The 126235-nt window shown below is 41.1% G+C and overlaps 2 protein-coding genes across 4 annotated transcripts; both read right to left on the bottom strand.

Moving 5' to 3' along the window:
- Positions 1-20074: 20074 nt before the first annotated feature.
- UVSSA (UV stimulated scaffold protein A) lies at positions 20075-86783 on the bottom strand. Of its 2 annotated transcripts, none has more exons than XM_089510965.1 (14): positions 86683-86783; positions 84687-84784; positions 83782-84112; positions 82839-82959; positions 81589-81999; positions 80910-81019; positions 77420-77548; positions 59333-59447; positions 39749-39926; positions 38750-38887; positions 36130-36313; positions 32461-32572; positions 29175-29364; positions 20075-20497 (listed from the first exon to the last, which is right to left on the bottom strand). In XM_089510965.1, the coding sequence occupies exons 2-14, from the start codon at positions 84782-84784 to the stop codon at positions 20404-20406; spliced, it is 2211 nt and encodes a 736-aa protein (XP_089367091.1). In that variant the 5' UTR covers positions 86683-86783; the 3' UTR covers positions 20075-20403. The 2 variants fall into 2 exon arrangements, with proteins under 2 accessions (XP_089367091.1, XP_089367090.1); XM_089510964.1 differs by having other exon boundaries at positions 86494-86758.
- Positions 86784-91671: 4888 nt separating this feature from the next.
- Positions 91672-114484, bottom strand: MAEA (macrophage erythroblast attacher, E3 ubiquitin ligase). 2 transcript variants are annotated; one of them, XM_089510967.1, is made up of 9 exons: positions 114355-114484; positions 107609-107791; positions 105862-106065; positions 102032-102154; positions 99042-99118; positions 97949-98057; positions 95365-95498; positions 94699-94894; positions 91672-93041 (listed from the first exon to the last, which is right to left on the bottom strand). In XM_089510967.1, the coding sequence occupies exons 1-9, from the start codon at positions 114397-114399 to the stop codon at positions 92946-92948; spliced, it is 1167 nt and encodes a 388-aa protein (XP_089367093.1). In that variant the 5' UTR covers positions 114400-114484; the 3' UTR covers positions 91672-92945. The 2 variants fall into 2 exon arrangements, with proteins under 2 accessions (XP_089367093.1, XP_089367092.1); XM_089510966.1 differs by having other exon boundaries at positions 114331-114484.
- Positions 114485-126235: the final 11751 nt, after the last annotated feature.

Raw genomic sequence — 126235 nt, forward strand, 5'->3', positions numbered from 1 at the left:
ACACACATCAATACATTTGCACAGCCCTAAAGGAATTCATTTGGGGTGCCTTTTCTTACAGCCCTGAATACATGGTCAGTGATCTCAGTTACAACAAAGCAGTGGCCTCCTTTTTTTTAAATTGATTACATTTTTATTAAACCCATACAATAATGGTCTGACTATGTTGAGAAGAGGGTTTGAGAATGTGAGAAGAAGACAGGGGGAAGTGAGAGGGAAAGAGGAGGATAAAGACAGGTAGGGAAGGAGGGCTAGAGTTGGGAAGGGAGAGAGAAGAGAAAGGGAGAAAGGGAGAGAAAGAGGGACACGAAGAAAGGTGAGAAAAGGTTGGAGGGATATTTCATAGAATCATAGAGTTGGAAGAGATCCCCAAGAGACCATCCAGTCCAACCTCATTCTGCCATGCAGGAAATCTCAACCAAAGCATCCCTGACAGATGGCCATCCAGCCTCTGTTTAAAGACTTCTAAAGAAAGAGACTCCACTACACTCTGAAATAGGAAGGAGTTTGTTCCACTGTTGAACAGCTCTTACTGTCAGGAAGTTCCTCCTAATATTGAGGAGGAATCTCTTTTCCTGCAGCTTGCATCCATTGCTCTTTGTCATATTCTCTGGAGCAGCAGAAAACAAGCTCCATCCTCAATATGACATCCCTTCAAATATTTAAACAGGGCTATCATATCACCTCCTAACCTTCTTTTCTCCAGGCTAAATATCCCCAGCTCTCTAAGTCTTTCCTCATAGGGCATGGTTTCCAGACCCTTCACCAATTTAGTCGCCTTCCTTTGGAGAAACACTCCAGTTTCTCAATGTCCTTTTTGAATTGTGGTGCCCAGAACTGGACACAATATTCCAGGTGGGGCCTGACCAAAGCAGAATATAGTGGCACTATTACTTCTCTTGATCTAGACACTATACTTCTATTGATGCAGCCTAAAATTGCATTGGCCTTTTTAGCTGCCGCATCGCACTGTTGACTCATGTTCAACCTGTGGTCTACTTGGACTCCCAGATCCCTTTCACATGTAGTTTCATTCAGCCAGGTGTCACCCATCCTATATTTGTACATTTTGTTTTTCCGCCCTAAGTCAGTACCTTACATTTCTCCATACTGAATGTCATTTTGTTAGCTTTGGCCCAGGAAGGGAATGACAAAGAAGGATGTATGGGAAGTATGGAATGGGAAGAAGAGAGAGTGTGCATTAAGAAGAAGATTGATAAAAGATATATAATTGAGTTTGGCTGGTAATTGGAGATAGTACTGATTCATGTGTAATTTGTATGATTAGATATGTTTATGTGTGTGTGTTATTGTTGTTCTGTTTTGTATTGTCTGCCTTGTATGTGTTTAAAGCAGTGGCATCATTCAGGGGGTGCAGGGGGTACAGACAAACCATGTGCCACCCCAAAAGGGGCTCTCACCTGGTGGGTTGGTACAATGGCCTCACTAGAGTTGGTATCACTGGGTGCGGTAAATCATGGTGTCACATACACACAGACATACACACACCCATTGGCCTCCTCCCATCCCACATCATACAGGATCCTTAGTAATGGGGTATTTTTTGTATTCATGTTACTCATTAAGCGTAGTTCCTGTATATCACTGAATGTCATGGTAACAGTTGTGGCATAGACAACGAGCAAAATTGAATGTATACCTTTAAATTACAATATCATACGCACAGCCTAAATGCATTTACATACACACTTGGCTGAAGTGAACATTTGGTAAATTGCAATGTTTTTAAAGATATATATATATATATATATATATATATATATATATTATTTTAAAAAATAAAATTATATATATATATATATATAATTTTAAAAAATTATATATATATATATAATTTTAAAAAATTATATATATATATATATATATATATAATTTTAAAAAATTATTTATATATATATATATATATATATATATATATATATATAATTTTAAAAAATAAAATTTAAAAACTGGAGCCTCTCCTTTCTCCTCCTACTGAGCCTTACCCTATTATTATTATTATTATTATTATTATTATTATGCTTAATTTATATAGCACTGTAGATTTACACAGCGCTGTACATACAATCAGTAAAATAGATAAAAAAATAAACCTGCCCATGGTGTACATTCTATGAAATAACAGCATAATGTATATAAAATAATACATAATAATATTCATCCCGTCTCTTCATGGTTTTAAAGAGACACAGGTGAATACCACAGCTTGCTTCTGCCCAAAGGCGTATGTTTGAGGAGCAGTGGTGTTACCCCACCTTCGGAAGTCACCTGGTGCAGTCCACAGCCTTGAATCCCCTTAGTGAAGCCACTGAGGTGGTACACTCTGGCACTGGCACTGGGACTGGCACAGCTACTGGGCAAGCGAGAAAGGGCACTTTCCAGCAGCCACACTGGACCCTAAATCAGCCATCTGCAGGCTACACTGCTGCCCCCCTCAGTACAAAACACACAGCTTAATTTATATACTGCTTCATACTGAACTAACAGTGTCTAAGCGGTTTACAACTGTAAGCTAATCTGGGTACTCATTTTAGCAACCTCAGAAGGATGCAAGTCTGAGCTGAGCTTGAGCCCTTTTGCTGGTATTGAACGCGCAACTTCAGGTTTTTTGAGTGAGTGGCTGCAATACAGGCATTTAACCGCTGTGCCACCAGGACTCCTCTAAGCAGAGGCTGCTGTGGGGGCAGTGCCTTCCGAAGTCCTGTGTGGCAGCTACAATGTGGGACTCTGAAGCCTGGGGGGAGGGGGGGGGTTCTGGCCAGATGGAGTAGGGAGGGCAAGGCAGTTCCTTCCCCCTGCACCAGGTGACACCAACCCTACTGATGACATTGCAACAAAGCACCAAAAATGTGTCTTTAGAACAATTCTAAATCTAAATAGTACAAAAGACTACAAAGTTAGGAGAAAATAAAAATACTTCAGAGGACAGTTGGAAGCAGAAGCAAAAACAAGACCAGGAACAGACTTGTGGCACAGACAATGAACAGCTAATATCAAAAATTAGAGTAAAGCTGGTGAAGAACACTAAACCAAACACTGTGCCAAAATACAACCTTAAGAATCATAGAATCATAGAGTTGGAAGACACCACAAGGGCCATCCAGTCCAACCCCCTGCCATGCAGGAACTCTCAATCAAAGCATACTCATTGACAGATGGCCACCCAGCCTCTGTTTAAAGACCTCCAAGGAGGAGGGCTCCACCACTCTCCGAGGGAGTTTGTTCCACTGTTGAACAGCCCTTACTGGCAGGAAGTTCCTCCTAATGTTGAGGTGGAATCTCTTTTCCTGTAGCTTGCATCCATTGTTCCGTGTCCTCTTCTCTGGAGCAGCAGAAAACAAGCTTGCTCTCTCCTCAATATGAAATCCCTTCACATATTTAAACAGGCCTATCATCTTAACCTTCTCTTCTCCAGGCTAAACATCCCCAGCTCCCTAAGTCATTGCTCAGAACATCCCTATAGGATTTAACATTAATGTACCAAGTAGATTTGCATTACTAAGCCTAATTGACCTGGAGCCAGAAGAACCCTGAACCTAAGCCAAGGACATGGTCTGGGAGGAATGCAAAAAGAAAGAGCAAGCCTCAAAAGAAAGAGGAACCTTGATTGATGATGGATCAAACTCCTCCAGCAGTTAAGGACAATTGTAAAAGGTAAGAGAACCCTGAAGGCAACTGTTTAAGTTCTTGGGGGGGTGGGGGGGGGCAGAGGAAGCTACTATAATAATTAAGACAGAGAAATAGAAGGTGACAACAAAAAGGAAGAACAAAAGACCTCTTACACAAGATCTGATAAATCAAAGGGGAAATTTAAATCAAGAGTGGGGTTGAAGGGAACAAATTATATATCTATTCATTTATTTTATTTGCATGCTGCCTTTCTCCCCACTTGGGCTCAAGGCAACTCATAAAAGCTTAACAACAAGAAGAACATAGTACAATCACATAACCAATTATAAATAGAATCATAGAATCATAGAGTTGGAAGGGACCGCAAGGGCCATCCAGACCAACCCCCTACCATGCAGGAAATTTCAATCAAAACATCCCCGACAGATGGCCATCCAGCCTCTGCTTAAAGACTTCCAAGGAAGGAGACTCCACTACACTCTGAGGGAGTGTGTTTCACTGTCGGACAGCCCTTACTGTCAGGAAGTTCTTCCTAATATTGAGGAGGAATCTCTTTTCCTGCAGCTTGCATCCATTGCTCTTTGTCATATTCTCTGGAGCAGCAGAAAACAAGCTTCCTCCCTCCTCAATATGACATCCCTTCAAATATTTAAACAGGGCTCTTATATAACCTCTTAATCTTCTCTTCTCCAGGCTAAACATACCCAGCTCCCTGAGTCGTTCCTCATAGGGCAAGGTTTCCAGACCTTTCACCATTTTAGTCGCCCTCCTTTGGACACTCTCCAGTTTCTCAATGTCCGTTTGAATTGTGGTGCCCAGAACTGGACACAATATTCCAGGTGGGGCCTGACCAAGGCAGAATAGAGTAGCACTATTACTTCCCTTGATCTAGACACTATACTTCTATCGATGCAGCCTAAAATCGTATTGGCCTTGTTAGCTGCTGCTTCATATTGTTGACTCATGTTCAACTTGTGGAGTACTTGGAGTACACTGAAGAACTATATAAAAGCAAAGAAAGATTGCCAGATTCATTAAAGGAAGAACTATTTGAAGATGGCCTTTTAATTTTAGAAAGTAAAGTAAAAGCTGCACTCAGAGCAGTTGGGAGAAATAAATCATCAGGAACGGATTGCATGGTAATACAGCAGCTTCAAAATCCAGAGACAGAATCTACTCTAGTTATAACTAAAATCTAGCAAGAAATATACAAAACAATTGCCTTCAGATTGGAAACATTAAACATCCCAATCCCCAAGAAAGGAGACATTAGGGATTACAGAAATCACAAGACCATTGGATTAATTTCCCTTGCAAGCAAAGTGCTGCTCAAAATACTACAGCAAAGACCTTTACCATATATGCCACAAAAAATGCCAGATGTCTAAACTGGGTCCAGGAAGGGAAAAGTCACTAGGGATCATATTGCAGAGATATATTGGATAATGGAGTGCACCAAAGAATTGGGGGGGGGGGGGGTTGAGAAGGGCCAAGCAGTCCCCTCCTGCCTTAGCTGTGGAGGTCTCCTCATGAGGAGGCCGATGCCCCAGTAGCATGGGTGAGGGCTGAGCACACCCTTTGGGCTGCCCCCCATGGGCATGAGCACACTCTGCACTGGGTGACACCAGGGGTGGGGACACACTGTTTGGAACAATTACTGAAGAAAGTGCAAAGACAGGTTTACAGATGAACATTAAGAAAACAAAAACAATGACCACAATGACTGACATATCTTCAAAGCAGGCAATGAAAAAATTGTTGAAATAGTTCAAGATTTTCCATACCTTAGCTCAGTGGAATGGAGACTATAGTCAAAAATCAGAAGAAATCCAGGACTTGGAAAGGTAGCTATAACGGAACTAGTCAAGAATGTCATTGAATACTGAAGTTAGAATTGTCCATGCCATTGTGTTACCCATTCCTGTGCATGACTGTGAAAGCTGGACAGTGAAGAAAGTGGATAGGGAGAGAATCAACTCATTTGAAATGTGGTGCTGGAGCAGTTTTACAGATACCACAGACTGCTAAAAAGAGAATTGAATCCTAGAGCAAACTAAACTGAGACTGTTATAATTTAGTTATATCACAAGAAGATCTGACTCACTAGAAAAGACAGTAATAGCTAGTAAGGTAGAAGGCAGTAGGAAAAGAGGAAGATGACATTCCAGATGGACAGACTCAATAAAGGAAGCCTTGGCTCTGAGTTATCAAGTCCTGAGCAGAGTGGCTGATGATATGACATGAAGGTCTTTCATTCATGGGGTTGCTGTAATTTGATTTGACAGCACTTAACAACAACAACAACAATGGCTGAAGACAACCGAACTAGGTTCACTAAGGATAGGGGAAATTCCTGCAGAAGAAAAGAGTGAAGGGGAAGCTGGATGCATGCCAGGGAAGCATACTTCGGAGAAGGATGGGATAATCATGTAGAGGGAAAGTTTACAGACTATTACTTGCATAGAATGTTATTCTGCCACTGATGGTACCTTACTTGGAAGCATTTGTGCCTAGTTCTGAGCATCATAATCTAGGAATGATCTGTGCTGGTAAACACAGGCACCTCTGCAAAGTGGCAGATGGTATTGCAAAGCACCCTGGATGGCACTGCTGTGAAAGAAGTCATTTGTCTTTTACTTGTTGACTGAATAGGTGTCTGAACTCCTTGCCAGCACAAACCCGCCTGTGGCAATAGATCTCATCATAGGGCACAGTGACAGGCCCCTGAAAAGATATACCTGTGTTACGTGCACACAAATACCTAGTCATGCACACACATGCCTGTATGTATATACTATGTGCCACCAAGTCATCTGTCAACTTATTACAACCTCATTACATTTCATAAAATTTTCTGAGGACTATTCAGAGGTGGTTTCGTCAGTTCCTCCATCTGAAGTAAAGCCTACAGCATCTGCTATTCCTTGGCTGTTTCCCATCCAAATACTAATCAAACCTGACCCTGCTTAGCTTCCAAGTGTTACCTTCAAGGTATTTAGACTTGTATATTTATGTAGGTACACACACACACACACACACACATCTTTCTCTAAGAGAGAGATTTAGGAGGGCTGTATAAAATACAATTAGCCCTCTGTATCCAAGGATTCTGCATCCACTGATTTAAGTATGCATGGCTTCAGCCTTAAACATTCAAAAGCAAAGCTTGATTTTGCCATTTTATACAAGGGATGCCACTTTACCACACCACTGTGTATAATAGGGCTGGAGCAGCCATGGATTTTGGTATCCATGGGGTGTGCGTCCTGGAACCAACCCCAGCCAAGGGTTCACTATATAAGATAAGTAGTTATACATGTGCAGGCAGAGTTGCCTTCAAGTTACCTTTCAACTTACGGAAACTCCATGAGTTTTCCATAAGGTTTTCTTAAGTAAGGAATACTCAGAGGTGGAAGGAAGAATGAGACTATGTGTGAAATGGATTTAGGAGTCCAAGTCTGTTCTCCTCAGGTATCCCAGGTAGGAGGATGTCAAGGAGAGCCAATTGCCACCTGACAAAGTGTCTGTTTTGAGACCAACTTCTCCAAATGTCTTTGGAGTATACAACACATCTCAGCCATAGATCCAAGACAAAACTAGACTTCATTCATAAATGCCAATAATTTACATCAGAGAGATCCACCATCCTGAGGGTGAAGACAGCCACTTTTGCATATAGACAAAAGGCACACGGTTTGGACATTTGGCAATGAAAGACAGAGAACAACTTTATGGGTGAGTAGAGGAAGGGGGGGGGCAAATCCATACAGTAGTAACTTTGGCTAACTCCTGTATAACAAGCCACAATGTGGGCAAGTAGTTCTGGTTGGCTAAGGCGAGATAAGCAAGCAAATAGGCTTCTTCATCTCTTGTTGGCCACAGAGCCAAGGGCCCAATGTGCTACTGTGCCACAGCATTGTTCAGTTCTCAGCCTGGAAACAGGCCCTCCAGAGTTACCCACCCAGACCAATGGGCCTTTGGTGGACAAAGCAAGAAAACTCTCTCTGTGTGTCAGAGAGAGAGAGAGAGAGAGATCGGAGTCGGATGTACCTGTGTCTCATCCAGGCTGAATGGCTGAAAGGCCAGTCTAGCAAAAAACCCTCTCAACTGATGCTTTGGGGTGGTCACCAAAGTCCCTGATTTAATCCTCCTCCTTCAACCTGTGCCAGCATTGCCAGCTGTGGCCTAATTAAACTGTGAGCAAAAAAATCTTGAGAATAGATTTCACCAGCTAAAAGCCCTAATCCAGTGTTCAAGTAGGAAAAAACAAACCCGAGTCTCTTAAAGTCAAAGGAGGTCAAAGGGGATCATATTCCTAGTCAGCTTCTAGTCGGCCTGCAACAGGGAAGAGCACAAGGTGGGTGGGAAGCCTACCCTCAAAGGCTGACATAGGAAGTGTGCTAGGCTCCCCCACATACACCCGCCCCATCGCCTAATCCCAAAGAGGCACCAGTGGTCACATAATCTCTTTTTTAATGTTGCTATGTGCAAAATTGCTGCTGTCCATGATATTTCCTTTGATTTTTTTGTTTAAATTACCCCCTTTGGTAGTGTGTTTTTGGAAAGAATCAAAGTACATTTGAAAGGACTTTGATAATGTGCAGGGTGTCTTTGTGAAAAGTGCAATTCAGAGGACAACTTTGCTTTTTCGAGCCACTGTGGGATATCATCAGAAGGAAAGATCTTTTGTAATACATTGATGGAGATACCTATTTGTGTTTTAAGTAACAGATTAAACACATTCTCCCCAACTTCACCCCAGTGTGGCATTTTCTTGCTTCAGCTACTGAAGGCCTGAACACACAGGCCAAAATAAAGCTGCTTTGGGTCACTTTGGAGGTATACTGTTTAAATGATACACACATCTTAAGAGGCCAGAAGCTGCACCAAAGGTGCGCTCTAGTCCTTAGGACTGAAGCGTGGCTTTGGCATGGCTTCCAGCCTCTTAGGATGCATGGATCATTTAAACAGCGTACCTCCAAAGTGACCTGAAGCAGCTTTATTTTGGCCTGTCTGTTCGGACCCTTACTTATGAACACAGCATTACAGATGTATTGTACATGTGTTTTTTGGAAATAATCCTACAGTGTCTCAGGGAACTTTCTCTCAAATATTTACCTGAAAAGATATCCTGTTATCAGAAACAAAAAATAAAAATGGTGATAGAAGGGTAAGTAATAAAGTCTAGTGGGGCAGGGGGAGGTATGGTGGTGGGAGGAGGGACTTGCGTTCCAGGGGAAGGCGAGATAGATGCCTCATATCCATCTCTCCTTCCGGTCCCCCTCCCAACCTAAGGGACCTGAGGGTCGCTCCAACCGTGCCACAAACCCTGTCGCTGCTCCTGTGCAACGCCAGATCAATCAACAACAAGACCCACATCCTCCACGACTTGTTGGAGGACCGTAGTTGTGATCTGGCTTGCATTACCGAGACCTGGCTGGGGCCTGAAGGGGATGCAGTGTGGGCTCAGGCCCTGCCTGCCGGGTTCTCGGTGAAGGACCAGCCCAGGTTAGGTGGGCGGGGGGGGTGTGTGGCCTTGATACATAGGAACACCGTGTCCCTCACTAGGAACCACATTAGACAGACGTCCTATATCGAGTGTATTTACCTGACCCTTAAAGCTAGGGACAGTCTAGGGATTCTGTTGGTGTATCGGCCACCCCGTGCGCTAACGGACTCCCTTAACGAGCTGACACAGCTGGTCGCTGAGCTGATGTTGGAGACGCCCAGGCTACTTGTCCTGGGCGACTTCAACATCTCACTCACGGCCAGCTATGTTCCACCCGGTGCGGCTCGCGAATTCATGGACACCATGGCTGCCATGGGCCTGTCCCAGCTAATTCAGGGTCCTACGCATTGTGCGGGTAATACCCTCGATTTGGTCTTCTGTTCTGATGTGGAAAATCCGTGGGCGGAAATATCTGATATTTCCCCCTTGCCATGGACGGATCACTTCCTGGTTGAGGTGAAAATCAAGGTCTCCACCCAGATCCCTCCCGGGGGTGGTGGACCTATTAGGATGGTCCACCCTCGAAGGCTAATGGAACCTGGCCGGTTCCAGGAAGCCCTAGAGGGATACATGGTTGGAAGCGACGGCGATTCTGTTGATGCCCTGACTGGTATCTGGAATACCGGTCTCTCGAGGGCTATACACAGTATCGCTCCCAAGCGCCCTCTCAGACCCGCTTCCAAACGTAAGCCCTGGTATTCGGAAGATCTCCGGGCAAGGAAGCGGGAGCTGCGACGGCTAGAGTGCCGTTGGCGGAAACACCTTCGCTCACACGACAAGACTCTCCTAGCCCAACGGTTAGAGGACTACGGAGAGGCGATACGAGCAGCAAAGAATTCGTTCTATGGTGCTCGTATCGCGTCCGCGGAGTCGCGTCCGGCAGAGTTGTTCAGGGTAGTCAGGGAGCTAACTCAGCTCCCTCCTGCCCCGAACCAGATCCTGGAACCTTCTAAGGCCTGCTGTGACTTATTTAATGACTTCTTCGTGGATAAAACTTCTCGTATAAGCGAAGGTCTTAACGCCGACATTCAGGCAGAACCTAATGTAGAGGCGTCCAGGGCCTCCGTGGACTTAGTTAAGCTGGATCAGTTCGAGTCGGTTAGTACCGAGGATGTGGACAGGATCCTCGGAAGCGTTCGGAAGACAACCTGCTCTCTCGATCCCTGTCCTTCGTGGTTAGCAGCCCAGGGGGGACCGGTTGTAACCTCATTGTTGCACCGGATAATTAATACATCTTTGAGGGAAGGGCAATTTCCATCTGTTCTCAAATTGGCCGTGGTTAAACCTTTGTTAAAAAAGCCCTCCCTCGACCCCCTGGTGCATAATAATTACCGGCCTGTTTCACTGCTGCCATTTTTAGGGAAGGTGATCGAGAGGGCGGTTGCAATCCAGCTTCAGGGGGTCTTGGATGAAACGGACTATCTAGACCCATTTCAAACTGGCTTTCGGGCAGGTTATGGGGTTGAGACGGCCATGGTCGCCTTGGTCGATGATCTCCGTCTGGGCATCGACAGGGGAAGCGTGTCCCTGTTGGTGCTCTTGGACATCTCAGCGGCTTTCGATACCATAGACCATGGTATCCTTCTGGGACGCCTGGCAGAGGTGGGGATCGGGGGCACTGCGCTCCAGTGGTTCCGGTCCTACCTTTCCGGGAGGTCCCAGATGGTGCAGCTGGGAGACGTGTGCTCCGATGAGAGACCCCTTAAAACTGGGGTCCCTCAAGGGGCCATTCTGTCTCCCATGCTATTTAACATTTACATGAAACCGCTGGGAGAGATCATCCGGAGACATGGGGCGCGGGGTTATCAGTACGCTGATGACACCCAGATCATTTTCTCTATGTCTCCGACTGATGCAGTGACCGAGGATGGCGTCTCTCCTCTCGTGGCCTGTTTGGAGTCAGTAATGGGCTGGATGAGGGAAAACCGACTAAAGCTAAATCCAGAGAAAACGGAGGTACTCGTGATAGGTTCCCCTGGTCCAGGAATGGCGGTGGTTCCACCTGTCCTGAACGGGGTCACGCTCCCTGTGAAGGACTCCGTGCGCAGCCTGGGGGTGCTTCTTGACTCGTCCCTTCACCTGACTGCTCAGGTGAATGCGACGGTCAAGAGCACCTGTTATCAGCTTCGGCTTCTTCGCCAGCTGCGCCCATACCTGACCCAGAGGGACCTTGAAACTGTGGTACATGCCCTGGTAACCTCGAGATTGGATTTCTGCAATGGGCTCTACATGGGACAGCCCTTGTACCTAACCCGGAAGCTTCAACTGGTGCAGAACATGGCTGCAAGGCTGGTCACTGGCACGTCCAGGGCCAGCCATATAACACCGGTTCTAAAAAAACCTCCATTGGCTGCCCATTCGCTTCCGGGCGCAATACAAGGTGCTGGTAATGACCTATAAAGTCCTAAATGGCTTGGGCCCAGGTTACCTGAAGGACCGCCTCTCCCCATACATTCCGCCTCGCACCCTCAGAACATCTGGGCAGCAACTCCTTAGGGTTCCCGGGGCGAGGTTATCCTCCACTTCCAGGAGGTCTTTCTCCATCGCCGCCCCGGCCCTTTGGAACACGCTGCCCATAGAGCTCCGCTCAGTCACCTCCCTGGCCCAATTCAAGCGGGAGTTGAAGACTCACCTGTTTGGCATCGCATTCCCCGATTAGTCCTTATAAGCCCCCCCGCCATATGACCGCACAGACAATGGGTATCTAACCTGGGGGCACTTGCTGTTGTTTTTCTTTTTGTAGTTTGTATTTTTAATATTGTATATTGAAATTTTTTATGTACTTTTTATCTGTTGTGAACCGCCCTGATCTCTGGAAGGGCGGTATATAAATAAACCATTTATTATTATTATTTTATTATTTATTTTTATTCCAGGTGTGATCACAAGACAGTAAGATTCCTGTCCTTTTCTTAGCAGTGCAAACAGAGAAATTTTAGTAGATGCAGAGTGTTTTATTCCTTCACTAAAGACTTACAACTGCTGAATCTAAAGAACTATTAATGTTACAGGTTATTCCTTTAGTTTTAGATAGGCAAACAATTGATCCTGCTTATGAACACTCTCTCACTCTCACTCTCTAGCTCTCTCTTTGAGCTCCTGCTGTCTATTCGATCATATCTCTTAAAGATGATCTCTTTTCCCTTACCCAGTTCAAATGACAAAACACAGTACTCTCCACTATTGTTCTCTAGGCTGTAGTCCAAACTGTTAAGTGAACAGGAGCATTCAGTACATACAGGTAGCCTGGACTGACACAGGTAGTTGGTCCACACCTGGCACTTTCAGCTCAACTTTATCAGTGTAATAGTTCAACCTATAGCGAGAGATGAGCTTTCATAATTGTGCAATTGGGAGGCTAGCATCCAACCAGCTCTGCCACTAGGCACAGCAAAACGACTGCCTCAGGTGGCTGTTTTATTTGGTGTTTACTGGACTGTTGTTGCTGTTTTATTTTGTATTTTTCATTTTTCAATTTATTTTATTTTATTTATGTTGCTTGGGCAGGAGAGAGGCCTGTGCGGGATTTTGTGCCCCAAAAGGCAAAATGTCTAGAGGTATTTTTTCCAGTCTCCCTCATGTGGCAAATGATTTTGAGTGAACAATGATGAAACAGAAACTAACCCCATGAGGGAGACCACAGTTACTAAAACCCTTGAGCTGTGTCATTTACAAAGGGTGCTCAATAATGGCTCCTTTTCATCCTGGAGAGAAGTGACCAGTGGGGTTCCACAGGGCTATGTCCTGGGCCTAGTGCTATTCAACATCTTTATCAATGACTTGGATGACAGAATTGGGGGCATTCTTATCAAATTTGCAGATGACACCAAATTAGGAGCAGTAGCTAATATCCCAGAGAACAGGATCAAAATTCAAAATGACCTGAATAGACTAGAAAGCTGGGCCAAAGCTAAGAAAATTAAATTCAGCACGGAGAAATGTAAGGTTCTGCACTTAGGGTGGAAATATGAAATGCACAGATATAGGATGGGAAACACCTGGCTGAATGAAACTACATGTGAAAGGGATTTAGGAGTCCAAGTAGACCACAAGTTGAACATGAGTCAACAGTGCGATGCAGAAGCTAAAAAGGCCAATGCTATTTTAGGCTGCCTCAATAGACGTATAGTGTCTACATCAAGGGAAGTAATAGTGCCACTGTATTCTGCATTGGTCAAGCCCCATCTGGAATATTGTGTCCAGTTCTGGGCACCACAATTCAGAAAGGATGTTGAGAAACTGGAGCGTGTCCAAAGAAGGGCAACTAAAATGGTGAAGGGCCATGCTTTATGAGGAACGACTTAGGGAGCTGATGATGTTTAGCCTGGAGAGGAGAAGGTTAAGAGGTGATATGATAGCCCTGTTTAAATATTTGAAGGGATGTCATATTGAGGAGGGAGCAAGCTTGTTTTCTGCTGCTCCAGAGAACAGGACCCAGAACAATGGATGCAAGCTACAGGAAAAGAGATTCCACCTCAACATTAGGAGGAATGTCCTGACAGTAAAGGCTATTCAACAGTGGAACACACTTCCTCAGAGGTTAGTGGAATCTCCTTCCTTAGCGATCTTAAAATAGAGGCTGGATGGCCATCTGTCAGGGATGCTTTGATTGAGATTTCTTGCATGGCAGGGGATTGGACTGGATGGCCCTTGTGGTCTTATCTATGATTTAGCTCCTAGCATCTTTAGTTTCAGATGCTGGGGAACAAAACCCCTTCCCTAGCTGAAAGTGTGGAGTTGCTGCCTTTCAGGATAGTATGGCAAGGTGAGAAGAGGACAGAGCTGCTACACATCCAGTAATTGTGCAGAAGAGGGTATAGAAGTGCTATTGTATACCTCTTCTGCAATCCTGGCTTACACCTAGTCATCTTGGCTGATCTGACACAGCACAAGAACAGCTTTCTCTCTCCAGAGGTTCTTTGTGAAAGGTGATATAGCAACTTAAAAAAAAAAAAGGGGGGGGGGACTCCAGCTGAAATATGTTCTTAATTTTTATTCAAATTTTCTGCAGAAAATTATTTCATAACTACATTAAAACCATTTCTAAATGGTGCTTTTGCTTTGTAGGAGTGTTGTGGCACTAAGTGTAATACTAGCTAATACTCAGAAGTGGTTTTGTCAGTTCACATTTTATTTTATTTTTTAAATTAAATATTTGAAATATTTTTTTTAAAAAATATTCTTTTACATTTTTGTTTAAAACATCAAATCTTACCAAATTTTCACTTTCACTACATGAAACTATGTACATGTAAACACATTTAGGCCGCACATATGATATTGTAATTTAAAGGTATACATTTAATTTTGTGAGTTGTTTTATGTCACAACGATTACCATTACATTCCGTGATACATGGGAATTGCGATTTATGAGTAACATGAGTACAAAAAACATTACTAAGGATTCTGTATAGTGTGGTATGGGAGGCTGTCAATGGGAAGTGGGATGACCCCTTGAGTTACCCACAAGGTGATGCCAACCCATAAGGCCACTGGTCCCTCTCCCACTTATCCTTACAGCTGGAGCTATAATTGTTCCCCACACACCACCACACACACATACATGGGTTTTTGGACTGGCCCTCTTCCCAACAACTGTAGCCACAGCCCAGATATTCACATATCACAGCATGCAATGTCACAAGAGGCCTGTGTGGACCACATAACACAACTGGCAGTTTGGTGGTCTGGGGCAATGTTTATTACATGAAGCATATACTGCATATCTGCACTAAAGGGCTGACAACCAGCAACATCTGCATGTCTTCTGCTGACTGAGTATTTCTGAAACATTTCATGAACAGGGACCTGTTTCTTTACTTGCTGTGGTGTACGTAGATACACCCTTAAATGAGCTTTTGCCACAATAGCAGCCGAAGATCTGATGATGAATGACGAGCTGATGAACTCAAGGAGATTAGTAATGAGATCTAGAGATTTCCAGCTTTGTTTTTCCCTGCTGTGAAAACTACTTGGTCCAGCATGAACTTGAGGTCATTATCAATTGATAGCTATTTAGTAAGATCTCAGACACATTGGTAATACACTAATCCTCTTCTTATTCAAGAGACAGTCAAAAGACAAGAGCAGACCAAAAATATTTAAATATAGGAAATATTTCAATTCACCTGGTTACCATCAGTTGGGGCCATGTGTCTGTTGTCCCTGTTTACACATAATGACATGTTGTCTGCACAAGGGCAAGAAAGCCTCAAAGCCATGATTTGTCTGGGGCTTGAATTCAGCTGCTCTAAACATTGTGCTAAGCATCACTCTGAATGGGAAAAAGGTTCAGAAAGTTATTCTTGTTCTTTCATGTGGAAATGTCTCTCTCTCCTTGGATTTCAAGAGCAAATGACCCCACTGACAATTGGCCTTAAGTGCTCCCTGAAATTTCCCACCATTGCATGTCAGGATGCATTTAAAGGTACAGGCAAACACTTATGCTTCTATCTTCTTTGTGAGGATGCATGTTGAAAGGTGGAGCAAACATAAGGACAGGTTGCTCACCTGTAACAGTATTTCTTCGAGTGGTCATCTGCGAATACATACAAATAGGTGCTGGAGTTTTTGATGGCACTGTTGGATGAAGGGTTGTGCCTCACATCCATCAAGTGCTACCTCTCTGCCATTTGTTCCAGGTACCAGTTTGAGGGTAGGGCTTCATTCTTTAGGGACCCCTTGGTGAAGGGGTTCCTGAAGGGATGTGCTAACCTGCACCCTCCTGTGTCGGTACCGGCCCCGGCTTGGAGCTTGGAGGCGGTGCTGGCCGCACTCCAATCCAAGCCCTTTGAACCGATGGCCACAGCGGACTTGAGACTACTGACTTGGAAAACCGCTTTTCTTGTGGCCATCACCTCTGCCCGCCGTGCGGGCGAACTCTGTGCCTTGCGGAGGGACCAGCCCTTCCTGAGGTTTCACAAGGACAAGGTGGTCCTTCGGACAGACATTACTTTCTTGCCTAAGGTTGTGTCTGCTTTCCACATGTGCCAGGACATTGTGTTGCCTACCCTCACTTCCAATCCGACTTCGGATGCGGAGCAAAGCCTGCATCTTGATGTCTAGGAGGGTGCAGGTTGGCACATCCCTTCAGGAACCCCTTCACCAAGGGGTCCCTAAAGAAGGAAGCCCTACCCTCAAACTGGTACCTGGAACAAATGCCAGAGAGGTAGCACTTGATGGATGTAAGGCACAACCCTTCATCCAACAGTGCCATCAAAAACTCCAGCACCTATTTGTATGATTCGCAGAGACCACGAAGAAGAAATGCAGATATTCCTTGTCCTGACAAGAACCTGAGGCTACGATATTCACGCTGTGGGTCCATGTATGGGGCAGTACAGCTTAAAATAACGTTAAGAAAACTACTCAATAATTATATTAAAACTTAGTAGAAATGTTTGCAGAGACCAGAGTTTTGAACTGGTCTGTTCCAAATTATACATTTCTCCTCCCCATTTTAGTGATACTAGGTACTTCATATACCGTAATATCACTTGTTGTTGTTTTTGCCTTCAAGTACTTTCCAACATATGGTACCATATATACTCGACTATAAGTCATCCTCATGTATAAGTCGAGGGCAGGTTTGGGGGCCAAAATTATGGATTTTGATACGACCTGTGGATAAGTTGAGGGTAAAAGGGGCAAAAGATCTGAAGGATGAAACAAAGTAAAATAATGCCAAAGAACTTACAAAATTCCAGCAGGCATAGCTGTGCTCACACTAAACACTGGATGGATGAGAGGGTAGAGGCAAGTTAGTGCTTCCAGGACAGGTTACATTCTTACATTTCACCAGGAGATGGCTCCTTTTTAAATAAAAGTTAAAGTGACCCCGTGGACAAATCGATTCATGTTTTTTGGATCAGTTTTTTGACTGAAGTTCTAGACTTGTACATGAGTATATACAGTAACTCTAAGGGAACCCTCTCATATGATTTCTTGGCAAGTTTCATCAGAGGGCATTTGCTATTGTCATCCTCTGAGGTACTACTATTTTCATCTAAGTAAACCCACATGGCAATCAAGTCCATACTGCTATGGAACTTCTTTCCCTGTCATTGAAGTTGGGGGATAGTCCTACTTGGTCTACTCAGGCAGGGAGAGAAGCCATTGGCAAAAGTATCTACCCCTAGCTACAGGGAGCCTAAACTACAACCACCTTTTCAACCTAGTTGGTCCTCTTCCATCTTACAGCACCTAATGTATTCCTGCTTTCTCAAAAGGGTGTTGTGAATTGCTTACTCTCTTTAGTATATCCTTAGGTTGGATCTGAAAGAGAAAAACATTGCCTCAGAAATGTATTAACATTGTTTAAATTTGTTGGTAATATGCTTGGAGACAGCAAGCAATGTTAGGCACCCAGTTACTCTCAAGGAGGCTGCTAAACAACTGCTTCTGCCACTGTTGCAATTTGTGTAGTGCTATAGCAGCTTCCATTGATTTGCTTTATTTTTAATGCTGCTGTGGAGCTCACTTATCCTTGCAGCTGTGGAAGTTGTATAGAAAATACAATGATTCACCATTCTTTTTCTTCTAAAAGATGTATTCATTTGTTGGAAGCATTGTGGTCACAAAAAAACCTGCAGAAGAGTAAGGGGTCATTCCCATTTGGAATCGATCCAATGAGGATCAGAAGCCATTTCAAGTGGGAACAAAGGTCGTTTGCCCTGAATCCTGCTTCGGAGCAAACTTCAGTGGGAATGACACCTAAATCACAAAATATGGCAGTAGATGGTTATGTGCAAATGATATTACCTGTTCTTGTCCTTTAGAGGGGCACTCTCTGCTTCCCAGATTAGGGAACAGGTGGGTAACCTTGGGCCAGGCTTGACTTCTCAGTCCTCAGGGCAAAGTCACTCTTCACCTCCTCCTTCCTTGGTTGTGCACGTCTGATGTCCCAAGATATACCACAGATTGAAAGACACCTGAACAGTAATCTGACCCCATTGCTGTTTTCTTTCCTGTCCACAATTGATATCTCTAGTCGCTGCAGAGCAATTTCTTTTTTTGGTTTTGGAGCACTGCAACTTCCAGGAGACAAAGGGGAGGATCACTTGTTTGGTGCTTAGCACTTAAAATCATATACCAAGGTAATGGACATTTTCATTCTTTTCACAGCGTTATCTTCCTTTTTATTTTAGAAGATATGAAATGTCAAACAGTGCATCCATTATCCAATTCTGTGCCTTTTCTTCATTGACACAGTGTAAACACATTTGACTGTGGCCCCAACACTTGGCTTTATTTTCTGCAATGAGCTGCTCTGAAGCCTGGCTATTATACCCCAAATGTTGGCAACAGAGCATCACCTGCTGACTAAATGTCTAAGTTCCCTTTGACAAGGTTCCCCATGAAATTCTTGCAAACAAGCTTGTAAAATGTGGGCTAGACACAGCAACTGTTACATGGATTTGTAATTGGTTGACAGGCCGAACCCAAAGGGTGCTCAACAATGGCTCCTTTTCATTCTGGAGAGAAGTGATCAGTGGGGTCCAAAGGGTTCTGTCCTGGGCCAAGTGCTAGTCAACATCTTTATCAATGACTTGGATGACAGAATTGGGGATATACTTATCAAATTTGCAGATGACACCAAATTAGGAAGAGTAGCAAATACCCCAGAAGACAGAATCAACATTCAAAATGACCTTAATAGATTAGAAAGCTGGGCCAAAGCTAACAAAATGAATTTCAACACAGAGAAATGTAAGGCTGCTATTGTAAGGCTCCTATCTGTGTTCAAATGCACTGTGCTATGACCTGAACTTTTGGGATTATATTCAAAAAACAAGCTTTCCTTGCCTATTCCATCAGTGCCTCCTCTGAGCAGGAAGCCTTTTTTGCTGGAAACCATTTTGGTATTCAGGATAAAACAAAAGGGAGAGTGTTTAGAAAGTTGTCAATAATAATATGGATTTACTGAAACAAAGTTGATCAAAACAAAGTTGACAATGATCGTGAATACTATTATATGAACTTTTGGATAAATAACAAATATGCTCTTGCTCTTTTCCGGAGATACTCATCTAATACCTCTTTCACCTTACACCTTATTTGTTAAATGACACTCTTGGAACTAAGGTTGGTCTCATCTACAAAGATAAGTGAAACAGATGATGCTCTATCTGACAGACCTTCATGTACGAAGTTTAGAGAATGCTAGAGAGAAACTATGCTAGCAAAGCCCAACATTTGCAGTGACATAGGCAAAGGAATGATTTTGGGAAAACATTACATGATGCTCAAGTGTTAAATACAGATGAAGATTTCATCCAGCCCTGGGATCATCTTCTCACACCAGGATAACCAGCTGACAATTGCTCTGAACAGAACTGATAAACTGAATCAGGATGAATTTATATCCACACTGACAGAAAAACTGTGAAAATAGAAGTTATACTTAGTTGTCTTGAGCTATTTTCCCCGTAGCAAAAGTATTAATACACATTGGAAAAAGCATGCCCAGTGCTGCACACATCACAGAACAAATATCAGTCATTATGGGTTCATGCTTTGGGAAGCCAACTTCAGTATTTTCTTATGAACATGTGCTACTCATTCACAGCCTATATGGTACATTTTCCCCCAACATGATTTTTCATTCCCACATTTGAAAATAAGTGTCCCTTAGAGCTCAGCATTATATTTCAGTTACCAGAGAAATATGAGCTCCTGTGGTGCATCATCTGCCCTGCCCCTGATGAGCATTTCCCAACACTCATCAGGTAAATCCTGTCCATTACAGAGAGAGCTTCCTTGTACCTGCTGCAAACCATTGGGGTCTCCTAGGCCAGGGCAGTGCATGATGGCTAGAATGTAATCTCTTTAATGTTACAGGAACCAGAGTTCTAGCTTTCTTTAGTAACCAGTTCTTTACTTATGCACCACTCATCACGTGACAGAGAAAAGCTGCACTATGAGAAAGCTTTAATATGTACAGAATTGTGTTAAAGGCAGAAAATCCTACCAAAAACTATACAAAAAATTCAAAATTCCAGAGTGCTTTTGGAATATATAAGAGCCATATTTAATACAAAGCCTAGGCAGTTTATCAGTGTGTGCATACACATACACAGAATACACAGAATTACATGTATAATTCATTTATAAAAATCCATGTAGCAAATATTATATTAAATAAATCTATAGTAATTAATATTTCAATAAAACATTTTGTCTATAGAGCTTTAAGATTTGCAGCACCGCTTTGTGGTCCCCCAGTTTTTCCATTTAAGATAGTCAATTCAATGCATAGTTAAACTGGTTTGCAAACTTTTCATGCTTTCTTTGATCCATTTGATTCATTGCTTTCACCACCCGCTTCCTTGCTGCTCTGTAAGAAAAAGGAAGACAAGAAGAATATAAGAATAGCACTGAAGTGGTATTTTATGCAAATGTTGAAAACACTTTTGAATATGCTAGCAAAAATAATGAAATGGCTATGATTAATGGCTAATCAAGCCCCAAACACTGCACTGATGATGAAGCAGAACAAATTTATTATGTTAACTAAATTAGCTACAGTAATGCAAACAATTTTAATTTAGCAATAGCCCCATTAATACAAATAAACAAATGGAAGTCTTTCAGCATGATGATCATGCACTCCCCATTTTTTTATAGCCACATCTATTTTAAACAATTACATAGGTGAAATTTTAAACATTGCTCTAGGAATATAAAGAACATAAACTTCTAGGGGACAATGTTTATGGTCTTCTGTTCATCAGTAAGTGTTTTGAACTTGGTGAAGGGTGAACATTTACACATTAAGACAGACTGGACTACAACAGTATAAACAAACTACAGTTGAAACTATCAAAATGTAGTTTAACATAGTTAATGGGAATTCTAAATCAGAAAAAAGGCCCATATAATGCTGCTGTGTCTATTTAAACATGCCCATTGTAGCATTCATTGTATAATACACATCTGTAAGTATCTATTAAAAATCTATGAATGCTCTTCTATATTATCAATTCCAAAAATTTTTTTAAGGAAAAAAAACAATGATTAAAGATTAAATTGCCAAGAACGGCTGAATCAGAAAGTACGCTCCTTTCCTACATCACAACAAAGGAAGAATATAAATCCAGTTCAATGTTTGTTTTATGGTTAGAATGCCAGGTAAGTGGTAACAGAAATGGGAAGAAAGCCAGGAAAATTCAAGAAAAACATTCTTCCGCCAAGACCAGAAATGGAACAGTCAGAAAAATCTCTATGAAATGTTTTCTTCTTAGAATAATTCAAACATTTTTGAAAGCAATAAGAGTCATATGGCAACATAAAGACTAAAACATACATTTAAACAATGACTTTTCCTGCAATGTAACCTACTTAATCAGATGCAAGATGTGCTTTTCTGAAGTTTAGGTTTATATACAATACACATTGTTGGGAGTAGAACTGAGACAGCAGAGTCAAATAGAAATAAAAAACAAAGTATGGACAGCTACATTATTACCAAGTTTGTTGTGCTGTGTGCCTTCAAGTCATTTCCGACTTATGGTGATCCTAAAGCCAATCTATCATGGGGTTTTCTTGGTCTGAGAGAGTGTGGCTTGCCCTAGGTCACCCAGTGGGTTTCCATAATCGAGTAGGGAATCAAATCCTGATCTAGGGTTCGATTCTCTGCTCAGACATGAAACCCACTGGGTGACATTGGGCAAGTCACATGCTCTCAGCCGCAGGGAAAGGCAATTGCAAACCACCTCTGAACAAATCTTCTCAAGAAAACCCCATTATAGATTTGCCTTAGAGTCGCCAATCATAAGTTGGAAACAACTTGAAGGTACACAGCAACAGAAACCCAGTCCATTGCTCAAACCACTACAATATGCTGGCTCTCCTATTACTAAGTAGTTAGCCCAAAATAAAGGGCACCTGGCAAGAGAAATGAATTCATTTGCTTCAAAACCAAACAAGGAACTATCTTTCTTGTGCCTCAAAAAATGGCTGGGTAAAGTGTGGCCCATGGGCTACATGCAGCCCCCCAGGATCATTTGTCTCCTACAAAACAAGCAAAAAATCTGGCCATCCAAGGAAGGGAGTTTCTTCCCATAACAGCAGCACCACTTGAAAAAGAAAGCTGCACTGGAGATGTGTAGCCATCAGACAGAGAAATTCAACCACTTCTTCAAAGAAAAGTAATCCCCCAAAGAGAAGGCAATGGTTCAGTAACATGAGAATCAAAGGAAGAATAGCAAAGAAATGGGGAGGGGCAACTGTTTACAGCAAGTAGAGCATTCTTGAAAGCTATTGCTTATATAGTAATTACAAGAAAATACAGTGGAAAGGTTTTTAGTTTACCCTTAAGATATGAATACTGCTTCTTTCTAAGAGTTTTGAAGTTACTTTTTTCAGCTACAGGTTTCATCATTGTGCAGTGGCCCCAAAGGAAATGACACAATCAATTCTCATAACTAGAAATCTAGAAACATTAGTGAAGAGGGCGCTGCTACTGTATCTGCCAGGACTATTATTCCTCCATATTAGAAAGCTTTCAAATATAGATTGAGTCTCCCTTATCTGGAATTCTGAAATCCAAAAACTCCAAAAACCAAAACTTTTTTCATGGCTGGCTGAGATAGTGACACCCTTGCTTTCTGATGGTTCAGTGTACACAAACTTTGTTTCATGGAGAAAATTATTAAAAATATTGTATATAATTACCTACAGGCTATGTGTATAAGGGGTATGTGGAACAGAAATGATTTTTTTTGTTTAGACTTGGGTTCCATCTCCAATATATCTCATTATGTACATCTATACAAATATATATGGAGAGACATAGATGAATAAATATATAAACACACACACACACACACACAAATATATATACATTTGATAATCCTGATGAGGAATCTGTACTTAGGACAAGAGGCTACTGATAGAAAACAAAGTGAAGAAACAGAATGGTTCCCAATTGGAAAAGGGGTCAGGCAAGGATGCATTCTTTCACCCTGTTTGTTCAACCTGTATGCAGAAAATATCATACAAAGAGCAGGTTTGGACTCAAAAGAAGGAAGATTGAAGGTAGGAGGAAGGAGCATCAACATTCTTAGTAATGTGAATGACACCTCATAGATTTGGAACAATTACTAAGGAAAGCTAACAAAGAAAGTGCAAAGGCAAGCTTACTGCTAAACATAAAGAAAACAAAAATAATGACCACAGAGGATCTAAATTCAACCTTGATAATGAGGAAATTGAAATAGTTTTTAAAAATTCCTGTATCTTTTATCAAATATTGACCAGAACAGAGAATGCAGTCAAGAAATCAGAAGACAACTAATAATGGGAATAGCAAAGCAAAGTCAGTATCGTCCAGTCCATTGCATTCCCCATCACTGTGTATGGATGCGAGAGATGGACAATGAAGAAAGCCGATAGAAAGAAAATAAATTATTTGAGATGTAGTGCTGGCGAAGAGTGCTGAGGATACCATGGTCAACCAAAAAGACAAACAAATTGGTCCCAGAAAAGATTTGGTCTGAACTCTCACTGAAAGCCAAGATGGTGAAATTGAAGCTGTTGTTCTTTGCTCACATCATGAGAAGCCACAACTCATTAGAAAAGACAACAAAGGTGAAAGGTAGTAGAAAGAAAGGCAGACCACAAGCCAGATGGCTAGACTCAATTAGGGAAGTCACAGGTCTGAGTCTGCAGGACCTGAGCAGAGCAGCAGAAGATGGGGTCTTGGAGATGCCTCATGCACAGGGTCACCGGGAGTCGGTGTCGACTTGAAGTCAGTTAACAACAACAAACACAAATACAGGTAATCCAAAATCCAAAACCCAAAACATCTGTGTTCCCAAGCATTGGGGCTAAGGGAGACTCAACCTGTATCGAAGATGGCAAAATACTGCCACATAACTAGAAGTCTGTCAAGGAAATTGTTTGTGGAACATAGTGGCAAGGGCTTTTATGTGGTATAGCATCTGATTTCTCCTAGCCTCAAACTCTTTTCATATTCTGCATGAATTAAAAAATGGATGAACATGTGAACAGGAATATGTGAAAACAAGGATGTACTGGGAAGCCTTACTGCTTTTCATGTTTGTACATGTTTATATAATAGAGTAATGATAGTAAGGTGTATAATTCTGTATTTTAGAGTGAACCAAGTAAGGTGTGAGTGCAGGAGCAGGAATGTTGGAAATGTACTCAGTGCTAATTGGCTGCAGAGGGAGAATTGTACAGTTGAAAGGGGAAAGTAGAAAAGACTGTGGGCTGGAAAGGTTAGGATCTAAATTGTGTAATCATGGACTGATACAAACACACTTTTACTCAACTTTTTTTGTTTTTCACGTTGATTAACAAAGTTTCTTGTTCAAATGCAGCTGGTTATTTGGCTTAGCTATCAAGGACTTTGTCAAAACAGCAAAGGAGAAAATATGTTAGGATAAGATAGCAGCAAATTACCAGTAAGAGGCTGAAAAGTACATTGTGTTATTTTAAAAATTATCTTACTCTTTAAGAGTTGACTTGGATTGAGAGGGTACACGTATTTGTGAAACATGGGGAAAAGCTTGTTACAAACCTCTTGTGTTTTAATGTCTATGAAGTTCACGTGATAGGACAAAAGCAAGCAACTTGATGATAAACGATAAAAAATGATAAAAAAAGCCTATGCAATAATTCTGAGTTGCACTATTATTTTCAAAGATTTTTTATCAACTGGGATAGACTGGTTGTTGCTATAATGTAAGGATATTTAGGTCAGTTTACCTGAGTTAGTATGAAACCCCATAGGATAGAAATTACAGTGAAGATGTTAAAAATCTTGGTAGCGCATTGTATCACACAGGAGAACTCTATAATATTCAATTATCTGAGAAATCATTTTCTCTAAGAGTACAAGTTTGCTGCTGAACTGATATGAGGCTGCTGAACTGAATACAGTTCTCTTATGCTGAAAAAATAAAGTATTTTTGTTTACTGCAATGCTCGAAAGCATTTTTTAAAATTGTTCATCCATCTTTCCAGCTTATAAAAATATATACACAGGAATCTCAGAGTACAGCAGTTTGTCCCTCTGTCTCTAATATTGGAAATAGCTGTAATTATCATTTTAACAAAATCAAGGTAGGCTCACCCTTTAATGACCCACACTCTGCTAATAAGGCCACCATCTCCTGAGCTTGTCACCACATTCCCTGAGCACTATGATGATGAGGACGACAGCCTTGGTTACGTTTTATTTTTGAAACTCCAACTGCTCCATTCTTTAGGTCATTTAAACATATTTGAAGATAGAGGATACTTCTTAAAAGACACTTTTAAAATGATGTGTTTACAACAGGTAAGATTTGTACACTAAAGAAGTGCCTCTTCAAGCAAAACTCTGCATGAAGAGTTTACAGAAGCCATGCTATAAGAGGACTGCAACAATGCTGTCATGGTTCTGAAGGTGGAATGTTATTTAATTGGCAAGAGAAAAGTGAGTCTTTAGCACGACACAATGGCCTTGGCACTTTCATGTCATGTAGGTTTTACATTAGCACCATTGGCTTGTGAGATACTGTAAATGAAATGAGATCCCACTCTGATGATCTGTGTGCAATTTCACTTAACTTTATTGGCAGACTAGGGCCAGGCTTTATCACCTGTACATTTCAAGTAATTTGGGGCTGTTATATAAAGCCAAGGTTATCATCTTGTTTAGTGCTGCAAACTATGAAACCTATTAAAATATGACAGATTGGATTCCCACGCCTGGCACTAACACACATTCAAAATCATTAGCACGAAGCACAGTAAACTAAAAACAACTTTTTAAATTTATTTTCTAAAGCTGATGTGAAATTCTGCTTATTATAACGTTATGGCTTATTGACTCCTAAAAATAAGGCTAGATAATACAAGATTGTCATGGACAATGTGTTGTTCTGCAAAGAGAAGAAAACAATGTGAGTTTTCATTACTCGTAACAACCATTACATCAAGACAAGGAGAGGAACACATTTTTTTAAAAATGACAAACATCCCTTGAACTGAATCATTTTGGCTTCTGAGGTTATATAATACTGCAAGTGCTAATATTTTTTCTTTGGAACAGAAGGTATTTTGCTCTTTGATTTAATAGCATTGGCTTTGTTCCACTTGTTTCTTGGCTGGCCTAAGTAGGGGCTGAAATCATACAAACAACCATCCTTTAGGGGTGACACCTTCATGCAATTGTCATGCTTTTGGTGCAGTGGCTGACAGAACTGTGGAAGTCATCAAACTAGGATCCCCATACATGTAACATAATGTCTTCTTGCACATGGGCAGCATTTCAACCTGTGCACATGGTGTATATTATCAGGAAGAAGGAGATGTTCAGATCATAAGATGCCAGAAGGCTAATGACACATGGATATGTTTATTGATAATGTGAATAAACAATGTATCTATCTAAGAAAAGATATAACCTGGATTAGGGTTGAAAGTACAAGAAAAACTAGGTATATGGGTATTATGTTGTAATGTTACACTACAAAACATTATGTTACTTAAATGTGTAGCTATTAAGGTGGTTGAGAATGTTAAAGTGTATACAATTTAGGAGTGCAGATGTTAAGGTGTTAAAGTTGCCATGATTTTTGGTCCATGAGTAAGCATTATGATGGTTATATTCAACTGATGTTTGATTTTCCCCCGATTTCATCCCAGAAATGAAACTCAAATCTATCAAAAGCATTCAACATCTTTGACTTGATTGACAGAATTGGGGGCATACTTATCAAATTTGCAGATGACACCAAATTAGGAGGAGTAGCTAATATCCCAGAGGACAGGATCAAAATTCAAAATGACCTGACTAGACTAGAAAGCTGGGCCAAAGCTAACAAAATAAAATTTCATCACAGAGAAATGTAAGGTACTACACTTAGGTAGGAAAAATGAAATGCACAGATATAGGATGGGTGACACCTGGCTGAATGAGACTATGTGTGAAAGGGATCTGGGAGTCCAAGTAGACAACAAGTTGAACATGAGTCAACAGTGTGATGCCCCCAATTCTGTCATCCAAGTCATGGATAAAGATGTTGAATGCTTTTGATAGATTTGAGTTTCATTTCTGGGATGAAATCCGGGGAAAAATCAATCAGTTGAATATAACCATCATAATGCTTACTCATGGACCAAAAATCATGGCAACTTTAACACCTTAACATCTGCACTCCTGAATTGTATACACCTTAACATGCGATTTTAGGCTGCATCAATAGAAGTATAGTGTCTATATCAAGGGAAGTAATAGTGCCACTCTATTCTGCTTTGGTCAGGCCCCACTTGGAATACTGTGTCCAGTTCTGGGCACCACAATTAAAAAAGGACATTGAGAAACTGGAGTGTGTCCAAAGGAGGACAACTAAAATGGTGAAAGGTCTGGAAAACATGCCCTATGAGGAATGACTTAGGGAGCTGGGGATGTTTAGCCTGGAGAAAAGAAGGTTAAGGAGTGATATGACAGCCCTGTTTAAATATTTGAAGGGATGTCATATTGAGGAGGGAGCAAATTTGTTTTCTGCTGCTCCAGAAACTAGGACCCGGAGCAATGGATGCAAGCTCCAGGAAAAGAGATTCCACCTCAACATTAGGAGAAACCTCCTGACAGTAAGGGCTGTTCGACAGTGGAACACACTTCCTCAGAGTGTAGTGAAATCTCCCTCCTTGGAGGTCTTCAAACAGAGGCTGGATGGCCATCTGTCAGGGATGCTTTGATTGAGATTTCCTGCATTGCAGGGGGTTGGACTGGATGGCTCTAGTGGTCTCTTCCAACTCTATGATTCTATGATTCTATATTTAAAGCTCTTACACATAATTAGGAATTATAGACAATATATTCTAGTATTATAGCTCTTACAGCATACACACTCATGCACACACACACAAACACAATTAGGAACTGTATAGACAATGTATTCTAGTAAAGAAAAAGGTCATACAATTTTTAGCGTAAATTGAATTATTAGTGTCAACTAGAGTAGACTCAATGGAAATGTTGATATGCCAAGTCCCAATCGATTCCATGGCCTTAATCCATTTCCAGTAGAGTAGACATGCTGAAAAAATGGGAACCTGGTAAGTCAAAACATGTATGTGTGAGTGTGTGTATGTGTACACCCTGCCCTCCCTATCCACAGATTCAACCAACCATGTCTCCAAAATATTTTTTTAAAAAATATATAAATTTCAAAAAGAAAACCCTGATTTTGCTATTTTAAGTGGCACATTTTACTATGGGACAAAACAGATGGCCCTGAAGGAATGGCGTCACACTGCCCCTTTCATTGCTGGATCAGAGCACGGCAACCACATGATGCAGCCCCAATCCAGTGTTTTCCCAGCTGAAAAAGAAATGGCAGAAAGCCGCTCCTTTTTGAGCTGGGGAAAAAGCCAGCTTTGTTGCGTTGGCATCGGCTTTTCAACATTTCTTCGGTGTGGTGGTGTAAACGGCACACCATGTAAACACTGTGAAGTTGCCACATGTGCAGTCAGTTATATGGCTTCCTGGTGGCCTGAAAGCATGCATTGTCTGAATGCCACGCCCCATGCTACTGGGAAGCCAGCTCTTACTGCTGGACTGTTTTACCCCATGTCACTGTATTCAATGGGACTTGAGCATCCAGAGATTTTGATGTTCACAGTGGGTTCTAGAACCAAACCCCAGCAGATACTAAGGGCCCACCATTATGTTGTTGCTGTTGTTTTGTATGCCTTCAATTCATTTCCGACTTATGGCAACACTAAGGCGAATCTATCTCAGGGTTTTCTTGGCAGATATCTTCAGAGGGGGTTTGTCATTGCCATCTTCTGAGGCAATGTATCTGATATTTAGGAAAATGTGTCCTAGTTGAGACTAACAATTGGTTTTAGGCCTTATAGCCTGTTCCTGCTTCAGATGACACTATTTTCCATTACACATGAGCAAGCACACTCTGAAGAGGTAACATAATCAATCAAAACTACAAGAATAAAGAAGAATGCAAACATTACAAACAAGCAAACAAGTTTCTTACTTATTGAAAACTTTCTTCTCCAGGCGGGAACGACAAGTATTTGCCTGTTGCTTTAGGTCTACCAAGTTTGGGTATTTCTTTTTCTTCCCTTTGTTTTTTCCTCTTTTCCCTTTTCCACTATACCGAGTAGACCCCAGATCAACTCCAGCAGCTGCTTCAATTTCTCTCATAAATTCTGGATCTTGCCATTCTGACAAAAAGAAAATGCCGACATCTGTTTCACAGCTGATTATATTGACAACTATACATTTTTCAGAATGCCAGAACCAAATAAAAATGGAGACAAAATCATTACAAGGACTGTTTGAGATTGTTTAAACAATTTTGGGTTTTGGATTTGCAATGTTCCACATAAGAAAAAGGGATAACCAAATATAGATTAAAAAACAAAACAAAACAGAAATCTATTTAAAAATCTACTGTTTCCTGCTGCCTTATGAAAAAGGCATTGGTGTTTGTTCCAGGCTCTGCACTTGATTTTGTGGACTGTGTGCTTCAATTCACACACTGAAATTTAAGAGCTGGAGTATTTTCTGATGCTGTTAACTTTAAACCTTAAAAAATAGAGAGAAAATGTTGCGTCTAAGAAGTTGTGTACTCCGATTAAGATTTTAGGTGAAGTATCAGAATGAATGCAAATAGGAATACCTAACAAGGAAGAGGGAAAAATAAAATTGTTGAAATTTGCATGAAAGCATATTTTCAGAATGTCTACTTTTTAAAAAACCAATAATAAGTTAATTGCATCATAGGTCCATACTTGAAGCAGTCAAAGTTGAGTTTTACCAAAATCCTGCAAAAAAGGACTATGCTATACAAACTATTAATATCTCCTCCCGTCCTGCTCAAATAAAAACTGTAATATCAAACTATGGGTGCTGCTAGCACTAATGAATTAAAACAGACATGTCTTTACTAGTCATGAACTATAAAAGCAACGAATGGTCTCAGTCTTTTAGTGCAGGCAGAGAGAACCTGTGCTACACTGAAAAGACACTGCGTAGGGTATTGATGAACCTCTAAAAGGCAAACACAACCAGCCTATTAGCTTCATTTACAGCAATAAGGGCAAGATTGAAGTCCTACACATAAAAGTAGCAGGAAAATGGAACTCTAGGGAAGAAGCCTAGGAGGGCAAAACAAAAATACACTCACAGACTAGATGGATCACAGACGGATTTTTTTTAAGTAAAAGAATACAGAGCAGAACAATTCAGATAAAGGAACAATTAATCCAAGATTAACAAAAAACTGTCTAAACAGTTTATCTTCCAGTAAATAAGAAGGCGTCACAGTTTAGGAACCCAGTGAATGGAGCAATTGTTTAAACACAACGAAAAAGTGCTGGTGTTCAGTAGAGATGAAATGAGCATTTGAGTAAAATGAAGGAGCAATTTAAAAGCCTTTGAGAAAAATCGATAGCATGCCAGGAAGAGCAGTCTTTTTGAGCACTGATGGGCCCCTAAAGCTCTTCATACATTGTTACTGGTTTAGCAGCAGGGAAAAGAAAATTACACAGTTTGCAAGGGTAGGGTGGAATCAATACTGTAGTTAGTAAAGAGATACTATTTCACATCTGACTGGCCAGCGGCTGCCTTCACTACCTTGTCCTGATACCTGTTTGTTAACAAGTCACTAAGGGTTGGAAAACCAGATATTCTTCAGGGCTGACACAAAAAATAGGCACATAATTTGCTCCTCTGTGTGAACTATTGTAAAAGGATGAACACTGCAGATTAGCAGGTCAGCCTAATCCCTCATGATTCGTCGTTTCAGAAGAGCCTGCAGCTCTGTTCTGTGGATACCTGGATAGGATGTAATATTTTTGAGTTGAAAAACAAGAAACAAACATTATAGGGTAGCATCACAAGTGTTCAAATACTTTTCCATTCAACTAAATGGACATAAAAACAAGGAATATGTGGACATCTGCAAAACATGACAGAGAGGCTTGGCCTAGCTTGGGCCAAAGCAACTTTTCTGCAGACTGGGTTCAGCCTGAGCTATAAAAATACATATGCATGTCACAGGCTTTATGACTTGTCTCTTCACTATAACTTGAGTTTGGCAAAGTCCTCGCCTGCTTTGACTAACTTCCTGACCAATCTACAATCTCAGAAAGCAACAACCTTCAGGGGATCCAAATTCCAAGAAAAGTCAGAAACTTTAAAGGGGATCAAAATTCAAAGCAACAGTAACAATCCTAGGATAAGCTTTCAGAATTCAAAGGGAAGTTAAATGTACTTTTTATCTTACCACTGAATCTATGTAATTGAACTAAGTTGTTGAACCAATAACAGTATGCAATAAGACCTAAATACCCTAAAAGCATCAGCTTCTGTCTAATCTAGGAAGCTAAGCAGTGCCAACTATGGTTAGTACTTGCATGGGAACCACCAACGAACCCCAGGTTCTGTAGGCTGTATTTCAGAAGAAAGAATTGATAAAGCCACCTCTGAGTACTGTATTCCATGCCTGAGAAAATCCTATGAAATTCATGGGGTCGTCATAAGTTGACAGGTGACTTGAAGGCGAATGCACACACAAATAGCTGACTAGACAGCCAGCATGTGCAAGTCACTCTCTCTCTCTCTCTCAGCCTCAGAGGAAGGCAAAGTCAGCCAAGAAAACCTTGTGATAAATTCCTGAGGGTCACCATAAGTTGGAAATGATGTGAAGGTGGACAAGAACAACAATATAGCTGGCTGAGAATGCATAGTGTAGGAACTGAAAATCTGTGAAAAACTGAAACTACCAATGCCCTATCATTTGATTAACTCAATTATATGTGATATCAACTAAAAGCAACAGTATACCTTGTTTGATATTTAAGAAATATACACAAAATATAGCTCCTTTCAATGTTGCAACTTCAACACAGCTAAATAAGGTATCGGTGGGGATTAGATTTCTTATCTTATATTTAAATCAGATAAATCAAATTTTAATTTATAAAACAGTTATAAAAACAAAAGTGCTATCAATTGCAATCTTTTCTAATGGCTTAGCCATATTCAAAGGTTTTGTTGTTATTGTGTGCCTTAAAGTCATTTCTGACGTATGAACCTATGATTGGGTTTTCTTGGGAAGATTTGTTCAGAGGAGGTTTGTCACTGCCTTCTTGTGAGGCTGAGATAGTGTGACCTGCCCAAGGTTTCCATGGCTGAGCTGGGATTTGAACCCTGGTCTCCAGAGTTGTAGTCCAATGCTCAAACAGTTCCACCACACTGGCTCCATTCAAAGGTTACCTGACATTTATTTCAAAGATTTAATGAAATATATGTACCTGGCTGTTTTTCTTTTTCTTCAAATTGTTTCTTTGCTTCCTTGTCTCTGTCCTCTTGATTAATAGGAATTCCAGATTCATCACGAGGGATTATTTTCCCATGAAAAGGGCACTTCAGGATGAAACAATGAAATATGATTTTTTAATGTCCACATTATAGTTTTGTAAAACAAATTAGCAACAAGTTAGGCCTGGGACATATAGATAAACACTCCTCAAAAAGCTTCTTTGGACTTGGACAATTTTACAATTATTGGGTGACATGGGAGGAGAAGCGTAGGCCAGCTCCAGATACTCTTGAATGAAACATTTTCTATCTGGTTCCAGATCTTACTTGGGAACTGAAATAGTGTGGGGGTTGTCTACCCTGACAAAATAAAGCAGCTTCAAACCAACTTGAAGCCTGTTAGACGATGTACAACACGAAACTGGGTGGAAACTGACATGTAACTGTCTTGCGGGCTAAAAACCAGAGCAAAAAGAACCTCTGACACTTCACTTTAACATGGAAAATGAGCATCATCTCATTTTATGAGCATATAAACAGCACAGCATGAGTGCAGGAATGCATGGAAGCAATCTGGTGCATGCATCCTGGGACTGGTGAGATGCAGCCACTAACGCCATTTTTTCATTTGAGCATACAGGCGTTTGAGTGGCCAGTTGCACCATCAACCCATCAACTTGTCACGCACTCCATGATGTGAAAGTATGACAAACATGGCAGCTTGCCAATAATGCAATGTACAGTAATTAAAACATGCACCAACCAGACAGTCCAACAAGGGAGAAAGCAGGGGAAAGGGGCATGTATAGGGGGCCCCTCCATGATTGCACTTCACCAGTGTGTCACTGGGCACACTGATGCACTGTATGGATGGTGTATTGCTCTTGCAACTATGTGGCTGGTCATATGGGGCCTCCAATGAAAGGCAGCTGGGAAGGAAGAGGGAGATAATTCTGGTCTTGGGTGGTATGTTCATGTGCATGCATGGGGGGGAGGCAACTCAACCCAAGAGCTGTGGCTTAATGCCACATGGTGCAGACTGCCCATGGGTGTTCAGACCACCTTTGAAATAGGCCATGGGGACAGTTGGGTTTCCAACTGGTTTCGGAAAAACTGGGAACAGCCCAGCTTTTCCTGCCCATCTGCTTATCCCTGTAGATAGCTTGATGGATTATCTTCAGTTGGCAGAGAGATAGGAATATGTAGTCCCTGTTGATTCTTGATCTTTCTATGGCTTTTAAAACCATTCATAGTGTTGAGCTGCTGGACCAGGTCTTTTGTTGGATATAGATATGACATTGTATTTCTTCATATTATACAACTCAGGTGAGGCTGCGCAGGTGCTGGACCAGTGTTTGGTTTTGGTAGGTAGACTGAATGAAAGCCAATATCCTGAGGCTGGATGGAAACTTTATTGCCTATGAATAGGTAGCTGCAGAGGCTGGAAAAACTCATTGAAATTAATGCTATTACACATAACAGGTTAAAACTGTTGCTAACAAGGGGCAAATATCACTAGGATTATTATTATTATTATTATTATTATTATTAACATTTATTTGTAGAGCACTGTAGAATTTACACAGCACTTTACATAGTAGAAATCAAAATGAAATAAGAATAAAAAACCCTGCCAAATAGCATACAGTCTAAAACATCAATATTACAAAATTAAAACATCTCTAAAGTAATACAGCAAGCACACAATCAAAACATAAGCACCATGACAAATTAACAGTCAGTGATATGGAATGTCTCCCTAAACAAACGATAAAGAAGAATCGAACAAAAAGCCCAGACTATGGGCTTCATTCACAGGTCTAGTAACAGTGTCGTCCACAGTAACTGAAAAAGAATATTGCAAAGATGCCTTAGGTGAAAAGACAAGTAGCTCTGTTTTTGCCATGTTAAGTTTCAGATGCTGGTGGCTCATCTGATGTTGGGGAGAATGAGTATTCTTTACTTCTTATTCTAAAAATAACTGTACGGGACTATTTCTATTTAAAAAAAACCCCAAAAAACCAGGGGGACCCGTGGTCCCACACACCAAACTTTTTACCCATGGAACCCCGTCTGGCTACTCTGTACTTGACTAACCTTTGCCACCAGCCAAAATTAATTTTATATTTCTTTATTAAGCAGAAGCTTCCACTGCTACTCTGCCTCAAATTCTAAAGAAGCCTAAAACTGTTTAGGGACGCTTCTTGGAAACACTAAATGGAGAACACTAAATTGTTTACAATCCTAATCCTGGAGCATTTTAGGCCTTTTCAGACCCCTCAGGCTCATAGTCTGATAGCCTCCAGGCTGGGTAATGGAAATGCTTTGTAAGCAGGAAGCCCTTGAAGACAGTTTAGAAACGGTAACTGGTGTAGAACACAGCAGCCAGAAGCACTGACTCTCTATTCACTTCAGATCCCAATGTTACCCCAAGGTCTTGCCCTTTGCACCCCTCCTCTTTTTCACTATCAAGTTTATATCAAAAGTGATGTTTGAGGCATGTAGCCGAGGGGGCACCTCCAGTGTAGGAAACTAGCCACAGCATATAAGAAGATCCATGACCATATTTGGAGAGACAGGAGTATCAGCATGGGGAAAGCTCAAGAGCACATAGCCAAGGACAAATCAATCAAGATTGGAATCTGCATTATCCCTTCATTGATAGAAGTGATGGTTGGTGACAGACCTTGTGTTTACAAGTGAACAAAAGTCCAAAAATATTTCTTTTTGGAAGAGATACTCCACTGTCCAGAGACATTTACATCGATTGTCCAGCTATTCACAAGGTAACAGTTTTTTGTGGGGGTTTTAGGCTATGTGGCTGTGTTCTGCAAGAATTTATTCCTGATATTTCACCAGCATCTGTGGCTGGCATCTTCAGAAAATGCTGGCATGGGAGTGAGTGGGGTATATATATTAAGGGTGATTTCCCTTAATTTGCAAGTAAATTTACTTTGAACAGAACTTTGGAGTTCTGTTTCTTGGAACTGAAATACACAGGCTTGATCCCAGCATTGAGTTACCCAAGTCCTCTTGGCTGCTATAATTGAACTAATAAAATTATCCTATTAAATATTGATTGTGGGTAACATCTTGGGACCCTTGCAATTTGGTTAACACCAAATATCTAAAGAGACGCCCTCCTGAAACCATCTTGTCTAAACTTTCGTCAAGCAAGGCTCTTCTCCAAGTATTATTGGTAAGGCCTTCCTTGTTGTGGCATCTGTACTGTAGAATATCTTATCACTGGACATGCAAATGTATCATATTATTTTTTGCCACTAATTCATCCTCTCCTTGTGAACTTACTAAGAATTCCTATTTGTTCCCTGTAGGAAACAGATATTTTAACAAGATTATACAGCTACTTTGGTCTAATCTAGCAAATTAGTTGTTATTCTTACTTTAAAATCTGCTGAAAGGCTCAAACATTGTTCCACATATTATATTACTGCCTTTATTTCTGCAATATACAGTATATCCAAATAAATGCTGCATAGCATGACCACTCAATGAGGATCACAACTGAGGCTCTGACCATAGGTCCTTTTGATCCATATCCAACTCTAGGCAAGTACATCACATGTCTAAGACTTCGAAAACAAGGATTAAATGACACACTGGATACAAAAAGAACATTCTGGATCTTACTATGGACCCACCTTAAATCTATCCTGCCTTTCACAGAGTCCTCCATTAGGCATTGGTGCCCTGCATTTGTGTTTCACTGGTTCAAACTTGCCAGCAAATGTTATGTATCTGCTTTTCAGCATCTCTGCAACTTCTTCATTTTCTACTTCTTCTTCCACTTCATTGGGTGCCCAAAAGCGATGCTCTGAAGAAAATCTATCAAACAGAACACAATTACAAAAGTGTATATTTTGAAGGCATAAACACACACTCATTCATTCTATAGAATAATTCTAAGAGATTTCCCCCAAGATACATTCCATGTTATTCTTTGAAATAATTTTATGACTGAGGTAGCTGTGTATATAACCTTGTAATTAACCTCTTATGCCCTCTAGTGGACTGAGAGTACTTTCCCTCCCAAAAGTTATCCAATGTTTGTCTCTTCAGTCTGCACCTATGTTTCTCAGTTAGCCCTCTGCGGATCAGCTTCCTAAAATTATTTATTACCAATATAATCTCTGCAACGATCTGTGCATCAGAGAAATAGTTGTGTCAGTCTCTTTCACAATAAAAATAAGAAAAAAGTTTTATAGCACTTTTAAGACGGTCTAATTTATCTCAGCATAAGCATTTACTAAGCATTTATTTCAGCATAAACAAGATTCTTCTAAGGAGCGTTCACAAAAACATATTCTAAATTAGTCAGTCTTAAAGGTGCCACAAGACTTCTCTTTCCTGATAGACAGCCATGTAAAAACTTAACCATGTTACCATTCTGATCTAAAGTTTCTGAAATCTTCATTAATGAAGGGCATGCAGAAAACAAATCCTAACAATGTCCTAACATAATATCAGGGATTGCTCCATACCTTATTCACAATATTATATATTTTCTACCTTTGGTGGATCATAATACTTCCCAGTTTAGATTCCTTGCAAATGATACAGGAAGCAAAAGTTAGAACATTAAATTCTTTACCCCACTAACTTAACACATACTTATATTACTTGTAGATGCTAGCCTTTCAGTACTTATTCAGCTATGCAACACAGAATCTGGAACACAGCACAAAATATCAAATTCTGCAAATTGTAGTTGCAGTGTAATCTGTGTGGTATTGTAGATCAAGACAGAAATAGAGAACTTGGAGTGGCACCACATTGATCTTTTTGCAGGATGGCTGTGTGTGCATTTGAATTAATGTCATAGTCTATGTGCTTGCATGAAGTTGAACAGGGGAAGGCTCTGTGTGTGGCTTGGTGTAAATGTGGGTGAAATGTGGAACGCTGTGTGTATACATGTACATAGTGAGGAGGTGGATACTGAAAGAGACAAGGAAGGCTGGAGCACAAGGCTGCTCTTTGTACACCTGAAAATCATACCTTTTCAGGGAAGGAGGTCGAAAAATATTGGAACTCAGTCTCAAGTAAGTGTATATAGGGTTGCAGCCAAAGGAGACAGTCTTGCAGCAAAAACAACTTGAAATGTTTTACTGGATTAAACTTCTGCTGCACTTTTCAGCCTCTCATTGCATCCCTTCAGAGCTACCAGACTGATTTGGTTCATTTCCACAATACTAATATTCCTAGCAATATGTGTTTTACTCTAGTTACACTAGTTGCAAAGAATGTGAGGAAGTAGATGGTCTGTTTCCCTTTGTGCTGACTTTGCAGAAGGTAGTTCCTAAAACAGGAATATTTAGTGGCCTCTCTATTGTCTTTCTCTATGGATGGCCATTTTCACATATTACATGGTGGCAAATGAATATTTGTCATCATCTGTGTGCAATGGGATAGCTGTACATTTAAATACACATTGTTCTTTTGTATGAACTATGTTTTGAGAATATAAAGAAAATATTTTACACATAAATGTAAAAACATATGTGTGAAGCAGTAATATGTTATAGCCCTACTTTGTAACTATGCTTCTACACAAAATATTCACAAAAGGATCTGTAGCAGGGTGTAAGGTCTTACTATCCACCTCTTCTGGAAAAGAAAACCAGACTGGTTGTATGGATGGATTTGCTATAAATATTTTGGCTATAATATTGAGATTATGAAGAAAGAGTAAACAAACTTGTGGATATAAGACAACTGGATGATTCAGGAGGTGCTAAGATTCAGTTGCACACATTCATCTTTGGTCATTCTGGGACACAATTTTACTATGCCATTGTGTTTAAAGGGACTTGAGCCTCCATGAATTAATAACCATGGGGGGGGGTCCTCAACCAAGCCCCAGCATATACCAAGGGCCCACTGTGGTATGAGAACATAGCTGCTATGGCCTATTACCATTTTGTATGATAATTGTTTAATACAATGGGACCTTGTTATCTGCTGGGGTTTGGTTCCAGGATCCCCCATGGATAACAAAATCCGTGGATGCTCAAATCCCATTAAATGTAATGGCAAAGCAAAATGGTGTCCCTTATGTAAGATGGAAAATCAAGGTTTGCTATTTGAGATTTATACTTTTTTGGAATATTTTTAATCCATGGATGCTTGAATCCGTAGATAAGACAGGAAATTGTCATATTTCTGTGTGAACAAACAGCACTTGCTAGAATATTCCTTAAAACATGATCACACAGAAAGGAAATAGTGTTAAATATTTCAGAAGAAAAAGTGGAATATGTTTACTTTAGAATCTTGCCAGACGATTCTGGTTGTTCTTGGCCCCAGTAGAAAAGGTCTATCCCAAAAGGCACAAGAGGAGCCTTGGCTTTCTCTTCTTCATGTTTTTTGTTGGGCTCCTTTAAGGTTGCAGGTTCAGAATACCTAGATGTTAATGAAAAAAGATTAAAAAAATGAAGGCACAGATATATGTCAGCTGCACTATCAGGAACAATAACTTCAATAACACCCTATACTTAAATTTTTAAATAATCTACCATGTTAATTTGGCCATTCAAGATAAACAATACAATAAGAGATATACTATATAGTCTTGACTATAAGTCAACCTCATGTATAAATCGAGGGCAAATTTTGGGGTCCAAAATTGTGGATTTTGGTATGTCTGTCCCTGTCTCAACAGCTGGTTCAAAGGTCACTGGCTAAGAAGGAAGGGTGAGGCGTCCAGCGGCAACCCCCTATCAATCAGCACACACAAACCACGCAAACAAATATACGCACACATGTGGGGGAAGGCAGATGGGGAGGCAAGCACTCACTTTCTATCTCAGCAGCTGTTTTGAAGATCAATGGCTAAGAAGGAAGGGTGGATATTTCTTTTAGGAGCTTTCAAAGCATGGAGGCTCAAGTCCCTTTAAACACAATGGCATAGTAAAATTGTGTCCCTTATATAAAATTGCAAAATCAGGAATGCTTTTTGATTTAAGGCATTCTCCTACTACTCCCTTCACAGTTCCTCTTAGGGAAATGATCCATTGCTACCTGCCCTGTTTCCCTAAGAGGAACTGTGAAGGGAGACTGTGAAGGCGACCTAAACCAGAGCTGGTGTATTTCTTGCCACTGATCCCTGGTCATTAAGCTATGTCTCTGCAGCCTGCTATTATTCCATTGCTGTTTCTATGAACTGCTTTGTCTCTAAAGTGTGTAAGAATAAGATTCTGAATATGGATTTTTGAAGACTTCAAATGTACACACATACAACACACAAACATAATTTCTATTAACCTGTCATCTGTAGATTGTAATTTAGGTAGTTTTTCCTGGATAATTTTCCATGTTGCAGCTGCACAGGTTGGATCCAATTCTTCATCATTTCTTTTAGATCGAGATTGATGTGTCATGACTGATGTTTTTCTTACTGTCCCAACTCCAGAGTTATTTGGTGAAATCACAGGCTCCAGACCTGCAAAAACAAAGGGAACGATTATGGTAAATATATACTTGTTGCCAAATAATGTGTGAAGCAACCCTAAAAGTCCAAAAGACAGCAGCGGGATAGCTTTTTATATAGAATATCACAGAAATGGAATATTCATCTGAAGCAAAATTCTGCTTTAGTTGTAACTACACCAAATCCAGGTTTAGCAGCTCAAAATTTCAAGTATGGTCATCTCTAAGATCTCCACATTATTAATTTATCTCCAGACATTTTATCCTTTCAGACAGCATGAGAAACAATATTGCATCCCTTCAGAAACAGGGCAACGAATTTAGAAGACCTGAGGAGAACTCTAATTCTGGAATTTTGCTGTTATCCGTGTGGCCTGAAACAAGAAAAGCCCTGCCAGATTCTGTTTCAGTTTTCCTTTTTTTCCAGGGAAGGTGATTTGCAGGAGAGCAAAAGCATGAAGCAAGTACTTAAACCTTTCTCCATCTGATTCTATTCCTCTGCAACATCTTTCAGTTTGGACTAAAGGTCTTCAATGTTTTTGGCAACACTTAATGGATAAGTGTTTTATTCTCACCTGTCTAGATAAAAAGTGTAATTATCAACTTCATTGGATTAATGTCCACCAGGAAGCAGAAGGAAAATTGGTAAACCACATGCTTACCACATTGATACAACAGACTGTGGCCCTTACAGCCTCCTCTTTAAACTCAGCGGTGGATTAAAAAAATTGAGTGGAGGCACTACTACCAAAAGCTTAGAAGTAAGCTCACTTGTCCTGCATCACAAGGCAGGAGGGCGCATATTAGTGTCCAGTAGTGTCCATCACTGCTGGACACTGGGTGATGCAGCAGGATTAAGCACCCCTGCCAAGTGACTACTTATTCACTGAAGATCTTTCTGTCACATACACAAATACCAGCTTTGTAGCAGGTACTATAACTCTAGTGCCTGCATGAATGCAGTCAAAATATACTCACTGAATCCTTAGTTTTTATCCTTCCAACTTGATCTGACTCCCTCTGCTACTACTAGTAGGTTAAACATTCACAACTTTCTATACACACTTTGTTGTAAAACACATAAGATGGAAACCACTCTTATTTTATTTGGGTAGGAAAGAAAATTCTATTGGCAAAAATGCATTTTTTGTCATCTCTTACTCCCCTTTTCAACTATGCACATTTTATTAAATTTGAAAATATTGCTTACATTGAATCAAGGTGAGAGAAGTTGATACTACACAACTAAAATGGTGAATGGTCTGGAAATCATAAATATTTGAAGGAATGTCATATTGAGGAGGGAGAAAATTTGTTTTCTGCGGCTCCAAGGAATAGGACCCGGAACAATGGATGCCAGCTACAGGAAAAGAGATTCCACTTCAACATTAGGGGGAACTTCCTGACAGTAAGAGCTGTTTGACAGTGGAACACACTCCCTTGGAGAGTGATGGAATCTCATCTGTCGGGAATGCTTTGATTGTGAGTTCCTGTATGGCAGGGGGTTGGACTGGATGACCTCTGTGGTCTCTTCCAACTCAATGATTCTACACCTTATTAATAAGTATTTTTATTGCCATATTACCATATAACAAGAACAAAAGAACCAAAAATGGAAAATAACAATCAAATATATATAAGAATAAGAATAAAATATATAAAAATGAAATGTTACAAAATAATATAATAAATACAAGACTATATCTATAAAAGAACAGTAGGATAAAAAAGTAAAGAAATTAAAGAATTAAGACATAGACATAGAATTAAGACATAGTTGGAAGAGACTACATGTCCTATTCTCTGGAGCAGCAGAAAACAAGCTTGCTCCATCCTCAGTATGACATCCCTTCAAATACTTAAATAGGGCTATTGTATAACCTCTTAACCATCTCTTCTCCAGGATAAACATATCCATCTTCCTAAGTCGCTCCTCATAGGGCACGGTTTCCAGACCTTTCATCATTTTGGTCATCCTCCTCTGCATGTGAAGGGTTGGACCAGATAATTATACTATGAAACCAAATATATATGAGAAATGAACTTAAGACATGGAACACTAAAAGTGCAGTGAGACCTTGGTATCTGCTGGGATTTGGTTCCAGGACCTCCTGTGTATACCAAAATTGGTGAATGCTCAAGTCTAATTAAATACAATGGCACTGTGAAATGGTGTCCCTTATATAAAATGGCAAAATCGGTTTTTCTTATTGGAATTTATCTGTTTTAAAAAACATTTTAAAGCCATGGGTATGGACTGTATGAAAAGTTGGGCTATTTTTTAAAAAGAAGGCAAAGGTTGATTATTAAATGAAAGGAAGAAAAATACTAACTGAAGATGAGGGAATAAGAGAAGCTTTGGTTAAATTCTATTAAATACTTTATGGAGAGAAGGGAGTATAGGATCAGAAAATAAATATAAAAACTAAATTAGGTGAAATACAGAGAAATTGTATAAATTGTATAAATAGTGACTTGAGTGAATATATGGCTAAAATTTAAAATGAAATATTAGCTAATAAAATAATCCCCAAAATGTGGAAATTAAACCTAATAAAGAGTCAGTCAACCCTAAATCTTATCATGCTATTAAATTAAGTAACCAAGACTATAATTTTTAATAAAAAATTAGCTAATAGATTAGGAAAAATATTTACCAAATGTAATTAAAGAAGAACAATCTGGTTTTATGAATTCAGGAACCAGAAAGGAACATATTTAATATATCATGCTAAATAAAATAAAAATAAGTTAGTTTTAATGAAATCAGATGCTATAAAGTGTTTAATTCAATAAATTGTGAATATCTTTATAAAATTTGTAGAAATTTTGGATTGGAGAAAAGTTTAATGACACTACCATAGAAGTATATAATGATACAGAGATATAAATTATGGTAAATGGAGAGAAATTTTTAAAAGTTAGATTTAAAAGTGGAGTGGAGTAGGGATGTCTATTTTCCTCCCTACTATTTATATTACCAATTGAATTGTTTGCCAATATGATTAGGGAAGCAGGAGAGATAAAATGATACAAAACAGATAAAGAAGAGTTGAAAATGAATTTATTTGTAGATGATGCTCTGATAATGATCCAGAAACCATGTCAAGCTGTGATTAAATTATTAGAAATATTTCAAAAAGTTTCTGGGCTTAAATTTAATTAAAAATAATGTTTATGAACACTGATTGGTGGGGACAAAAAAGAATTCAAACTATATAAGGACTGAAATTGTGGATTAAAATATGAAATATTTAGGTGTAAATATATTGATTGAGCCAGAAAATATTGTACAAGGAAATAACAATCAACTGTGGAGGGGGGAAAATCAAATCTCTAAGGGCCTATAAAGATGGACAGGATAGCATGGGCCAACCCCATGGTATGCTGTCCATAGTTCTGACCTGGTTCTGTCCCTGGGTCAGCACAGTGATGGGCTGGTGTTCACATGCATGCACACACGCTGCCACCACGTGCCTCTTACCTGCCATCATATCTGCTCTGAAGATTCCCACTGTAGCCCATAATGGGGAAAACCAGGCGCCTATGTGGCCAGGCGTCTTCTTACAATAAATATCATAGGTTGCAGGCCTTCAAGGTCCATCAGAGTGGACAAGGCAGCAGCGGCAGGAAAGGAGCATGTGGGGCTGTGCGGTTTGCCAGCTGTTGCATTGAAGTTTTCAGAAAACTCCAGTGCAAACAGCTTGTCTTTTTAGGCCACATTAAGGGCCCTTCCTCTTTAGCATCAGTTCTTTGATAAATATTTTCTTTTTGCTGTTCTTCTATACTTCAAAATGTTAATGCTTTTTCTCTCTGCCATAGTTCAATCAAAACCATTGAATCCAGGTCTGCATATCTGGTTGAAATCTGAGTTGTTTTATTTATACAGTATCTTGCATTAACCTTCTCTGAATTCTGCTTTTAACTCCTTTTAAAATTCCTTTGCAAATCTGAATTAACCATTTCATCTGATCCCTCATCAAGTGAATTTCCTCTATCGATCATAAATTCTTTTGGGGTATCTTCATTGGTAGATCTACTGAAGTTCTTCTCTGTTTTCCCACCACTGGAATTTGCCCATCTTTTGACAGCTGTCAAACGTTTAGAAGAGCCAAAAATTTCCTGTTGCAATGTGTCCTTTTAATCTTTAGGTGTCTCTGTAGAGTGCTTCACCAGTTTTCCACTTCTGCCCTCTACAAGTTTTTCTCTGTGGTTTTGTTCTTTTCTCGAGGAATAATTCTCACTTCCGCTCTGTGTTCTTAAACTTCAGTCATGATGTTTGGTCTACTGAGCAGGTAACTAACATTCTCTCCCTCTCTCTCTGATAAGTCTTTCTTTCCCATCAACTCACAACTGGTAAATATGTTTTGTTTTGTTGTTAATGTCCCTCAACTTGACCCTGACTCATGGTGACCCTCTGGAGGAGGCCTTTCCATGCCCCCCATCCTCTACCACTCTGCTTAGTGTGTTTGTCTTTTTGGATACTTATACTATCCTCAGTACTCTTCTTCAGCACCACATCTCAAATGAGTTGGTTGTCTTCTTGATGGCTTTCTTCACTGTACAGCTCTCACATCTACACATGGTGATGGGGAATACAATGGCTTGGATGATTCTGACTTTGGTGCTTGGTTGTGTATCTTTACTTTTTAAGGTCCTGTCTAGTTCTTAGTAATGTATAAATCAGTAATTAATTCCTCACAACATCTCTATTTACAATCAGTCAATTAATCAATCAATGTTATTTTTCTCAGTAGTATTTAGAAAAAAACAAAAACAAACAACAGCTTCATTTATATACCGCTTCATACTGAACTAGCAGTGTCTAAGCGGTTTATAACTATAAGCTAATTGCCCCCAAGAAGCTGGGTACTCATTTTAGTGACCTTGGAAGGATGCAAGCCTGAGTCAAGCTTGAGACCCGTTAGCTGGGATTGAACTCACAACCTTATGGTTTTGAGTGAGTTGCTGCAGTACAGGCATTTAACCACTGTGCCACCAGGCTCCTGGTGTACACAGAGAGATCTTGTAGCACCTTTGAGACTAACTGAAAGAAAGAAACTGGCAGCATGAGCTTTCATAGACCTCAGCCTACTTCCTCAGATGCATTTAGAAAAAAAGCTATTTTTGAGCACTGTTAAAACTTTGTGAAGCAGATAAAAGTCCATAACAACAGTCAGGGCTTTTTCTCTCACCATGTTCTTTTCTGTAGAAGTAAACTTTGTAGAATGAAGTGTAGTTTGTGCCAATATACTGGCAAGTTTCCTTAACAGATCACCATGTTGGTGGTTAATTTAAGGAAGCTGAAAGTGCACTCTTTATTCCCCTATGGTGGCTATGTTACAGCAATGAGCAATGGTCTCTCCAGTCCCTCTGCTTCACCCATTGACAATGACTTGATGTCACCATGACAGCCAAATCCAGATGCTTGTGGGTTCTTGTCTCAGCTTTTCATACCTGAAAAGCACTTTCTGCCATGTCTAGCAGCAGTCCCCCTCAGAGGAGATCTAAGAGTTCTGACCACATACTGACATATCAACTCAGAAAAACTGATATCAAACTTTTTAAAAGGACAAGTAGGCTTAAATCTATGGAAGATCATTCTACCAACTCTTTCTTTCAGTTATAAGCTTATCCTATGGCATAACAAATCAATTTACCTCTATCTGTTTTAAGTCTTAATTTGGGCGGCATCCAGATGTTATCAGAAGGTTTTTGCCACCAAATTATCACCCAAATACAGCCTGGGTCCATCCCCGCTTCCAGGAGCGCTCATCGTGTCCATTTTCTTAACTCAGAAAACTCCTGGATCTGAAAAGAGCCATGCGGAGCGCTCCGGGAAGTGGGGATGGGCCTGGGCTGTATTCGGGTGGCAAATTGGCGGCAAAAACCTTCTGATAACATCAGGATGACGCCCAAATTAATCTTTAAACCAGAGAGAGGTAAATCAATTTATTATCCCATGGGATAAATGCCATAGTCTCAAAGTTGCTACAAGTTCCTTTGCATACTACAACCTTGTTGTCTAGGAGGCTGCATCTACAATCCAACATATAGTATCTATACATCAGTACGCCAATTCACAGAATCTTCAAGAACCCAAAGTCTAAGGCACTTTCAACTTCTCTTGACCAGAAACTGATACCAGATTAGAAGGTACCGGACTTGTAGCAGTAAGAAGAATTTCCTAATGTTAATGTACATCCAAATAATTAATGTTCCCAATAATCAATACTCATCAAAATGAGAATGTATATACTATTCTACGTTACACTAAACTATATAGCTGTTGAAAATCACCAGTTAAAATTTTGGAAGAGAAATGTTTGCCAGGGTGGGGAACATGTAGATCTCCATGCTACTACAACTCCCTTGATCCTTAAAATTGAGTACATTAGCTTGGACTGACAAGAGTCACAGTTAAACAACATCTTGAGGGCCATACCACCCCAATCTATGCTATAAGGCAACAGAGTTAATTTATTTAATTGTGTCATTAATATGTATAGAATATTCATTTGGGCAGGCATAGCTTTGTGCTAATTTGTCATATACTTCTTCCTAATGTATGCAAGTATTTATCAGTGAAGTAACTGTATATCCAGATTTTTCCCTCTAAACACTATAGACTATCTTTTTGCAATTCTTTGAACAAAACCAACTGGAGAAAGATACAGAAGGTAAAAAGAATGGAACAAAGCAACTGCAAGTAGATCTGCAAGTAGAACCTATCACCGTAAGCAATTAAAAAGGGAAATATGACATCAAATGGTAATCATATTGTTTAATTGCTAAACAGGTTGGAAATAAACTAAACTGAAATGATTGGTTATAAAACATATTTTACATACACAAGATTAAAAATACTTCCCCACTACAAATGACAATGACTGGTCAGAAAGCACTTCTACCTCAGAAACAGAATGGGGCTTTAAAATTGAATCATTCATAATACCTTTGCAAAATACTTGGTTCATATTTGTTCCAATATTTTTGTTTAGGAAGAAAAAAATTAAAGTCTAAATCCTTTGGTTTCCTCCTCTTTTGTTTAAATTGACCAAATGGCACCTATTTGCCTGAAGCAATAAAGTAGACAGTGTTAAAGAGATAAATCAATAGTAGGAAATAGAGAGGCTGGGGTTTCAGCTGAAAGTTAGGCTGCTGAATGCTGACATTATTGATTTTAGCTAGTTCAGCTGGCCTTGTAATTAAAATGTAAATTTGAGAAAGAGATTATGTCCTGACAGAAATGGTGGGATTAGGGGAAGATAAAAGCTCCTCAATGAAAATTCAGAGGAAATAAAAGAACATGTTCCATCAGCCTTTTTTGAATTTAGGAAAATCAAAAGTAAGTAACATGAATATATATTTAACTGAAAATGGGGGGAGACTTAGAATGTAAATAACATGAATAAAAACATTTGAGAAATGTTTCACTCCCACCCATCTTTTTCTTTTTGCATTAGCCCAGCTAGCTCAGAATACATGAAGGTTTGTTAATAAAGGCTGGAATTCAAAGGAAAACTTTAGGCATTGCTACCTCTGAAGAACAGCGATACAAGCATGTGCACACATGCACAACATACTGCTTAACACAAACTGATTTTCACTCTTCTGAGATAACTGTTTATGTGATTCTTCAGGTTTTGCCTACCACATCCTTCGCACTATTAGAGTCTCATAGAAATATATATTCCCTCTAAAACGTAATGAACTCAGATGTGTTGAGATTTACAAGAGCAGAAAAACCTTAAGAGACACTTCCTTCTACTAAACAAAACAAAAAACTGAGCTCAGTGAAGACTGGGCATTTTTAATTTCTGTTAGGCAAAACAGAAAACTGGGTAGCAGAACAGACTACACTGGAAAAAGACATGGCTGGCTAATATTCCACATGGCAACATTTTTCTTTCAAGTCCTATCTGTAATACACTATAGAACAGTATAGATATGGTCAACTTGGGAATTATCTGATGATTTTGTGTATAAATGATTCCATATTCACTGAAATCACTATTAAGAGTTCATCATAACCACAATCTCTTATTTATAAAGCAGCTTAGGTCTGATAGCAACTGTAAAGACACTGTTCTTGTTGTTGTGTGCCTTCACGTCGTTTCTGATTTAAGGTGACCCTAAGACAAACCTATCATGGGGCTTTCTTGGAATGATTTGTTCAGGGGTGGTTTGCCATTGCCTTCCTCTGAGGCTGAGTGCATGTGAATTGTCCAAGGCCACGCAGAGGGTTTCATGGCCGAGCAGGGAATCGAACCCTGGACTCCAGAGTCATAGTCTAACATTCAAATCACTATGCCACACTGGCTCAGAAAAGTTTTTATGGCCTGTTACAGACTGCCAAAATAAAGCTGCTTCGGGTCTCTTTGGAGGTATGCTATTTAAATGATGCATGGGTCCTAAGAGTCCGGAGGTCGCCCCAAAGCCACACTCCAGTCCTAAGCACTGGAGTGCAGCTTTGGTGCAGCTTCCGGATTCTTAGGATGCATGCATCATTTAAACAGCATACCTCCAAAGAGATCCGAAGCAGCTTTATTTTGGCAGTCTGTAACAGGCCTATGTCTGTGATCCTCTTTTAAAAATGAAACAGAAGGATTCTGGAGGAAAAAGGGAAATTATACATAAACTGGGAGAGTGAAAGAAGCAAAGAGTTAAATAATAATTAGTGTAGGAAACAAACAAACAAGCAAAACCCTTGAAGAAGACTGACATGCAAGATGGAAGTGCTGAGAATAATTTATCCAAGTTTGATTTATACCACTCATGAAACTTATTATCTCATCAACAGAGGAAGAATAAATGACTATTAAGAATAATTTCAACAATTTACTAACCACTAAAAAAATTCCCAAAATGCCCTCAACATTTTCTGTTCTTCACAAGATAGGTGCTATATCTGCAGTGCTCCCATTTCTTGCCTGGTCTTCTTGAAGCTAATTTCAAAGACTATTTTCATCTAGCCCATTTATAGTCTAATATCAATGAGTGAGGCTTACCTGTGAGTACATTTAAACACCATGATTTGTATGCAGAAGATCCCAGGTTCAATCCCCAGTATTTTCATTTAGGGCTAGGAAATAGTCCAGACTGAAACCTTGGAGAGACACTGTCAGTTACCTATACTAAATGGACCAATGATCTGACTTGGAACAAGGCAGCTTTCTACTCCTAATAGGAAACGTCAAGCTTTCTATTCTGTTAGTGGTTTCTGGGTTTAGCATCTGATTCATTATTATGTGAAACATATATTCCTATTATACCTTATTTTAAGAGTAATTGTGGCGTAGTGGTTTGAATGTTGGACTAGGACTCTGGGAGACCAGGACTAAAATCTCTACTCAGCCATGGAAATCCAATAGGTGATCTCGGGAAGGTTGCCTGCTCTTAGCAACAGAGGAAGGCACTGAGAAACCTTCTCTGGATGAATCTGGCCAGGGAAATTCTGTTTCTCAATCTTTTTGTACTGGAGGAACCACTGAAAGAATTTTCAGAGCTCGGGGAAATTTTGCATAAAAATTATTATATTTACAGCTTGAGATTTTTTATCTCTCCACCCAAAAAAAATCATTGCCTCATACAGAATGCCTAATAACTTCTCACGATACCCTAGGGTCCCAAGAAATCTGGTTGAGAAATCCTGTCTTTTGGTATCCATAAGCCAGAAATGATTTGAAGATATGTGCACATCCACGCACACATACATAGCTGTTTTCTTTTTCAAACTGGCAACAAGTACTCCACAGATGAGAATTAAGTGGCCTTCTAGAAATTGTGGGACTACAACCCTGGTGCTGACTCCTACTGGCAACCCCAACAAGAGTAGACTCATTGAATGCCTTGTTTAATATTAAGTCAACACTTACTGTATATAATCATCTATAAGTCTAAAAATTTTATTAAAAAAATGAACCCCAAAACCCTGAGTCAACTCATCCACAGGTCAATGTAAGTACTGTAAATATGGTACCATACAGTACTTTAACTCTTATTTTAAAAGGAACCATCCCCTGATGAAGTCAAAAATGTAACCTGTCCTGGAAGCACTGACCCCACTTCTCCATTCAATCTTTATTGTGAGCACAAACAGTTATGCCTGCTGATTTTTTGTCAGTTCTCTGGCATTGTTTTCCTTTGCTTCATCCTTTGTTCAGATCCTTTGTTACATACCTCTAGGTTTTATCCTCAACTTATCCATAAGTCATATCAAAATCCATAATTTTGACCCCAAAACCTGCCCTTGACTTATACATGAGATTGATTTATAATTGAGTATATATGGTATGTAAACACCACTGTTTCAGTATGTCTGCTCTGCATAGGACTAACAATAGGATACAGGCCCTAGACAAGTAAGAGGTGATGAGGGTCATACATTCTCTCTCTCATCTATAACAAGTCTTCTGGTTACAATGCATATTAATCAAAATTATATTTGAACAAATTAAACCATTATTCATAATGAAAAGGCAGAAAATTGTAGTCTTATATAAGCATAAATTCTCTTTTCAAAACAGCAGGTAGTTCTGTTATGATACTACAAAATGGCCATCATACTGGAAAGATCAGGTGCAAATGTAAATAAGGATTATACAAATGAGAGGTCATTAAAAAGCCTGGTAATGTTAATTTGGCATGACACCCTTTAATGGGTTATGTCTTCACACTTCAGTTACCTAATCACCTAAATTCTTTTACAAATTTCCATTTCATCTTGCACATGGAAAATCAAATTGGCCTTCTCCCTCTGAATAACATTTATCCTAAAACTCATTTCTTGCTTTTAATTTGCAATTAAACTGTACTTTTGTATTATATTTATGTAACTTATTACTGTAGTATAAACTGAATAGTAATCAAGATATATTCATAAAGCAAAAATGTACTTATTTGTTTGATTTATATCATGCTTTTCTCCCAAATGAAAGCATAATTAGCAAACTATTTATTCTGACAAAAAAAAGGAGATTTAGGATTGCCAAATTTTAAAGTATATTTTTTTTCTGCCTGTTGATTATTGTTGTTGAAAGACTGGATAATGCTACAAAATTAGAAACGATTAGAGCTGGAAGGTTTTGATGTAAGACTTGGTTGGCATGGGTTTCTTTCATATGACAAAATCAAGGGAAATGTTGATTTTAACAATCATTATGCTAGAAAACGTTTGTTAAGAATATGTAATAAATATAAGGTAAGAATTTGTTCGAAGATACCTTTGTGGACTTCACCTTTTATGCAAGAGAAAAGCAGTTAAATGATGAATAGATTACATATGGAGATCTCTTAGTGCTAGAGAAAAATTAATATAGAATCAAATCTATACAAGAACTTGTGCAGAGAATACAGATTCAGTAGTATACAGGCAATTGTTTGAATGATTAAAATTGATAAGGAACTGTATGGTTTTGAGTCTGCCAGATCAGATATCAAAATACAATTACTTTTGAATAATTAGAACTTCATAACCAAAACATACAAAATGTTTTTAAAAATTGAAATGGAAGATGTTGTTCAGTAATAAGTAATAGGTAAAATAAGTAAGAGTACTTGGTGAAATGGGCACAAAATATTGATCATAATATACAAATCGACCAATGCTGAAAAAAGATCTAGAATTTATGTTGAGTTACAATTTTATAAGATGGTAATTAACTTCAGAAAAAAATTCTAATATGTATAAAGATACTTTTAATTTGATGGAAGATACTGTACACTAAAAGCTAATATTCAATTGAGATCATTTTCTACTTGGAATTTTGGAAGAATAAATGGAAAAGAAGAATGGCAATATTATACAATATAAGATAACTACATATATGACAGATTGATGTATGTACAACACTGGAAGGACTCAGTTGTTCCCCTTCAAGAAGAATGGGATATAAAGCTCAATGATTTTGCAGAGATAGAAAAAAATTAACTAATCTTATGAGAGGGGAAACTACATAGCTGATTCACCAGTCTAACCCAAAGGGTATTTACCAATGGCTCCTCTTTATCCTGGAGAGAAATGACCAGTGAAGTGCTACAAGGTTCTGTCCTGAGCTTAGTTCTATTCAACATATTTATCAATGACTTGAATGAAGGAATAAATGGCATGCTTATCAAGTTTGCAGGTGGCACCAAATTAGGAAGATTAGCTAATACCCCAGAGGAAAGGATCAAAATTCAAAATGATCTTTATATATTAGAAAGCTGGATAAAAACTAACAAAATTAATTTCAACACAGAGAAATTTAAGGTACTACACTTAGGGGGGAAATTTAATGCAGTTAAAGTCCAAAACACCTGGAGCACTAACGTTTGGCAATCACTGGTGCAGATCATGAAAAACTATGGCTCGCTCTTAGAGAAATGGTGTCCCATAACATTTGCTTGTCCTGATGCATAACCTGTACTCAGGACAAGAGGCTACCATTAGGACAGAACACAGAGAAAGTGAATGGTTTTCAATTAACAAGGAGGTTGAAGCAAGACTGCATTTTTATCTTCTCTGTTTAGCTTGTACACTGAACATATCATAAATAAAAATCAGATTAAACTCAGAAGGAGGAGGTGTGAAAATTAGAGGAATGGCAGCAATTTAAGATTTGCAAATGACACTATACAACTAGTAGAAAATAGCTAAGACCTGGAATGACTACATAAGAAAGTCGAGGAACAAAGTTTAAAGAGACAGGTTTACAGTTGAACATTAAGAAAACAAAAATAATGACCAGATGATTGACATGACTTTAATGTAGACAGGTTTGCCTAGGGTTGCGATGAGTCACAATAACTTGAAGGCACACAACAACACCAAGAACAACACAAGAACAGCAGCTTTCAATTAAACAAAATAACTATTTATAGAATCCAAGATTAATTTTTTTAAAAATTGGTCATAGATCCACATACCTCTGGAAGTTAAGGCTGCTGATTTACACACACACATTTATTTGGAAGGTAGTAGGATTTGTTTCCAAGTAATCATGTATGTGAACAATTTCTAAATACTGTATTCATTCATAAATATAGGCATACTTAAATTAGCAAAGCAAATGTGTTCCTGTGGCTTACTGCTTTAACAGAAAATTTGGTAGCAGAGCCAGAAATAACACAGGAACAATAGGGATAGGTTCCTGCACCATAAAAAATAAGAGCATGTTTCAACAGTGTTTTAATGAAAAACTAACAATGCGCACGTGTAATTGTAATTAAACAACCAGTTCAGATAAGCCTGGCATAAGTAAATACAAGCATTTCTGAACACTTGAAGGCTTCTTCCAAGATGCATCCAGGGGTGTTTTGGTTTTTTTATAGCATGCACTTTTCTTAGGATTTTCATTATGATGGTCAGTTATGTTGTTTTTAATGAGCTGCGGTAGTTGGTGAAGCACGGCTATTTAATTTCCCAATTTCATTCTATTTTGCGGTTCATACATGCTCAGTAAATTCTAGGAGTGGCAGCTGCTTATCTTGCCTACTGTAGGCAGGCACACACAGTTACAGTAGGATCAATGAGAGCAAATTTCCATCCTTTCTCAGCTGAAGCTTTATTGTACTGTTTAATGCAGACATACTGCTACAACTTAATATCAGCCCCTTTCATCATTTTATCAATGCCAATGCTGCTAAAAATCTTTCAGCGATACAGAGGACAAGAGGGAAAAGGGGGCTTAGATGGCATTAGGAGACTTTGTAAAAAGGAGCTTTTTTATCAGAGGCTTTGCCAACTGAAATATACTTGTATACCGTTCCTCAGATGGCATGCCCAGAATTGAACCCAGTACTACTGACAAGGCCTGACTAGTACAGAATATAGTGGGACTATTATTTCTCTTATTTTGGAAACTATTACTCTATTAACGAAGGCTTCTTTGATGCAGCATCACATTACTGGCATCATATTCAATTTATGATCAACAATAATCCCAATTTTTTTTACAGGTATTGCTGATAAGCCAAGTATATCTTATCCTATATGTGCATTTGATTTCTATGGCCCCAAAATTATAATTTTGCATTTGTCTCTGTTGATCCCCCCCCCATTAGTTTCAGCCCAGTTTTCTAGTTTATGAAGCTCCTTTTGAACTGTGTTCCTATTTTCCAATATGTTATCTACCCTTCCCAGTTTTGTATCATTTGCAGACTTGATAAAGGTTACATCTGATCCCTCATCCAAATCACTGATAAAAGTACTGAAGAGTGTCAGCCCCAGGAAAGTACCCTGCAACACTCCAGTCAAGACTTTCTTAACTATGGTATCTATTTATGATCTGAAAACTATGAGGCTTTACAGACCGGCATCAAAGGCTGGCATGGGGGCAGAGTGGGGGCGGGGTGTCTGCATGATGCACGCCCTGACTCCACCTTCATGTAGGAGTGACCACATGGTGAGTGGCATCACGGCGCTCCTCTGGCGCTGCGTCCAGATGACATAGTGAGAAAGGAGCACTGTAAAGCCAAGCTGCCACCAGCTATGGCGCCCTTTCCACGGTGCAAAAAGGAGCTGCTTTTCGTGTGGCCTTTTTACGCTGTGTAAAGGTCAGATTGGGGCTGTGGCCCTATCCGGTGAAGAAAGGGGTGGCTTCAGGCTGCCCAGTATGGGTGGTGTGTTCAGCCCCTAAATACAATGCTGAGATCAGATAATAAAAAACATAAAAAAGACCACACAAGTTCAGTGAATGATCCTGGTCAGATGCAGGTAGCATTTCCTACACTGTAGTGCCTCATCTACTGAGAAATTCCTAATAAATAAAATGAGTATCATTTATAAGGCCTGAATTCAGCTTTTACATATTTTCCACAGATAGAAAAGCAGTGTTAAGGAATGATCCGATCAGGGCGTTTCTAGGGGTGTGTGGACTGCACCGGGTGGCACCGCAGAGATGGTTGTCTGCCTTCCAGTGTTGAATGTACCACTCTGCCTCTCCATAGGTAGAGTAGGAGCCCTGGAGACTTACGGTCCAGGGATGGACCAGGTCCACTCACCCAGAAACAATGAGGCTGGACGGAATGCTGTCAGAATGTCACAGCAAACTCCTGGAGGCCTCTTGTATTGCCAAATGGCACCTGGACTCCTTGTGAACAAGGTGGGTAGATTGCAACAACCTGAGACATGGACAGTCCCTTTGGATGCCCCAGTCCACCAGCTGTTGGTGGCAAGTATACCAGAGCCTCTCCTTTCCACAGTGGCCTATTCTATTCCTGAGGGACCATTGCCCTGTCAGAACTGAGCTTAGGGTGACAGCACAGGTTACCACATTGGGGTGACACTAGCTCTAGTGATGCCACTGGATTTAACTGATATTTGTTAATAAACATTTATAGCAATTTCTTTCATTTTAAACATGAATATTCTTAAAAAGAGAATTTTAGTTTTAAAAAATCAGATCTAATGCCCCCAGTAGAGATAAAAAAAACAGAGGATCACAGTGTGTGAATATGCTTGCATTTCAATCACTATCACATGTCAGTTTAATCCACAAACCATTCATTACGGAGCAGTCCTACAGATAGGGTTGCCATATCCCACCAGCAGGTGGGACTGTGACGGTTGCCGCCAATTCCCGGGTTTGGGCCCAGCCCCCGGCCTGCTGATGCGGCCATTGCCGCGGCCGCTAATGCAGCCAGCCAGCCAGCCACCCGCCTCTGCCTGGCCGCACCGCCCACAGCAATTGCCTGGGTCATGGCAGCTTGCACTCGCTCTGCTTGCACACCCGCGTGCAGAGCTAAGAAAGAGGAGCTTCTCCCCTTGAGGCTGGCCGGCCAATCGCGGAACAGCAGGGGTGGGGCTGTTTTCAGCCCCAGTCTGCCATTGGCCAGCCTCAAGGAGGAGGCGAAGCTTCAGCAGAGGAGGAGGCGGAGGAGGAGATGGAGGAGGAGGAGGTGGATGGCCATTTCCAAAGTGTATTTTCCTAAAGTGTATTTTTTCCAAAATGTGTGTTGTTTTTTCTTTTAATGCTAACAAGTCTGCCTTGTTTTGACAATGATGGTGATAGTGATGATGATGATATTGAAATCAGCAAGCCTCTGAGACATGGCCAATGTAAGTTGCTCTGATTTTTACAAGCTCATGAGCAATTAAGAAAAATCAAAGTACCTTGACCAAATACACGCTTCTGAGAAGTACACTTGGTGTAAGAAACCTGAAACCGAGGGCAAATCCACTTCTTGTTAAACCACCTTGACATGTTAAATATGCATAGCCATGTTAAACCATGTTAAGTGTTAAACCCAAAGGGTTTGGTTATGCAATAAGCCTCTGAAATATGCAAGAGGCCATGTTAAATAAAGTCATGTTAAATGCCGAAATGTGCTGTTGTGTGTGTTTTGGAATGGAGGGGGGGTGTTTGGCTAGAAAAGGAAGTACATTTCTGCCATCTGTCTAGGAATAATGCCAAAATGTGCTCCATTTTGAACATGCGTAAGAAACATGTGTTTATATTAATGCTTTTTTAAATTATTATTTTTTTTAGTTGTTCACGTGTCCTCCATGTAAAAAATATGTCCTACACGTGGGGCTAAATTTTGTCCTACATTTGTCCTACATTTTTACATTTGTCCTGGTTTGGATGCTGACAGTTATGGCAACATTACCTATAGATGCCAACTAGCAGAATATTATAGCTTTGCAAAGTGTCTCAGTACAAAGTCAGTAGAGATATCTCATACAACAGGACTCCCAACTCCACATATGAAAGGTATCCTCATTTTTCCTAACACATCCCTGGAAAGTGGTCTTGCTGCATTAAATGGTTACTGGTGTTAAAAAACCTAAATGTGAGAACACTGAAACTGATTTTGGAATAGTAAATGCATATTCAGTGCTTCCCTTTAGCTGTTTCCTAATCTGTAGCCAGGACCTGTGGTTTGTAAATTTATTTGACAAACTGATGAATTTCTAAATGCAGTACCAAGTAATTCTTGGTATGCATGAAGGTATTATATAACAAAAATGAATAGTAGAAATTCTGCTTTAAAATCCTTCTGGTACATAAGAAAGCAAGATCCAATAAGGCTAAACTCTGTGAACTCTGTGTTTTGTTGTTTTTTTGTTCTTGTTCATCAGATCAGGACTTGATCTGATGAAAGCCAAATATTTCTTCTCAATTTAGACTGTCACCAGATGGTGAGGTTTCTTTACTTCTGCCTTTCTTGAATACCATGAGCAAATCAAATACCATGAGCACCAAATGCCATGAGCAAATATCATCAGCAAACAATGAGTGAAATAAAGATCTCTGTGAAAAAAGCATTCTACTGATTGATGAACAATTTAGATTTTCATTAAATACAGTAGCACAGCAGTAGGAGCATTACTCAAGTACCTGTTGAAGTATATATAAACTAAACTGATCAATTTCGCCATGTCTTCTTGTTGCCAGGTCTGGTGCACAGTTAAGAAACCAACTAGAACCTAGTTGACAGAGCTCTAAGAGTGGGAAAGCCTGATGCGCATGTAAGTAAAAATTACAAGGGGAAGAAATCTGTAAATGTCATTGTTAAATTAGGGTTGCAAGCTGTAATTGATTAACTGGTGCTATTAATAGATGATGGCTTTAAGCAGACCTTTAAAATTGTTCCTTGATTCATCAGCGGGTTGAGAATACATAAAAATTAGACTCCTCAAGTGCTGGCAATATTGCACAGACATTCTGCCTTTCTTTTAAACATATAAACTTGGTGGAAAAATACAGTTAAAGGATTTCCCCCCCTTCATATTGTGTGCAAAGCTAAGCACAGCTTTCCTTTCAGTGCTAAAGTACTAATGTTCACTTTGCAACAGGAACCACAGGCCAATGATCTATGAAAATCAATACTACAAGTTTTCAAGGTCCATAATACTGTTGGGATTTGAATTTCCTTAGTTCGGAAAGCTTATTGTTGTCATTGCTTGCTTTGTGCAACTCTAACTAGAAATTCTGGCCTTTCATTCAAACTAAGTGAGATAACAGTATCTGCAAAATTTTACTTCCCTATAATTCTGTGCAAGCTTACTTAAAAATCAGTCTCACAGTATACAGTGGGACTCACATCTGAATCAACATATAGCAATTTTGCTCAACAGTTTCACCTTCAGAAGGATAATCATAAAAATTAAAGTGATGTGGGGAATAGTAGCAAAAGACTATAGGTAGCATGGAGCTGGACTGGGAACAAGGAGCAAGTTTACATTTGGTTTATTTTTAAACTGCCATAACTAAAAAAATACCTCTGTATATCTTTGATTACTAGGCATTAAGGTCTGGCTTTGGGTATACAGCAGTAAATATTAGCTAAGGGATCAAGTATATAGAATTTTAAGGATCATTAATGAGCATGCATATCTTAATGGAAATTTCATTCAGAGCGGGAGTCTTCCACTGGAGACAATGCTTGAAGGTCAAGAAGCTATATTAATACCTTTCACAGTGGGACAAGATAATTAACTCCTTGGTTTTGGAAAAATGTGATGTATAGAAGTCTTTCTGATCAAAACAACCCTGACAGATTGGTGCCAATATTAATGCAAGACATACACTGTGCACATACAGTTTCATAGAACATGGCTTGCCTATGTAGACTCAAATTCTAAAGTCGTTGATTCTCTCTCTCTCGCTCTCTCTCTGGATAGATGAACACTGACAAACAGAAAAAAAGACCATGACAGCACTGTCACTATACACACAGATGATAATGCTGCAGCCCAGTCTTTCTGTAATAATGTTGCATCTCTGAAAAATTAGTTCCTTGGAAAGTTGTTTGAGTTCCACACAACATTTTCCATTTAGGTCCATGTTGTGAGATGTAAGCCAAGAAATCTCCTGACAGAATGCCAAGGTTTTAGCTTCCTCTTTATTAGAGAAGCTTCTTCTATAATCTACTGAAAGTATGGTAGATTTCAAAGATTTCAAAACAGGAGGCCACAAAAAACATAAACTCAAAAAAACACAATCAAATGTTTATTAGCCTGCAGGAAACACAACTAACACTGGCCTTACACAGAGAGGAATGTACTCCAGAAGGCATTTGGATTTGAGAAACGGGACTAAAGTGTTTAAATAAAAGCTATAAGAATATTTTTCTTCACAAGCTGGCCCTGCCCAATATTCTTATGATAGCCTTTATGTTGCAGTTTTGAATGTAAATCCCTTTTTACTAGTATTCTAAAACATTAGCTCTCTAATTATTTAATACTTCTAAGTATCCATAGTCATCATGCACAAACACATATGAGTGACTAAAATAAGTCTCAAACTCCAGTTGCCTCCAAGATAATATTTGCTTTTTGAAAGCCAGTCTTGCTTTGTCCCTGATTTCCTCACAGCAGTGAGAAAGATTACCCACACCACTGATCACTTTATTACCTCATAATGGCTGTTTATTTGCTTTACTGCAGCAGTAACATGCAGGGATGAAGCTTTCACAGCTGGGCAAACTCACCATATTCCTTACGAAGGTGATCTGGAATGTGAGGCTCATAACCCTCCTTCTCAGGCACTTCTATGAACTCATCATCTTCTTCCTCTTCCTCTTCCTCCTCATCTGTAGCTTTCATCTAAGAAAAGTCAAAAGCATTAAGAACAGTAATGCAGAACACAATATGTCACACAAACACTTATTTATTTAGTAACAGAATATCTCCTATCCAATTTTATTTTCAGCTTAAACTCTGACATTACATGTCAACAAATGACATACAAAGCAGAACATTTTGAAGACATTTGCCACCTTTACCACCTTCCCCATCATCCCTTCCATTTGTATATTAACTTTACTGCTACTTCATATTTTGTCAAGAACACAGCAAACTTTCAGGGTTTTCTTCAATGAACATGGAAACACATGAACCATCCACTTGATAATGTGAAGCATCTAAAGAAGTAGGATGTAGTCCACAAAAGCTCATGCTGAAATGAATTGATCAATCTTAAAGGTAACCACAAGATTCCATTTTCTTTTGATGATGTGATATTTTAAACCATTACCTTGTGCCAGCAACTTTCCAAAAAGCATTACTGGCAATAACCTACACACCCTAATTTGACTACAAAAATGATTGAAATTACACAGGATGGTCAGACACAGCTTGGATCTCAAAAGGAGCATCTCTTTTTGGCTTGGTAATGGAACTTTTTATTGTTGTTATTTCCTGGAGTATCCACACAGCAGAAGGAGAAGGGACCTGCCTGCATGAATGTCCCTCCAACACCACCTAAACTGACAACAGCCACATCTTGACAAAATGCAGGCTTGTGACTAACATCATCACTCTCTCTCTCTGTCTCTTGTATGATTTTTGATGTCTTTGATGACGAAGCCTGTGAATCTTCAAAAACTTGCAGCATGCATTTTGGTTGACTGAATAATGATATTGCTGTTCTGTGTATCTTGGATATTATTGTATATGTTTTTTAAAAAACAGTAACCATATAATAAAGCAAGCAAGAATTTTAATTACCAATATAAATCAGTAGGTTGAAAATACTCTTCTATTTACTTGATGACAAGGCGGTATTGTTAGTGATGGGTTGGACATAGGTTAATAACCTAAACCTTAACCCAAAGAAGAATTAACCAGCTGAGCAGCTTCTTGGCTCAGAAGAGAAGCTAGACTGTTTTAGATGGGCAGCATTCTCTTCAAATGACCTGATTCATATGTTAGCAGTGCTTCTAGACCCACTTTGCTTGGGGGGGGGGGGGGGAAGGATAAGGATTTCACTAGGAATTCCACACAGCTTGAGCCTGCCTACCAGCTTGCAGTCAGTCCAAAATAGGCAGAACTGGCCAATACTATATATACTCTGGATACATCTGTGCTATATTCCTGCAACATACTCTATATAGGGCTGCTTTTCAAGAAGGTTCAAGAAATTACAGCTGCTTCAAATTCTGCTCCCATTTCATTTTGCCTCATTTTGCGTGCAGGGACAACTTAACATTGGTGCGTCTAATGCACATCCACCTCACTTCAGATTTCACTGATTATACTGTGAATCAAGCACTCTGTAGGTAGTCAGTTCATTAACAGTCCACTCTCTTCATTGCTTCTTTCAATGGCCCTTTTAATAAAACATCCCACTGATCTTTAATCTTCTAATATTATTTAATGAGGGAAAGTCTGTGAGGTTTTATACAAAGAGGTAATTTAGAGCAAAAGAAAACCTGTGTTTTAATATTTGATTCTAAAGGCTATTTTTCATACCTCTTTTTAAAAATTAACTTTGGGCTGACAACGATAGAAAACCAATTTAGGTCTACAATAAAGTTATAACATTTTCTGCAGGCTTTTTTCCTGTTACGGGGTCCTATTACCCCAGTACAGTGTATGCCTCTCTGTCAAAGCTAACTATGAAGAATTTATGCTGATTCTGTACATATGCTTAAAAATAAAACTACAATGAATTTAATTAGAAGGTTAATTGTTTTATAGAAAGGTAAGTTTTCTCAAACTTATAAAAAAACCTTTCAAAACAAAAGCACAGCCTGTTTATTAGAAAACATGGATAAGCAAAAACATTTATGTATGATAAGATGCAAATAGTCAACACATAATGAAATTGAACTGCACATTTTAAAAACTATAATTAAAACTACAAGAGTAATGTGAGAGGTGTCCAGAAAAAAAAACTATCCTATTATCTGATAGCTAATTTGGGGAAAAAAATTACAATGTTAATCCTTTAAAAAAAAATTCCAACTTCTCTCAGCTTTCAATTTATATAGAGATGAAGAGAATTAGTTTAGGAAGCATCACATACAATGAGGCCCAGTCACAATCTATGTCTTTAAGTGCAAGAATCTGATATAAGACAATGTCAACATTTCTGCACAATTGCAGGGTCTCCAACTTTGGGACCCTCACGAAGATTTCCTAAAAAAATTATAAGATGCAAATTCACTTTGTTTAGGCGCACATTTAGGCCCTACAGGAAGCATTAATCATTGGAAACTGTAATTTTTGTTATCAGTCCAACACTAATCAAAAGGGAAACCTGTCACTAGCACTGACCTGTGAAACGTCCCAATTATACTCTTTGGAAATGACAGGAGCACTTAACTTCCTCACTGAGTAAATGATGACAATCAATCACGTTTGAATAACAATGAGCCACGGAGCTGAAAATTATTTTTTGTATAGAATCTACCCAGGAATTTATGAAAGGTGAAAAGCAACCCAAGGTTTTAGGGCCATTATAGCTTTCAGCTAAGTACAGTGCATATCAAACACTAAACAGAATTTATGTGTTTTAATTTTCTAAAAGGTAGATGTGGACTTGGTGCTACAATGCATAACATATAATTCCAGATATTAAATATGAGGGTCATTTTCATAAAATATTATGCTTATTGTCTACACCCTTGAATTCACTGAGGAAATTTTATTAAATTCACATTTTCTTTTTAAAAAAAATCATTTAACTAACTAGGAGGAATTAAGTCCTTAGTTTCCAGATATAAAGAGACTACAGTACTTTTCTTATCATTTTAAACAAACCGTATTTCCTTCATTTATAAACAAAGGTAATTGGTTTTGAAAGGCATATAATGGGAATTAATACAGGATGGCAACTTATCACAACTGAATTTAAAGAGCAATTGTCATTTCCATTTGGAATACTGGGCATTCATCCTTTTCATTATTAAAGCAAGACCAGTAAAGCATAACCAGAAAAGCCTCAGATCTAAGGCTCCACTGCAAGTACCAGGTTTATGTGAATAATATTAGGTTTCTATTCCACTCAAACAACTAGTGCACTCCTTCCACTAACTGAAAGCTACAGGTCTCTCACAATGTGATCATATCATTAGCTGTGTTTACTTAAAGAATGTCACAAAACCAATTCATAAGAAATGGTACATCAAGGTAATTCATGAGTCAACAAGTTACACACAATTCAGGCTTCAACATATGCATCACCTGCTGAATTTCTGTAGAACTACCTCCAAGTAGAGCTGCAAGTTTTATCTATCCACGCTGAGCTTTTTTCAATAGGAGATGTTTTTAATTATTCTTGCCTATCTTGATGTACCTAGCCACACATAAATACCTGTTTAAATGTGACTGGAGTAGAACATATTGATAATCAATTCAAATGCTTTGGGGATGTACATTTATACTCAAAATCTAAAAGCTTGATCTAAATGGTAGTTTAAGTAAGACTAGTCTATTTTAAAGAGTTGCTACTTGTCAATATATGGCTTAATTTGAGCAACTGTACGTGTCAGTTTTATAGTCCATTTTTCTCTCAACATGGGACCTAAGACAGTTTATAGCAAAAACTACAATGATATAAAAGTTAAAACAAATTAAATAAGTAAATCTTATTAAACCACCACTAATTTAAAAGAACAGGAAGGCATTTTAAAATGTAGCAATAAGAATAGAAGCAGTCATGAGTGTGCGCACACAAGTACACACAAAGCTTCAGATTATGAAAGTGATGTTTTTAAAAACTGTTTCATTACTGTGCAATAGACAACAGTCAATTGCACACTGGTGCAGTTACATTTTAGCTGTATCTAGGGTTGCCATATCCCGCCCCCCGGCGGGACAATCCCGGTTTGGGCGGTGCCATCACGGTCCCGGTCCGGTTTGGTGCCCAAACCGGGACGGCCCCGCCCACCGCGGCCACCTCCGCCGCCGCGGCTCCAAGGCCTTTCTGAGGCCTGGGGCGAGGCCGGGGCGATCGCCGCCGGCCTCCTCCCCTCCTTCCTGGTCCCTGCGGGGGCCAACAAGGAGGCGAGGCCGCGGCGATCGCCGCCGGCCTCCTCCCCTCCTTCCTGGTCCCTGCGGGGGCCAACAAGGAGGCGAGGCCGCGGCGATCGCCGCCAGCCTCCTCCCCTCCTTCCTGGTCTCAGCCGGGGCCAAGAAGGAGCCGAGGCCGGGGCGATCGCCGCCAGCCTCCTCCCCTCCTTCCTGGTCCCAGCCGGGGCCAAGAAGGAGCCGAGGCCGGGGCGATCGCCGCCGGCCTCCTCCCCTCCTTCCTGGTCCCAGCCGGGGCCAAGAAGGAGCCGAGGCGCGGCGATCGCCGCCGGCCTCCTCCCCTCCTTCCTGGTCCCAGCCGGGGGCCAAGAAGGAGGCGAGGCCGCGGCGATCGCCGCCGGCCTCCTCCCCTCCTTCCTGGTCCCAGCCGGGGCCAAGAAGGAGCCGAGGCGCGGCGATCGCCGCCGGCCTCCTCCCCTCCTTCCTGGTCCCAGCCGGGGGCCAAGAAGGAGGCGAGGCCGCGGCGATCGCCGCCGGCCTCCTCCCCTCCTTCCTGGTCCCAGCCGGGGCCAAGAAGGAGCTGAGGCGCGGCGATCGCCGCCGGCCTCCTCCCCTCCTTCCTGGTCCCAGCCGGGGGCCAAGAAGGAGGCGAGGCCGCGGCGATCGCCGCCGGCCTCCTCCCCTCCTTCCTGGCCTCCGCGGGGGCCAACAAGGAGGCGAGGCCGGGGCGATCGCCGCCAGCCTCCTCCCCTCCTTCCTGGTCTCAGCCGGGGCTAAGAAGGAGCCGAGGCCGGGGCGATCGCCGCCGGCCTCCTCCCCTCCTTCCTGGTCCCAGCCGGGGCCAAGAAGGAGCCGAGGCCGGGGCGATCGCCGCCGGCCTCCTCCCCTCCTTCCTGGTCCCAGCCGGGGCCAAGAAGGAGCCGAGGCGCGGCGATCGCCGCCGGCCTCCTCCCCTCCTTCCTGGTCCCAGCCGGGGCCAAGAAGGAGCCGAGGCCGGGGCGATCGCCGCCGGCCTCCTCCCCTCCTTCCTGGTCCCAGCCGGGGGCCAAGAAGGAGGCGAGGCCGCGGCGATCGCCGCCGGCCTCCTCCCCTCCTTCCTGGTCCCAGCCGGGGCCAAGAAGGAGCCGAGGCCGGGGCGATCGCCGCCGGCCTCCTCCCCTCCTTCCTGGTCCCAGCCGGGGCCAAGAAGGAGCCGAGGCCGGGGCGATCGCCGCCGGCCTCCTCCCCTCCTTCCTGGTCCCAGCCGGGGCCAAGAAGGAGCCGAGGCCGGGGCGATCGCCGCCGGCCTCCTCCCCTCCTTCCTGGTCCCAGCCGGGGCCAAGAAGGAGCCGAGGCCGGGGCGATCGCCGCCGGCCTCCTCCCCTCCTTCCTGGGCCCTGAGGGTCCCAGGAACGAGGAGAGGCCCCGATCCTGGCCTCCGATCGTGGCGGGGCCCAGGCAGGGAGGGAAAGCCTCCTTAAGTGGAGGCTTTCCCTTGCCGCTTGGCCTCCGCTGCGATCACGGTAAAATGTAGGACAGAATTTTCAAATGTAGACACACTTTTTGTGTGTCCTACATTTGAAAATTTTGTCCTACATTTTTCCCGGTTTCGAGGTCCGGCACTATGGCAACCCTAGCTGTATCTTCATATCATAATTATATAAAGCATTATATTTGTATAGTAGTTTACTGCCTTACTAAATGCTTACACATTTTGAATAGTCACTATCCTCCTAACCATGATACAAATTCTTCATGTAAGATTCATTCTACATAAGATTCAACATATGCATCAAAACAATCTTGCAAAGAACCAAGTTACTAGCCTAAAAACAATATTAAATCCACCAATCCACACAAAAAAACTTTCAAATTAGTTTATAAAAAGTTCAGTGCCAGAGCAGCTGGTGATCATTTCTAATTGCCACAGACAATGAGATAAATGATGTTTTATAAATCTGACCACCAAAAGCTTGAACAATATGGGTTTTGAGAATAACAAGCAGATTTACTTAGCTATTTAGACAAAACTATTTATTTATTTATTTATTTATTACTCATCTCCTCTTACTAAATGTCAAGGTAGGGTACAAAATAGATTAAAACACATGAAATCACTTAAACACTGGAAACACACTGTTAAATTATTGTTAAAGCACATAAGCATAAGACATATTAAAACCATCCAACATAAATTAAAATATACTAATTTAAAATTCATAGTTTGAAATCGATTGGGTAAGCCTGCTGGAAGAGATAGGGCTTTAATACTCTTTTAAAATTTAAATTTAGCTGTTGAATCTTTCCTGGCAGGTCATTCCACAGTCTAGGGTTGTGGCTGAAGAAAATGCCCTCTGGGTGACAGTTACAAGTCTAGTTCTGGCCAGTTGAAGCACCTGTCCCCCAGAAGCCCTGAGTATACAGGGAAGATTATATGGGAGGATCCCATTGGTAACTTGGACCCAAACCATGTGACACTTTAAAGGTAATAACCAATATTTTGTATTTTGCCCAGAAACTAACCACTGTGCTGAGGTCTGAGATGGAATGCCCAGGGAGATTGAAATTTATGCTCTGGTAGAAACTGATCTGTTTGCCCAATGTTGAGTCCCTTCAGTGTGATCAAGACACTGTACATCAGGCAAACAGGCCAGTCCCTGCGCCAGAGCATAAATGGACATAAATCAGACATTAGGAATGGGAATACATAAAAACCAGTGGCAGAACATTTCAGTCTTCATGGGCATTCCATCTCAGACCTCAGAACAGCAGTCCTTGAACAAAAGAACTACAAAGGTAGATTGGAAATAGAAATAGCAGAATTGGAATTCATCCACACACTACAATTCATCAGCAGTGGGTTGAACAAAGATAATGGCTTCCTGGCACATTACACACATTTCAACACTATCTAATCCCCATCCACAGGAGGCCACCCTTGACCTGTTCATCACATCTCACCTTTTTCCCACACTCACCTTTCTTCTCACCTACAGGCTAGTTTTCTCCGCCTTTGTTCAGCAATCACCATTGTTAAAACTGGACTTGCCACCATTTCCAAACACATAGGATTTTGAATTTGAATTGACATTCTTACACACTAATGGCATATACAGATCTGTTCCAGGGTTTCCACTTCACCAAATGCATCTGAGGAAGTAGACTTAAGTCTATGAAAGCTCATGCTGCCAATTTCTTTCTTTCAGTTAATCTCAAAGGTGCTACAAGATCTCTCTACATAGTGATTCTACAAACTAATGTGGCTATATCTTTGAGTTCAGAGAGAAGGTATCCCCATTCAGAACTGGCTGACACACCTCTAAACCCAGATGAGGCTCCAAGCACTTCTGTCTTGTCCGGATTCAGTTTTCAATTCATTTTTCTTCACCCAGCCCATTACCTTCTCCAGGCATTCATTCAGAGATACACTAGCCTTAACTGAGGCTGTTTTTGAAATGTTATAAAGACTACAGTCCTAGTAACATAGGTTTGGTACTTTGCACACAACAATAACAAGCCCTCTCTTACTTAAAAAAATAAATAAAGACTTACTGAAGCTCTATTAATTGCACAGATTTCATAAATTTTTGACACTAGAAAAAAATAAACTAATGTGTTTTTGATGATTTAAGTTAAATGCTGAGACTTTAGCTTGTAATAATTGGCTAAAATTTATCTGGTTAAACCTGTGGGAAATATTATTAAAATTATCATGCATAAAGAAGAAGAAATTCAGTTGAAGAAGAATCAGCCATGCTTTCTTAAAAGGTAATGTCCACCTCACAAAACCATGAGAGTATTGTGAGACTGTCAAACAGCATGTGGACTGGGGTGATCCAGTACATAAACTGCATTCAGGGACTTGAAAATTCTTTTGATGAAGTCCATCCTTCCAAACTGTTAAGTAAACATAAAGGCCAAAACAGACCAGCAAAAACCGCCGACTTTGGGGTGGCATGGGGGCATGATGTACACACAGTGCACACTCAGATGCCGACACCAAGCCTGTGTCATGTTGTCCCACTGACCACACAGCAGGCGGCATATGGCGCTTCTGTGCCATGCACTGCACTGTAGAAACACTAAATAGCCACCGCTGAAACACTGAAAGAGCATATTTTTTCCACCTGCCAAAAGGAGCGGCATTTTGCTGCTTCTTTTTGGGCCAAAAAAATGCCGGATCGGGGCCATGGCGTGCGGTTGCCACAGCCCTGAGCCGATGTTCAAAGGGGCAGTGTGAAGCTGTCCCTTTATGGTCATCTGTTTTGGCCCTTAATTATGAGATAGGAAAAAAGTTCCTCTTCTGGTTATAGAACTGAAAGGTGTGAGGGAAAATAAATGGATAATTCTCACAATGAAAAGTTACAAAAAGGAATTCTCCAAGGATTTGTATTAGAACCACTGCTTTTAAATTTTTTCAATGATTTGGTGTTCATTGATAAGGGCATAAGAAGAGCCCTGCTGGATCAGATGAAAGGCCCATTTAGGCCAGCATTCTGTTGACGCAGTTGGCTATGCGACACCGACAACAGGATACAAGTGGAACTGTACATCTCCTACGCAAGCTCCTCAGCACACAGAAGCACACTGAATCTGCTAGTGCGGTGAGTATATGTATATTCCCATTATGACTAGTAGCTTCTGATAGTACTAGCTTCTATCCTCTCTGCAGTTATCCACTTCCCTCTTAACTCTGTCTGACATGGTAGCCATTTGAAAATCTGGCTACCCTTCCACTCACTAGGAAGATGCAAAGGAATTCCAAATGGATTTTTCCAAACTGGGTGAGCTGGTAATAAAACGGCAAAGGAAGTTGAATGTACCTAAGTGTAATGCACTGTGGTAAAAAATCTTTAGTTCACACATACAATGATGGGGTCTGAGCTCGCAGTGGCTAACTAGGAAAGAGATGCCAGGGTCACAGTGCAGTGCTCAATAAAAATGCTGAATCAGAATGTGGCGGCTGTGAAAACGGCAAATTTCATGTTAGAAATTATTAGGATTAAAATAATGCCTTTATACAAGTTTATATAGCAATCATATAATAATATGCAAAGTTCTGGCCAACACATATCACAAAGGTTATTGTAGAGCTGGAAAAACGCAGCAAAGGACAACTGACGTGGTTAGAGAAGTGGTGTAATTCCTCTACAAGAAAAGAGTACTGTTCCCCTTCTCCAGACTGGCCCTGGACTTCAAAAAGCATGGACTCTTACCCCTCACCTTGACCCTTTCCCCCTAAAGATCTCTCCCTAGATGGAGCATGTGGGTGACACCTATGTCAAGGTGATATCTAAGTCCGTGTCCACCAGTGGATATCTATTTCCACCAGTGGATGTGCTGTTCAGTGGATACAGCTAGATAAGTATGACCAGATTTCCAATCAAAACTTGTCAGGAATTAGTTAGACACAGTTGTAAAAAGGAATGAACAAATAGAAGTTTATTAATACACAATTACATCAGACTTAACCCCTGAACTATTTAATCATTTATGGCTTCCCAAACCTTATTCAACTTTCCCCCCAGACCAGGGTTGGCAGGTTTAAATGACTTTAAAAAAAAAACACCCCTGTTTTTTTTAACTGAGTCTTCATATTTTTTAAAAAAAATCTAGTTACTATTACTATTTTCAAACCCTCTTACTGCAACAATGAGTATTTAAATTTAAACATGTTAACTTTATCTGCTTAGTGGCAGTTGCTCACTGTTAGACCAGTATCCAATGTCAGTTGCTTCTTTTTAATCACTTTATTTTATAAAGAAATGACATCCAGAAACAAATAATTCAATTAACATAGGTTCAGCCAAAACAACTTGCTTTAAAAGAGTGCTTTTTAGGACAATTATTAGTTAAGCTAATGGCCATAACATCTGACCAGCATTTTGCTACTTAATTTTCTAATGAAAGCTGCATCTGCACTGCAAAAATAATCCAGGTTGGCTCCACTTTAACTGATATGGCTCGATGCTATGGAATCCTGGGATTTGTATTTTGTTGATGTACTAGAGCTCTCTAACAGAGAAGGCTAGATCTCTCACAAAACTACAATTCTCAGACTTCCATAGCACTGAGCCATGGCAATTAAAGTGGTGTCAAACTGGATTATTTCTGCAGCATGGATGTAGTTTTATTGATATATTGACAGGGCCGGCTCTACGTATTTGGCCACCCTAGGCGAGAAATATTTTGACACCCCTGTTGCCCCTCATAAAATTATTTTCACCCCTTGATTTCCACTTTTTCATTTGTTAAAGCTAAACATGACATAAAGCCTAGGTTCCAATCTCTCATCATAGTATTGAGAATTATTCAAAATGTAATCAGTTTTGACTTTAATATTGTTTAATTATGCAAAAACTTATACAAAAAAGCCGCCAAGCCGCCCCTAAATTTTGCCGCCCTAGGTGGCTGCCTAGTTCGCCTATATGGATGAGCCGGCCCTGTATATTGAGGTAGTCATATATTGATGCATTAATGATACAAATCCCCCTGCAAAAAAATACTAGTTAAAACAAACAAACAAAAACAGTTAATTTTTTTAAAAAAACTCATATTTAAAAACTTTTTCCCCAAAGCACACCCTTCCCACAATATGCAGACTGGGCTCACAAGAGCAAGAAAGCCCATGTTATGCTCTCTGTTTGCCTCTGTGGCATTCAGAGTTTAGCACTAGGATGAGAATTGTAGGGCCCTCCAGATGCTATCCTAGCGTTCCTCAATCACTGACTAGGCTGGCTGGGGCTGATGGGAGCTCTAGTCTAACAACATGTACAGGACCACACAAATCTAGCTTAGCTCCTCCTTATAAAACCAAACTCATTCATTCATCACATCCATCTTTGTTTCAAAGACCATGGGGTAGGGGTGAGTTTCAGTTCCAGATGCCCTTTACTCTTGTCTTGACTACAGGCATCACAACCCCTCCCATCCATTCACTTTGCTCACTGTGAGCAAGTCAGGTTTCTCTTTTCTCTGCCCACTGAGCCTCACCCCACTCCTTTGAGGCTCAGTGGGAAGAGGAAGGAGAAGCCTTGCCCCCCACCTTCTCTTTCACTGAGCTCCAGCATTTTACAGGGATGCTGGTAAATGCCACTGTCTGTTTCTGCCGATGTTTGGGGAGCAGTGCTATCACCCCTTCTTAGGGTGTCACCTGGTTTGGCCCACACATCCTGCACAAACAGTCAACAACACCTCTGCCCAGACTCATTGTCCTATCTCTATCACAACTTTTCCCTATCTCTATGCCATCTTTCCCTCTCTGCCTTCTGTTTTGTATCCTTTCTTCCCTATAGGACCTCCCCCCCCCAACAGCATTCCCACAGATGAGACTGGCTGGCACCAACCAGGCTTGCCCAGCTCCTCCCTTCACAATTATTAAATTCAGAATTTTGTTTTGGGGCAAGCACAAGCAAGGAATTACAGTATATTAAAAGGTGGTATAATTATGTATGGTGGAGGGGGAGAGTAAGAGAGAAAAGAGAGGTTTTCTTCTCTCCCCCATGATTTATGAACCTGCCGCCATCCAACAAAAGTGAATGGTGGGAGATTCAGAATAGGGAGAAGGGGGATTTCTTCACACAGTACATAAATTGCAGAATTCACAACCACAAGATGTAGTAATAGCCAGCGGCTTAGATGGATTTAAAAAGGAGACCAGATGGATAAGGCTAGTAACAGTCATTCCCACTGTTAGCCATGACCTCCAAGATCACTTGGCAGCATGCCTCTGAACACCAATTTCTGGGGAACAGAAGCAAGGGAACCTCATGTTCTGCTTCTGGACTTTCCATAGCATCTGGCTGGTCACTGTGAGAAACAGGATGTGAAACTAATGAGGAAAGGCTTTACTTACATTCAAGAAGTTCTAAAGAATGCCATTCCTATCCAAAATTTGCTCCGCTGAGTATGCAGGTTTAAATGAGGATGGAAAGAGATTGAGGACTAAAGTAAAGAGTGAACTGGCTTTTATTAGCCACTTTAAGCTATAGCAAACAACTGCTTAAATGATACATAAGTTTGCTTCTGTATATTTAGACTTATTTTTCTCCTAGCACTGTGATTCAGTTATACAACAGCACTTTTTAAACAGCCACTATCTAGTATCTTTCCTAGTGAAATCTGTCAATGTAGCTTTATTTTTTTTTAATATCACAAACCTTTGTTTTTGCTAGTGGAATGCTAAATATTACAAAAATGTAAATACAGTGGAACCTTGTTACATGCTGGGGTTTGGTTCCAAGATCCCCCGTGTATAACAAAATCCATGTATACTCAAATCCCATTCAATATAATGACATAGCAAAATGGTGTCCCTTATAAAAAATGGAAAATCAAGGTTTGATATTTGAAATTTATACTTTTTTAGACATTTTCAAACCGTTTATGCTTGAATCTGTGTATAAAAAATCTGTGTATAAGAAGGGCCGACTGTACATTTTGTGCTTCATACTGAATTGTTCTTCCTGGCATGTCACCAGATGGATGCCAAGTATTGTTTGATGATGTTCCAGCTTTTTCTTCCTACTACAATCCTTGCACCTTTGACCTGACTTAAAGCCCTAGTATTGTGCACAAGTGTTGGCATAAGCACCTACAGACAAAATAGGCTCAAAAGACCAGCTTGCCCATCTTCAGGCAGCAGAAGGGTAGTGATGGCAGTTGTGGTAATGATGATATAAGTAGAGGGAAAACAAATAAGGAAGCTATCAGCTCACTAAATCTGGGATTCTTAGAATTTTGCAACCAAATTGGCAGTTATACCAACACAATCATTACTTTCCCTTATCTCAAGAAATCATCTTCATCCAGCTATGGCTGTGTGGCAGGCTCAGATTCTCTTTCTCTAACATGATGTAAGGTATCTTCAGATAAGTGAACTCTAAACTTCATTTGTCTTTCAGCAGGCTTGATGACTATGCATTTAAAAACCCATTCTGTCTTATAAACTAAAAATTAAATGTACTCAGCTGTGATGGTCGTCATTGCATCTGCTATTTATATGCTAATAACCTCACTGGAAGATCTTGCAAATTATTCCATCATACCATATTTCATGTGCATCTACTCAGAGCCAACTAAATATTTTTTCCTATAGGAGAGAGGATTTTTGGCCAAGGAATTAATACTTACTGCAGTGGAACCAATTTATATGTGCAACTTTATGCGAATGCATTTTGAATTCAGCCATGACGTAAAATATAGTCAAGTCATCTTAAATGGAGGAAAGCACAATTTGTGTAGCCAAATCACACAGCATTCATTAATTGAGTATAAAAACCTCCTCAAATGATTGACAATTAAAGCACAACAAGGTACCTTAGAGAGACAGAGATTATACAGCGTTGTCTATTCTGTATATTTTACATCATAAATGTAAATGCCATATTAACAAATCAGTAAACAGGCTGGTTTTCAGTATCTTTAAAATTGCAATAGATCACATAGGACACAGGAATTTCTTGTGTTCAAGACACAAATATAGTTTTCTATTATTTTTAATTGCACTTGTATGTTGCTGGTCTTATAAGGAACTCAAAAAGTAAATGCTCTATAATATTGCTAAATAACCAGATCAGTATGTCAGTATTGTATGCTGAGGGTGGGGGAAGAATTTCAAGGATGATTTTGTGATAATCTGAGATAGCTGATAGACATCAGCATTTTGACACTTTCCCCCTTCATGATTGAGCTGTTGTACAATAAAGTACTGTTAGAGTACTTCATTGACTAATGAGTTATACAAAAACCCAATTATTGTATGTTTAAAACACAAAAAAGTAGAAATTATTGTTCTACCTCTCATATTTTGCAGATTATCTTGCCATGAATTACCTTTTTGATTAAATTCTACATACAGTGCGCCGGTGCCATACGCGGCTTTAACCTTACGTGGAAGGTTAAGCCACTGGGAATACAATGGTGCGCGCACCCATGGTGTGAGTGCTGCGTCGTACACAGAAACGCTCCCCCATCAAAATAAATGGGGTTTGAGCATAAGCAGTTTTCCCCATACAGGGGGGGGGACGGATCCCCTGTGTATGGGGAGGGCCAACAGTACATATTTCTCTGAGAAAAAAACAACTTTCCTGATTTCAACATCTATACCACAAGGTTGCGAATTCAAGACCAGCAAAAGGGCCCAAGCTCGACTCAGGCTTGCATCCTTCCGAGGAGGGAGCTAAAATGAGTACCCAGACTGTTGGGGGCAAATTAGCTTACTTGCTAATTAGCTTACTTGCTGTTCACCGCTATGATCTTTGGAATAGCGGTATATAAATAAAACATATTATTATTATTATTATTATTATTATTATTATTATTATTATTCAGCAATTTAATGACTATATATACTCATATATAAGTCTAAAAATTTTAGTCAAAAAATTGACCCAAAAAACCTCAGTCGACTTATCCATGTATCAATGTAAGTACTGTACTTTAACGCTTATTTTTAAAAAAGGAACCATACCCTAATGAGAGGCAAGATTGTATCTTGGAAGTACTGACCCAACCCCCCTCTACTGTTTCATCCATGTAGTATGATCATAAACATGCCTGCTGGAATTGTGCAAATTCTTTGACATCGTTTTCCTTTGCTTTATTAATTGCATCATTTGTTACATATCCCTAAGTTTTACCCTCGACCTATCCACTGGTCATATCAAAATCCATAATTTTGGCCCCAAAACCTGCCCTCAACTTATACATGTGGTCGGGTTATAGTGAAGTATATACGGCACCCAGGTTTCATACAGTCGGCCCTTCTTATAAACTGATTTTTTATACATGGATTCAAGCATCCACGGTTTGAAAATGTTCCAAAAAAGTATAAATTTCCAATATCAAACCTTGATTTTCCAATTTTTATAAGGGACACCATTTTGCTATATCATTATATTTAATGGGACTTGAGCATCCACGGAGTTTGTTATCCACGGGGGATCTTGGAACCAAACCCAGTGTATAACAAGGGTCCACTGTATATTCAAAGGCTGTACTGGGTGCACATTCCAGAAAACCTGATCCATATTTACACAACATTTCCACAAGGTGGAGCTACACATGAACCTTGTAAAAGGCTTAAAGAATTTCCTAAATCGTTTCATCTGTTTACTTGTTCTGCTCAGCATCTTATACTATGTAATCGCTTTTGATATAAGCAAGTGTTACTTCTCAAATGACACCATTTAAAACAGAAAGGTAGAACTGCCCAGAACTGGAAGAAAGGCAAGGTTTGTGTACAGAAGACAGACAAGACAATGAACATCTAAATCCAAACAAAGTGTTGCTTTAGGATTCACTTAAGGCCAATTTTATTCCGAGTGCAAGATGCCCCTGCCACTTGAAACAAATTAGACCCTGTTTCCTTTCTCTCCAAGAGAGTTCTTCTTCTGCAGTAGTCAGTGCTGCCTAGCTAACCTCTTTTCCTGACTTAGAAGTAGGAATGCAGCATGTATAGTCCCACACAGTAAGCATGCTCTCTAGTAATGTCTGGCTGAAGTTAGCATTCAGAGTGGCTGAGAGGCAGAGTCCAAGGGGACTATTCTGACTTCCTGATCTTCAGAGATCTCTGAAGATGCCAGCCACAGATGCTGGTGAAACGTCAGGAAGAAACTCTTCTAGAACATGGCCACAAAGCCCGAAAACACCATAAAAACTATGGATGCAGGCCATGAAAGCCTTTGACTCCACAGTCCTTGGTCAGCTTGTCGAAGCTGGATCACCACTGGGAATGTGTGTGTAACATGGGAAGGGATCTGTAGTATTTTGTGAGAAGGATCCCATCTAAGGTTGAAATGGTGGAGGAACTGGAAGGGTAAGAAGCACAGTCCGACATAGTCTGAAGCATGGTCTGAAGGGGTGCAAGCATAGTCGAGCAGCTTCATTATCAAGGTTGCTGGGACCTGAGTATGAGCAAGAGGGGGAAGGTGATGATGAGTTGGTCCCAGGGAAGAAATCCCTGGGTTAATCTAGATTCGAGGACTGCCCTTATGTAAGAAAGGATTGTGTTGGAATCAAGTGAGACTTGTCTGTGTTGCAGTGAAAGCCCAGGGGGCTAAAAAGAGTGAGAGTGGTAGTGATGTCCTTGCATAGTCCTAATAGGTCAGGCCCTAGTAGTAGTCAGCTGGATGCTGGAGGGTCTATGAACTGAGGGTGAGCCCGCTCAGTTCCACAGTTAATCTTGACAGGGTGATAAAGTCAGTTGCTGGGTTGGCAAATGAGATGGTTGGAACGCTGCGACCCAGGATTATTGCCTGGGCTCTGAATCTTGAAGTTGTTCCATGAAAGACTGTCCAGAGTGAATCTAGATTACCTCTTGGATGGGGTGGTCATCATCAAATTCCCGATGACATGAGGCAGGGCTAGACAAATTCGAGTGGTGGCATGGTATCAGTAATACCATGGATGCTGAGCATGGGACCAAGTATTCTGGAGCTAGTTTATATTTCCTAGCCTTCTTTTTCACAGGCACAGAGGGGGTGATCTCTTATGGCCCTTACCAGACTCATGATCTGGATGGATCAGCTTGGAGTTGGTGGTGTGACCATAACTCTGGATCTTTCTGAGAGGAAGGCAGTGGAGTAGAGACATCTGCTGGGGGTCGGGCATTAAAGAGGTTGAAGGGCCCCCAACACTGATGCAACTGAGCACTGCTAAGAGAAAAAGTGTATACTGTGTAAAGAGGTCAGTTCTTGGCTGCTTGTTCAGTTACATTCAATGATTGCTCCTAGAGATGAGTATGAAACTGAGAGAGCTGTTTCTTCAGGTTCTGGTTGGTAAAAACCTGGCAGACTGAGGATGAGTTCACCTGGTGGTCTTCTCCAAGGCAGAAGAGGCAGCGGTCATGGGCATCTATCTGCATGAGGAATTTTTCCGTCACACGAGGTACAATAAATAAGACCTTGGAGGCCATGCATGTTGATGTTGATGAAAAGAAGATTTCAAAAAGGAAGAGCACCTCAATTTCTGAAGTACCAAAATGAATTGCATAATGCACAAAAAGGAATTGAGGGAAATAGCCTCTTGACATTATTTATATGGCCACTCTAGAAGGGTAAGGTTATCTTCTAAAAAACTAATCAGCTCTGAAACGTTCTGTGAACTTATCTGCGCATATGTGAAATGTAGTTGTGTGAGACACAGAGACTACAAAGAAGAATTTTCATTTTAATCTAAGCTTAGCTGGATATTTCGCGTATATCTTTAACATGATGTTTTCCATTTGTTTTGTATAAGGTACAAACTTTGCTATAATCGAAAACTTGCTTAGACTTTATATAAATAACTGAAGTTGTTTTTAAAAAGTCTCCATAAAGTCTAATTATTGCATGATGATTTGGAATAATTTGTGATGCATGAAAGAACACAAATACATATGACAAGTGAAATTACTCATTGCCAAAAAGGACAACAATCTAATGCATGTAGTAGAGTTCACTCATTAGTTTTTTGCAGCAATCTGTCATCCCATCTTGGCTTCCACACCACTTCATATTTAGCATTATCTTATTGCCCATAAGTATTTTCACATAATGCTAAACTTTAAGCAAAATGAAGCATAACAAAACAAAAATACATTCTGCCATTTAAAAAGACATATAAAACAATTAAATCAAAATAATTGATATACAGAAAGTTAAAATACAACTTTTTAAATTAAATGTGTAGAGAGACTTATTTAGGTCAAGATAATCCAAACAAGAATATACAATACCTTGAAAGCCTTACTGATTTCCAGATATGCAATAAAAGCATGACATACTGAGAAAATATATTTACTTCGGCATACAAATCAAGTATTCTCCCATTAACAAACTTTAGAATTATTTAGCACAACTCACCACTTTCCTCTTCCTCTCTTTAAAATTAATATTCATTTCCTTATATTTTTTCATAGCAGTCTCCAACTTATTCTTGAGATCAATGGCTTGTCTTAGATGATCATCACTTATTCCAGCCCTTGTGAACAACTGAAAGTATAAAATGATAATTATTTAGCTTACTCAGATACATATCCAAAGGACCTATACAACGGGCATGCTACAGGAAAAAAAGATAGTGATTTGCATTATTTGCATATGATTTGCAGTCAGTTTGTTCATATTTTCTATAAAAGGTGAGAGATTTATAAGATCTGAAGAGAAACCAGAGTATTTTCTGGACTAACAACTTTAAATAGAATTAACTTCTGAGTAGATGCTTAGAGGACAATCTATTATCTCCTATCTGAAGTCTACTATTGGCAGACAGAGCTAATTAACTGTACTAAAATTTTCATTAAATTGAAACGTCTTGGTAAATCATTGTACTTAAGAAGGTGCTCTGGTTCAGACATAATGTACGTTTTTAGCTGTACAGTCAGCCTTCCGTATCCACAGATTCAACCATTCATGGCCTGAACTTTTTCTTTTAAAATCCAAAAATCAAAACTTGATTTTGCCATTTTATATAAGGGACACCATTCTACTGTGCCATTGTATAGAATGGGACTTGAGCATCCATGGATTTTGTTATCCACAGGGGTCCCTAGAGCCAAAGTCCAGCGGAAACCAAGGACTCACTGTATTGTTCTTTTAAACTGTAAGCCACCTTGAGTCCCAATTTAGAGAGGAAGGTGGGACACAAATAAATAAATAAATAAATAAATAAATAAATAAATAAATAGTAGGTTTACACTAGACCTTGCTTTTTAAAAAATAAAAATTCTTCCAACATCAAACTCTCCTGTCACAGCCCAGCCATCCTATGAAAGTTTTTTTTCCACAAGTGGGATATAAACACTTAATATAAAATATATAAATACATAAATAAAATTATTTTAATATCGTTCTTTTTAAAAAGCATTCTGTCACATTCTTCTGTCCAAGAAAAATAAACTGAACATTATGGAATACAGTGAAGCAGTATCAGAACTATTCCCTTGAATTCCACATAGGATGGAACTAGAGGACTGCTCTTCCCTTTTGCTCCCATTTCCTTCCCCTCTCTCTTACCCACATATCCTTTCATAATCAGGCTAGAAACTAAGTCTTCCTGGGAGTGGTTTTGAGATTTGTATTTGTTTTGTTTGCCTCCCTTAGGTGAATGGTCTGTAGTTGAATGAACAGGTGTAGGCTTTGGAGATTATTGCACTATACTCTTATACAGTAGTGTTGCTATTCTACTTTTACTGCTCTGGATGCTGCCTGCTGCATTTTGGGATTTGCAGTATAGGGAGCTATGTTTAGAATTCTCAGCCAGAGAGCTTTTAGGTCTCACTGAACCACAAACCCCAGAATGCAACTGGAGGCAGCCAGAGCAATAAAAGTGGAATAGCAACTAGTGCAGTAACCTCCATAGGCTTTGATCTTTAAAAAAAAGTTCAACTAAGAATGATTAATTCACACTCTTGGAAGTATATTATTAGTATCACATGGGCGCGGGACAGACCACCCCAAAAGGGCAGCCTACCAGCAGCCTAATTCCCTCCGGAAGGAAGCCACAGCCGTCAAACTGTGTGGCTTCCCTCCGAAGGAAAAAGAACTTGGAAAAACCAGGTTCTTTTTGCGCTGCAGGGCGGACGTCACGAGTGCATCAATGGCACATTCATGACATAAGCGATAAGCGGCAACATGTGAATGCCGCGTGGTGCTTACATCACAATGGCGCGCCCGTGTTCACGGGATGCCACCATTGTTACACCGCCGTGCGGTGCTAGGGTTAGGGACTATGAGGTTGCCACGCGGTTCCTAACCCTAAAATCGGCGCCAGCACGGCGCATTTGGTTCTTATCCTGGGCACAGTTTTTAAGTCAAACAAAATCATATACAAATGTGTTTATTGGAAGCTACTTTGTAGCAAATAGAAAAAAGGTAATCCCTTACGTGACTGGTTATATTTCCTCCTAACACTCGTGACAAATAGTTTTACCATCAACTTATCCATGGGTCATATCAAAATCTATACTTATGCCCCCAAAACCTGCCCTCGACTTATACATAAGGTCAACTTATAGTCGAGTATATACGGTAATTTGTCATTTCTATTTCATCAATGTCTCCTTTGCCAGTGTGGTGTTGTGGTTGAAGCACTGGACTACGATTCTGGAAACCAGCGTTTGAACCTCTGATCAGCCACGGAAACCCACTGGGTGAACACAGAGGTATCATATATTTTCATAGGAAGGTAAACTTCCTCTGAACGCATCTTGCCAAGAAAACCATGATAGGTTGTTTTACGGTTGCCATAAGCTGGAAATCACTTGCAGGTACACAATAACTTTGTCACCTATCATGAAATACTGAACTCCTCCAGAAATAAATAAGTTCACTTGTCACACCTCATAAAATGTCACACTGAAAGTCCCTAAAAGTAACACTGTGCTGTGAGAATTGAAAGACATAGTCATGTTAGTCTAGATCAGTATGCAAAGAGATCTTGTAGCATCTCATGCATCTGATGAAATAGACTGAAGTCTATGAAAGCCAATGCTACCAACTTTTTTCTCTCAGTTAGGGTGCATCCACACTGCACAAATAATGCAACTTTAACACTACTTTAACAGCCATGGATCCACCCTAAAGAATCCTGACAGTTGTAGTTTTGTGAGGCACCAGCACTCTTTGACAGAGAAGGCTAAAGACCTTGCCAAACTACAAATCTGTGGTCTAGTTCTGGGCACCACAATTCAAAAAGGAAGTTGAGAAGCTGGAGTGTGTCCAAGGGAGGGCAACCAAAATGGTGAAAATTCTAGAAACCATACCCTATGATGAGCTGGGTATGTTTAGCCTGGAGAAGAGAAGCTTAAGAGGTAATATGATAGCCCTGTTTAAATATTTGAGGGGATGTCATATTGAGGAGGGAGCAAGCTTGTTTTCTGCTGCTCCAGAGAACAGGATGCGGAGCAATGGATGCAAAATACAGGAGAACAGATTCCACCTCAACATTAGGAGGAATTTCCTGACTGTAAGAGCTGTTTGACGGTGGAACACACTCCCTCGGAATCAAAGTCTCCTTCTTTGGAGATTTTAAAACAGAGGCTAGATGGCCATCTGTCGAGGTGCTTTGATTCTGTGATCCTGCATGGCAGGGGGTTGGACTTGATGGCCCTTTCTTCCAACTCTATGATTCTATGAAATCCCAGGATTCCATAAGCACTTAGTTCCAAAATTCATTATTTCTACAGTATAGATGCAACCCTTTTCGCAAAGGTGCTACAAGATCCCTTTGTATACTGTGCTGTCAGTGAGACAATACTGAACTTCATTCAGGGCCCAGAGGAGTTAAAATATTATATATACATATCACATACAGTGCACACGGATTAAAATCAAAACATGGGGTTTTCTTCACCTGGATCCAAGACTGTACAGAAGGCAAGAATTTATTTTGGATGAGCTTACAGGAATCTGCAACACTATTTATTATGTCTGCATTGTCTTCATTCTCATGCAGTTTCATATCTATTAAGAAAAATGAAATTATAAAATGAAATATATATCTGTTACATTTATTATACTTATATATTTTCAACAAAAATGATCTAGTGTACTTTTCTGACAGCCTCTTACTTAGGTTGGATTGTCTTAAATGTATACATACAAACTCTGTGTCCCATCTAATTAAAAATAATAATTGTAAGCTGCTCTGATAGCCTTTAGGGCTGAAGGGCAAGGTATAAATACCATAAATAATAATAAAAATAATAATAATCTGGATTACCTATCAGGGTCTGTAACCATAACCATCTGGTGAATGATAGGGTGTCCGAAATATCAGTGGGAAATAAGGGAGATATGGAAGAAAGTCTCACTGACCTCATTTCCAAGCCATACCCATGCCAGCAAGACATGTCAAAGCGATTTGTAAAGCAAATACATTTTCTAGCTGGAGCAGATGAATAACATATTCTAAATGATATGCTTACTTGCATTTTAGGGAAAGCTATCACATACAAACTTGCAACTAAATGTGGTGTGTTCTAAATGTAATGTTCTTCAATTATCATTTACATTAAACTGGGCCCAAATACCTGTAGATATTTCAAGGCTAAGCCTGTATTTATGAGAACCAAGACCATGACTCCGGACAAAGGTTGTATGATCGCTATCTTCACCAGTAGCAACAGAAGCCAGTTCAGACTCCAGGCAATCTTCAGTGTCTACACAGTCTTGCACTTTTCTATTCAAATCTCTGCTATCAGCATTTGGAACCAGACAAATAGGTGGAATGTCTTTGCTGCAACAAGGCTGCTCATCATCTTGAAGGAAAGGGGTCTGTTGATTTGCCATTTCCACAGATGAAGAAATAGTTTTGTCCAATCTGGCTGTCCTCCAATCAACTGTTTCAGTGTCATTCACCGTGAAGTCAAAGGGATCTGGAATTAGCAGCTGGAAACAATTCTCCATCTCCATCACCACAGTTTGGATTTCTTGGGACATGTCTGTTGGATGGTATAGTTTAAGAATAGTGCCACAGACAATAAAGAATTCCTACTTAATGCTAAGGCAATTTTTTCTGCTGCAAAAGGAGACAGCCGGTACTCTCACCCCTATAGTCAGAAACTGACTGTATATTGGTTATATTAAACCATAAACCAGTAATCTAATTTTTTAATACACAAAAATTACTGCAAAAATACTGTATTCAGAAACCCAGTTTACTTTGCCTCTTTTTTCTTAAAAATAACACAACAAAGGACTTGGGGCAGACAAAGGTAACAGCATTTATTGATGTTCTGAGGGGATAAAAAGCCCATTAATATGGCCCAGAGCAGGACACTAAGAAGTTAATAAATGTCACCCCACTAGAGATACCTTTACATGGACAGCCTGACATATCATGCCTCTATATGGAAAAGAGATAAAAAGCCTAGCTAGCATCTATTTTGGTTAGCAGCACATATCTGGGACTCTCTGTTGAAAGGAAGGAGGAAAATCCATTAACATTTTGAAATATTTCCTTTTATATTTTTCCTTTGAAAAGAGGGGAAGGAATGGGGTTCCCAGAAATGTATTTGTTACCAGGGCATCTGATGTGCAAGTTTCTAAAATCTCTGTGATTTCCCACATTAGCCTCTCTTGACCTTTGTTTTCCCGCCGCTCTCTCATTTCCCCAACTGTCTGTTGTAACTTATAATCACCTAAGACATTACAGTCTAAAAGCATTATACAAATAAATATTTATCACTAATAAGACCAATTAGTTTTTGGGAGAGAAAGTATCACTTGACAATCCCAAATGGAATAAGGTCTAATATACTTCCCATCAAAGCCCACTCACCTTCCATTTCCTTCTCTGCTTTCTTAGCCTTATCTTTGTAAATGCTATCCAAACGTTTTTGTTTCTCCTCATCTCTCTTCCTTTCAGCTAGAGTTCTGGCGCTTATATTTTGAAAATCCACCTAAAGTAGAATTGGAAAATACTGTACTAGATGTTTTTCCCCCCTGCATATGTTTGTTTCAGTTATATTTACATTACAGTATTTAAAACCAAATCAAATTAAGGAAAACAAACAAACAAACAAACAAACAAACACACAGTCTTGCAATCTCCATTATGCAAAACTTTATACTAGATGTTTTAAAGAGGAAAGTTGGCCATGTATAACATATTTTAGTGGTGAATATTTTATAGTAGTAAGTTTCGTAGAGTGAACTGCATAAAAGTTACTTTCTGATATTCCTACTACTGTACTCTCTTTTTAGATGCTGCATAAACACTTGTTCTCAAAACAGAGCAGCTCCCAAGGCAAGCCCTTTCTAGAAACAGTACAAGAAGTCCACATAATCCAAGATGATTACCTATGCATATATTTCTGCATAACACAGATAAGAGTGCATTTTTTGGGAAGTTCCCAAATTTTCTTAGCTATTCAGATTCAGGAATACTTAACTTTTTTTCTTTTAAATCAAGTACTAGAAAAGACCACAGATTTTCAGTAAAAAGACATACATATAAACATCCCAAGAATTACCCACTGCCCATCTTTCCTATACTGAACTAATAAATTAGCATCTTAGTACCTGTGGTCAGTATATATGCAAAAATGCTTTCATTAACTAACAGTCATTTTGCCTGTTATAAAGAACTCTTTTCACTTTTTAAGAATGCAAATACATGTCAGTTTACCTGCAACAAGGTCAGCTTTCTCTAAAGTACCTGAAGAAAACCATAAAGAAATAGTCAGCTTTCTCTAAAGTCATGGATGTAAATATTTATGTACCTTCTTGTTTTGTTTTAAGAAATAGTATCCCAATGAAAGCTTCTTGTAGGCCTCTCCATATTGCTCATGCCACTTTTGGACAGACTTAATGGCAAGGGTTTTAAGCTTTTGTGCTACCTCATTTGGTGGGGGAAGAGGCTGATCATAGTCTGTTTCCACTGTGAGCTCCAATAATTCTTGGAAGTTTGAAATAATTAAAGTCCTAAACTGATGTGAACGAGTGAAGAGTTCATCCACAATCTGAAATGCTGAAAGACGTATCTCAGCATGTTCTTGATTTAGCTGTGTCATCAGCAGATGATATACATGACAAATATGCTCATCAGAAGACCTGTAAAATAAATCAGGTTAATAAATACAGAAACAAATATAAATCATGAGATCTTAAGGAATCTCCAACATAATGCTGCATGAAAAGGAAAATAATTCAGCTGTTTTGTTACATCAGCTGCTAGATCCTAAATAAAGACTCAAGATCTTCTAGAAGCTCCTTTTATTGCTTTAAGGTTAACTTTAAGTTAAGTTTAACACTAAACCATAAAATAAAACTCACTCAATAAAATGAGGCTTAATATTCAACTTACATAGATACCATAACAGTGAACCAGGAGTGAAAATGGGAACTGTCACCATACATACATTTACAAACCTGAATTCCAATTGTTAGTTCCAACTAATGTTGACCCAATGAATCAATGAAATCTATATGCTGACTCTCCATTTAGAAAATAATTTGATTGGTTTACTCAATCCAGTGGGAATTAACAACTGCATTTAGGCCTAAATATAGGGTGTATGTATATGTGTGTGTGTGTGTATTAAAAAACATATATTACATTAATCTATTATTACACAGGAATTGCTCTTTTATAGTAAGATTATGTGAAAACCGGCAATCATCATACTTGCAAATCTTCTTTAGCTCTTTCATCTTTCTGGGATTTAGTTGTGGTTCTCCTGAAGTTGTAAGATCCTCCACAAGCTGAGACAGTTTCTGATCCATCTGAAGTGAAAAGCCAAAACAAATCTGTAAAACACTTTATTAAAACAGACTATTTGATGAATGTTTGCACCCCCTACAAAAGTTATGCATCTGAGGAAGAGGACTTTAGTTTACAAAAGCTCCTGCCGCCAACCTCTTTCTTTCAGTGAGTCTCAAAGATGCTACAAGTTCTCTCTACATTAATATCGTTATTATTATGTCCAACTGCATTGAAGGAACTGAAGCCTAGAAAAGCTCCTGCTGCCAACCTCTTTCTTTCAGTGAGTCTCAAAGATGCTACAAGTTCTCTCTACATTAATATCGTTATCATTATGTCCAACTGCATTGAAGGAACTGAAGCCTAGAAAAGCTCCTGCTGCCAACCTCTTTCTTTCAGTGAGTCTCAAAGATGCTACAAGTTCTCTCTACATTAATATCGTTATCATTATGTCCAACTGCATTGAAGGAACTGAAGCCTAGAAAAGCTCCTGCTGCCAACGTCTTTCTTTCAAGAGTCTCAAAGGTGCTAGAAGATCTCTGCATTATTATTATTATTATTAGCTCCAACTGCATCTGAGAAAGTAGACAGAAGCCTCCTAGGAAAGCTCATGCTGCCAACGTCTTTATTTCAGTGAATCTCAAAGGAGCTACATAAGTTCTCTCTAAATACTGATTCAACAGACTAACATGGCTATATCTTTGAATTCTACAAAAGTAATGTCACATCTGAAAATGAAGAACTCCAATTACTAATTTTTGAACCACAAATCGAAACCGCACATAATGCTGCGGCTGAACAAACTGAACTTGAAAAGATTAAGCATAATGCACTGAACAACTAGATTCTAATTTATTCAGGAGGGAAATGAGTGATGACCCGTCACTCAAGACACTCTTTGTGTCACCCCATTTGGGAGCCCCTGATTTAGGGGATAGGGACTATTGAGGAAGCATAGAATTGGAAGAGATCCCAAGAGGCCATCCAGTCCAACCCCACTGTGCCATGCAGGAACTCACAATCAAAGCACACACACAGTGACAGATAGCCATCTTCAAGGGCACAGTTTGGGGACCACTGAATTGTAGAGATCTTGAAGCACCTTTGAGACAAACTAATGCTGCCAACTTCTTTATTTCAGTTAGTCTCAAAGGTGCTACAAGATCTCTGGCCTTCCAAGGTTGGTTTTTGTTTTTGGACTACAGCTCCCAGAAGCCTCTGCCATCTTGGCCAACAGCCAGGGATTCTGGGAGCTGAAGTCCCAAACCCCTGGAAGGTCAGGGTTTGGGAGTCACTGTAACCTGGGCTTTAAAATGCTTGGTCTCCCAGTATTGCCATTATCATGGTGCAGTGCAGTGGTCCCCAAGCTCTGCTCTTGAAGGATTTTTGGACTTCAGCTCCCAGAATCCCAGCTTATTGGCCAAGACGGGAGAGGCTTCTGGGAGTTGTAGTCCAAAAAAATAACAACCCTAGAAGGCCAGAGATCTTGTAGCACCTTTGAGACTAACTGAAATAATGAGGTTGGCAGCATTAGTTAGTCTCAAAGGTGCTTCAAGATCTCTCTACAATTGAGTGGTCCCCAAAGGGTGCCCTTTAAGAGATTTTGGACTACAGCTCCCAGAATCCCAGGCTGTTGGCCAACATGGCTGAGGCTTCTGGGAGCTGTAGTCCACAATCTCTTAAGGGCACAATCTAGAGGCAGTGCAGCCTGTCCCTTGAGCTCCCTTCCAACCTGAGAGGCCATCCAGAGACGTGTCCCACACTCCAGACGTTAACAGTTTGCAGAGGCCTTCCTCCTTCCTGCTCCTCCTCCTCCTCTTCTTCTTCCCCAACAAGGCGAGGCCATGAGAGCCAAAGGGTCAGGCCCTGGGCCTCAGGAGACAGCAGGCCCTGAGGGACGGCTCAGGCCGGACTGCTCTACCTGGGACTTGGGCCCAAGCTGAGGCCTCCTCCATCTCCCCTCCTCCTTCTTCCGCGTTGAAACCCTTCCGGTCACCGCCTCCCTCCTTCTCTAAAAGGGAGGGAGGGAGGGAGGATTTCTCTGCTTTCCTGTCTCTATGGTGATAGAATCATAGAATGGTAGAGATGGAAGAGACCCCAAGAGACAGCCAGTCCAGCCCCCTTCTGCCATGCAGGAACTCTCAGTCCAAGCATCCCCTGTGACAGATGGCCATCCAGCCTCTGTCGAAGGAAGCAGACTCCATCACTCTCCGAGGAAGGAGTGTGTTCCACTGACGAACAGCCCTTACTATCAGGAAGTTCCTCCTAATGTTGAGGTGGAATCTCTTTTCCTGGAGCTTGCATCCATTGCTCCAGGTCCTGTTCTCTGGAGCAGCAGAAAATAAGCTTGCTCCCTCCTCCATATGGCATCCCTTCAAGTATTTAAACAGGGGTATCATATCACTTCTTAACCTTCTTTTCTCCAGGCTAAACATCCCCAGCTGCCTAAGTCTTTCCTCATAGGGCATGGTTTCCAGACCCTTCACCATTTTAGTCGCCCTCCTTTGCACACACTCCAGTTTCTCAACATCCTTTTTGAATTGTGCCCAGAACTGGAGACAATATTCCAGGTGGGGCCTGACCAAGGCAGAATGCAGTGGCACTATTACTTCTCCTGATCTAGACACTATACTTCTATTGATGCAGCCTAAAATCGCATTGGCCTTGTTAGCTGCCGCATCACACTGTTGACTCATGTTCAACTTGTGGTCTCCTTGGGACTCCAAATCCCTTTCACATGTAGCCTGCTTAAGCCAGCTGGTCTCTTGTGAGGTGACTACAGAGTCATGACTGTTTTTACTAAAGGCATTTGCACCGTGGCAATAACAGGGAGACAACGCATTTTAAAGCCCCAGGACAGTGATTCCCAAACCCTAGCCTTTCAGGGGGTTCACTCCAAAGATATATCTGTGTTAGACTGTCGCACTATACTCTTAAAACGTTGCTTGATGGCTTTGACTGCTCTGACGGCCTCCTGTTGCATTTTGGGGTTTGTAGTTCAGTGAGGCTTAAGAGCTCTCTAGCTGGATATAAACGCTCCTTCCCAAACTACAAGTCCCATGATGCAACAGGAGGCAGCCCATGGCTGTTAAAGCGACTCAGCGCCATTAATGGGACAACTCTGTAGGATCAATATGTAAGCGCGGTGGTCCCGCAAACTGTGCTCTTGGAGGGATTTTGGAACTCAGTTCCCAGAATCCAAGACTATTGGCCAAGATGGCAGAGGCTTCTGGGAGCTGTAGTCCAAAATCTCTTAAAGGGCACCGTTTGGGGACCACTGAATTGTAGAGAGCTCTTGTAGCGCCTTTGAGACTAATGCTGCCAACCTCTTTCTTTCAGTCTCAAAGGTGCTACAAGATCTCTGGCCTTCGAGGGTTGTTATTTTTTTTTGGACTACAGCTCCCAGAAGCCTCAGCCATGTTGGCCAACAGCCTGGGATTCTGGGAGCTGAAGTCCAAAAATCCTTCAAGAGCAGAGCTTGGGGACCACTGCACTGCACCATGATAATGGCAATACTGGGAGACCAAGCATTTTAAAGCCCAGGTTACAGTGACTCCCAAACCCTGGCCTTCCAGGGGTTTGGGACTTCAGCTCCCAGAATCCCAGGCTATTGGCCAAGATGGCAGAGGCTTCTGGGAGCTGTAGTCCAAAAACAAAACCCAAGCCTATAAGGCCAGAGATCTTGTAGCACCTTTGAGACTAACTGACATAAAGAAGTTGGCAGCATTAGTCAGTGCTACAAGATCTCTCTACATCAGTGGTCCCCAAACTGTGCCCTTGAAGAGGTTTTGGACTTCAGCTCCAAGGAGCATCAGCCAAGGGCACAGTTTGGGGACCATTGCTTTAGACCAAAGGGAGGCCATTTAAACAGAGACTGTGTAACCATCTTGTCACAAGGGGTGCTTTGATTGTGAGTTCCTGCATGGCTGAATGGGGTTGGACTGGATGGTCCCTTGGTGTATCTTCCAATTCTATCCTCCTTCTATGGTTCTTATCCCCTAAATCAGTGGTCCCCAAACTGTGCTCTTGGAGGGATTTTGGACCTCAGTTCCCAGAATCCCAAGCAATTGGCCAACATGGCTGAGCCTCCTGGGAACTGAAGTCCAAAATCTCTTAAAGGGCACAGTTTTGAGACCACTGGTGTAGAGAGATCTTGTAGCACCTTTGAGACTAACTAATGCTGCCAACTTCTTTATTTCAGTTAGTCTCAAAGGTGCTACAAGCTCTCTCTACACCAGTGGAGAAGTGGATCTAAGGCAGAGGGCTTGACCACAGCATGGGGCAGCCCATTCCTCAAGAGCTATGGTTTGCCAGGAGTGCTACTTTATGTTTTTGATTTGTGTTAAAACTGCTAATTGTTTTCATGTGTTAACACCAGGACTAGCATTAGGGAAAGGAAAAGGAAACTTCATTTTATCAGACCACTTGGATGCAGTTTCAAAAGCACCACCTAGCACTAGTAGAAATCATGACTGAGCAGGCCCTCCCACGTTTTTCATGCCCTGCTAGTCTCTTCTGAAGCCAGGGAAGACAGCACCACTGAAGTGTCTAAAGGCACTTGCACATTCCTGAGCAAAACATGTCATTTACTCTCATTTGAACTTGTCAGTAGTCCCACTGGCAAGTGTTCTGCTAAGCAATAACTTCCAGAACACTACAGTCTGCAGCGGGTGATCTTGAAATAAGTAAGCAATCTATTTGCTGCCACCTGCCCATCACATATATGAACTTCACCACTTTCTTATGTATGCAGGCAAACAATTCAATTTCTGCCTTATAATTCTGTGGTGCAAATCTGACAGTTTCACTCATTTATTTTGTCAAGCCTTCCCCCACATGTCCTGACTGTTTTGCTCCTGTATACTATGTATTGTATTTTTTAGACTGTTTTATTATCTCGACTAGTCTTAATGACGGATTTTAATGATGTATAGTAGTGTATGGTGTTATATGAAGGATTTTTGCTGTTAATTTTGATTTTTAATCTGTGATCTGTATGGTATTATATCTGTAATCTGTAATGTATTGTATTTTCATTTTGTTTTGTAAACCGCCGTAATCATAGGAACGGCGGTATTTAAATAAAATTTCAATCAATAAAAATAAAAAGGGGAAGTTTTCCTCTTTGATCACTGTTACTTTGAAAATAATGGCTTCCATGACCATACGTGCATTAAAGACAGAAATCAGTCACATAATTTTGTTAACAGTTATCAATTTTGACTTACAGCTATGCTGACTGAGACTTCCACATCATTAATGAATAGCTTACAGTTGTAAACCACTTAGACACTGTTAGTTCAGTATGAAGCAGTATATAAATCAAGCTGTTTTTTTTTTTAATAGCCTTGCAGACTCAGGACCACGGCTCCCTTTATTGAGTCTATCCATCTGGAATGCGGTCCTAATCTTCTACTGCCTTCTGCCTTACCAAGCGCTAGCATCTTTTCTAGTGAACGTCTTCTCATGATATGGCCAATGTGTGACAGTCTCATTTTAGCTATCTTGGCTTCTAAGTTTGATTTGCTCTAAGACCCTTTTATTTGTCTTTTTAGCAGTCTGCGGTATCTGCAGAACTCTTCTCTTCAAATGAGTTCCTTTTCTTCCTATCAACTTCTTCACTGTCCAGCGTTCACAACCATACATAGAAATGGGAAATACGATCGTGTGGACAATTCTAACTGTTCCTTTATAGCTGCCCTTCAACTAATGGTCAATTTTTCTGTAAATTTTACACTTTTTAATCATGGAGAAGCGCTGCCACAGCAATGTTAAAAGGATTATGGGTTTTAGATATATTTGTTTATTTTATTTATTAGAGTACTTATACCCCGCCCTTCAGCCCTAAAGGCTATCAGAGCAGCTTACAAGTATTGTTTTTTAATATAGACATCTCCTATTTGCTAAACATGCATAAATAAATAAATAAAATTCAAGGGCACCGGCCTCCTTATTCCTAAATCGTAATGAGAAGTTGGGGATGCAGTGGCTCAGTGGTTAAGACCCCAATTCTGACAATCAGAGGATCAGAAAGTTAGCAGTTCAAGGCCCGAGTGCTGCATGATGGGGTGAGCTCCTGTCAGTAGTCCCAGCTTCTGCCAACCTAGCAGTTTGAAAGCATGCTAATGCAAGTAGATATATAGGTACCACTTTGGTGGAAAGGTAATAGAGTTTGGTGCAGTCATGCTGGCCACATGACCACCAGAGTCATCTTCGGACAAGGCTGGCTTTTTGGCTTAGTAACAGAGATTTGCCTGCTGAGATTTAGGAATGATGAAAGCCTCTCAGCCTGCAGCAAGTGTGGGACATTGAGAAGATTGACATTGATGTTTCTACATAATTTTGGTTAAGGCTGCTGTTTTGACCCCAGCAGTACAAGACCAAAGCCTTTCCCCCCACTACTTGATCAGAAGGGAAAAATGAATGGGGTTCCTACACCAATTGGTGCAAACAGGCTGTAGAGCCATTTCTTGTGTAAATTTACTGAAATGAATGCAATCTAAATAAGCTTCACATGAATCCTAATTACAACTGCCTGGTTCCAACCACGACTCCTTGTTACAAGAAATATGGATTCTAATCTCATGAATATCAAGTCATCTAATTCCTTATCTTCGGCAGAATTTAGTAAGTATAAGTGGATGAATGTTTAGAATAGGTAAACAGTGCATGTGTGCCACTACTGCCTAGTTATGAAAAGTAGGTCATGACTTCTAAAGATGATACTCATATCACACAAACTTCCAGAACATTCTGAAAACAAAGCTTAATGACGAGTGACCACTTGTCAATACTCATATTATATAAAATGTAACCCTTTTGGTAGCAATAATTTAAAAAACCCTGCTGAACCCCAATGGAAGACCTGATATTCAACTGTTCAAAGAACAGAAACAATGGTTATGAAGGCTTATGTTTACAGACTTTATTAGCTAATCAACATCAACATGCAAAAATAAATGCTAAATACAAACTTCTACCATATGGTTTTGTTTCAACTACAATGAGTTTTGTTTGGAAATTGATAAGGAGGTGATCTGTAGCTGTTAAAATTGAACTAATCTCTGGTGTAATGAATACCCTAACATTACATAATTATCCTGAAAGGCATCTTCAAAACTTGCCCAACACTTAAGGTTACCAGCTGATTTTCATGTGAGTACATTCTCAAAGCAAGAAATAAGGCAGTAGCACTAATGGTTTGATACTGAATCCTATGCACATAGTAACTAATAAATGAAGGATCTTAACACTATGGTCAACTGGAAAGATATACATACAAACTGCGTATTATGCCTGTAACTTAACCAGTTCTTTATATTTATCCAGTCTTCCTAATATGCTTTAGGAGTGGAGGAGAGAATAAAGCCTCGTATTTCCTTTCAACGGAATTCCTAATTATTCCAGTGAAAGTGAAATTAGTTCTGCACTAGTGTTTCATAAAAGGAGTTAAGAGTGTCCCATGGAATCATTTAAAAGGCAGAGTGTAAGAGGATATCAAACAAATGGGTTTTAGCCAATTGCTAACACAGAGAAAGGAAGCACACGGGCCTATAGGAAACTTGTTTCCAGTTTGCATGTGACAGCCACACTTCAAAGTGAGTTGTACATGCATTCATACTCACGCATACACATTCATATTCTCCGACACAGCACACATGCATACACATACACCCGAGGCCCCAGGATGGACACACATTCAGAAGCTGTGACTGGCCTCAACTCCTTGGTGTGTATTACAGATTTGCATATTTGGCCTCTTCAAACAGCATGTTGTTCCACAAGTGGGTACACACTGATGATGCTGAAAACAGGTCTGAAATGTGAAGTGGCCCTTTGAGATCCATTGTAACTTTTTCCCCCACAAGTGAAATGGTCCATTTGAGTACGGTTCTTTTTCTGGACGAATATTTGAGGAAAGTCCAATTACTGTTACAAAATCCAAACATTCAAAATTTGTTCCCTCCAAGTACAACCTTTTAGTCATATTTCTTCATTTCCAAACAGTATATATTGTTGCTCACTGATCTTTGGTCGCAAGGAAAAATGCCACCAATAAATCTGAATTCCCCCCCCCTCCCCAAGTGGCAGCTCTCTTTGCCACTCTCAAGATATCTTTCTATAGGGCATGCCAGAATATCTTGTGACAAATTCCAGCGGCACTTCATTGTGTGTATGAGGGATTTACATAATGTAGACCTTCTCAGCTTGTGAGAAGTTGAAGACCTCTTTGGTTCTTGGGCAAATTACTTTATCATCTTGACGAACAGAAAGCAAGGACTAGAACAAAAGAGAAAAAAAGAAAATATATCAAGACATTGAAATTAAATATATTTAATATTTATTCATTATTCAACTGCTTTAATCTAAATGCTAACTTGTAAGAGCTAGAAATAATACCATGGTCATTTATCTAATCTCACAGACTACTGTATGTCAAAAGCATGCAGGCCAATGTCACAACAACCCTTTTGTAACCCTGTTTCCAAGACACTTTGCACAGAGTCCATTTTTATTTGAGTCTACTTTTATTATTCTTGTATGTATTTTAGCTTATACCTTTGAAGTGTTGTCATGACAGAAACTAAAGAAATTTTTAGGTAGTGAAAAAAGGGTAGGGACATTGAGTGTGTAGTTACCAAATTATTGTGAACAGGACAGAGTGTTATTCACGTGCATCATGAGGCAAACCAAAAGGTATTACAATAACGTTGTCTCATAAGAACTATTACGCAAAACTATTCCATACAAAAACACTACACTCAGTAGGCTTACACATTGTTTAAACCTATCTAAGAAAGTTTTTTAATTTAAAAAAAAATCTAACTAAATGAAGAAATGGCAGTTAAAATAGCTATGAAAGTAATTCAAAAATCTACTCTTGTCATTCTATTTCTATTACTCTGGGGCAAAATAAATGCATGTCCTATGTTGGATTCAACTCATTCACTGTATGAGATTTAACAAAAGCTTTCTAATGCTTGGAAAGGTATGTGCTGTGATGTCTGCAAAAAGTTAATGAAGCTATTAAGAAAATGTAGTTCCCTGAAGGTGAAGGGGAAAATGAAGTGGCTAACCCTTCATGCAACTGAATAAGCAGCCTAGAATCATCTACAACACATAGATGTTCATCACCAGCCAAATCAATATTGAAAGAGTTTCTTGAAGGCCAGGTTTGAAAACCCCTAATCAATTTCATTGTAATTCAACATGTTTCTTACCCTTGCCTAAGGTAAACAGGTGTCCTATTTTACAGAGAACAGTTCTTTCTTTGAAGAGTTATCAAGACTTAATAGGCATTAATAGGGGAAATGGCTAAAAAATAAGGCAGATAAAACTGTCATAGCCTCTTCACTCTCTAATATTAGTACAACCGCTTAGTTTTCAGCCTGTTGCACACTAATTCTTTATTATGAAGAAAGCACTAATTTTCTTACTGATGCAGAAAGTTAAATCTGCAAAGCAAATACAGTTGCCTCTCCATTTTCGTGGGGGATCCATTCTGGACTCCCCCTCCTTGGTAAAAATGGGAAATTGCTTATATTCAGACCCCATTTTGCCCCCCTCTGTCTGCCGCCCGCAAATGGATGAGGGACGCAGACTTTAAGTCTGTGAAAATGGTGGGGCAACTGTACAGTGGACCCTTGTTATACGCTGGGATTTGGTTCCAAGATCCCCCACGTATAACAAAATCTGTGTATGATCAAGTCCCATTAAATGTAATAACATAGCAAAATGGTGTCCCTTATAACAAATGGAAAATCAAGGTTTGATATTTGAAATTTATACTTTTTTTGAACATTTTCAAACCGTGTATGCTTGAATCCGTGTATAAAAAAATCAGTGTATAAAAAGGGCTGACTGTATAGTGCTATTAGTAGTTGTGCAGAACAACTGAATCAAGTTCAGGACAGATTTTTTAATAGGAAACACTTACATTGTATCCGTATACATATCCATTTGGAAGCATCATGGGAGGATTATTTTCATTCATCACATCTCCTGAAATCTTGCAGACTAGTCGGGAGTTGGCACAGTGTGCCATTGGCAGAGGCTGAGCCAGCTTATTTAGGGATTTGCTACACACAGGGCAGTCAGGGTTCTTTGAACTGCCATCCTCTTTATAACATTGTCTATTAAAAAGCATGTTAAAGGACAACAGCTACAAAAATATTTACTGCTATTAACATTAAATAGGATTCACTTGTCTCAGATACCAGCCATCTTAATTTGAAGAAAAATTCTACAAACACTAGAGTTTTGTTTCAGCGCTGCCACAATAAAGGCAATCAGCTGTGTATAATTTGTATAAATCTGAATCCCTTGAAACATCTTCACATGTTAAGTTCCTTTTAAGACAGAACTAAAACATTTAGTGATTCAGAGAGTATTATTCAGATTTGCTCATGTTTAAAAATAGATGTCTGCAATTCAAATCTTACACTACAATTGTAATTTTAACAGTTTTCCCCTATAATTAAAGATCATTGTTTTGAATATTTATTTGCTGATTTAACCCAGCATGGGAAATACTTAGGTGACAAAATATTCAAGGCATAATTTTTGAAGACCAAGCATTCTATTACAATACATTAAAGGATACGGGGTTTTTATAGCTGAAAGGCCAGCCTGAAGTGTTATAGTAAAGACAGAGTTGTTCCCCAGCTGATGCAGCCTGTAGTTATCATATCTAAACTGCTGGATTAGCATCCTCCATCGAGCAGGGTCCAGAAGATCCTAATGAGAACACACAAAAAGCAAACCACACATTGAACATATTGATACTCAAAATACTGAAGCAATAACTGTGTAGCATAATCAGGTCTTGAAATTAGCATCTTAGCCCATAATTATGACCACAAGAAAGTGTTTCCACACTCATTATCAAAAAGGTCAACATTAAAGATGCATGTATTTATGCAAACATTTCTGAAAGGGAAAGAAGTTGCTGTAGTTTTATAAAACTGGCCACTAATAACCTGAGCAGAAAAAAATGCAAGCTTAATTCACCTGAAATGGTTGATTGGTACTTACCACAGCATCCTCTTTCATTCATCTAAGTGGCATAATCTATATCCATCCCTGATTTAATGGAAACTTAATCCAGTTTATATTTATTGATATTATGCTTCACAGAAAAATTAATTGAAGCTAAAGTGACTTCTGCACATTCAACTTTTTCTCCTCTCTGTCACACATTTTAAATTCTTCTTGTTCCAAGTTTTTATTACACCAATAATATAATTTTGCCATTACCTCTCACAGGTGCAAATTGCAGCACAGAACCATTTCAAAGGAAGGCTTTTTTTAAAAATTAAAAAAAAAAACCACGTCATACTGATCTTCATCAGACCACAAATTTAGCAGTTATCATAAATCTGTTCCCTGCCATTAGAAGCAATGTACGTATCACACTGAATATGTGTTGGGGGTAGGGGTGCATGCTTACAGACAAAGAGCACCTAGGACTTGTACTCTGAAGGCAACACAAGGCCATTTTGTCTTTTCTTAATACAAAATATCTTTTGTATTAAGAAAAAATTAAGTAGTACATTGTACACACTAGCTGAAACAAAGCCAAATGTCCCTTCTGATACATAACATTCATTAAACCTGGCTGACTTGAGTCTTTTGAGTTGAGGATTTTTTTTTAAGAGCCATCGAGGTATAGTGATTTGAGTGCTGTACAAAGACACTAGGAGACAAGGGTTCAAATCCTTGTTTTCCCATAAAACTCACTGGGTGGCCTTGGGCAAATCACACACTTTCAGCCTCGGAGGAGGGCAAAGGTCAAACCTCCTCTGAACAAATCTGGCCAAGAAAACCCATGATAGGGTTGCCATAAGTCACAGTGATGGGGTTAAGTGCTCCTTTGAGGCAAGAGGCTATACTGAAAAGTGAAGAGTGCTCCTAGTGTGGTCTCTCAGACAGGCTTTTGTGGTGAAGCCAGACTAAATGTGCCAAACAGCTACTGGGCAATACTGTAGTGGGGAAGAGGGGTGAGACTGGTGGGAGATCTGTAAGAGACCATCACTGGTAACATAATTGGCATTTGTCAGTAATAAGTACTTTCAGAGAACAACCCCCCCCCCCGAAAAAATTCTGCCAATAAAGTCCTGAGACAGGTTCACCTTAAGAGTTGGTAGATGACAACTACAAATAATGATGCGGCTAAGACACATCTGGACTCAAGATGCTTCAGTCTACAGAGACAGAATCTTCTCTAGTTCTAACTAAAATTTTTCAACAAATATGGAAAACAAAACAATGGTCCCCAGGTTGGAAATGCTCAAAATACATTTCAATCTACATTCTAATACTGTATACAATTCCAATTTACATTTTTCCCAAGTGTTCTGAGTGTAACTTCCACTTCACTTTCTTAAAATTGTAGGTTCATGATCAAAGGTTTCTTATTTGAATGAATCCATCACCCTTTCATCTCTAAGAACACAAATAAATGGGTCCAAATAAATGGAGCAAATCAAGCCTGAACTCTCTTCTAGAAGGAAAAAATGACTTAACTGAATCTGTCATACTTTGGCTATATTATGAGAAAAATGACTCACTAGAAAAGAGAATAATGCTTGGTAAGGCAGGAGAAAAAGAGGAAGACTGCATTCCCAATGGATAGATTCAATCAGGGAAGCCATAGCCCTGAGTCTGCAGGACCTGAGCAGGGCTGATGATGACAGGGTGAGTTAGAGGTCTCTCATTCATAAGGTCGACTTGATGGCAATTAAATAACAACAACAACAACAACAACAACACACACACACAACAGTCAATAGTGAGAATAAAATGTGAATGTGTGCTTATGTAACTGGTGCATGAACACTAAGAATGCATTTGTATAAACAGAAATGGTCAAAGAAAATAAGTAACACCATATGTCCATATTTTTGCTAATCCTCACATAATCCTTTCTGATGGGTCAGACATATAAATTGTCAACACAGAAAAAGCACAATCATAGCCAGACATATAAATTATCAATTTAGAAAATAAGGCTACAAGTAATTATTTGTTGATAACAATACGATTAAATACCTGTCTGTAAGTTTCATTTAAAAAAACCCTAAGTATTAAACAATAAGTTAGTAAACACAAGGATGGGCCAAAGGACACTGCTGTAAAAGAATTATATGGTCATTTATTAAAGTGAAGTTAAGATGAAATAACTATACCTTGTAAGGAGAGATATGAGTATCAGAAGGAAAGGCTAACATCCCCATCACTTGTCGTACTTCATCCAGCTGACTTCCTTCAGCCTGGCTAAAATGTTTCCGTGCATGTCTGAAAATCAGAATTCAAAATGATTTTTCTTATAATTCCAGCACTTCAGTTTCTGCTTTGTTATCCTAAAACGCTATCTAAAGAATAATAAATTTAAAGAAAAAAATATTGAAAAGTCAGGTTTTCCTAACAATTATAATAAACAGTGCTGACTTTATTGAGTGAAGCCATTTCTCCAAAACAAGGGCAATCAAGCTCCCCCAAATTTTTGCACTGATTGCAAAGCAGTGCTATGGAAGATCTGGATCAAATCCAATACTAGTGATTCATGATTTGGAGAACAGGAGCATGATGCAAGTTACTGCAGCAGCACTGAGACCTCTGAAGCCCCCCTGCACTGGCAGAACCATGGCAGATCACAGCACTGATATCACCATTTCACATCTAGTTATAGGAGAGACACTTCAGTGATCTCACCTGCCCCCCACATAGCACAGAATAGCTGGGGGGGGGGCTTCTGAGGCTGTTTAGCAAGGACAGGATTTGAGCACTGCAGAGAGGATGGGAATATCAACCCCTACAGCACCCTACAAAGGGCGCACACACGCATAAATGAAACTTACAATTCTGTATATCCCTAAAATGATGCCAGCTGAACTGTGTTAACATGTGAACATCCCTATTTTATTCATGTATTTCACCCACAGGAATTATTTCAAAGTAGTGAGGTTTCAAGCTACTCAATCATTCACATTAGTGAAATTAAATGTTAGTTGCAACCTGTATTCTGGATGAACAATAAACTATTCCAGGAAGTCAAACACAATATATATCTTGTATTACGAAGCAAGAAGCTTTAAAAGTAAAACAATTATGGTCCAACAAAATGACAGTCTAGAATATTTTTAAAATGCCCCAAACAGACAAGTCTGAATCACTGTTAATAAGTAATAACACTGAAGTGCAGCTCCTTGGTGCTACTCCAATTATTAGTAAAGTAAAACATATTCAGGTAAATTATTGCTAAGCATCTTATTTTCATACCTCACAGCATCCAGCCTCTTATTCTGCCGAATGAGTTCAATGAACTCCTGAATCCTTAGACTGAACTCAAGACAGCTCTGAAAGTAGAGACAAGATGGCATTTCATGTATGGCAACAAAAGCCTTCAGATATTGGAAAACTTAACAGTGTTTACTTGATTATGAAAGCAATAGGAATTTTGAAAATTACTCAATGTGATAATGCAAAATCAAAAAAAGTTAATGGCTTGCATTTTATTTGCCCCCCCAAATTTATACTGGTGAAATAAAAGAAGAAAAAAGATATATCATAACATTGACTGTTTTAAATAACCATGTCCTTCTGACCAATATTCCATTTTTAGCTGGTAGCATGTGGTTCAGTTTTCATTTGGAATATTATATGCTGTAGCTGAAAATATTTTCTGAAAAGCAACATTAAGGGAAGGATCTCTGTCTTTGAAAGAAGCCTACTTGGCTAAGAAATAATTCCTTTCAAATACTAGTCTGAACAGTCCTCATTTTGCTCACTTGCTTAACTCATTTGCTAAATGAAGGTCCATGGACTGATGCCAATCCAAGAGCCATTGGTTGCTGGTCCCTGGCAAGTTTCCAGGAAAGAAAGAAACCATTGCAACTAATGTGAACAAACATAGTACTGGTCCCTGGAAGGGAGTGGGGGACAGCAATGACAGACCTTCACACCAGATAGTTTGAGAAGCACTAGGTTAAGTCAAGGTATTACTTTAAAAGTTTCAGTCTTAAAAAATGAAAATAATCCAAAGAGTACAAATTCATTTGGTAAAAATGAAGGGTGAAGCTGAACAGATTATTTGCATATTGTTTGTTTACTCTGTGATAGCAGATGCATCCACTAGGTTCCTTTAACAATCGTTTGGTTTGATAGACAGAATTGTTATACTGATTTACTTGTTTTTAAACTTATCCTGTTATTTCTTTCCATAGATAATCACTGCCAGATTTCACTGTAATAGGAAACATATTCCTAGTGTTGAGATTCCCCCCTCCAATAACATTCAGCAGAAATGCAAATTTCTCACTTTAAACATAAACTCTATTCATGTTAAGATTTAGTTACCTTGAGTAGTAAACGCTATGGAAAAGACTCATTAACAATATTGCATAGGGATTTTTTTTCTTCACTGATAAATATTTTCTACTACTGAAACCCACTATATAGTTAAAACAGCACTGCAGACAGAAGTCTGTTTAATATAATTTCTGCATGCAACTAGATTGTGTACTTGCAGAACAGGTTTTACAAGTGATGCCATACTATGTACTTGCATAGCTGGCTAAATAAAGGTATGAATCAAAAGAAACATGGTATGAATCACATCTCTGCCATGAGCAACCTAGATAGTCATATGAAAGTCACATCACCTTCAGCTCCTTATCAGCAACTTGAAGCTATCTCATAGGGCTATTATAACAAATTAAAATCTGTGAAATGTGCTAACACTTTAAAGCACAATATACAAAGGAAACAAGAAAATTTAATTACATACCAACATACATTACCGTCTTTTTATTTTGTCCTGATGCAAGGGTGGGTATGAGTGGAAGGCTAGCAAACCTTGAAGAGCTGCATCCCCACTGCAACCCCCCCCCAAACCTTTTTGTCCCCAACTGCCTCCCGACACACTTGAAGCACGGGGGGGGGGGGGTCATTTTTAACATGTTTTTATTTCCTCCTGAGCCAATTTAGTTTCAAAAGAAGCCTTTTTTTCAAAACAGGGCCTCGATGTCACTGCTGGTTTTTTTTTAAAAAAGGCCTTTCCTCAGCCTAAAATGGCCCGGGGCGGCCAAAATGTGGAGGAAAATATTTTTTCAAGATAAAAAGGTATGGTTTTTTGAGAAAATGTCTTACCCTTGTAGGACCCTGGGGGTTGTAAAAATGACCCTGAGGTCCACATGCTGTCCATGGCCTGCACTTTGCCCACCTCTGTTATAATGTGCTCCACTGTAGGTCATACAGCCAATGAATATTGACAATTTAAGCACAGAGATAGTCAAAGACTATAGATCAAATGAAGACTGTAGTCAAAGAAATCAGAAGGAGACTAGGACTTGGAAGACAGTTATGAAGACCAGAGAAGATCCCCAAAGTAAAGATATATAATTGAATATCAAAGTTAGAATTATCCAGGACAGAGTATTTCTGATTTCTGTTATTTGGTTGTGAAAGCTAGAGAATGAAGAAAGCTAACAGAAAGAATAATTCACTTGAAATGTGACACTAGAGAAAAGTTCTACAGATAGCATGCACTAGGTAGGTAATAATAAAAAAATGGACTCTGGAGAAAATCAAGCCTGAACTTTCCATTAGCAGCCAAAATGACTAAAATGAGGCTACTGTACTTGAGCCCATCATGAGATGGTATAACTAGCTACAAAAGACAACAATGCTTGATTCAATAAAGGAATCAATGACCCTTAACTTGCAAGGGGGTTCCTGATAACTGACATTCGTGGAGGTCTCAAATTTATAGGGCGGGCATAAGTCAAACTGACTGAACAACATACAACAGCCACACCACATGCAGTTAAATGATCTGTTTTTACAACGTGTATTGTCCACTTTTGAGTGTTCAGTACATTCCATATACATTAACTTGTTCTTACAGTCCCTGAAATGCTGCCCTAAATTCTAGCACAATTATCTTTTATAGGAAGTTAGTTCTCATTTCAATTTTCAGGAGATGTTCTTTCTGTGGAACTAAGGGATTAGTACTGAGCATTTTGTCTATCTGTCATATATTAAGAGAAATTTTAGTATATTGTAAGGCATCATTTTAAGTATCTATAAATCTTCATACATTTTTCAAGTGCATTTTTTACATAAAGCAGTTATACAACCTGATAGAAAGGTAACTGGGTGGTGCTTGTCATTTTTCAGGAAAAAGCAAACATCTAACCATCATGGTCAGACATAAAGCATATGTCTAATACATTTCATCAAAGCTCTGATCAGCTTAAAAATCTGAATACCTTCATCTTCCTGAGCCTAGATTTGTTATCATGACACCAAGCTAAACAAGTCATTGTTTCTTGTCTTTCCAAGGATTCTTCTACTTCTTTTGCTGTCAAGAACATCTCAATATTTACCAAGTCCTAGAAAGAGAGGGAAGAGTTCAGTTATTCATCTGTGGAATGAAACCATGTTTTCATGAAGGCAACCAAATATGATAAAAACAGACCATGGCATATGCCACTGTGAGTTCCCACAGACAGAAAGTGCATCTATTTGGCTTTCCAGGATCAAATCCTTCTTTTGTTGACCCCTACATAAGAGCCCCAGAACCCTATTTGACAGGACCCCATGATGTCATTTTCAGGAGCTGCTGTGGAAAGAGGGGATAGGGAAGTATTTATTCACTAGGCCAGCCCAGTTACACACTAGCACTTTAACCATTGAGTTAAAAGGCCACTTTTCTATGTAAAATAACAAACCTTTACATGTATAGGCACCATGAAGGGCACAAAAGATCATGTATTTGTTATTACATTAATTTTGAATATTTCACCATTAACTAAATGCACATGGACATGTAACTAGCCTAGCACAGAAAAATGTTATATGAATTAAATGACCAAAATAAGTTTGAATTATCTTCTTATATAATAATTACTGTTACTCAAAAAAATTTTTGATATACCTGCTTGTTAAACAAATATGGATTAAAAATTTGGAAGTGTGAGTTAAACAATTCATCCACCATTAAGTTTCTAAAGCACTTTACTCCTTGTCTTTACTAACAAGTAATACAATTTCATGACCTTTTCAGTGATAGGCAAGGCATCACAATAAATGTTTATATTTTAAAAAGGAGATGCACAACAAGATTATTTCATGAAGAGGAGAGAAAAAGAAGAGAAGACTGCTACTGCTACTAGTTGGAAAACTGCTACTAGCTGGAAAAGTTTTGCAGCATTGGCATTGGGAGGATGGTGAAGAAGGGCTGGAAAAAGTCAGACAATACAGAAAGGCAGTGTTGAATTGCAGCACCATGTCTGCAGTAAACAATGCAATCTTAACTTGGGAAAGAATAGAATTCTACTCTAGGTGATCCTACTGTGTGTGCTTATATACAACAGGCAAATTATACAGCTGCCATCTGAATCACTTGCTGAGCATGTGCGAAGAGCAAAACAGAAACAAATGGGGAAAGCCCATTAGTCTGCTTCATCAGCTACCTTGGCATATTGAAAAGCATAGATCTGTAAGCTCCACCACCAAAATGGAACTCGTAAGAAAAATGGAGGCTGTTGAAAGGGGAAAAAATCACCCCAGGATGCATTTTAGAAGAATCTTTCAAAGAGTCACTAGAACATTCAAAATGTTTTTGTTTCCTTAAGTAAGGCTTACCTGATTGAATTGTTTCATTTCACATGTACATAATGTTAGTTTTTTGGGGGTTAGGGGTGATTTGCTAAGACATATTGCTCCTCTTCTTTTTTGTGGTGTAGGAAACTATCCCCATTCTATCCATTTTATTTCTACCTTAGGTACAAAATTTTCTGTTAAAACCAGGTGCACACCTATTTCCTTAACTGAGGCAAACTCGTACAGTGCAGGTGGAGTCTCCCTTATCCAGAATTTCAAAGCCCAAAATATTTCAAATCCCAAAACTTTTTCCATGAGTGGCTCAGATAGGGACACCTTTGCTTTCTGATGGTTCAGCGTTCAGACTTTGTTTCATATACAAAAATTTAAAAATCATATATAAAATTACCTTCAGGCTTTGTGCATAAGGTATACATAAAACATCTCCACAACAAATGTACATACAACATACAGGTATTTCAAAATTTAAAAAACCTGCAAAACACTTCTGCTCCCAAGCATTTCAGATATAGGACTTGCACATATTGGCTATACTCAACCTGTATATCCAAGATGCCTAAATGTCAGTATAATATTTACATGCAGAGTATCACTAGAACTATAAGAAATAAGTATTAATAGATTTATCACAAAATAGATTTATCACAAAGGGTAAAGAACAATGTGAGAGAAAGATTTCAAGTAGATGATTGTTACCCACCTCGATCCAATACAGGGAGAGGCGGGATACAAATAAATATTGTTGTTGTTGTTGTTGTTGTTATTCCAAACTGAGCAGCAGCAATGCAATGAATGTTTGTTTGGCACATATAGGATGTGATTTCTCATTTAGAGCTCTCTACTTTGAAAGCACCTTTCAGTTATTCAGCTGCTCTAATCTTGGGGCTGATGTGAGTGTATTGGTTATTCAGGATGGAATGAAACAGTCCTGGTCTAGTATCTTGGAGATTCATGTGCATGTGTTTACATGTGCATGCGTGTATCTATCTGTGTGTGCGTGTGCGTGCGTGCGTGCAGACATATGTATGATATGTATCTTGATCATTATGTGCAATTTTAGTAGAAGGAGGGAGGGTTCAGGGGATTAGGGAAATTTTATTATTGTCTGTATATCTGTTTTATTGGACTGCTGTTATCCGCCTAGATCCTGGAAGGGAGAGGCGGGATGTAAATACATATTTTATTATTTGTTTATTTATTTATTATTTATGATAGACTAAATAGTCCGATACAACAATATTTAAATTGGTATGTGAGTACATTAAATTAAGACCTGTCATCCAATTGTAATGGCCATATAACCTCTGCCCACATTCTTCTAATGCCAGTGAGCATGAATTACATATTAAAATTCCATTCAGCTGAATAGCTGGTAGCAGGAAATGAAGAGCCTGTTTGTGACAAATCATCCAGTATTAACATGCCTGCGGCAAGTTTTTTATTGCTTGTATAAATTACTTGCTATTATACTGAATCATTGAAAGACAAATGCTACTGAATACTTCAGTCTGTAAAAGGACACTGTAGCAGGCTCTGTTGAATTCTTTAGCCCGGGTTAGTAGGAATAAAAATACATTTTTAACTAGATACATTTTGTATCAGTATCTCCAGTGACTATCTGAAGCTGTCAAAAACACTACACTAGCAGAACTTCAGAGCAAGTGCAACAAACTTTGCTGTAGCAGAAAGATCTGCTGTTCTTTAAGTCTATTTATACAAATAAATTTATTCAAAGTGTATTTCACCTATGGAAAACGTGCTAGAAACTGTAGAAAATGGAGTTTATGAACAAGTACTTCAAACTTCAGTCACAAGTTTAGGAGGTGTTCTAGACAAACAACACATAACATTTTTTAAAGAGACAGTCATTACTTTGTGTCTGTAAAAAAGGGTGGGGAATGGGGAGAGAAAATGGCCGTGTGGAACCTTTATGACCAATTAATCTATTTCAGTATGCAAATAGATCTGCATGGCTCTGAGGAAGCAGACTGAGTCTACAAAAGCTTATGCTACAATTTAATTTGCACAGTTAGTCTCAAAGGTGCTACAAGATCCCTGTGCATATTGATACTCTAGAATAACATAGCTGGGTCTTTAACTGGCTTCAGTATAAATTTTTCTAGACTCCATGCATTTGAAGAAGTGGATTGTAATTCACAAAACCTTAAGCTGAAATAAATGGCTTAGTCTTAAGGGTGCCACAAGACAGGAAGCATTTTTCTGCCTCCAGCCATGACAGAATCCCTAATCCACTTTCACTATCAGGGTCTAGAACTCTGAGATAAAGATCTAGTAGGCACTCTCCTCTTCTCTAAGAAGCTTCTAGTTTCTTAAGAGGAGTGGAGCGTGCAATGTGCCATGCTATCCCTTTTCATACATACATATCTATGTATGTATAAGAACCATACATGTTAGTCACAGAGACTGTGAAGAGAAACATTTCCACAGTTAGTTCATTTAAATAAGTACCAACCTCAATACCACTTTGCCTGGCTAATTTTACAGCTGTATTGTAGTAGCCACATCGCAAGAGATGCTCCACCATCATGCGATCCATCCGTTTTTTCTTCCACATATTTGCAGCAGCTGGTTGATCACTACTGTGTTCTTTAAGATGCTCAATCCTGCGTTTGCATAGTTTTGCACTCTCATCTTCAGCCTGAATTGACTCCACTGCCTAAAAAAATAGTTATTCACAACAACTTAAGACTGAAGAGGTGTGAACTACAAATGTGAAGTAACTCAGATTTACTATCCTGCAATGTAAGTGTACTGAGATAGTTTCACAGTTAACTATACATACAAAACCCAATATACTGCGTAACTCATATACATTGCAATAGTCAAATCTGGATTTATACCGTCATCCTCAATTAGATGATAACAAACTGTTATGCATTTGATGTGCAAATATTTAATTCTGGCATTGAAAATTGACCTGACTTTTCAAATCCGTACCAAAACCTGTATTACCAGCATCCTCTATGAAAAGTGGGGAAGGACAATGTACAGCCCACAGGCTACATATTGTCCCCCCCCCAGTAGTTTTTGGGGCCCTCAGGTTTCAATAAATTTGTTTTTGTTCCAAAACAACATCTAGAGTGTGTGGAGAGCATTTCCCATCACATTTGGAGATCCTATGGGCACCCCAAGGTCCAAGGTTTGTTGCCAAAAAATTACACTGTCAATACAGTCTGGCCCCATTGACCAATTTAAGCCCAGAAGGTTTAAAAAAACAACAGTAAGGGACTTCTGCCCACTTCCTGTTATAAAAGGCATCTCCAAGGCCTAAAATGGCTCAGTAAGACCCCAAAACATGCTGAAAATACCCTCTATGCCCCCTGCCTTTGTGGGAACGGTGCAGTTGAAGGGCTGTAACTCGGGTCTCTTTTTCTGTGTGTAAATACAAACATAAGCAAGAGGTATTTGGAAGTCCAAGAACTTCCTATAATGTCTATTAGAGCTTAGCTAGAACACATGAAATACTAAAATTATCTTTTAATTTTCAGATTGTTAATTCATGATTATGCACTAATGGCCATCTGTCGGGGATACTTTGACAGAGTTCCTGCATGGCAGGGGGTTGGACTGGATGGCCCTTGTAGTCTCTTCCAACTCTTTGATTCTATGATTCTAACGTATGGGTATTTCTAATTACACAATTTGATGACTCATACAAAAGCAAGCATTTTCAAAATAATAATAATAATAAACCACCCACCAACTACACTTAAGTCTTCTGGTGCTACTAGAAAACCATCTTTGGGACTGAAGAATATTAGTTTATTTATATAATATCATCATTGTTATTATAGTTGTTTTGGTTATTTTTACAATAATGCCACTGATTCCATGTGTTTGAGAATTAAGACAAACCATCTAACTTTAGATTAAACTTGAGACTGATTTACCCTGGAGTGTGTAAAACTTCCATATACTATACACTTTGGAGAATACATTTCAGCAAGTTATACGAAAACAAACAAAATATTGAACTTTATCTCAGGCTTGGGAAAGCTACATTTTATTTCTCTTTTGACTCATTATACAGTAATCACATAGATGTGGGATGTCACATTTTGTTAGTTTTGCTACTTATTAAACCTCAAATGCCAATCTTATTATTTTAGCCTTGACAACTGAAAAGAGAGCAAAATGAAAAAGAATGACAAAAGTTAGAAACCCAAAGAATAAAATTCTTGAAAGGAAATACACCTTACCTTCCGTTTCAGAACACTGAGCTTTTCCACTACTCCATCCAGGAGACTAACCACAGAATCCACAGCTGGACAGCTGCTCAGTGTTTTCTCCAACTCTGCTACCACCATTGTAACGTGACTAGTCTCTCGATCAATGTTTTTCTGAGCAGCTCGGAACCGTTTATTCAGTGTTTCATATGGTACCTTTAAAAATAAACATTTTTAGTATTTGCACCTTTGTTAGCTTTTTTACAGTTAACACAGAACAACTTAATTGATCAGACTTATGTTCTATCTTGCTAATATATTTTTATTTAGCTATGATTTATTTAGTTATGTTCCTTTTAAAACAGGTTTTATTTATTTACTTAAAATCTTAATATACCACCTCCACATAAACAGATACCAAGATGATTTACAATACAGATGTTCTATTTGTTTCCTAAAATCTGAAACAGCAAGAACACTTATAGAATTGTATGTATTTTTTGTCCTGCCCTTCTTATTTTTCCCTGACAGTACAAATTTGTCTACATGAAAAACAGTCTGAATCAGACTGAATTTTGATGCTACAGTGTAAGTGTACCTCTTTTACCACTTACACCATAAACCGAAGACTTTGATTTTTAAAAACAACAACAACAACCAGCAAGCCATTGTTAACTGGATTTTTGAAGAATTCTACTGTTGATAGCAATACTCCTGTCTTACTGAGGGCCAAGATAGTGTAGATAAGCCATGCTCCTTTGATGGACTTACTACCGGTAGCTGTATATTGAGCATTAGCCTTACACAAACAAACAAACAAACAAACCTGAATTTCCTCAGATGTGCCCACACAGGTTTTTCAAATGCCAAATGCATGCCCATTGGAGGGATGGGGGTTACATAATCCATGACTTGCATGTATAACCAGGCGCCCCTATCAAGTGTTGAATGAATGCATGACAATGTTTGTTTGCATAAGAGGAGTTGAAGAAATTAGAAAAAGAAAAAAACTGTTGAACAGAATAAAGAAGGCAGATTCAGTCTTATCCTCAGAAACCTGTAAATGACTCTAAGTAAACAGCTCTGGCTCTACGTAAATTAGTCCTACCATCCACCAAACAGAAGACCCAGGTAATCAAAGGCACTTCACATATTCATCTGACAAAACATGTAGCACCAGATCTCTCCTCCCATGATGGCATAATCATGTATCACAGTTAGAGGGACAATCTAACTTTGCATGCATTTACTTCACAATGGCAGGGCAGAATATGGATCAACCCTTCTCCAGCTATTGTTAGACAAGTCCTCAAATAAGGTTGACTTCTGGAAGACACTTCACAGTCTTTCCCATCAAGGTGCCCCCCCCCAGTTGTTTTTGTCTACATTTCCATCAGTCACAGCCAGCATAGGAAATGGTCAGGAATTATGGAAAGGCATCACATTGCAGAAGGCTGTTTGACAATGCCTCTTCAGTAGGCGTCCCATAAGTAAAAATTACATAATCTGCAAAGGAGGATATGAAAGATCAAGTCAGGAGGATTTGGAAAAGAGGGGAAATCATCATGCTATGGATCCAAAAGCAATCTTGTCAATGACAAATGCCTAATAATATAGCATCAAATCGGGTCCAGGAGTAGCCCCAAGATGAAATTCCAGTCACAAGGTTGAATTTTTAAAAAAATAAAAAATGTTTTCATTTTTTAAAAAAGATTAACTTACTTTTAATTTAGAACTCATTTTTGATTAAAATCAAATTTCAGAATTTTCTTAAATCTATTAGAAGGCCTAAGACAATCTTGATGAATATTATATTTGTAACTTTTACTATATATACTTGACTATGGCCCCATACATACAGGCCAAAATAAAACTGCTTCGGGTCACTTTGGAGGTATGCTGTTTCAATGGTGCATGCATACTAAGAGCCCAGAAGCTGTGCCAAACCTGTGCTCTAGTCCTTAGGACTGGACCATGGCTTTGGTGCAGCTTCTGGACTCTTAGTACACATGCATCATTTAAACAGCATACCTCCAAAGTGACCCGAAGCAGCTTTATTTTGGCCTGTCTGTATGGAGCCTATATGTCCAGGTCAACTTCTGGGGCAAAAATTATGGGTACTGGTACTGGATAAGTCAAGGGTCAGACCTCAGGAGGAAGCCCAGCTGGGGAGAGGCTGCAGGGCAATCAGTCACCCTTCCCAGTCTCTCCACAGCTGGGCTTTCTCCCAGGGAGGGAGTCCAGCTGGGAGAGGTTGCAGGGCTGTTGCCCTTCCCAGCTGGGCTGTCCCTTGCGGAGCCAGCACGATAAGAGGTGGCTCAGGTCAAATACCCATGTATAAGTCAACCCAGGGTTTTGGGGTCAATTTTTTTGACCTAATTTTCTCGTGTATATACGGTAATTATAATCTGTAGATGTTAACAGCAGCTTATGGAGATGGGAGCTAACAGCAGTCCCACACAGGTGGTGTACATGAAATGCATCTGTCAGCCTTGCCTCTCTACATGCGAAAAAGTCAAGTTAATGAAGAACATGGAGAGATGGAGGTATCTAGATATATATGATAGGGGCTACCCTTTCTTGATGGAATGAAAATCTGAAGCAATTCAGAATAGCATCTTAGTGTGTACCTATCATTTAACAAAACCAAAATCTCCCAAAATGTATTAAGGTTGTAATAAATAAGGTAAACAGAATATTACCCACTAATAATTTAGGCAATTAAAATTGAGTCAACTGAAAGAGTTTGATTAAAGTCAAATTAACTCTGCCTATCCCATGTGAAAACAGAACAAGATCTACAAGTGAGCTCTACATTTATTAGAATCAACTACAAATTCTTCAGAATCAACAGCAACTCTTGTCCAACCAATAACTGACTCCAAACACCAACTGACAACTTCTACCTGAATATTATGGAGAAAAGTTTAGGAACTGAGAATTATTAAATGGGTGAAAACCTACTATATGTTTCCTGATGACCTCTCTCTCCCAGTGGTTTCATGATCATACTGAAACATAGGCATGGGAAAGACTCATTAGGAATACCTGCACATTTTGAATCCTCATTGATGGGCAAAATGCTGTTGTGTGTTCTTGATTATATGCCCGTATTACATTATAGAGATCAAATAGAGTCAAATAGACATCACCACCACCATTCTTAAGACCTATTTGTTTGTAAAACCCTCAGAGCCCATGTCCCTGCAACTTTCATAGAATCATAGAGTTGGAAGAGACCACAAGGGCCATCCAGTCCAACCCCCTGCCATGCAGGAAATCACAATCAAAGCATCCCCGACAGATGGCCATCCAGCCTCTGCTTGAAGACCTCCAAGGAAGGAGACTCCACTACACTCCAAGGGAAAGTATTTGGTTCCTTTTCATTTTTTGCTTCAGAGATAATAAAGGAAGCTCATCACTATGGCTTTAAGTTATTAGGAGGAGAGATAGATTTAGAGGTTGAAATTGCTTAGCCTCAAACATGCAGATGATCTACCTACATCACAGACAGAAGCACTACTACTGCAAGAAGGCAATCTGCAGTTCCCCCACCCCTTTTCTGAATATGCTGCTACTGACACTGGGGTCTACGTAAGTCAAAGCTGCAACAGAGAAGTCTGGGTTGCTGCAGAAATACAGGTGTGTAGCCTGAGATAAATACAAAATGGCAGAAGAGTCAAGTTAAACACACAGAGAAAGCAACAATCCCTTATTTATCAACAATAAATGCACAATAATTCTCAAGCAGCCTGGAATAAAGTGCTGGAAAGGCTATGAAGAAGGTATATAAATTATACCATTATATAATATAAAATATATATAATATGTATACCATTATATATTATAATATAATATAAAATAATATTATTTTATATTATATTATAATATATAATGGTATACATTGGCATACATTATTATAATATATATTATAATATATAATGGTATACATTGGTATACATTATACCATTATATATTGCAATATATATTATATTATATATTATAAAACTTGGTGCAAGCCAGGATGAAGTGCTGCTATGTTCTCGGCCCGACCCACTTCCCAAAATTTGAGAATAACTTTGTCACTGTAGCTTGAAAGAGTGTTCATCTGTATTATAAATTGCCAATTTTCGCAACCGTAGCTCTACTTTCTGATTTTGTTTTCATATTACTGATAGAACCAAGTCAGCAAAAAGTGTGGAGTTTTCAAGTGCTGAACTCCAGGCCATCATGAAGTTCCTGTTCCTGCAGAAGAAATGCAGGATGTATGATGCAAACATGCTGTGACAAGTGCCAGTCACACTCAACTGTGAAGAAATGGTGTGCCAATTTTCAGCGTGGAAATTTCGACATCAAAGATGCCACTAAGCCTTCAACAGTGTCAACTCCTGAAATGGTTGAGCATGTTCATAACCTCATTTTGGCGTATCAGCAAATCTCAGCTAAAACAACCATCGAGACACAAGGAGATATCCAGGGAAAACACTGGGTTTGTAATTCATGAGCAGTTGGTTATGCAGAAGCTGTCAGCCAAGTGGATGCCAAAATGCCGAATGCTGGCCAGAAATGAAATCAAGTGGATAGTTCCAGGTTGATTTAGCACCATTTTGAATGATCTAGCAATAATTTCTGTTGATGAAACATGGTTATATCACTATAATCCAGAGAGCAAACAACAGTCTTTGCAGTGGCATCACTTGGGTTCTCCATGGCTGAAGAAATTCAAAATCCAATAGTCAGAAGGAAAAAAATTCCTTCTGTATTACTTCGAAGTGGCTTCTAAAGTAAAAGTAGATTCTGATAAAAATCATGTCCCAACTGGTAGCTAGTCTTGTAAGTCATAAAATTACGCCCTCCATCTCTACCTCTTCCCCTATCTAGCTGACACTTGTCCCATCAAGGCATGAGAATTAGTCTACACTGCCATATATGTTTTCATATTGATGTATTCAGTAGAATTTAAAGTGTAACAGTACATTTAACTGAATTTCTCCCTCGATTTCAATGTACACTTTGATCCATTTGCTAACTACCCAGAAACCTTCTAAGACGTCTAGAAGAACCGTTTTCCCCTATGCGTGAACAGTCATATTCACAGCAAGTCAACACAACAGAATACTGTCATGGTTGCAGACTCACTCCGATCCCAAATAAGAAAAAGATTGTCAGGAGACAAAAGTCTTGCATGCATTCAGTGTCCACCTCTTGGAAGTAATGTATCAGACATACTGTACTACAGTCAGCCCTTCTTATACACGGATTTTTTATACACGGATTCAAGCATACATGGTTTGAAAATGTTCCAAAAAAGTATACATTTACCTTGATGTTCCATTTTTTATTAGGGACACCATTTTGCTATGTCATTATACTTAATGGGACTTGAGCATACACGGATTTTGTTATACACGGGGGATCTTGGAACCAAACCCCAGCGTATAACAAGGATCCACTGTATATGCAACCTTTTCCTTGATTTTTGCACCAAACAGACTTGCCATGGTGAACATTTTCAGACATATAGATGCATTTTTAGTTTCATTTATCATTACAACCAAACTACAGTAATCTGACATGTTACACGATCTGATGTATTATGGCGTTCTTCACTTGTTCTACACAATGCTATGGAACACAGTGAAGCACTGCGCAACTGATGCGTCAGCTCTCCGGAATATACTACAACATGCCGCCATTACAGATCAATATAGGAGCCTAGATCAACCATAGAATCACAGAGTTGCAAGAGACCACAAGGGCCATCCAGTCAACCCCCGGCCATGCAGGAACTCTCAGTCAAAGCATCCCCGACAGATGGACATCCAGCCTCTGTTTGAAGACTTCCAAGGAGGGAGACTCCACTACAGTCTAAGGGAGTGTGTTCCACTGTCGAACAGCCCTCACTGTCAGGAAGTTCCTCCTAATGTTGAGGTGGAATCGCTTTTCCTGGAGCTTGCATCCATCGAATTCAGGAAGTGCTATCGAAATGCTGGATGTGAGATCAATAAAGGTAGGAGGACACTGAGGCTCAATGAGGTCCAGGCATTATAAGACTGAAATAATGTCTTATAATGCCTGGTTTTCCTAATTTGAGAGAGGCTTTTCTAGATGGTCTTGTACGGCTCTGCTTTGTAGATCGGGGCTACTGTCAAACTCAGACAGTACTCTCTGTAGGTCCAAAGCTCTACAAAGGACCGTTGTTTAGTGTGCCAATTTAACTCAATGGACAGACAGTCTGGCCAAAGATACTTATGGCATGGAAACTTCCTATTCAGGCTAGCACTGCCTACAGAGGGTGGGCCTGCCTTTCAATACTCTCCCAGGCTGGGAATCATGTGGCCGCCTGGACTACTCTATCCAGGATTCCTCACCATGGACTATGCTGTGTGATTCCCACCCAGGTCTAGAAAGTTCATGTGTTACAGAACACGGCAGTGGACTTGTGTAGTTAGAACAGACACACAGGAAATATCCTATAGGAATACATTGAGGGATACTTGCTCATAGGGAAACATTAGAGAATGCTTCCTTCGAGGTTGCTATGGAATTCTGGGAGTTGGAGTTTGTTGTGGGCCCAGCACAACAAACTCCAACTCCCAGAATTCCATAGCAACCTTGATCCAAGCAAAGAGTTACCATCCCCCCCCAGTGTGGATGCAGCCTTTGTCTCGCCCAGACGAGGCCAGCCCCACCCCGTTCTTCCCTACCCAGGGCCGAGGCCCCCGCAGGCCAAAGCCAAGGCCAGGGGCGCCCACCTTGAGCGTGGGGTACTCCTGCACCTTCAAAGTCATGGAGAGCTGAGCCGCCGACTCCTGCACCGCCATCTTGGATGCCAAACGGCGGCTCCTTCCCTTCCTTCCTTCCTCGCAGCTTTCCCCAAAACCGACGGAAGCCTCCGTGGACGCCCCCCGCGCTGCACTCTGGGTAATAAAGCGCTTCCGCCTCCCTCGGTCGGTCTATCCTGACAGGCTCCGCCCCTTGGAACTCCCACACGAGGGCTTGACCAATCACAGCGCATCTTTTACATCCCTTTTTTGCTTCTCCCTATCCAATATCTGTGTTCTATTATGCTCTGGGCTGGGCTCTGTAACAAGAGTCTTGATTGGATGAGATCCGCCCCCTTTCCTTCCTCGGTCGAGCCCTCCCAACAGGCTCAGCCCCTTGCCTTTCCCCGACCCCTAGAACTTGACCAATCACAGCGCATCTTTTACATCCCTTTTTTTTCCCTCCCCCGGCCCCCATCTGTGTTCTATTATGCTCTGGGATCGGCTCTGTAACAAGAGACTTGATTGGATGAGATGCGAAGGGAGGAGAGGCGGGGATTGAACGAACTAGGCCGTGGTGGAGAGAAATAGCCATTATGACGTCATTGAGTGTCTGTATGGATTTCGGCCAATCGGAGTTGGCGCCCTGCAGGTGGGCGTGGCTCAAAAGTTGGCGGGCCTTTTTGACTCGTCGTCCTTTCTCTGAAGACGTAGCTAGTGAGCGGCGGCGTGGCTCTGTCCGCTAATGGTGTGGTTTCAGTGTTGGGCTGTCTGTGACTCTGGAGGCCAGGGTTCGAATCCCGACACTGCCATGTCACACTCTCTCAGCCTCCTCGGGGGAAGGCAAACACTTTCTGGGGAGAAAAAAACCCTTAGGGTCTCCATAAGTCAGGAATTATTACACACACACAACCAGGGTCCTCCTTTTCCAGGACAAGTCCTACTAGACCCCACTGTCCGGGAGGATTTACATTTACAATAAGGATTTACATTTATGTGAGCAGTTTTTTTCAGCCTTTATTTTGTAGTGGGCGTCCTGCATTTTCCCTTGGGCGTCCTACATTATTTTTGCAGTGCCTCATCCTCCTCAGTGGTTGTTATTAATTAATATTTTTATTAATTTTATTACATTAAAACCAGTGCATTAAAAGGGGGAGAAAAACCATTCAACATATAATATTATGTACACATCATGCACACAACATATTGCATTTAACGTAATAATAGTAGTAACAACAACAATAATAAAATTTACCTATATCCCTCCCCATCTGCACTCATAGGTTTCATTTTTATCAATATTATTATTATTAGTATGTGTACATCTACAGCGCTATATAAGCAAACTATAATGATAATAATAACAACATGACATATTATACCCACCACCTCCTGACCGTACACAGCAAATTGCGACACCACTAAAACCATCTACACATTATTATATTATTGTTATTATTATAGTTTATTTTTATAGCGCTGTACCAAATCAATCTAACTGAATGATAATATAACTGAAATGACCAAATCAATATAACTGAAATGGTATGCCAATGGGCATACAATCTACAAAATACATATAAATCAATAGATAATAATATAAAAGAAAACTGGATAATGGTTCTATTTCCTTTTCTTGCCTTTTTTTTTTAAAAAAAAGATATTTTTATTAGATGTCTTACAACAAAATCATCCCTTCATGCAGGTATTTGTCATATAGAACTGCACTTCAGAATATTCATTTAAACAGAATTAAATTATGAACCCTGTTAAAAGCATAGACTCTAAATGATTTTATAAACAATGAACAATACAGTTAAAACAAAACAGTACTCGCAGCCCCTTTTCCCTTAAAGACTGCCTGAAAAACAAAAGTATTGGTCAGCAGACCAATACTTTTTATTGGGCTTTTCAAGGGCTTCTGTTGAATAGATGCAATTTGCACATTTATTCCTTTGCATTCACTTGCTAGTATGTGAATTCCTGTGAAGGTATGAATTTCTCCTTTCCCCTCTCCAGGGCATTGTGCAGAAGTTCTTGGTACACATTAGTGTTTTACAAACAATTATTTATTTATTCCAGAAAAAAAATGTCATTGCTATACAGAAAAACATATTAGAGGAGTAGGAGTAACATACAGCAGATATCTCCACCCTTATAAGATTCAGCCTCAGTGCATGCAAGATGAAACATGTCAGTACTGAATATCTGTCAAGTATTCTGTGTACAAATGTGATACAATAGAAATTAATTTTAATAATAGAGAATAATCATTCCTTTCCTATTTTCCCCATTATAAATATTTATGTATTGCTGTCCAGATGTTAGGGGAAACATTTTTGTAAAGAAGTCACTATATACAGTATATATCAAGTCATTCAATTATCCATTTGTTATGGTTTGCAAAATAAACTCCTTTCTTTCCTTGTGTCCTTCCTTTCTCTCTTGGCCCTGAGGAATCCACCCCAAATTGGCTGGAAGCAGAAGATGAAGGGAGTTGGAGCAACCAGGCTTTGAGTCTAGGGGCCCCCAACTCTGAGCACCCAGAATTAGGCCTCTGGGGCTTGGCCCCAGGGGCAATTGAGCAGGGAAGACGTCAGAAAGCAAATGCTCCCTCCCCAAGCCTTCTCTCAGCCTGGCTGCCTCCAGAGCCATCCCAAGAGTTTGGGAGGAGGGCTAGGGATCCCAGCATTGGGAGATCCAGACAACCCAAGGGTTGGGGGGGTTGGGGGCCCCTGGGATGTCTTGCCCTTTAGTTTGGTAATCTCTGGACTGCAGAACCAGTGAACCTATGTTAATCTCCTGCTTGATAATATTTCTAACAGCAACATGTACATCCATTCTATCTATTTCGTCAGCCTTGGCAGAAGAAATCTTCCTTGGAGATGGTTGAATGTGTTTGTTGAAAGCTTCTGAAATCTTCAAAGCGCCAGTAGAATAAATTTGCACATCAAAATCATTTTGTTTATTTGGAACATCAAAATTTGTTTTAGGAGTTTTCTTCCTCTTGACATTTCTTAGCAAGCTTTTCTTATTTTTACCTCTTGCTATACTTTTTATGTTCAGAGCTGGAGAATCCAACTTCTGCTTTTCAGGAAGCGGATTCAGAAATGAAATAGGAGTTCCATTTTAACAGATGACGCTGAAACAGATATAAAAGCTCTCTTAAGCATGGCAGGGGGTTGGACTGGATGGCCTTTGGGATCTCTTAAGATTAGGGTTGCCATAAATGAGGAGCTCCGAACCGGGACAAATGTAGGACAAGGCTTAAAAATGTAGGGCCATTTTTTTTTAAAGGTCCTACATTTTAAAACCTTGTCCTCCTCCTCCTTCCTGGCTTGGGAGGAAGCCTCGGCCTCCTCTCAGGCCGGGAAGGATGCAAGGGCTGCTCCTCATCGCGGCGATCACCGCGCTGGGAAGCAGCCTCCTCCCGGCCCCCACTCCCTTTCCCGGCCTCTGTGGAGGCTTGGGCCTCCATAGAGGCCGGGAAGGGGGGAGGAGAGCGCCCGCGATCGCGGCGATCGCGGGCGGCCCCCTCTCCCTTTCCCGGCCTCTGTGGAGGCCCAAGCCTCCATGGAGGCCGGGAAAGAGGGAGGAGAGCGCCCGCGATCGCCGCGATCGCGGGCGGCCCCCTCTCCCTTTCCCGGCCTCTGTGGAGGCCCAAGCCTCCAGAGAGGCCGGGAAGGAGGGAGAAGAGCGCCCGCGATCGCCGCGATCGCGGGCGGCCCCCTCTCCCTTTCCCGGCCTCTGTGGAGGCCCAAGCCTCCATGGAAGCCGGGAAGGAGGGAGGAGAGCGCCCGCGATCGCCGCGATCGCGGGCGGCCCCCTCTCCCTTTCCCGGCCTCTGTGGAGGCCCAAGCCTCCATGGAGGCCGGGAAGGAGGGAGGAGAGCGCCCGCGATCGCCGCGATCGCGGGCGGCCCCCTCTCCCTTTCCCAGCCTCTGTGGAGGCCCAAGCCTCCATAGAGGCCGGGAAGGAGGGAGGAGAGCGCCCGCGATCGCCGCGATCGCGGGCGGCCCCCACTCCCTTTCCCGGCCTCTGTGGAGGCTTGGGCCTCCATAGAGGCCGGGAAGGAGGGAGGAGAGCGCCCGCGATCGCGGCGATCGCGGGCGGCCCCCTCTCCCTTTCCCGGCCTCTGTGGAGGCTTGGGCCTCCATAGAGGCCGGGAAGGAGGGAGGAGAACGGCCGCGATCGCCGCGATCGCGGGCGGCCCCCTCTCCCTTTCCCGGCCTCTGTGGAGGCCCAAGCCTCCATAGAGGCCGGGAAGGAGGGAGGAGAGCGCCCGCGATCGCCGCGATCGCGGGCGGCCCCCACTCCCTTTCCCGGCCTCTGTGGAGGCTTGGGCCTCCATAGAGGCCGGGAAGGAGGGAGGAGAGCGCCCGCGATCGCGGCGATCGCGGGCGGCCCCCTCTCCCTTTCCCGGCCTCTGTGGAGGCTTGGGCCTCCATAGAGGCCGGGAAGGAGGGAGGAGAACGGCCGCGATCGCCGCGATCGCGGGCGGCCCCCTCTCCCTTTCCCGGCCTCTGTGGAGGCTTGGGCCTCCATAGAGGCCGGGAAGGAGGGCCAGGGCCGCCTGTCATCGCGGCGATCGCCGCGGTGGCAAACGGCCTCCCCCTCCTTCCTGGCCTGGGAGGAAGCCTCGGCCTGCTCCCAGGTCGGGAAGGAGGCGGAGGCCGCCCCTCATCGCGGTGATTGCCGCGGTGGGAAGCGGCCTCCTCCTCCTCTCGGTCTGGGAGCAAGCCTCGGCCGGCTCCCAGGCCGGGAAGGAGGCGGAGGCCGCCCCTCATCGCGGTGATCGCTGCGGTGGGAAGCGGCCGCCTCCTCCTCCTCCTCCTCCCTGGCCTCGCTGGGGCCCGGGAGGGAGCGTCTCCGCTGCTGGAGCTCCAACCGCGGAGAGCCCTCCCAGGCCTCAGAAAGGCCTTGGAGCCGCCGCCGCGGCGGAGGTGGCCGCGGTGGGCGGGGCCGTCCCGGTTTGGGCGCCAAACCGGACCGGGACCGGGATGGCACCGCCCAAACCGGGATTGTCCCGCCGGGGGGCGGGATATGGCAACCCTACTTAAGATACAAACATTTGCAATAACAGTTATAAATGAACATTGAATGTTGTCTCTATGACAGCCTTTCCTTTCAAAGGTTGCATCCATACTGCAGAAATAACCCAATTTGACACCACTTTAAATACCATGGCTCATAGCTATGAAATTCTTGGAATTATAGTTTTCTCCTCTGTCAGAGAGCTCTGGTGCCACAATAAACTACAATATGTCTTAACACCAAGAAGAGAAACAAACCTGCATTTGGACTTGGTGCTTTCAGAGGAGCGCTTCCCATGGAAGCACAATGAAGGAACAGGAAGAGGCACGAAAAAAGAACCACTCCCTCCATTTCTAAATATGTAAGTAGAGAGAACACAAAAACATAACAAGAGACAGGGGACCTATCTCTGCCCTTACTTTACAAGGCAAAGACTAGGTTCCCACAGAAGACGTGGCGTCATAAATACCACGTTTTCCCAGTGAACAAAGCAGCTTTTCTCATTGCTTAAACAACACCAAAGGAGACAGGTTTTTGCTGGCAAAGGAAGGAGGGGCTGTCCCTCCGTTGGTGCCTATGAGATGGAGGGAGTGCAGATGGCACTTATGGAGAGTGGAGTCTCCTTCCTCTCAGGCCGGCAGATGGCACTTATGGAGGGCGGAGTCTCCTTCCTCTCAGGCCGGCGGATGGCAGTTATGGAGGGCGGAGTCTCCTTCCTCTCAGGCCGGCAGATGGCAGTTATGGAGGGCGGAGTCTCCTTCCTCTCAGGCCGGCAGATGGCACTTATGGAGAGTGGAGTCTCCTTCCTCTCAGGCCGGCAGATGGCACTTATGCAGAGTGGAGTCTCCTTCCTCTCAGGCCGGCAGATGGCACTTATGCAGAGCGGAGTCTCCTTCCTCTCAGGCCGGCAGATGGCACTTATGGAGAGCGGAGTCTCCTTCCTCTCAGGCTGGCAGATGGCACTTATGGAGAGCGGAGTCTCCTTCCTCTCAGGCCGGCAGATGGCACTTATGGAGAGCGGAGTCTCCTTCCTCTCAGCCCGGCAGATGGCACTTATGGAGAGTGGAGTCTCCTTCCTTTCAGGCCGGCAGATGGCACTTATGGAGGGCGGAGTCTCCTTCCTCTCAGGCCGGCAGATGGCACTTATGCAGAGTGGAGTCTCCTTCCTCTCAGGCCGGCAGATGGCAGTTATGGAGAGTGGAGTCTCCTTCCTCTCAGGCCGGCAGATGGCACTTATGCAGAGTGGAGTCTCCTTCCTCTCAGGCCGGCAGATGGCACTTATGCAGAGTGGAGTCTCCTTCCTCTCAGGCCGGCGGATGGCAGTTATGGAGAGCGGAGTCTCCTTCCTCTCAGGCCGGCGGATGGCAGTTATGGAGGGCGGAGTCTCCTTCCTCTCAGGCCGGCAGATGGCAGTTATGGAGGGCGGAGTCTCCTTCCTTTCAGGCCGGCGGATGGCAGTTATGGAGGCCAGAGTCTCCTTCCTCTCAGGCCGGGAGATGGCAGTTATGGAGGGCGGAGTCTCCTTCCTCTCAGGCCGGCAGATGGCACTTATGGAGAGTGGAGTCTCCTTCCTCTCAGGCCGGCAGATGGCACTTATGGAGAGTGGAGTCTCCTTCCTCTCAGGCCGGCAGATGGCACTTATGGAGAGTGCAGTATCCTTCCTCTCAGGCCGGCAGATGGCACTTATGCAGAGTGGAGTCTCCTTCCTCTCAGGCCGGCAGATGGCAGTTATGGAGAGAGGAGTCTCCTTCCTCTCAGGCCGGCAGATGGCACTTATGCAGAGTGGAGTCTCCTTCCTCTCAGGCCGGCAGATGGCACTTATGCAGAGTGGAGTCTCCTTCCTCTCAGGCCGGCAGATGGCACTTATGCAGAGGGGAGTCTCCTTCCTCTCAGGCCGGCAGATGGCACTTATGCAGAGGGGAGTCTCCTTCCTCTCAGGCCGGCAGATGGCACTTATGCAGAGTGGAGTCTCCTTCCTCTCAGGCCGGCAGATGGCTCTTATGGAGAGTGGAGTCTCCTTCCTCTCAGGCCGGCAGATGGCAGTTATGGAGGGCGGAGTCTCCTTCCTCTCAGGCCAGCAGATGGCACTTATGGAGAGTGGAGTCTCCTTCCTCTCAGGCCGGCAGATGGCAGTTATGGAGGGCGGAGTCTCCTTCCTCTCAGGCCGGCAGATGGCACGTATGGAGAGTGGAGTCTCCTTCCTTTCAGGCCGGCCGATGGCAGTTATGGAGGGCGGAGTCTCCTTCCTCTCAGGCCGGCAGATGGCACTTATGCAGAGTGGAGTCTCCTTCCTCTCAGGCCGGCAGATGGCAGTTATGGAGGGCGGAGTCTCCTTCCTCTCAGGCCGGCGGATGGCAGTTATGGAGGCCAGAGTCTCCTTCCTCTCAGGCCGGGAGATGGCAGTTATGGAGGGCGGAGTCTCCTTCCTCTCAGGCCGGCAGATGGCACTTATGGAGAGTGGAGTCTCCTTCCTCTCAGGCCGGCAGATGGCACTTATGGAGAGTGGAGTCTCCTTCCTCTCAGGCCGGCAGATGGCACTTATGGAGAGTGGAGTATCCTTCCTCTCAGGCCGGCAGATGGCACTTATGCAGAGTGGAGTCTCCTTCCTCTCAGGCCGGCAGATGGCACTTATGCAGAGTGGAGTCTCCTTCCTCTCAGGCCGGCAGATGGCACTTATGCAGAGTGGAGTCTCCTTCCTCTCAGGCCGGCAGATGGCACTTATGCAGAGTGGAGTCTCCTTCCTCTCAGGCCGGCAGATGGCACTTATGCAGAGGGGAGTCTCCTTCCTCTCAGGCCGGCAGATGGCACTTATGCAGAGTGGAGTCTCCTTCCTCTCAGGCCGGCAGATGGCACTTATGCAGAGTGGAGTCTCCTTCCTCTCAGGCCGGCAGATGGCTCTTATGGAGAGTGGAGTCTCCTTCCTCTCAGGCCGGCAGATGGCAGTTATGGAGGGCGGAGTCTCCTTCCTCTCAGGCCAGCAGATGGCACTTATGGAGAGTGGAGTCTCCTTCCTCTCAGGCCGGCAGATGGCAGTTATGGAGGGCGGAGTCTCCTTCCTCTCAGGCCGGCAGATGGCACGTATGGAGAGTGGAGTCTCCTTCCTTTCAGGCCGGCCGATGGCAGTTATGGAGGGCGGAGTCTCCTTCCTCTCAGGCCGGCAGATGGCACTTATGCAGAGTGGAGTCTCCTTCCTCTCAGGCCGGCAGATGGCAGTTATGGAGGGCGGAGTCTCCTTCCTCTCAGGCCGGCAGATGGCACTTATGGAGAGTGGAGTCTCCTTCCTCTCAGGCCGGCAGATGGCAGTTATGGAGAGTGGAGTCTCCTTCCTCTCAGGCCGGCAGATGGCAGTTATGGAGGGCGGAGTCTCCTTCCTCTCAGGCCGGCAGATGGCACTTATGGAGAGTGGAGTCTCCTTCCTCTCAGGCCGGCAGATGGCAGTTATGGAGAGTGGTGTCTCCTTCCTCTCAGGCCGGCAGATGGCAGTTATGGAGTGCGGAGTCTCCTTCCTCTCAGGCCGGCAGATGGCACTTATGGAGAGTGGAGTCTCCTTCCTCTCAGGCCGGCAGATGGCACTTATGCAGAGTGGAGTCTCCTTCCTCTCAGGCCGGCAGATGGCAGTTATGGAGGGCGGAGTCTCCTTCCTCTCAGGCCGGCAGATGGCACTTATGGAGAGTGGAGTCTCCTTCCTCTCAGGCCGGCAGATGGCAGTTATGGAGGGCGGAGTCTCCTTCCTCTCAGGCCGGCAGATGGCACTTATGCAGAGTGGAGTCTCCTTCCTCTCAGGCCGGCAGATGGCACTTATGGAGAGTGGAGTCTCCTTCCTCTCAGGCCGGCAGATGGCACTTATGGAGGGCGGAGTCTCCTTCCTCTCAGGCCGGCAGATGGCACTTATGGAGAGTGGAGTCTCCTTCCTTTCAGGCCGGCAGATGGCAGTTATGGAGGGCGGAGTCTCCTTCCTCTCAGGCCGGCAGATGGCAGTTATGGAGAGTATAGTCTCCTTCCTTTCAGGCCGGCGGATGGCAGTTATGGAGTGCGGAGTCTCCTTCCTCTCAGGCCGGCAGATGGCACTTATGGAGAGTGGAGTCTCCTTCCTTTCAGGCCGGCAGATGGCAGTTATGGAGAGTGGAGTCTCCTTCCTCTCAGGCCGGCAGATGGCAGTTATGGAGGGCGGAGTCTCCTTCCTCTCAGGCCGGCAGATGGCACTTATGGAGAGTGGAGTCTCCTTCCTCTCAGGCCGGCAGATGGCAGTTATGGAGGGCGGAGTCTCCTTCCTCTCAGGCCGGCAGATGGCACTTATGGAGAGTGGAGTCTCCTTCCTCTCAGGCCGGCAGATGGCAGTTATGGAGGGCGGAGTCTCCTTCCTCTCAGGCCGGCAGATGGCACTTATGGAGAGTGGAGTCTCCTTCCTCTCAGGCCGGCAGATGGCAGTTATGGAGAGTATAGTCTCCTTCCTTTCAGGCCGGCGGATGGCAGTTATGGAGAGTGGAGTCTCCTTCCTTTCAGGCCGGCAGATGGCACTTATGGAGGGCGGAGTCTCCTTCCTCTCAGGCCGGCGGATGGCAGTTATGGAGAGTAGAGTCTCCTTCCTTTCAGGCCGGCGGATGGCAGTTATGGAGGGCGGAGTCTCCTTCCTCTCAGGCCGGGAGATGGCAGTTATGGAGGGCGGAGTCTCCTTCCTCTCAGGCCGGCAGATGGCACTTATGGAGAGTGGAGTCTCCTTCCTCTCAGGCCGGCGGATGGCAGTTATGGAGAGTGGAGTCTCCTTCCTCTCAGGCCGGCGGATGGCAGTTATGGAGAGTGGAGTCTCCTTCCTCTCAGGCCGGGAGATGGCAGTTATGGAGGGCGGAGTCTCCTTCCTCTCAGGCCGGCAGATGGCAGTTATGGAGGGCGGAGTCTCCTTCCTCTCAGGCCGGCAGATGGCACTTATGGAGAGTGGAGTCTCCTTCCTTTCAGGCCGGCCGATGGCAGTTATGGAGGGCGGAGTCTCCTTCCTCTCAGGCCGGCAGATGGCACTTATGGAGAGTGGAGTCTCCTTCCTTTCAGGCCGGCAGATGGCAGTTATGGAGGGCGGAGTCTCCTTCCTCTCAGGCCGGCAGATGGCACTTATGGAGAGTGGAGTCTCCTTCCTTTCAGGCCGGCAGATGGCAGTTATGGAGGGCGGAGTCTCCTTCCTCTCAGGCCGGGAGATGGCAGTTATGGAGGGCGGAGTCTCCTTCCTCTCAGGCCGGCAGATGGCAGTTATGGAGGGCGGAGTCTCCTTCCTCTCAGGCCGGCAGATGGCACTTATGGAGAGTGGAGTCTCCTTCCTTTCAGGCCGGCAGATGGCAGTTATGGAGGGCGGAGTCTCCTTCCTCTCAGGCCGGCAGATGGCACTTATGGAGAGTGGAGTCTCCTTCCTTTCAGGCCGGCAGATGGCAGTTATGGAGGGCGGAGTCTCCTTCCTCTCAGGCCGGCAGATGGCACTTATGGAGAGTGGAGTCTCCTTCCTTTCAGGCCGGCAGATGGCAGTTATGGAGGGCGGAGTCTCCTTCCTCTCAGGCCGGCAGATGGCACTTATGGAGAGTGGAGTCTCCTTCCTCTCAGGCCGGGAGATGGCAGTTATGGAGGGCGGAATCTCCTTCCTCTCAGGCCGGCAGATGGCACTTATGGAGAGTGGAGTCTCCTTCCTTTCAGGCCGGCAGATGGCACTTATGGAGGGCGGAGTCTCCTTCCTCTCAGGCCGGCATATGGCAGTTATGGAGGGCGGAGTCTCCTTCCTCTCAGGCCGGCAGATGGCAGTTATGGAGAGCGGAGTCTCCTTCCTCTCAGGCCGGCAGATGGCAGTTATGGAGGGCGGAGTCTCCTTCCTCTCAGGCCGGCAGATGGCAGTTATGGAGAGTGGAGTCTCCTTCCTCTCAGGCCGGCAGATGGCAGTTATGGAGGGCGGAGTCTCCTTCCTCTCAGGCCGGCAGATGGCAGTTATGGAGGGCGGAGTCTCCTTCCTCTCAGGCCGGCAGATGGCAGTTATGGAGAGTGGAGTCTCCTTCCTCTCAGGCCGGCGGATGGCAGTTATGGAGGGCGGAGTCTCCTTCTTCTTCTTCTTCTTCTTCTTCTTCTTCTTCTGCGGTGAACTGCCCAAGAACATAAGTTACAGCACAGTATATAAATATTGAGATAAATAAATACATTTTTATATACACAGTCCTTTCCATTAAGGTGCACACAGATGCCCATGTATTCTTTCTAATGTATTTTTCAAGATCAAGCATCCTCAAGGTAGGTCACAAAATAACAATATTAAAGCAATAACATATTAAAGGTAGTTAACAGCTTCATCAAGCATGTAAAACATCCAAAAGAGAAACAAATCATGATGCGCAGAGTCTCCTTTGCATTAGCGTCCCAGCCTGGGGCCTGCCATCAGCACAAAACAATACACATGCAAATCACTCCTGCATTCCCAGGCTGACACATTATATATAGACCCACTTTTTCCAGGCAAACATTCTCTGAAGATGCCAGCCACAGATGCTGTTGAAAAGTTAGGAAGAAAATCTTCTAGAACATGGCCACATAGCCCGAAAAACCCACAAAAAAACCATGGATGCCGGCCCTTAAAAGTCTTCACATAATTTGCAACCTGTTAACTCAATATGAAAGAAAAGAGAGAAGAGGCAGACTCTTATCTTTCCTAGTAGGCTCAGGCACAAACAAACTACTGCAGACAGTCCTAGCTTGCGGTTTTTTCCTCATATGTAACTTTTGCAATGTTGAGCATAATCTGATGTTGCTTGACCACATGTGTCCTGGTTTTCATGTAGGGTATGTGATCATCCACTTAGCAGTTGTCTCAATGCTAGATATAAGTCATTAAGGAGCTGAA

The sequence above is a fragment of the Sceloporus occidentalis genome, unplaced genomic scaffold, assembly GCF_023333645.1.
Source record: "Sceloporus occidentalis isolate IW3139 unplaced genomic scaffold, rSceOcc1.0.p SCAF_2, whole genome shotgun sequence".
Taxonomy (NCBI): domain Eukaryota; kingdom Metazoa; phylum Chordata; class Lepidosauria; order Squamata; family Phrynosomatidae; genus Sceloporus; species Sceloporus occidentalis.

Coding starts and splice junctions, on each gene's coding strand:
- UVSSA (XM_089510964.1), bottom strand. Junction 36,314..38,749: donor TCGTCTGGCAAGATTCTAAA/GTAAACATATTC, acceptor TCTGTTTGATAG/ATTTTCTTCAGAGCATCGCT. Junction 29,365..32,460: donor AGAAAAAGAAAAACAGCCAG/GTACATATATTT, acceptor TCTTTTTGTCAG/AATGGCAAGATCCAGAATTT.
- MAEA (XM_089510966.1), bottom strand. CDS start 114,399: ATGGCGGTGCAGGAGTCGGCGGCTCAGCTCTCCATGACTTTGAAGGTG. Junction 98,058..99,041: donor AAGAGGCTGGATGCTGTGAG/GTATGAAAATAA, acceptor TCTGATTTTCAG/ACATGCACGGAAACATTTTA. Junction 93,042..94,698: donor GATATGTATACGGATACAAT/GTAAGTGTTTCC, acceptor CTTTTGTTCTAG/TCCTTGCTTTCTGTTCGTCA.